Source organism: Callospermophilus lateralis, chromosome 16, assembly GCF_048772815.1.
Source record: "Callospermophilus lateralis isolate mCalLat2 chromosome 16, mCalLat2.hap1, whole genome shotgun sequence".
Classification (NCBI taxonomy): domain Eukaryota; kingdom Metazoa; phylum Chordata; class Mammalia; order Rodentia; family Sciuridae; genus Callospermophilus; species Callospermophilus lateralis.
The window spans coordinates 63,871,001-63,979,236 of NC_135320.1; the positions used below are offsets into that span (position 1 = coordinate 63,871,001).

General features: G+C 38.8%; 1 protein-coding gene across 4 annotated transcripts; it reads right to left on the reverse strand.

Annotated features, from left to right (window-relative positions):
- Positions 1-3,854: 3,854 nt before the first annotated feature.
- Positions 3,855-107,321, reverse strand: Sybu (syntabulin). 4 transcript variants are annotated; one of them, XM_076835612.2, is made up of 8 exons: positions 107,233-107,321; positions 69,535-69,615; positions 67,634-67,835; positions 48,818-49,015; positions 18,011-18,113; positions 9,507-9,710; positions 7,595-7,744; positions 3,855-5,599 (listed from the first exon to the last, which is right to left on the reverse strand). In XM_076835612.2, exons 2-8 carry the CDS (start codon positions 69,556-69,558, stop codon positions 4,495-4,497), a joined length of 1,986 nt encoding a protein of 661 aa, XP_076691727.2. In that variant the 5' UTR covers positions 69,559-69,615; positions 107,233-107,321; the 3' UTR covers positions 3,855-4,494. The 4 variants fall into 4 exon arrangements, with proteins under 4 accessions (XP_076691727.2, XP_076691726.2, XP_076691725.2 ...); XM_076835611.2 differs by having other exon boundaries at positions 67,634-67,838; XM_076835610.2 differs by lacking the exon at positions 67,634-67,835 and having other exon boundaries at positions 107,233-107,302.
- Between the last annotated feature and the right edge of the window lie 915 nt (positions 107,322-108,236).

The window sequence follows — 108,236 nt, forward strand, 5'->3', positions numbered from 1 at the left end:
TCAACTTGGAAAGGTCAACATATCCCTTTATCCCTTTGGGAAATTTTTTCTTATAAATTGGAATGTTTATACACATAATTGTAGGAAAAGTTTAACATTTGCTTTGATGGGACAGCACTTTGTTCGATAGAATGAAATTATTCTTTTTTTTCCATTTTCCTGCCTGTTTGTACATCATAGTCACCCAAATTACTGAAAGAACTCTGAGGCACTTCTTTGTATGGGATCAGATCATCCTGTCCACAAAATCAGCCAACGCCTTGGGCTTCCAAAAGGCAAGCATGTTCCATCCTTTATTTACTCCAAGGGACTCATTTGTGAGAGACTTTGTTCTGAATCAAAGCAGTAATTTTCCATAGACTGTATAAGCTAAAATTCTAAAGGAGGAGAAGGGGTATGGCGATGGGGAAGAGCAGAAGAAAAAGGAATAACTGCTCTAGTCCCTCCCTCCTGTTTTACCTTTGTGCAAATTTCATCCCATGTGGACAGGATATACAGTGTCCAGTGTCTCAAATGAGTTACTTTTTATCTTTGGGTTTCTGTAAAGGATTTAGGACATCAAGACAACAAAGTGATTTGCTATTGTTGATTATCTGCTTCCATTTTGATAACATAAATGCATGTAGTCATGAACATTCTTTCTCATTATAGAGTCCATTTTTTTGGCCCATCTTGAATTGACAAGCAAATATATTGGGCAAATATACTTGTTTCTGTAGCAACCAACAAGCAGATATCAAAAACTGGTTTATGATTCTTCCTAAAGTAAAAACGCCTTAATTTAGCAATGACTAAAAATAAACACTAGGAGGGACTTTTAGGAAGATACCAGTATCTAGGTATTAGTCTGGGCTGGGCTACAGGAAGGAACCTGAGTCAGTATGGCTCATTATTTTGGTATACTTCCAATCATTCACCTCCAGAAATAGTTTTTCCCTTCTATTTCAGCCAAATCCCTCTCCTACTGACAGGAACTGCAAGTTGTGTGTTGTGTTAGTACAAATGTGTGTGCCCAAGGTACATACGTTAGAATACAAGGTATTCCAATAGAAACGATCCTAAACAGATGAACCTCCTCTTTCTACACATGTCCTTCTGCCCTAGATCCTAGTCCTTTTCTAGGATTTCCCTCTTTCAATTAACCCCTTCTCTCCTATGTTAGAAATTTTTTTCCTTCATTGGCTCCACCACTAAAGCATACAAATATGTTCTATTCCTCTCAATATTGAAAAATAAAGCCCTTCGCTCTTATCTCTTTGTAACTACCACCCACTTCCTGCTTCCCTTCACAGTAAAACTTAAAAAACAAATTATTCCACACACTTCTTTCTACTTTCTCTTCTATTCACTCTTCAATGTGCTAAAAAAACATTATTGGGTACTGGGGCTGTGACTCTACTGGATTCGAAGCACCACATAAATAAAAGGTATTGTGTCCACTTACAACGAAAACAATAAAAAAAATTGCACACATTTATTTCTATTGTATCTCTTCCACTCACTTTTAACCTGCTATAATCTGGCTTCTATCCCTTTTCTCCAAAGAGTGTTATCTTGAGGACACTAAACCTTGCTAACCAAGTCAGCGAACAAAACATTTAGTGCTACTCATTCTTTTGATAAAGAGTATCAACACAGGTGACCACTCTATTCCTCTTGAATCACTCTTCTCTCGGTTTTCATAACACTACATCCACCAAGTTTTCTTCCTACCTTTGAGGCTGCCTTTTTGGCTTTGTTGGTTCTTTATCGTCTACTTCTAAATGTGCAAGTACCACAGGACTCAGTGTTTGGCTTTCTTTACACTTTTTTTTGGATGATTTCATCTATCTCATGGCTTTAAATATTATTCAAAACCAAACGAACCCAATTTTATAACTAGTTATGACAGCTCCCATAATTTTCACATTCATATATGTGGTTACTTACCTGGCATTTCCACATAGATATTTCAATACACATCTCAAGTTTATTTTCCTGGCCAAACTTGTTCCTCTTAAACTCCACACTCTTGGAAAATGGCACTAATAGTAATCCAGTTCAAGTCAAAATTCTAGGAGCCAATTTTAATTTCTTACAGCCTACCTCTTATCTATCAGCAGATCACATCAATTTTAATTATTCAATGTATCTTTAATTATTCAACTTAATCACCAAATCTACTTCTATCTCCAAGTAGTCATGATTTCTCATCTTCACCATTAAAATAGACCTTTAAATGAGCTTTCTGTCTACAATTCACTCTCATATAGCAATCAAGACATTTTTATTTTGTTTTGTTTTGTTGACTGGGGATTGAACCCAGGGACACTCTATCATTGAGCCACATCCCCAGCCCTATTTTATATTTTATTTAGAGACAGGATCTCACTGAGTTGCTTAGGGCCTCACTAAGTTGCTGAGGCTGGCTTTGAACTCGTGATCTTTCTGCCTCAGCCTCACAAACCACTAGTATTACAGGCGTGCACCACCTAAATTTTTAAAAATGGAAAAAGAAATCTATATCATTGTTCTGTTTAAAATCCATAAATATTTTCTCATTGCTCTGCCAATAAATTCAAACCTCCTAGTAAGTTCCCCCAATAAATTCAAACCCTACCATGATTTGCATGTCCCCATATGAATCAACTTCTTGTCTACTTCAGTCTTTCCCTTCTCCCACTCTGCTCTAGGCATCCTAGTCTCCTTGATGCTCCATGACATGTGAAGCCCTTTTCTGGCTCAGGGTCTTTGCATTTGTTCTTTTTGCAAATTCTATCCATATCTTCATGATTGACCTTTTCATCTATTAGCATGTTACTTCTTCAGAGATGTGTTCCTTACCTTCATCCCATCATTCTTAAGTCAAAATGCCTTATTTCCTTCAAAATACCACTCTTGAAAACTATCTTTGTTAGCATGTACTTATCTTTCACAGACATAGAAAATAAGCTCCCTGAGGGCACTATTGATGACCAGACTAACAAAATATAGGCTTGCATGTGAGAACCCAGGAAGCAGTTGTTGGATTAATTTATTCAACAATGATTGTTAGACCTCTTAGTATGTTGCAGCTACTATTCTATGTTCTGGACATACATCGGTGGACTAAACAGACTGCAGACTCCTGCCTTATTCATAAATATATCAGGGGTATGATGGATAATAATCAAGACAGAGAAAGTTTTTTAAAAAGTGTGTCTAAAGGTAACAAATAAGTGCTATGGTGGAAGAATTTCTGGGTGAGAAATTAGGCTGCTCATCCCAGGTCTCCTCCCTTTTATGGTAAGGTAGAAAAGTATTTGCTTTGCAGCACTCGAAATACTGGTTTCTGGAGATGAAATACAAAATCCTAAGCAATTTTCCTCTTTGAGGCTCAGCCCCCCCTAAAATATAATAGTATCCATTCCATGAGAATGGTATGAGGAATAAGTGAATAATACAGATCAAATATTATCTCATCCCTTCCCACCACCCAAACTCTATCATTGCAAGGGAAGGAGGAGAGATGGTATTACCACATTCTTCGTCTCCTATGCATCTTGCAAGCTAAAAAAAAAAAAATTCAAATGGAAATATTCAATATATGCTTATTGAATAAATATGACTTTTTAAAACCAAACAGTTTTTCTTTCTTTCTTTCTTTTTTTTTTTTTTTGGAGAAACCATGCTTTTCAAGTCAAGGAAGGAAATTTTCACCTTTAATAATTATTTTCCCTTTTCTCATTCTTAATTCTATTTTTACAGATCTGCTATTTATTCTTATATATAAAAGTAAACACAATTATTCTACAGGAGGATAAAACCTTTATTTAAATGGAAACACTAATCTTTATTTTCATCATGCTTAAGTGTGTGGTTACAAACAATCTCCAATAAAACACTATATAGAATAAGCAAAAAAATAAGTTAGTACATTGTAAACTTACGTATAGTTTCATCAATTAACAGGTTTAAGAACAAACAAGCCATTTAAGACTTTGGAGCTACATTTATTTAAAAACTGCAAACAGTCAAACCTTATCAACCCCAAGTAAGACACTAAAGAGCTATTCAAGACTTCTTTGAATCAATTACACAAATACATTTTTTATTTTTGGTTGCAGTCCCCTGCTATGCACAAGACCATTGGAATGCTGGAACAGTTACACATTTTAAAACGGCACAAAGCAAAGCAAGGAGATAACATGCCAGCCTTGGAGAAGCTGTCTTCAAAGTGCAAACTTTGCATTTTCTCTTCCTGAACCACTAGAATAATAGGTACCTCAGACGACACGGGCAGGGTCATGAGCATGCTTTCTATACCACACTGGTGGGACATTTACTGGAACCAGGTCTCCATGCCTTTGAAGATACCTCCGGTTTTAAACAGTGAACAGGCTTCAACTAACTATAGTGCAAATCAAATACCGAGGAGCAAAACGACAGAATAGAGACTGCCACAGATCGACCTGCTGTTTCTCTACCTGGCACAACGCCACACGGGACAAATTGGCACACAGCAAAAACTTCTATTTAGGTTTTGATATGGAAAGCGGAGCGGCGGAGCGAATGCAGGGCAACCACACAGCAGCCCCGCAGCAAGGCTCCGATGTTGTAGACCGGATCTATGCCCCCTCTCTGAGTACTGAATGCCCACAGGACAGTGGGCACCACAGGGGCAGCCACAGCCAAGAGATCAACCAGGAAACTGCTGCTCCAGTACTGCCTCACGACACCCCCCTGGGGCAGCGGGACGACGCTCTCCAACCTTTCTTCGGCATAGGCTGAAAAATCCAGCTCTCTCATGAGGCGGTTGTCGCGGGTTTCGGTGGCCTCCTTGCCCAGCGGGGTCTCCACGGGAGACAGAAGGATGGCTGAGTTGGGATTTCTTGGAGTTAAATCAACCACCAAGGCCGAGATGGACTCTGGGAAGCTCTCCACCGAGTCAGCCCCAGACTCGTCAGGGGAAGCTGAGCTCGAGGGACAGGGGTCCTGGAACTTGAGTATATTCTGAATGAGCTCGGAGACAGCAGGGCTGAAGAGCACCACGTCGGTCTGCACCGCCTGCTCCACCAGCGCGACGACCCCCTCGCGACCCACCCCCTCGGGGGCCGCCTCCAGGATTTTGGCCCCGGGGGTGGAATGAACCAGCTCCAGGTCACCAGATTCTGTGGTGGCACTTGTCACCATCTCGTCTAACAAATCAGTGCCGTCGGCCATGCTGTCTCCCACCAGCAGCTCACTATTGGCCCCTTCCTCTGTGACCTGCTCTTCCAGAGCTAATCCACCTGCCATCTTGCCATAAGGGGCATTTAGAGGTAGGCTCTTTTCCGGGGAATCACACGGTAAGTCTAGACACAGTTCATCCCTCAGGGAGCCATTGTGCGCCATCTCCATGCTCTGAAGCAGAGACTCCAACTTCTTGTTCTGGATGTTAATGTCCACAAAATATTTCTGAATGCCTTTATCTTTATCAGCCAAGCTGCTTCTCATGGTTTCAATGACCTGCTTGAGCTGTTTAATCTCCTTCCTGGCTTCCTTGAGTGCCAGCTGGGCCTCAACCCGGTGGCACTCTTCTTCAATCCAGTCTTCTCTCATACGGGCCAGCTGGGACTTGAGCTCCACAATTTCAGTTTCCCTAGAGGGACAGCAAGCACGGTTAAGAAAATGGGAACTTTGAACCAGCCTACCAGCAATTCTGACACACAGCCTGGAGCCCAGGCTCTTCCAATTCAAACTAAGGTTAGCCAGGCATGGTGCATATGCCTGTAATCCCAGCCGCTTGGGAAGCTGAGGCTAGAGGGAGTTCAAAGGCAGCCTCAGCAAAAATGAGGTACTAAGCAACTCAGTGAGACCCTGTCTCTAAATAAAATATAAAATAGGGCTGGAGATGTGGCTCAGTGGTCAAGTGCCCCTGAGTTTAATCCCCAATACCCAATCCCCCCCACTCTCCCCCCAAACCAGTAAGGCTTAAATCTGTTTTGGAATGATTTTGTCAGGTATTAGCTATGAACTTCCTCCTTTAATTGTGAAATAGCTGAAGTAGTAGTAATAGTGACCAGAATCAGAATTAAAATTGCTACCATTGTTTTCTTTCTTTTTTTTTTTTTTAAAGATTTGGCATCATCTTTTTTTTTTTTTTTTTTTAAAGAGAGAGAGAGAGAGAGATTTTTAATATTTTATTTTTTAGTTTTCGGCAGACACAACATCTTTGTATGTGGTGTTGAGGATCGAACCCGGGCCGCACGCATGCCAGGCGAGCGCGCTACCGCTTGAGCCACATCCCCAGCCCCCATTGTTTTCTTTTTTAAAAAAAGAGTACCCACTGTCAGCACTGCACAAAGCACTTTACAAGCATTATCTTCTACTCAATATTATTATTTGACATTTTATTATTAGAACTTCTTAGCCTGCTTTTATCTACATAGCCTTCCATTTCATAATATTTAGGAACAGCTACGGAAGGAAAGTCCATTTTGCTTTAATTACCTATCAAGGACAGAAGCTGAAATGGTAAATTTTAGCTTTGCAAAACTGTTCTGATCATATTCCAATGATAACTAAAATGTTTTTAAATGTTTTAAAATGTTACATGTTGCAAGGACTTTGTGCAAAGTCCCTTCTCCATCTCCTCAGGTAAAACAATTGAACCCATCCTACACAAAGGAGAATCTATGCTATTTTTCAGTCCTTCAAAAATCTTTCCATGAACTCCTCACATACACCAAACAATCCCAGGAAGTATGGGATGACTCACCCCAGAAGTGAATTTGGGTCTCAAGTCTATTTTGAACAGGTAAAGAACCAAATTAACTTGGAAGATGAAAAATGCCCCTTCTGACAGCCTGTAATATTATCTGCCCAGAGTTTTATCAGTCAAGGTTATTGAGTCTTCTCCATATCCTTGTGCCAGTAGAAGAGATTAGGGCTGGTCAAGCAGCCATGTGCTGGATCAGACCCCAGACTCACAAAAGGATGCTAACGCCACCCATAACCTGAGCTCACACCTACCCTGATTAGAGTGCTATTAATCTGTCCCAAAATATTTCAAGGAAAAACTATCAAGCATAAAAACTGGCTTGCCCCCAAAATGTCAAAGGTCTTTTCTCTCTGAGATAAGATCTCTCCAGCATGTTTGTGTGTGTGTGTGTGTGTGTGCACACGTGCGTGTGTTTAACCTTAAAGTTTAGCCAAGAATAATGAAACCTCTTCCTCTAGCACAGAAATAGCTTGCAGGAATCACAATGCATGCAGATATGTACTCTCTTGCTGAGATAAATAGCGTTTGATGGGGCCATGTGTGACCCATTTTTCTGGAAGTACAGAATTGTTCCTGAAAGTGTTTCTGCCATTTAAAAATAGTCACATACACGCCCAGTTCTTCATGTTGAAGCTGTACAAACCAGAAAAAAACAGGGGCCCCACTAACCTAGAAGGCCCCTGAATTCCTGAAACAGTTAAACCATAAAGAAGTAAGAAATGGCTCTGTTCAGAGACCAACTTCAGAAATTTGACAAAATTAAATAAAATCATTTTTTCTTTTCTATTTTTCTATATAGTTTGGGTTCATATTTCATTTTAGGGAAACAGAAAACTGTCCTAAACCACACTGTACAAGGATTTGCAGATTCACCTTTCATGAAGTCGGCGCTCCGATTCTTTAAGCTTGGTCTTCAGGTGTCTCACTGTGACTTCTTTCTGCTGCAGAGGAGTCAGATACTGCTCTGGATTTGGGGGTTTGACACCATGGTTTTCTCCACAAGACATGTACCTTCCAGACCGCCTGAAACAAGCCAAGTAATGAGATGTTAGTTTCTGCCATTTCCTTTTCTATAGTAAAGAAAAGTAATACAGTGTGTTAGACTGAATGTCTATGTCCCTCAAGATTCATATATGGAAATCCTAACTCCCAATGTGATGATATTTGGAGAGGGGTCTTTGGGGGACATAGTTGGGTCATATTTGTTCTCTGTAAGAGAGACTCCAGAGAGCTCTCTAGCTCTCTCTTTCTACCTTGTGAGGTAACAAAGTTGGTAGTCTATAACCCGGAAGAGAGAGCTCCCCAGAACCTTACCATGCTGGCACCACAATCTCAGATTTCTAGTCTCCAAAGCTGTCAGAAACATCTCTATTGTGTATAGATTGTCCCATCTATGGCACTTTGTTTTAGCAGCCCAACTAGACACAGCTGAGGGCTTGAGAAGAAATGGCAGCCGTGTATTGTGGTCTTAAACCTCAGTAACAGATGAGCTCACTTCAGAAGGTGGACTGTAATATACCTGTCAATATTAGTCCTACAAATTACTTAGAAGACTGAGGTGTGTGTGAAGGTGGGGACAATGGAGAGGGGGGATTTTCTATGGCTTAGGAATGATCTCATAAGAAACAACAATGCACGATTGTCCACAGGCCTGGGCTGTCAGTTGAGTGACATGCTATTATATGAAAGGGCACTGAATGGAGGGGAGGGAGAAACTTTCCATGCAGTGTGCCATTGCCTAAAGATCCTGCTTGCCATGAGCTGAATTCAGATTGTTCTGAAATCAATCCCCTGTGTGAGTGTACTGATTTGGCAGAAATGGAAAGTTATTTCTTGTGAAAGGAACAAACTTACCCCACTCTCACTAGTGTGTTTTGTGAGAGAGGTGCTTGATATTCTACACACACAGTCCCAGCTGGAATCTTGGCCCCTCTCAGACCTGGCCAGAAGCTGGGCATCCCTGCTGTAAGAAAGCTGACTAATGAGAACAGGGACACCCTAAAGAAAGAGGACTAGAAGAGAGTGCTGCCAGCTCCTTCCCTGACTCTGGACCCAATCCAAGCTGCTGTGCTGCCCTGCCTCCTGTGCCTGCACTCCCTCTGATGGCCTGTGTACAGCTCCCAACCCTCTGGCCCACCTCTCTGGCCCCTTTAAATAAACAGTTCCTTTTGCTACTCCACACTTTGTCCCACCCTATGTTATAAACTCCTTGCCTTCTCCACTAATTTCACTTTGATGTCATTTCCTTATGGTGGTTTCCTGATCCCTCCAGCCTCAGCTGGACCCCTTCCCCATCTTTTCACACACATATAGCAGCAAGTACTTGCAGAATAATCTGTATTTGTTTTTGTTAGTAGATGGTTAATGCCTTTCTTCTCTGGGCAGTGAACACAGGGCCATTTCAGATCACTATTCTACTCCCAGTGCTTAACATCATGCATGGAACTCAATAAACATTCAGTGTTGGAATGAAATAACATGCATGACTCTCTCTGCTGAGGGAAATGAGTACTTCCTTTCGGCTGCTCCTGTGCCATTTTCCCTCCCTGTTTGGACTGCTGGACCTCATTAGAAATTGTGGTTTGTGCTCTTTCTGCAGCAGTCCTTGAAGGATTAGCTTAGTGTGGGAAAGGAAAGAGTAGTGTTTTATTTAACAGAATAAGGCAGGGTATAATGAGTTGTACCCTCTCCCCCCCCACCCCCCCACCCCCGCTTTTTTTTTAAAGAAAAATTTCCCAAATAGTGTGAACTAACAAGCATGAATTAAGAGGGTAACAAGACTTACCTCATGACTGGGCTGCAGTCACTTCCTTTGTAGGAGCCCGAGTTGCTACTGCTTGGGGAGGAAGGGGCATAATTGGGATGGATATTAATGGGGCTCAGCTGATTCCTGCACAGCATAGACAGAAGGTCCTTTTCCCGTGGGGATGGTGGACTGTTGCCAGACTTGTGCGATGAGGCTCCATTACTTCGCCCATGGGGACCTCGACTGAAAAAAAAGCATGACAGATTTTACAATTCTTGTTGCTAGAGCTCTCTGCTTCCTGGTTGCCAAGTTCTGAGCTGTTTCCATCCACCACACCCTTCCACCATGATATTTGCCTCACCTCAGGCCCACCATGAACTGAACCTCAGAAACCATAAGCCAAAATAAAGTTTTCCTCTTCTAAGTTGTTCTTGTCAGGTCTTTTGGTCACAGTGACAAAAAACCTGACTAAAACGGAAATCGGCACCAAGAAGTGGGATCACTGCTGTGACTAAGTTAAACATGTGATTCGAAAGTCTTTGGAACTGGTTTATGAAGGAATTTTGAAAAACCAAATGATGTAAGCTGGAGAAGTTTTAGAATGTTGTAAGTGGGGCTTAATGGAAAATTCTGGTGAGAGCTCAAAAGACCAAAATGTTGATAGGACTGTGAACAGTAAAGACTGAGCTCATTAAATTTTGGAGAGGAAGGTGGATTCTATTGGAAATGGAATAGAGGTCATTCATGTTACATTCTGGCAACTGTCTGCATATTATCCATTCGTGAGATTTTTCTGTGAGGTTGAATTTAAAAGTACTGGACTAATTGATCTGGTGGAGAAAATTTCAAGGCAGTACAGCATTCAGGCAGTGGCATGAATATTGCTGAGTGCTTTTAGCCAAGTTTACTGTGATAATTAGGAGCAGAAAGAAGAGCAGAAAGATTTGAAGAGCTTTCAGTTTGGCCAGAAAAGTGCAAGTAAAACCGGTAAGGAAGGTGTGATTGTTAAAGAGATTTTAAGCCACCAAAGATAAGCTAAGTAAGTACTTTATTCAGAGACAATAGGAAGGATGGCTTGAGGGCATTCCAGGAATTAGCAAAACTAACCATCTCAAACTCAAGGGTGTAAAAGTAAAAATTCCTTAGAAGAGACCACAGGATCACCCTGCTTGCACAAGGGGGCGGGGGGGGGGGGGGGGCTCTAGAAAGTTTTTTCATTGTGCTTAGCTGCTCAGGCACTCAGAGGCTACTGGAGGTGTAGTCCCAGAAGGCCTGGATACTGCTCAAGATGATGGCAGACTTTGTAGTCAACCATATATTGCTGGCTCTTCAGGAATCCAGGATGCTGGAATTAGGGAAGCATGGAATTAGTTCTACCAAGATTTCAAAGGAAGGCCTGGGAGCCAGGCAACATGTAGTGCGGTTGGAATCCCTGCAGGCAGCCTCTGAGAGGATAATGCATAAAAATGTGAAAAGGAAGGTGAACCTGCAGTGGAAACCCCAAGATTAAAAGATGCCTGCATTGTAGAATGTTTGCTGAGGAAAGCTGCAGGAATCGAGCAGAGACAAACCAAGAGAGAGGCCATGTGGGCTGTAACTAGAAAGGCCATATACAAGCCTTTTGCAGAGAATATCTACATGCCATGTGCCACAGATGCTACACAAGAAGCTACAGGGCTTGTTTGCTTAGCTGGATTTTAGCTGGATTTTGGTCGTTTTTGTTTTGGTCCCACCTGTTCTTTCTGTGCCCTTATGTTTCCCTTTTGGAATACAAATGTTTACTCTGTGCCATTATATATTCGATATATATATTTATAAATTACTTTTGATTTTTATAGGGACTCATGCTGACTGCTTGCCTTGAGTCTTAGAAGAGACTTTGGACTTGGACTTTTGGACAATGCTAAAACTAAGACTATAGGGACTCTTAGAAATGGATTAAATGTGTTTTGCATTGTGAGATGGTCATGGGCTTTGGGGTCCAGTGGGGAATGTTATGATTTAGATATAAAGTATCCTCCAAAAGCTCATGTTTGAGACAATGCAAGAATGTTTAGAGGCAAAATGATTGGATTATGAGAGCTTTAACTTAAATCAGCAGATTAACTAGGTGGTAACTGTTAGAGATTAATTAAATGGAGAAAACAGGCCCCTGGGGACATGCCTTTAGGGTTTGTATTTTGTCCTTGGTGAATGGAGCGCTCTTTCTGCTTCATTTTTTTTTTAAATTTATTTTTTTAATTTGTTTTAAAAAGTTAGTTATACATGACAGCAGAATGCATTTCAACCCATTGTACACAAAATGGAGCACAGCTTTTCATTTCTCTGGTTGTACACCATGTAGAGTTGCACCATGTGTGTAGTCATACATGTACCTAGGGTAATGGTGTCCATCTCATTCCACTATCTTTCCTGCCTCCATGCTCTCATCCCACTCCCTCCCTTTTGTCCAAAGTTTCTCCATTCTTCCCATCCTCTGCCCCGTTTCTGCTTCTTGGTTGCCATATCCTGAGTGCTTCCCTCTGACACTCCCTTCCACCATGATGTTCTCCCAAACCTTGGGCTCAGAACTACAGAGTCAACTGACTGTGGACTAAACCTCTGAAACTGCCAAAATAAATTTTTCCTCTTTAGAAAGCATTCTTGTTGCTACAGATACTGCAGTGCCAATGTCTTAGCCCTCACTAAAGCTAGTTACCATTGAGGAAATTCAATTCATAGAGTCAAAAGGCACAATCTAATTCTGATGCAAATGTGTCTCTTGAGCTGCCTTTTCCCCACCTGCCTGTTATTTCCCCTTCTAGCATCATTAGCACAAGCAACCTCTCTTTCTGCTCTTCTTTCAAATAGTTTCTGACTATAAAGCTTGTTTTGGATTAAACCCAATTGCCTGATGGGAATACACACCATGTTAAATACTGATTTGGCTTAGGTTCATTTTGGAGGCTGTTTGGAAGATTTTTTTTTTTTCCCCAGTACACCTGTTTTGGTTGAAAAATATTTGAGTTTGATTTATGGTGAAGTAAGAAAATTAAGATGATTCATCTGGAGGATAAGAGGAATGGGAATTGCCCACAAAGGAGGAAACATGGATAAAGAGGCTACCAGAATATATCAAGTCTATAATTTGGTTGGTTGGTTTTGTAGTACTCGGGATTGAACCTAGGGGCACTCTATCACTGAGCCGCATTTCAAGCCCTTTTTTATTTTTTTATTTGGAGATAGTTTTGCTAAGTTGCTGAGGTTGGCCTCAAACTGGTGATGCCCCTGCCTTAGCCTTTTAAGATTGGGATTACAGGCATGTTCCAACCACACTTGACTCAAGTCTATAATTTTAACCACTTAATTTTTTTTCTTTTCTGTTCCTCCTCAATGACTTAACACAACCTTTCTCATTCAACTACTAAGACTTGCAACAGCCCCTTCTTCACACCCTTGCCTCTTGCATTGTTCACCACAGCAGCAGGTTAATGTGTGTCTGGAGTAGTCTGTCTGAAATGGAATCTGAATACCACCGTCCTCCTCTAAGCATTGCCTCCACAATGAAGAGCAGCCTCCTTAAGATGGCTCACAGGGTCCAATTCACCTTCCCTTTCAACCCATCCTCACCAGCCCTCCTTCCTTCTTCATACTCCACATTCTGAACAACCTAGTTTCCTGAAGAATCCATGGTTAGAATCACCTTTATGTTTCTGAATTTATAATCTCCTCTGCCTAGAATGTTATTTGCTCCCTTCCCTACGTCCCTGGATACCAGGATGCCCAGGATGCCTCCTACTTCAGATTCAAAGGAAGCTACTCCAAGAAGCCTTCTCTTACTTTGTCCCCTAGGCCATGGCAGGTACCTCTCTTGGGTACTCCCTAATACTTTGCTAGTTTCCATCCTGAAACTTGTCACATGGTGTCACCATTGCATACTTCCTTGTCTTGCCTACTGAACTGGGCTTCCTTGAGGGCACAAACACAAACTGTTCTTTTACATCCCCACTACTCCCTGGCACATGGAAGGTGCTCTCTAAATGATCAGTGGATTTGAGTCCTGAAACTGCCACTTACAAGGAGTGAAAAATCAGAAAGGGCATGTAAGTGCAGTTGAAAGGTTAAGAGCAACTGACCTGTAGGCTAGTATTACAGGAGCTGCTTGTTTGGACTTTCCTGTTAATCTAGTTACAGAGATTTGATAACCCACTAGTGTAGGGAAGAATCTTGAGGAATGTTAAAATTACTTAAACAGGATAAAAGTTTTAGCTTTAGTTTTATTACTTAATGGCATTACAAAAAGAAAGAGGAAGAAGATTCCTTTCATATGGTAGAACTTCTTTTTGAGATTCCCTTCTGTTTGCAATTTTACTTACAGTTTTATCCAACTGACACATCTCAATGAGAGATGTGTGCAAATGTGAATGTGAGTGTGTGTGTGTGTGTGTGTATGGGGGGATGTAAATTTGGCTTCCAAACTTTAATTACTGATTTAAAATAAAATATAATTTCAACTAGCTGTCAACCCAGAAAATCACACATAAATGAAACTACCAAATTCTAAAATTAAAAGTTCTTTCATTTTGAAATCATCCAAATGCATTCTCTCTCATTTTTGTGAGAAGGGGACATTTTATATGGAACAGATGGGCTCCATGGCTTTGGGACAAACCAACTTCAGCAGGCCAGGAGAGGGAAGAGCCTTATGAGTAGCTAAAAGAAACATGTATTCTGGCTTGGGTTTTCTTTTCCATGCTTCACTTCTAAGCCTGGCATCAAGTGGCCTATTTCTTTATATGACTTCGGAACATGTAGGATTAACCCTTACAAATTAGGAGAGAATGTCAAGAGCTATCCCTAATTTTGATCCAGGGAACTCAATTCTGAGTTAACCTTCACTGAGGACCTTCTGTGACCCTAGTACTGTTTCAGATCCTTTATGAACTTTGTTTCATTTCACTTGACAATGATCCTACAAGGTGGATGTAGTTCTTTCCTCCCATTTACACATGAAGTAACTGAGGCTCAAGGAAGATAAATGGTCCAAGAACACACAGGTAGCTGGGATTCAAATTCAGATCTTTGTAACTTTTAGACATGTCTCCTAATTAAAAAAAAAAAAAAAAAGGAACACATTCCTTTGGGCCTAACAACAGGTGTATTGGGCACTAGCTACACATGTAGTTACTACCTAAAGAATTTACCACAACATATATATGCAACAAAGCACCAAGGTACACGATTTGTGACAAATTAGATGTGGATTTTTGTGGGAACCCATCCCCCTACACAGAACAAAGCAAAGATTCTTCAAATTATAAAAGATTACTCAATATAATCAAGACTTCATAAATATCTCAGAAAAGAGATTATGAGACTGTTCTAAAAGAGAAACTACATTGTAAAAGCTATTAGCTCTATTCCTTTAATTTATGTTAGCTCAAATGATAACAAGTATAAGCACAAATTCATCATAGATGATGATTAAAAAAAAACATTTTCAAAGAAGACACTAGGATGCCATGTTTGTCATGGCCATGAACAGAAATGCCCTGTGCTGGTCTCCTCCTTCTTGGTCTGGTGGGCCAGTGTCCAGAAGAGAGGAAATTCTACCAACCCTGTACCCTTCCTGCATCCCTGAATAGAATAAGTGGAAAGTAAGAGAAAAGAAGAAGTGTAGAAGGAAATCTCATGAGGGGCCTGGTGAATTTATATTCCCTAGCCATGGCACTTCATGTGTCATCACCACCATCACCATCCTCCCTCCCATCATCCCCACCACCACCATCACCATTACCATCACTGCATCTGCAGCAGGAACAACAGCATCACCACCCATCATCATCATTGTTATGGGTTACACTGTGTCTCCCATCCCCAAATTTATACAACGAAGCTTTAACTTTCAGGATTTCAGAACGTGATTCCATTTGGAGACAGGGCTTTTAAGGAAGCAATTAAGTTAATCTGTAAGCCAAGGAGGGAGGCCTCAGAAGAAACCAATCCTGCCGACACCTTGATCTTGAACTTCTAGTCTCCAAAATTGTGGGTAAATAAATTTCTGTTTAAGCCACCCATTCTGACATTTTGTTATGTAGCTCTAGCAGACAAATATAATCACTATTATAATCATAATCATCAGTATCAGCATGTCTGTTTTACTGACTCTATTTTCTTATAACTACTGAAAAAATAACACTATTAACCCTGTTATAAGTCCGGATACCTTATCAAGCAGTCAAAAACATTAGCTCATTTAACTCAGTGAGGTAGATTTTATTATTATCTCACTTTGCAGAACAAGAAAACTCAGGCTTTGGATCAGATGCCTAATCAACAATGGAGGCTGACCTTGAACCCAAGTTTGTCTGACCCCAGATTTCAATCATCCCCCTCCATTTCTATCTGATTCTGAACAGATTTAAGAAAGACAATTCCTCAGAAGTAAGAGTGAGCCTTCCTTAAATTTGTAATAAGCCTTTAAAGGTTTGTTTTTATAGTCATCTGTGAAGAATACTCTCACCTACTCCACCTGTCCCTCACATTTTCTACTCCATCACCAAAGGTTCTGCTAACCTTCCTCTGCCTCAGGAGAAACCAGACAACTAAAAAGATCACAAGCTACTATTGTTCAGCATGGATACCCGGTTCTTCTACAGGAATCACCAGCAAAGCATGGTCCACAAAACACAGAGACTATGTGACATGCTTGAGCTACTCTATCATCTATGATGTGCTCTGTGCCCATATTGGATAAAGAAAGATAAAGAGTCAGTTTCACTTTTTCAACTATTAACTACTGTTAAATGTGTGAAGTCAATTACTGCTTGGCTACCAGATTCTGGTAGAAGGATATATACGATTTGTCTTATGCTTAATGTGTCAATTTTTGATCACTTAAGGAAACAATGAATTCCAATCTAGAACATTCTCTCTAAAGTCCTTCTGTATTATTGAAATGTCCCTAGAATTGAATCATAGATGCAAATTCCTTTGAAATGCTTGATAAAATTGGCTTCGTTTTTGGCCTATCTTCTTTGATACCTTGTACCATGGATATGTGTTAATTTTCTGAATGGGTGAGATAAATGTTTGACTGGTAGACTTAGTCATATCTGATTTATAAACAGAATGTTTATATTCATGCCCTGTGATGCCAGAGGCACTTTATTCCCAAAAGAGGAGGAGTCTGAGGATAGAGCAATTGTGTTTTTTTCACAGTGGACTTCACTCTTCTTACAGGTTTACCTAGTTTTAGTTTTATTTTTTACAATAAAACTGCACTGGAGGTGTGTCAGATTCCTCTGTGGACGTTAGACAAACCTGCTCACCTGAGAAATAGGAAGTATTTGTTTGCTGCATTCTGGAAATGCAAGCTTCTGGAACCTAAATGCTTTCTCTCCAGAAAGGGATCTTGAAAGTCATACCATTCAACATCCTTTTGACAAATTTGGATATTGTGGCAAAGGAGAGTCAAGTGATTTTGAAAAGTCAGAAGAAAGGTGGTCTCCAGGTAGTAGTATGTTGACTCCATCGCTCCCTTAATGTTCCTGCTCAGTGCTCCCTTATCACTAGGGAATCCTGGGACCAATCCTATTATACTCTCTATCCTTTATCTGACTGGTTTTTAAAGTAATTATATTATTTGCTATTTGTTGCCTCTGCTGCCCTCCTAAAAAAATATAGCTTTAACGGAGTCTTGTTTACTGCCTTATCTCTAGATCCTGTCTCATAGTAAACACCCAATGAATACTTCTTGAATGAACAATGACACTGGTAGCAGGTAGAGATTCCCCCTCCTGCTAAATGTGATTGGTAGCTTCCATTTTCCTAGAGTCCTCTCCCCCAATTCAAATACCATCAACAGTGAACATTCCATTATGCTTATTGTGCTCCAAGCACTGACTCAACCAGAAACCCTATGTGGAAGGTATCCCTATAATTCAATTTTACAGATTAGGAAACTGAGGCCTAAAGAAGTTAAGCAACTTGCTCAGGGCCTGCTACTCCAAGCAAGGGGTCCCAGCTCCAGAACCCACATACTCAGCTACTTTGCCTGATTACATCTTGCAGTGGTCCCTGCCCTCGCCCACCAACATTACACTTTCTTCACTCCTCCTCCAAGTAAATGCTGGGAGTGATCAGGGGTCACTGCTTCCTTCACAAACATGAAAAACGCAAGCTCAGCTAGAGGAAAAAAAGGATGAAGTCAGAGGCTTTACAGCTAAAAATGATGGACTCGTGAAATGGGAGACTATTAGCTTGGTCCCCAGGTGAGTCAACAGGGCAGTGAGGGAGAGAAGGATGAGTGGACACAGAGCTGAGGACTGGATGGGACACAGCCGTGGAGGCCCAAGACAGGCTCCACATGACCACAGGAAGTGCTGAAAGGAAAAGACCCAATTGCAAATCACTCTAAAATACAAAACAACCAAAAATAAAAAACTTCACTGAATAATAACAAATACAAACGGAGGGATAATTCAGGTGCTTCTGTAGAAACATAAGGTGCAGGAAAGCCACCTATAAAGCAGCTTAATTACAGAGCAGGGGACAGTGCCTACTTGCGTGAGAAAGAGGACCGCTTGCTTCCTGTAGTAGACATATGGACCTCAGGAGCCGAAATGCTGCCCGTGCTGCTGGAGGAGCTAAAATCAGCTTCACTACCTGAAAAACAACAGGGGAGAGAAGCATGAGGGAAAGGAAACAGCATCTGCTGGCAGGTGCCCTGCCTGAGGTCCCTGCCGCCTGCACTGCACACGCTAACTCAGCAAGGGCCCAAATTCCAGAGCTTCCAAGCTCTCAGTGATTTCTCAGAGCAGACAAGAGAAGGCAGGAGCACAAGGACGTCATTTCATAAACACAGGCTAGAAGCACAGCCAGGGCTGGTTTCATCTTAATGCCAGTCTTCCAGCAGACTACCAACAGTCGCCCAGGGCCAGAGAGAAATGCCCGCCTCCCTGGGTCAGGCTGTCACTCAACAACAACAACGTGCATGCCCAGAGTGTAAGCAAAAGGAAAAGCACACTTATTGGTTTAAAAGTAGTTTTGCCAAGACAGCTTATCTTTGGGATTTTGTGGTCAGCTAGTCATAGTTGAATCTGGCACATTTAGGTCCAGAGATAGTCAAGCGGTTAGGAGTCAGGAGAAAAGCCAGGCCTGGCAAGTGCTTGACCTGGCAAGATCTGATTACAAACCTGACTTTCTCTGAACTGCAGCTTCAGGTTTTTTTGTTTTTGTTTTCTTATAAAGAACAGAACCTTGACCAAAAGCAGAACGTTAATATTTCCAAACAGAGTGACAGATATGGGACCTGTGACTTATCCCGAAATTCGGAATCTTAGCTTTGGGTTAGGGTTGTTTCTTAGTTCACAAAGATCTTATTACCTTTAGAGTACAGAGCAGAGTTGGGTGTAGCATTATAATAGAAACATGCTGTGTGGTAGAATAACATAAATTCATTCTAATAGAAAGCACAGAGTTGTGAAGTAGCAACAATGGAGATATTCCCATAGATTGCCTGAGGAATGAGGGGAGGGTAGAAGAGGCAAGAGAGAACAATAGGAAAAGAGGACTTTTAAAGAGAAAGATGAAAATCCATGAGGTTTTGGAAATAAAATTATACTATTTTATTTGACCTTGTTACTCAACTCCCACCACACAATTTGTGATTTTTCTAGTCTAAAAGCCAGAGAAACAGTTCCCCTTTGTGAGTTGAGGGAAATAAAGTAATCTAAATCCTTGAGTTTCTCACAGCAGTGAACAATGATTATCATCATCATAAGAATTATTTATCGAGTGCTTATTGGGTCCCAGCCCTGTAAGAAATTATTTCTATTCTTTTTGCCATTTAATCTTGGTGGCTTTATAAGGCAGACATTAAACTTCAGAACGATTCTATGAAAACATGCTTCCTCTTTGGGAAGGCAGTGGGAGGGATCAGGGGAACAGGAAGTTTCCTGAATCAACTAGACATTGTCAACCTCCTAACAGGCCCTGGTGAGCCTTTAGGAACAAGATAGAGCCAGACTTTGGTCCACTGATAAACAGATTCTTCTCTCTCTCTTTCTCTGAGGAGAAAAAAAGTCCCTTCTCCAACTTCTAGGGACCCTCAGAAAGTCCAACCTTCCTCTTCTCACCAGATAACAGCTATGCCTCCCAGCTCCTGGCAGAATTTGAAGATTAGGGTGGCAATTTATGAAGACCCAGACCAGCTAGCTATTCCTTCTGGATTGCAGAGACTTTGTCTAATGATGTAAAGAACTCCTGAAGCTCCCTGAACCTAAGTAGTTGCTTCTAAGTAATGCGCTGGCTGAATTATAGTTTTACAATCTCAAGGATTCTTGATTGGTAGTGCAATCCAGCAACACACTCTTCATAGCAGCCTAATTCAAATAGCTTTGTCTGCTAACAAATGGTCATTAAATGATAAAGGTTGGTAATTTTCAAAAATAAAACTGTGGTTGCAGTCACAAGGTTTAAGTTATTATTTTCTAATGTGAAATTATTACTCAGACACACCCAGTTTTCATTCTTTAAAAGATACAAAAACCCATGAATTATAATTTAATTGCCCACATAAAAAACAAACTCTAGAACAGAAACAGACAATTGCTGAAAATCCACTGTTGCCTCAGGATGCTTTTGATCTGCAGTGACTGTATTTTCTGAGCTAAAGGGATAACTTTGTTTCATATCCTGGAACTCAATATGTTGGACTCTTACACATTTGCAGGGCCTAAGGTCACTCTGCCCCAGTAGTTTTCTATCTTATCTTCTGCACATCTGAAAAAGATTATCAGACACATTCAGGATGCCCCATAGCTATATTCTGAACTGTTTGAATATGGTTCTGAAAAATGCATATGCCACTTCACAACTACTTCAGTTTGTGATTTGAAAAATATAAACCATTTCCAGTTTGATAAATACAATGTAAAAATCAATGAGCTCTTTTGAAGGGTTACACAAGACAAGTAGTTTTATTTTATTTTTGAGACAGGATCTTGTCTCAACAGTGTGGCTACAGCATCATTGCAGATACTGTAGTTCAGTGTGGTTCTTTTGGTTACTGAAGTCATACACAGAGAGACCTGACAAATCCAGAACCTAAGTCAGATGGCCTAGACTCAGTTGAACACTACTTCTGCTTACCATTTGGAGGACTTTAGACAAATCACTTCACCTTTCTGTGGCTCAGTTTCCTTATTTGTTAAGTAGAGATAATAATGATAACAATTGTTTCAAAGAGTTATTAATATACATATAATATATAGCTTAGAGAAGCAACTGACTCATCATAAGCTCTGAATAAATGTTAGCTATTATTATCATTCTAGAGGGGTTAAAAAGGCACCTTTTGTTATTTTTTTGTAGACAATTAAAAATTTTTTTGAAAATTCAGCAATGATCAAGAAGGAGAAATAAAATCTATAATTCCATCACCAAAAAATGACTATAGTTAAACCTTTGGCATATAACTATTCACCATCCAAACTTAACACATTATTATATAACCTACTTAATTTTTTTAATAATACATGAATATCTCTAACACATACCACATTTTTAACAAAATCAATGATATGTAAGCTAAGTCCAATTTTTGTATTATCAGAAATAAACATTATGTACCAGAAACTATCCTAAGCACCTATTACATATTAACTCATTTATTTTTCATGAAGTAGGGACAATTATCAGTCCCTTTTATAGATGAGAGAGAGGGTGGGAGGAAAGAATGGCGTACACAAAGAGACACAACTAATATAAAGAATGGAATCCAGGTCTTCTGTCCTCAGGTACCATGCTCTTAAACCTACACTAATGTTCAATATTCTTGGGAATATAAATGTATATATTTCTCTGCTTGTTGATCTCTATAAATTCCTAAAAGTAGAGTTTGAAGCCAAAGGATATGCTCAAATTGAAAGATAAAACATACTCCACATCTGTAGGGATTTGGGGATGGCACTGGCCTAACGTCAAGACATTATTTGCCTCATTTGTCTGCATGTAGATACCCAATTGGAAAAATCTCTGATGTCATTGGAAATACTGCAGCGGAACGTGAGAAACTATTTAGCCATTGAAAACTGTGTTTGAGAGGCCGAAAGGAACTTTAAAATAAAGCATATCCAAGTCATTCTCATCAACACTGCCTTTGTCCCTCATAAAACTGTCTTTAGTCAGCTGCAAGATTGATGCTCCAGGGTTCCAGGACTCAACAGGGAGGATGAGTGTGGTGACAGAGCAACCCTGCCATCTACTAAGTACTTCCTAAGGCCGAACTCTGGGTGACGAAGCACCTGCAGCACAGGGCACTGTTCCAGTCATCAAAGAAGCTATGCCTGGAGGCCTCCCAAAGTGCTGGTGCTATTTGGTTTGGTTGTACTGCTGGATTCTTTTGCGAGGTGTTGTGTTTCTTAATGACGTTAGTCATAAGCTCCTAGTGTGCGTGTGGTTAAGACCAGGGAAGTAGAGAAGAAAAAATGGGAACAAAAGGACTATGTGCTGAGCTGGTTGTGGAGGTGCACACCTGTAATCCCAGCTACTTGGGAGTGTTGGAACAGCAGTACTAGAAGTTCCAGACCAGCAACTTAGTGAGACCCTTTATAATATATTTTTAAAATTTTTTATAAAAAATTAAAAGAACTGGGGGGTGTAGCTCAGTGATAAAGTGCCTCTGGGTTCAATCCTTGGGCAATACCAAAAAACAAAGCCAAAACTGATGACTAGGCTTATTTTTATGGAAGGGAAAACGTGGGAATGAAATAAATCTCTTTTAGAAAATAGTTTCACAGTGCTGGGCATTGAACCCAGGGCTTTGCTATGCTAGACAACTGCTCTACCATGAGCTACATCCCCAGCCTCTGGACTTATTTTTAAAACACTGCCTGTAATCAGGTCTCCTAGGACATTATTATTTTTGCCTGCCTTCTGGATACTATGGAGTCCTCATATGTCACAACACCCAAGGCCTCTGAGAACACAGCAACCCTGCTATCTACTAAGCTGTATTAAGCCATTTGAAACCATTGATTTCAGAAACTCCAAACCCTCCCTTTCCTTTGTCACTGAAAAGCTATCAAATTAATTCAGGCTGACCATCTAATATCCCCACCTCAAATAGAGGCAGCAAATTAAAAAAAGGAAAAAATTAGTTTCCCACCCCTTCATCTCCCAGCCTTCCCCCACCCCCAACATACACAAAGATATGCAGCTCTTTTATTTAAAGGTCTCTAGGGAGGAGAGAGGAACCACTTTCACTGAAGCCAAGCACAGCTATCAGGAAGCAGCTGGAGCAGGGAACACATGCAATTACAGCAGACACTATTAAAACGAGATGCTCTGAAGTAGATCAGTAGGGTAGACTCTTAGCTGCAAAGCCTGGGGGTCCAGCCAAGGAGTGAAAGAAACTCTCTACAAACAAACAGGACTTTCCTTTTAGTTCTTGCAAACTACTTCCCTGAACCCCCACTGATACTTATTTCAGAAAAAGAGTATCTATAAAAGATCAATAAATTGATTGAAGACACATAGGCAGATTTTCTTCCATTTCAGAATAGAAGTCTTCTTGAAAAATTATAAATATAATTTCCATTTTCATCATAAATTCAGAAATGATTTATCTTCATTGTGACTGATGTTCAATTGTTGGAGCTGCCATATATTTAAAAACATATGAACATTTAGAAGCAAAGGAGAACTTCAAATTTAAAGTATTTAGAAGCAAATAATTTCTATTGATAGATCTAATTACATAAAAATAAAACTGCTTATGGAAAAATAACATAGTCAAAGACAAATGGTCCAACATATGATAAAAGGCTAATTTCTTTTACCCCAAATTCATACTAATTAGAAAAATACCTAACAGAAAAATGGGCAAAAGACATGAACAGATAGATAACAGGGGGGAAAAGGCCAATATATATGGAAAGCTATATAATCTCACTTATTAAATTAAATATGTAAATGAAAACAAGGAAATTTTTTCACCTAAAAGATTGGCCAAAAAAAAACTTGGATAATATGTGTTCTGCTAAGGGTCTGTAAAAGCAGACACTGGGATAGAATTTAAGCGTGTGAACTGATACTAGCTGCATAGAAAAGAAAACTGGATGGCTAGGAATTTATACTGCACGGACAACCTTATGGTTCATCAACAGTGACTGGTTAAATCAGGTGGTAGAGCAGCCTGAGAGAGTATTCTGCAATCATGAAAACGAGTGATGTGAACCTCTGTGTGCTGAAGTGAAAGGACCTCAAAGACCTGCTATTAGTTGAGAAAAACAAGATGCAGCACAGTGGGCGAGGCATGTCTGCTTTTGTGTAAATAAATCCTCAAATCATATGCAACCTTCTATGTGCATAGAACATTCTTCCTAAGCCAGATACAGTGGCACATGCCTGTGATCCCAGCAACTCTGGAGGCTGAGGCAGGAGCATTGCAAGTTTGAGGCCAACCTTTACTACTAGGCAAGACCCTGTCTCAAAATAAACAAATATACAAACAAACAAACAAACAAACAAAAAAAACCAAAGGGGATGGGAAAGTAGCTGAGTGGTAAAGTATCCCTGGGTTCAATTCCCACTACCCCCCCCCAAAAAAAAACATAAAATAAAAAAAAGTGTCCTTGAAGGATGAAAAATATCTGTTAATAGTAGTTTCCCTTGGGCATGGGAACAGGTAGATATAAAAAAAGACTCATTTTCATTTTATCATCTTTCTGAGTTATTTGGCTTTCCTAACCGTCTCTCACACACACAAAAACAGGGTGTTACTTATAGAAAATTTAGGATTTTTTCTTTTAAAAAATTAAACATTTTAAGAAAAAAACATTTTTATAATACAAGTAATTGTGCCTTAGAATGTAGTATTTTGATTACTGTGTAATCAAGTCTCCTGTGTTTGAATCTTGGCTCTTCTATTTAACTCTCTGTGGAGCCTTGGGCAAGTTACTTAGCTTCTCCCTGCCTTAATTTCCTCATCTGTTAAATGGGGATGAGGATACTAATAGTCAATATTGCTAAGTGATTTTGAAATATGCTAAGAAATGAGAACAATCCCTGGCATACAGCAAGCACTCAACACGTGTTTATTATTATTTTAGCTAAAACTAATGGTACAGGGGCTCAAGGGCCAGAAGAGGCCTTTTCAAACAATATATCTTTCCCTTAAAAAGACCAATAAGAGGAAATGACTTGTTCTAACCAAAGTCATACTTTTGTTTTTCAGTTGTTGATAGACCTTCATTTTATTTATTTATATGTGATGATGAGAATCAAACCTAGTTCCTCACATATGCTAGGCAAGTGCACTGCCGCTGAGCCCCAGCCCCAAGTCATATGTTTTTATAATCACTCTTTACAAAAGTAGTTTTCCCTCTGCCATTGTTCAGTGAAGAGCAGTTTCTATTTTCTGTGTGTGTGTGCATATACACAATAGGGTGTTTCTAAAGTTAGGGGATCCTGAATCACACTCCCCATGGACTGCTCCAAAAAGCTCCAGAGTTGTCCTGGGTCAGAACCCAGTCTTCACAAAGCCCCAGGGAAAATATGAGTAGGTTTACTCAGAGAGCTCAGCATAGGCGGGTCTCCTCAGTCAGGTGGTTTGAAAGTCTGAGATAAGGCAGGAGGAAGCATGCAGTGGGCGGCCCTAGGAAAGCCAGAGTCAAGGACAGCTCCAAGCTCTACCTTATTCACGTGCCCATCTTGGGCTGAGTCAGCTACCAATCCTTGGTAGAAAAGCAGGCAATTCACCTGCCGACTGAGAAAATGATAAACACAGAGGGTAATAAAACACCAATAAAGGACGGGGAAGAGAAAATTTTTGACTAGAAAATGCTATAAATATTTTTCACCAGGTGTTTGGTTTTGCCAAAGTATTTTTTAACTTCTCCATGCCTTAATTTCTCCATTTAAGTATATATGTGTGTATATACATACACGTTTTTAAAGGTTAACTTATTATTTATTGAACAAATATTTACTGAACACTTGTCATGTGTCAGACCCTGCTCTGGGTGTGGGCATAAGAATTCCAAACTTACAGGCTGCGTGAAGATGGAATGAGTTACTAGGAAGTGCCTGACACACTCAATGATATCCACCTACACCTATTAATACCAGGCAAGGTGGCACATGCTTGTAATTGCCTTCTAGGGAGACTGAGGCAGGAGGATCACAAGTGTGAGGCCAACCTGGGCAACTCTGAAAGACCCTCACTAACTCAGCCTGCCTCAAAATAAAACTTAAAAAGGCTGGGGATGAGGCTCAGGGGTAGAGGACTCCTGGTTTTAATCCCTAGTGCTGCAACAAATGATAATTCCCATGCCTTACCATGCCTGAGAATCATCTGGGGAGTTTAATGACACTGATTTTTTCTGGGCAATACTGAATTTCAGTTCAGAAAATCTAAGAGGATGAGAACTCAGAAATCTGCATTGTTAATAACTGCTGTAGATTAATGTGCAGTGGGTGGTCCTGAACCATGCTGTGAAGAAGAGCGCTCCAAAGAGAAGGAACACTGGATTTCCTTTTCAAGTTCTGTTACAATACAGAACTTTCTTCCGTATGAAGTGAGAGGTGAGTGAGCAAAAGCTAAAACTGAGGGCAAAATACCCAGGAGAAAAGAATTTAACCTGTGAAGTGACCTCTACTCTTTTAGGTCTCCAGGAACACTTTCCCCGGGCAAATCCATTTTCAGAGACCTGGAAGAGAACGTGGGGACATACACAAGGCACGGGTTGTTCAAAACTGGGCCATTTCCAGCCAAACTCATGTAACAAAGTTTGGTTTGCAAAGCTACTAGGATGCTAGCAACTGATCCGTGGTTTGAGGTCTTCATAATCCTCTTTTAAATGAAGAACCAACCGGTGTGCCGTTAGGGATGTCAAACAACATTCAGCAGAGAACACCATCTCAGAGCCCAGCACACACGGCTGCTGAGTTACTCCATTAACCCTAACCTGCTGTCTTCAGGGTGGTCCACATGTCCATGACAGACAGCACCAAAGGAATCAAGCATCCTTCATCATAGAATCAGCAACAAGTTCTTTGGTGGGTGCGTTCCAGGGACAGCCTTCTGCACCACTGCCTTTCACTGAATAGACTGGGAAGGGTGGCATCCACAGTGGCCATGAACTTCATCCTAACTGATTATCTTGGGGACCTAGTAATAACAGGTCACATCCTCCCTGAAGTATTTTCCAGACTCTAACGTGGTAGTTGTCTTTGAAATCTAGTCAAAGTTGCTGAATCAAACAGAGTTTCTGCCCCTTCAACAAAGCTAGAGGGAAAGGCTACTGCTTCTATTTAAGGAAAAGTGTTTATCCAGTGTTTACCAAAATAAGATGCCTGTCCTCTATGTCTGGCTACAAAATCTAAATCAGAGAAAAGCAGGACAGAAAGGTGATAGTGGGCAGGTGTGGAGCAAGGTGCTATGTGGAAAAGTTAAGGCGAGGTTGGATATCGAACGAAGCATGGGAAAGAAAAATGGAGACTGAGACACCATCAATGGTAATAAGTCAGAGCAGAGCTGTGACTTCAAGTCCAGATCATAAGGGGGAAGGAAAGACGGGAATGCTTTTGGAGCCCCTTTCTTCGTCACTCTTCTCAGTAAGAGGGTGCTGTCTTGCATTTCTAGATCTGAATGACAGAAAAACTCCCACTTGCTGGGAAAGAGAAGACATAATTTAAAACTCATTGCCAAGGCATCCAACGGGACTTTGAAATCACATGTTTTCCCCTCACTTGTGCATTTAGGTACTTTTTAAAATCGTCTCTAAGACTAATAGCTTAGACTGCTTCCCCTCCTGTTTGTCCCCACTGGTCAGCCACCTCATTATATGCCACAATCCACTCTGGACTCACAGGTTCCCAGCCACCCATGGCAGCAGCACTGGGAGCTTCCTATTTCACAATCCTCTCAGAACTTGACTGCAGATTGGCTCATTCCCTTGACCTTCTCAGCAGCACTGACCTCGGCCATTATGCCATTTAAATGGAACAGAATCACAATGCTGAACTTGGCCGGATACTAATAGCTTTGTCTGCTAGCAAATTATCAAGATGGTTATTAAATGATAAAGGTTGGTAATTTTCAAAAATGTGGTTTAAACTGTGGTTGCAGTCACCAGGTTTAAGTTATTTTATTTTCTAATGTGAAATTATTACTCAGAAACACCCAGTTTTCATTCCTTAGAAGATACAAAAACCCATGAATTATGATTTAACTGCCTGCATAAAAAGGAAACTCTAGAACAGAAACAGACAATTGCTGAAAATCCACTGTTGCCTCAGGATGCTGAGGCAACATCTTGATATCCTTTCAACCCGATTCATGAGTGTTTCTTCTCTCTTGCTTGCCTGAATTTTTAATCTCCATGAAGTTGTTGCTCTTTGCTTTTTATGAACAGCCACATTTACTATCTATGTGACCATGGGAAAGGCATTTAATCTCTCTATGCCTCATTTTCATCTCTGAAAGGAGGATAATAACATAATAATATAATAATATATCTATATCTCACAGAGTTGTTGTAAGAATCATGTAAATTAATTCATGTAAAACCTGTTTTTTTTTTAAAAAAAAAAGTGCTTGGCAATCCATAAGCACTTTACGATATTGCCACTATCTTAATTTTTCTTACAATTTCCTCTCTGAACCACATTATGGCTTGGATATAAAATGTCCTCCAAAGACTCATTTGTTGGAGGGCTTGGTCCCCAATGCAGTGATGTTCAGAGACAGGGATTTGGAGAAGTGACTAGATCATTAAGGGTGTTGCCCTCATGAGAGATTAATTCTTTAAGGGATTCATAATTTGAGTGGACTCTTGGGAGATAGTGGAAAGTGTATGAGGTAGGACCTAGCAGAAGGCAGTGGGTCCTTGGAGTTTTGCCCATGGGGACCATGTCTTGTCCCAGGATCCTTTCTCTCTCTCTCTCTCTCTCTCTCTCTCTCTCTCTCTCTTTCTCTTTCTCTCTGTATCTCTCCCTGTCTACTTCCTGTCTGCCATGCATGAGCTAAGCCTTAAGTAACTTGATTTGTGGAGCAGACAAGGCAATTATGGGATAGATTTTAAACCATTTTCTGCTCTTAAGTTCACCAATCATCCTTTCATCCCTCTAAGAGATTCTCACAAGTATGGTCCCAAACCCGTAGCATCAGCATCTCCTGGGAATATGTTTCCAACTCACGGAGAAATAGTCCTTATGAACTTACAGGCAGAAGCAGGGCCCAGTACTGTAGGTTTAAATACATTCTCCAGTTATATGGAAACCAAACTTTAAGACCACTACTAGAATCACCCATACCAGAGGTCCCTTGTACAGTGGCTTTCTCATAGGCTGCCTGAGAAAGCAGGAGCAGAAGGTTTGATAGTTATTTAAATATAGTTACATACTGTAGTATACACTTTGGGAATCACTTTTGAACATTTCACAATGAAAATGAGCCAACTGCTTAATTTACTTGGCATACTACTAGGTGGTACTAACTATGCTTCATAGAATTATATATATCACAGCAGTGGTTAAGAGCAAGTTCTAGCATCAGGCCCAGAGTTCAAATATCTGTTTTTCATGACAGAGTGACCTCAGGCAGTTGTTTAAACTTCACTGTGCTTCAGTGTCTCACTCTAAAAAGGGGGGGAAAAAAAGACTACCTAGTGCATGGGTCAGTTGTAAGAATTAAGTGTCATAATGTTTCACTACAAGTGCACGGTAAGTGTCCATCATTATCATTAGCCTATTTATCTGTGTGTTTTGGAAGTACGCTGCTGAAGAGTTTCTCTAAGGATTCTTGCATGTGGACATCATGGACTTTTTTTTTTTTCTTTTTTGAAAAGCAAGTCTTAAGGTAAAGTGTTTATTAAATAACAAAACTAAAACAAGTGAAAAGTTTAGTACTGGTCACCTGGCTTCTCTCAATAATGGCTAGGAATGGTTTACTGTGTGCATACACTATGCAGAATGCTTTACACACATGCTCATTTAATCTTCACATCAAGTCTATGAAATAGGTAGAGCAGTTTTCCCATTTTACAGACAAAGGAAGGAGAGCACACATAAGTTGCTCAGTCACACAGCTCATAAATGGTAAAGCCATAAAGAAGGGAAATGCCACAAGGATGAATGCTTCAAAATGACACCTGTGTGGGTTTTTCAAAATATGCCTGTGTGGGACTTCAAGAGATTAGGAAATATTGTTCCCCTGTGTTCGCTAGCTTGATTTTGCAAAGAACTGAAACTTTAGAAAGAACATTTACAGCTGGCCATGGTGCTGCACCGCCTGTAATCCCAGCGGCTCAGGAGTCTGAGGCAAGAGGATCACAAGTTCAAAGCCAGCCGCAGCAACTTAGTGAGGCCTTAGGTAACTTAGTGAGACCCTGTCTCATAGCAAAATAAAAAATAAAAAAAGGGCCAGGCACAGTGGCACAAGCCTGTAATATCAGCAGCTTGGGAGGCTGAGGCAGGAGGATCACAGTTCAAATACAGCCTCAGCAAAAGCAAGGTGCTAAGCATCTCAGTGAGACCCTGTCTCTAAATAAAACACAAATTAGGGCCGGGATATTGCTCAGTGGTCGAGTGTCCCTGAGGTCAACCTGGTACAAAAAAAAAAAAAAATTAATAAAAGGGCTGGAGATGTGGCTCAGTGGCTAAGAATTCCTGAGTTCAATCCCAGTACAAAAAAAAAAAAAACAAAAAACAACAACAACAAAAAAAAAAACAAAAACAAAGAGAAAGTGCATTTACAATCAATCTGCAACAAGTGTCTCAACAAGATTCTCCACACTCTGCTCTGCATCACCAATGATGGAGCAAACAATTAGTGAACAAAGACCACACCAGCAAGGAGCTAGCTCTTTCTCAGCACAGGAACCCTCAGGGCTTTCATCAAAGACATTGGGTCTGAATCTTCATTCTCAAGCAAAAAGTTAACACAGCATGAATATATTTATAAGAAAACTTTCCATATTATAATATCAAATAGGGGTTTGTAGTGGTATGGTTTGAGGATCACCTGTATCAGTATCACCTGGACTGTTTGTTAAGAATACAGATTACTGATCCATACTCCAGATCTGATATCTGAAAATTTCTTCAAAGGCAGTGCCATCATCCACATTGTTACAAACGGCCCAGGTGATCTTCATGGACAGGAAAGGAGTCTATGTTTTCAATATGTCACTACAAATTGTGGTCAGCTGTTGCACCCTGTCTCTTGTCCAAAACCCTCATCACTTCTCATCCACAGTTACTGAAACAGCGCACACTGTGCTCAGCTGCTGGGTGGCTCTGAGCACTTTGTCTTCTACGCTGCTCCAGAGCATAAATCTCATTAGATGACTCCCTTGTTAAAACCCTTCAATGGGCTTGTGTGTCCTTAAGACAAAGTCCAAACTCCTTAGCATGATTCACAAGACCTTTATAAGCTCTTCGGCTCCTGCGACACCCTGGCCAGCAAAGCCGTTTCCTAAGGGTAACACCAGTCTCTAGCTGCCCAGTTTTCACACATACCCTTCCAACAATATTATTTTCTTTTTCTCTGGACCTGGCTAAACTATACTAATCTGCTCATCACCATTCAGTTCAGCCTTGACCTTCAGTTCCCTCAGCAATGGATTAGATGCCCCTCCTTTATGCACTCACCTCACCCAGAATTTAACAAGAGTTTCTCACATTGGATTGTAAATTGCCTATTTGCTTTAACACATGTTCAACATCGTACCCAGTGACTAATGCGAGATTTAGCACAAAGTAGGTGCTTTTGCCTTCAAAGATTTCATGGCCTTAAAGTTTCACCCTTGGCAATCAGTGATGTATCCTGGAGGGGACCAAGTTACCTTCCTCCTTCTCCTATTCCCCCTTTAGGGAAGCCAACAGACTGATGTTATCTATGATAAATTAGGATCAAAATATTCCCCCATTCCTATCCTCACCCCATATGCTTAAGTCTCTTAAAACTCAAGGTTTCAGCCCAGGATACTATCATGTAAAAAACAAGCAGACGGGGAAGACCTCTGTCTTGTGCATCACTGCACCCATGAGCCAAGTACAGTGCTGTGGACTCAGAAGAATTACTTAATGAGTGAGAGAAGAAAGGTTCTGAAAGAACCTGCAGATATGATTGTGGAAACAGTGTCACCAACTTTTCAGAAATCACAAAGAAAGAGGTAGCAGGTTGGAAATGGGACCAAAAAAATATGCAGGGTTCTACAGAGAAAAATAAATTCTGAAAAACCACAATTGCTATGTGTGATGTTGATCACCAGTGAAGTGTAGAAAAAGTCGTCTAGGAAGGCAAGAAGGAGTCAGCAGGAGTTCACTGAGAGCCATATACAAAAAAACAATTCTCACATCCTTTTCTGACAGAGTTATGATTGCCATGTAACTCTCATATCTGGAATTCAGTAGACATTTAATACAAACATTTAGGATACTCTTACAAACAAAGCTGACATGTGTGCACTGGGTGATAGCACAGTTCAGTACCCAAAGGATGCTGACTAATGGACTGCCTGTCAACCTCGAGGGAAATCGCTAGTAATGTGTCCCCCAGCTCTGTCCCTGCCCTTATCCCATTTAACATGCTTAATTAATGACGTGAAAGAAAACACGGAAGGCATGGTGCTGACAGCAGACTACAGATTACTCAAACCTTGAAGGGATAATGAATATGACGGATGACAGAGTCAGATAACAATGCTACTAGCCACTGTGCACTCAGAGCCTCCTCTGTCCAGAATGCTACACCTGCTATTTCCTTTCATTCTTCCTCTCAAAGACACACAGGTTAAAGATGAGGAAGCTGAGTTTCTGAGGGGGCGATGGGACTCGTCCCAAGCCACAGAGCTAGTCAACAGCAGAGTTGACACAACTGACTGCAAAGCCTGGTTTCTTCTTTGCCCTCTCTGCTTGGTACCTTGTGATCAAACATCACAAAGATCTAAGAACTGGAAATGAAGATGGTAACATTCAAGTTGGACCACTGCCTGTGGGCGCTGAGCCCTCCAGGCACTAAGGCTCTGCATAGAGAAGGGACAGGGAGAAACACAGTTCCAGTGCTCAGGACCCTTCAGGAGGAGCTGAGCTACACCAACAACGAGGCTACAAGAATATGAAGAGTACAATGCAGGGATCACCTGGAACACGCAGGAGGAAGAATTACTCTTGGCTCACATGACAGGAAGAGGGCAAAGGGACGTTATCATGAGACAGAGCCGCTTAAGATAGGCCTGGGGTACCAGGCAGGAAGTACCAAGTGTTGGGGTGTGGAAGGGAGCTGACCTCAGGTGAAAGGGATGGCATAAACTAAAACATGGAGGAAGGGAGGCACAGAGCAGAGTCACTCCTGTGTCTGGATGGAGTTCTGGAATCAGATGAGACCATGGAGCCCAAAGAGTGAGAAAGTTGAAAAATGTGAAATGACCATGGTGGGTGGGGAGCACGCCATTGTGAAGGCCAGAGGGGGCCAGGATGAGTTTCAAATGGGGTGAACCAAGCGGTGCTTTTTGAGGAAATGGTGACAGCAACATCTGGAGGAGAGGATGGAGGCTGGACAGCAATTCTGGTGACGGTCAGAGTTAGGAGACATGTCACATGGCAAGTGGGAAAGAGACCTGACCGGGAGTCCATTTCCACATAGCTTGTACGTTCCCAAAATTAACCTGTACAAAATTAACTGTACAGGTTCAAAATCTTGTAGAACTCCAGACAAACAAAAGAGTTTAAAATAGGAAATGTGTAAAGCAAGTTAAACATTAAAAATGCCTTTATCTTGGGCTACACACTTGGGTTCAGTGCTACCCACATAAAAGAACAATCAAATGTATGTGAAAAAATGTATGTTTTCCACACAACAAAGAGCAAGAAAAAAGGAATTATCTCAATCAAATGGAAGAAAAAAAAACTCTTCTTCATGTGACCTAAAGAATTTCTTAAAAAAAAAAAAATAATAATAATCTGATCCACCACGATGGATATTGGATTTAGCCCTATGTAATCTTTAATATGATTCTTTTTTGCAAGCACAAATGTCAATAAAGTAAGACAAATAAGCTGGGTAAAATCTGGCAATTTCTGACATCTGTTCAGATTGTGAGAATAAAAGCAAATGGAGAAATGGAAGGCCTAGTGTGTTTTATTTTAATTCTGACAAGTGTTCAAAGAACTAAAGTGGAAATGGGATGGGATAAATGAAATCACAGGGAAATGTTTCCAGCGAAAGGCCTGGCCACACAACAGGAAGGTTTCTGGGCAGGGCACAGGCTCAGGAAAGCAGGTGCAAGGCAGGTGGGGCAGCTCCTGCACTCCTGCCTGAAGTCCTGTTCAAGGTCCAGCAAGCCCAGCACTTCCTGGAGGGGACCTGTACCTGGTATGCTGTGCTCCCACTTCAGCCCCCCTTCTGGAGCTGGGGAGGTGGCCAATGAGAGATGAGGTGTTTCACCTTTGATAATGAGCACCAGAATTTCACATCACACCATTATCTGTCAACTGAAAATTATTCCAACTCTCAAGTCTCTGAACAAAATGTTTTGAACGTTCCTTTCTACCCAGTCCCCTCCCCAAAGCTCTCTATTTGTCCTAATGTGGTGGACTTAAGAAGAATGGAGTGTACTCTCAATTCCACTGTTCTCTGCACACAGCCTGGGCTCTTCATTTCTGTGGGCCCATTTAATGGAACCTTCCCCATAATCTCAACTCCCAGTGAAGTTTGGCACAGTGCACATGTTCCCAGGCCAACCCTTTGCTTGCTCAGCCACTTGGCCCCACCCCTGTGCAAGTAAACTTTTAAATTCAAGTGTACTCAATGTTCTCTATTTTCTTCTTCTCTCCCCACCCCACAATGTTCTATGAAAAACCAAAATGAAATAGCAAAGCAAAGCAGAGTCTTGCAAGCTAATTAAGGCCACTCTCATTAGGATGACTGGAGAGTGTTTGCAGGCAGTAAAAAGGAGATAAGTAGGCTTTGGAAATGTTAGTTTGAAAATATCCCCAAACAGGTAAATATATATGTGACCAATTTCTGTATAGATTTATAAACACTTGATGAGATAAAATCAGCTAGGCTCAAAAGTAACAAGTTCACTAAAGTTGGATTTCAATTCCACCTTGGCATACAGGTATTTTCTACTCACAAACATCTCTTGAGGACCTATTAAGTGAGGAGCACAGTGCTAAAGAAAACATGACTCTGGGCTTTAAAATGTTACCCTTGTGTTCCACCATATTTTTAGGGGCACATAAGAAGAAAATTATTCTTAAAGGAAATGATAAAACACCATTTCCATATAACGTTTTTTTTTTTTCTTCCCTTGGGGGAGGCACAGAATGGGATGTGAGCACACGGGCAGCTTTGGTGGTGGCAACACTGAATGTGCAAAGCTGGCTCACAAGTGCCTGCTTCATGAGTCTGGCCTACGCAGGTGTCACATGCATTCTCTTTATGCATCACATTATATGTAATATATTTTTACCAAAAAATGGGAGCCATGAAAGTGAACTGAAAACAAAAGATGATAAAGAGAAAAAGAAAAGAAAGAGAAAGAAAAGCAAAACATAGTTCTTGTCCTAGAAAAGTTCACATCCTGGTAGAGAGCCATCTAAACACTAATTATAAATGTAACAGAGACCACAATTGAATTAAAAAGAAAAAAACAAAACCCTCTTAGGGCCTACATAGTATTTTTGTTAACAACAATAGTATGTCAAGGTCAATCCCCAAGTGTCTCTGCGCTTAAAGATGTGGTTTTACTCTTTGTGTCAATATTATATTATGCTCCCTGGAGCCTTCACAGACCCCACCAACCCCCGGTCTGGTTATATGGTCTCCCTCTATACTCTCATGGGACCCTGTACCTCCCTCAGAAAAGACATCACACATATGCAAGGATCCCTATTTACTCTTGTATCCCAGGGCCCAGCTCATCAATAAATACTTGTGGAAAAATACAAATGAGTAGCATTACTGGGTTCAGTTCTGTTGAATGGTGGCTGAGACTGATGAGAAAAGGAAGAGTGGAGATGCTGAACTGGAGAATCCCAGGCAAACCTTAAGAATGACCCAGGTTTGGGTAGGCAAAGGCCTTTACCATCCCTCTTCTCTGGGCTTAACAGCACCAGATGATGGCACTATCTGTAGATTCTAGACCATCTGTGTGAATGAGTGCTGCTAAGTTTGCGGCTGGGATCCCTCACTTCCTCCACTAATGAAGAGGAGAGAAGCAATGCCGGTCAGGTAGTAGCCTAGTGTCAGGTGTAGGCATAGCCTCCCTTTCTCAAGAACCTCGGCAGAAATCAGATCTTCCTGGCAGAGGCTTGCAGAGCCCCTCTATCCCAGCCTCAGAGGTGAGCCCAAGGAGCTCAAAGACTCAGGAAGATCCAGTTTTCCTGAACAATGGTACTGCTGCAAAAGACAAGGGAGCATCCAAAGTCCCCCCGATGAAAAGAAAAGGACTCAGCAAATAGAATTGTAAGTAGACACTTAACAAAGCTCCCTGGAGGTCAACAAAAGGATATGACCCAAAATTCATGACAGCAGCACCCAGTACCTAGCAAACACTTAACAAATTGTGCACGATCGCAGCATGCAGATGCATGACCAATAACAATGGAAAGGAAACTAGGGCATTATTCTGGTCACAGGCCAGGAGAATATAAATATAAGATCACCACGTTAGTGGAGATGCCAGTAAGGATTTATTTTTGCCTTGAAATATTAGGAAGAAAGGCTTATTCTAACTAGATCATCTAAGTGATACTGCATATGAAATTATTCTCAATAAAATACATTCAGCATGTGTGGACTGTCACTGATTCCAAGTTCCCAACCTCTAGAGGCTTAATTTAAAACCGCATCCTAAAAATGTACCCCCCCCCCAACCCCCTGCCTTTCCCATTCAAGTGAGTTGGTATCATCCTTCTTGTCCATGCCATGTTCTTTCCAGGGAAAGCAGATGGAAAGAAGAGAATGTGCCATAATGAAGTGGGATATGAAAATGACATTCAAATAAAAATAAAGCTGCAAAATGTAATCTAGGTCAACTCTTCATGCACTGTAAAATCAGTACCAGCAGGCTCTGCACATGTGGCATTGGTCTTTATATTTTTTGGCTCAAATGTCACACAGGATTAGTGCAAAAGGAAAAATCCCAGCATGGGGCCTATTTTTAAACAGATTAATCAATCATTTCCCATCTCTTCCTCTCCCATCATTCCCCAAACCTTCTCTCAATGAAATTAACCTTTTAAAAAAATACATCATGGACTGCACTCTGAACAGAAATCCTTTCCGAAAAGGAAGTGAGCTTAAAAATTTGAACCCAGATTTTAATTGTTACATTTCCAATTCTATAAATAGTAACTAGCATTATTCTATGGCCCAGCTTCTTTTATCCCACAGTTCTACTGTGGTATCCTCCACGTCCATTGTTAGTGACAACAAAAGTAACTGATGAACATTTTATTACATACACACACACACACACACACACACACACACACACGCACATGCACACAGTCATTTAGCAAAACAAAGCTGCACATTTAAAAGAGAAAAAAATAATTCTGAATATTTTACTTTATTCTCATGCATTTTGAATCCCATAATTCCATTAAAAATGCCAAGTATATGTAGGTTCTTAGTAATTTATTTAATATAAAATTTAATAGGCTGGAAAAAATCAATTTAACTGTTCAAGCTATTAACTAAAACCTCCACTGACATCTGTGCATTGTAAAAATGATGACCATCATCATCATTTATGCTTAAGGTAATCATAGTACAGTAGCAGCTAAAATGTATATCATGTGCCACGGATTATGTCATTGAATTTTTCAAAGCAGTCTTATCTAATAGGTACTATTTTTATCTGCACTATACAGATGAGGGAACAATTTTAGAGAGGAGAGAAAGACATTTTGAGGTAGAATAAAAAATCCCAACTATCCAGGTTTTCAGAGACATGAGGAACAAGAAGATTCAACAGAAACTTTGAGAAAGAAATATAGGGCCTTAGACTATGAATGAGATGAAAACTTTGGGGGAAATGTCATGGACATTGTTTCCAGGTCTTCAAAACCATGATCTCTAGAGAAACCGATCATGTATCCGTGTTTGTTCATTACACTCCACCAATGATGAATCTTATATTTATAAAATACTAAAGCAATGACCTAAAGTTTGGCCCCTGTGACAAAATCAGGAACAAAGTCATCATTGGTACAGTCACATTTTCAAAGGGTGGTACCTTTCCATCATTTGGAGCAATGAAAACCGAGCCATGACTAACTGTTGGAAAACATGACATTGAACAGTTTCTCCTTTGCTTGGATGGACATGAGCATAGAAAAGAGAGGAAATTTATAATCTAACATAATGTTTTGTGCTCACTGTTTTATATGATTAAAAGTGAATCTCTTATACCCATCTAGATAGTCCATGTTCTAATTTTTGTTTGGAGGTGGCTAGATGTTGGTTATCTCCTGTGGACAGTGTAAAAAAATATTAATTTTATACAATTTGAAGGTTATTGAACTAGAGTTGAAGTTATCATATACAGAGTCTTTCTTGTGTTTCTACTAATTAATTCTAACACCACAGGCATTAATCATTTGCCCAGCAGATGAAAAGCCCTTTAAGGTGACACATGTGTTTTACAACATTGGGAACCCAATCCTTATGCTCTTGGAATGTACAGGAAAGTGGAAGTGTTAAAGCAATCGAGTTAATACAAATAAAAATCTTCCACATCCCAATTCCATGGGCATGAAGAGTTTCAAAATTTCTACTGGAGGCCATGTGAGTAAAGTAAATTAAAACGGGTCAGAGAGATGTGCTCTGAATAATTTTCAGGGTGAACCAGCGGACATGGCATTCCTTTTTGTAATCACATGAGCAGGTCCTCTCTTGATAATAAATACATCACGTCCCAGCCTACACAGAGGCCCACTGCAAACTGTGTGCAGTGCCAATTAGCATTAATTATAGCTGTGCTCATCTTTTCCCTGAACACACAACTGGGAAGGCCATGCTTGGTATTTACAAATGCAACATGCAATGCTCCAGGGTGAGAAGTGCATTCTAAAATAAACCGTCTACATGGGGTATGTGTGTGTGTGTGTGAGAGAGAGGTGGGGGGGAGAGAGAAATGACATATACAGACTCACAAACTACCAGGAATATCTAAAACAATACATGTATGCATTTTGAAAAGTTTAGTTAGTTATTGGCTCTGCATTCAGAATATCTAAAAGGTGGAGCTGAAATTTTGTTTTTAGTATACATTTTTAGCCTACTATAACTAACTTCTCACACACACACACACACACATACACACACACACATAGAGCATATCCTCAGTGATCCAATGTAATTATTTACTTACTGTGACTAATACTACTTACTTAGAAGGTAAGCTCCGTAGACTTTCATGGCAAACACTGCCTCTGCAAACAGCCTCCCACCACAGGCTGGGGTATGTCTTTTGCAGAAATACAGTGTGTGCAGCTCATCTCTCCGTAGAGTACAGTCTCAGAGTGGGGGTATCCATGGAGACCGAGCCTCCTGCATGTGCAGGGCAAGGAAGTTACTCTGCTGGGCACCATAGCAACAGGAGGCAGAGGGAGAGCAAACCTATCAGGGAACAGCACAGGGCCTTCTCCCTGGTGACTGCAGCATTTCAAATGAAATCATTGCCCTCATGAATGGACACAAAGCATCTGAAGAAATACCAAACTGTCAAATAGAAGCAAAAGCCTACACAACAGTCAAGACTAATCTTTTGATAATACTGGAACAAAACAATTTTTCCATATTAATATCCCCATAAGCAAGTAAGATATTACATAAAAACTCCACTCATCCCTAAATTTAATGGCAAGCATGTGACATTTTGAGAAAAATGCTTGTGTACTTCATGAATTCCAGCTATTTAAATATGCAAGGCACTTTACAGCAGTGCCTGGAAGAGAGGAAGAGGGCAGATCCGTTGTTCTGAGAAGAGAAAATGGAGTCCGGGGCTCTCTAGGACATCAGTAGGTGCCTTCCTTCCAATAGGAGCTCTCTCAAGTAAACATACTTATTTACATACTTATTAAGCTTCCACCCAAACCATCCATCATATCAGAATAATTCTTGCCAATAAGGCACCAGAGATAAAATAGGCCCCACGTAGGTGGAATAGTAAGTGATCATCCCAATGACTTAAAAGTGTGCCATTTGTAAACTTTCCTCCTTTCTCCTTTTACAATGACATGAAAGTGATTAGTCATTGAGAACAGACTATATAACAGGTCAATACTGTCACTATAAATAGTCACCTGTCAAATGCTAAGACTGATTATTTGCAAAGACAGAGGATGTCTATTTTTTACCTCTCAGTGTTGTATAGTAAATACATGGTGCATATATGACAATATATAACCAATATCTTTTATGAATACTGTAGCAATGGGAAAAAGCTAAGTATTAATTATTTTCCATATTAAAGAAAAAGAGAAAACATTTCCTTACATTACAGATTACACTCTCCCTCCCACTAACCCTTTCCCCAACTGCTTCTGAGATGACCTGGTCCACCCTACCTCTATGTGTAAATGTAAGATGAGTACTTCTCCTTGCACAATTACCTCTCAGCAAAGAAGAAATCCCCTTATATTAGAGTCTTTTCAAAGCCTCTTATTTTAGGGCTGTTTCATAATTACCTTCTTTGAACAAAAAGTGCCATTCAAAAAAGACATGTCAGTCTGAACTGGCTTCTGTCTGTGATACTTTTGGCTGCCTTCAAAAGCCAACCAATGGGATTATTTCAAATGAAACAGAAAAATCCAAAAGCAGTTTTTCTAATTATTCCTAAGGTATGACTCCTCCATGGGTTTAAAGATCCCTTTAAATAGTAACACAGTCAGTGGTTAAGCTGTAGAGCTCACAAAACCCTATATCCCTTGCTATCTGGACTCAGGAACAAAATAGCTCTGGAGAGAGAGAGAGAGATAATTATCTACATCTACAGGATAACAGAAAAGCCAGCTGTCCCAGGCTATGCAGTGGATGCAGTGACAGCCTGCTGGCTGTTCACTAATGTCTACCTCCACTCTCCCCCTCTTCTATAATAACAGGTGCCCATTTGACTAGGATGTCCTGGGATATAATTGGAAACGACATGTGGCACTTCTTCATCCTGACCTTAAAATGACCAGAGTGTCCCCTGGTCCCTCTCCCCTGCTTTCTTCTAGGCAGATGAGAGCCACTCTGGTCCCACAAGAGGTAGCCAAGTTGTAAGGAGGCAGAGCTGCCTATCAGCCTGGATCACCCAAATGTGCTATATTGCAAGAGACAATCATCTGTCTAGTTTTAACTTCTATTTTGGAGTCTATTTGTTACAGTGACTTAGCCCATACCCTCCTGGCTGGCTTGAACAAATGACCAATGAGAGAGACATGGATTCAAAATTGCTTTATCTCAAACAATTTGGGTAGAAGTGAAGATGATTTACCCTGGAAAAGTCAGATGAATTAACAAGTCACTTGAGAGAGAAAGACTGATTAAAACTTTTAAATAAAAAATGCATAAAAGCAATGTTTCTAATAATAGAGTACAAACATATTTAACTAAAATTACAAGTTAAAAAAAACATTGGATATTGATATTTCATCCATACTGAAAAAGGCTTACTGGAGTTAGCAAATAAACATTTCTAGTCTCATTAGGAAAATGGGAGTCATGTGCTGTCATGTGAACTGCATCTCTATCCTTTCCTGTCTCCTCTGCCTCCATCCTAGGATAAGCCTTTCAATTTAGTGTCCTTCTGCCAGGTTCACTTCTTGACAATTCAGGCATCAAAAAGTCATCAGAGAGATCTCAAAAACATACATCAAATCATTTTTTCCCTCTTATAACCCTTGTGGCCTCCCATTACTTTGACAATACAGACTTCATCTGCTCCCCCTCTTTCCCTTCTTAACTCACTGCTTTGCCTACCACCTGTGCATCCCCTGAGCCCTCTCCGAGCCTGAGGTTCTCAGCTCAGATGTCATCTCCCCATGCATTTCCCTGCCCCAGCTCTCTATTGCATGACTTTGTTTCATCTGTCACTATCTGAACTTGCTTGCGTGCTTATGCACCAGGCATCTCCTGTTAAAGCAGGCACCATAAGAACAGGCATCTTGTCTGTTTTTTCACTCCTATATCCTTCATGCCTGGAACAATGCTGTTAGCACACTGTAATGCTTACTAAATTTTTGAATGAATGAAGAAAACTGCTAAGTACACACTGGAGATTCAAACCTAATTTAACAGAAACTCTTCTTAATGACATGGTCAAGTGAAGGTTCCCTTTCCATTAGATTCTTGCAATGCTACAAACATTCCAGTCTATGCTTCTTGGAATGCAAGTCTGTTGCAGCTATGTTCCTGAAGTGTTACCTCGTTAAACAGTGGCCTACGTTCATGCGATTTACTGACACCCTTGGCTACCACCAACTTAGGTGGTAGAAGAATTTAACTCAATGAATTAACCAATGGTACGTGCTACACTGTTCATCACATAACTTCTTTGTCAGTAACCCTAGAGTCCACCCAATGCCACACAACCAATCATACCAGCCAAGAAGATAGAGAAGTCAGGGCATTCATCTCTTTGGCTTCTTCTCTGCCAGTGGCTGTGTTCCTCTTCCCAAGTCCTTCATATATGGCCACCTTTGGGTTCTAGGTAACATGACCCTCCTCTAGTCCCTTCAGGATTCTGGAATGGCTCCAAGCTATTTCCAGGCTCCATTATTTCACCATACCATGCTGGATCCCTCAACCATACCCAGGCCTTGGCAGAATGCTCCTGGATTTTGGTGTTGGCCAATGGGGGGTTGGGAGAAGCCCAACCTAAAGCATCTATTTGCATAATTTACACATGAAAGACATTTCCAGGTTTTATTTCTGTTGTGCTGACAGTTGATAAGCACCCTCAATGGTGGGTGTGTGGTTTACTGGCCTTCCACTGTGTATAAGTGACTTATAATGCTTCCTTCCTACCACATTAGAGTACTCAGTGAGCCTTTGGCAGGCCCCCAAATCAGTGGCTATGAACACTGTACATGTAATAAATCCCAGTAGACCTGGGATTTGGATGGCAGTTACCTCTGAAGTGGAGGATTATGAATTGCTAATTCTTAGAGAAATCCATTAAGGTCCATTTGTTACCATTACTTGATTGGGTGCATCGTCAAAAACCCAGATGTGAGAAAAAGGCATGAAAGCAAACACTTAAACCTGTCATAAAGACAAACACTCATCACTTTTAAACTTTGTTTTACTGTTTTGGTCCCTGTTGAGGAGAAGTGATAACTGTCTACCATAAAACATATCTGCTGTATTCTGTCTGAACATTCTTTCTCTCAGGGTGAAAGAAAATTTCAGAGATCTATTTCAGTATCAGTGCAAAAGCTCTCACTCGACAAAGTCTAATGATCTTCCTTTAAGAAAGTATTCATGACATGCAGGGGAGCAGGTAAAACATTTGTGACGAGTAGAAAAAGGACTAGTTCATGATCAAGTGGAAATCACTGAGGACCTTAGATTCCCTTGATCTCCTGTTCTCATGTTCATTTTACTGACCTGCTTTCGGAAAGCCTTAAGTATTCAACTTTCTGTACTTCCCTGAAGTTACATCAAGTCTCATTAATTTTGTTATTAGCAACAGCCAGCATAATCTACAAATAGACTCTTATCAGCTAATTTATAAGACTTCATAGGAATTTTTAGGGCTCTACCAACATTAAAGAAAAATAATTCATGTGTTATATCAGCCACATCTTTCTTAATTTTTACACATCCTTACTGCAACTATAATTAATTCTTTGAAGGTGGGTCTTACAATTATTGCACGCTTAAGAGTTACGGGCAAGATTGCGCTGTTTAAAATCCATTTATAAGATGCGTGACCTTGGATGGTTACTAAATCTGTTTGTGCCTCAGTTTCTCCACCTATGAAATGGGGCTAATTATGTCCCTTTTTCACATCAATGTTAGAATGAAATGAGTTAAGTGCTTGGAATTTTGCCTGGGACAGCTAGTTCTCAATAACTATTGACTAAAAAAAATCATTTGTCAAAAGTGTTTTCCAAGCCCACAATTACATCTAATATATCCTTCTAAATATTTTCATTAGGTTTTCAGTATCTGAAAGTGTTGGCAGCTTATATTTGCAGCTGGGCTTTGTTGCTCGAAGACTTGTTAATAACTACTGAGCTATTTAAAAAAAAAATGATAGCTTCCCAAAGAATATAGAAAGTTTTCATAACCAAAATCTTCCTTTCAGCATCAAATTTTTAATTTTTTCACTTTATGGAAATATTTTTAAATGTGTAAGACATTTTTCTGCTTTCATAGACAGCATTTTCTTGCAATTCCACCATCACAATGATTCTGTCTGCTTTTACATCAATACTGCACCTACTGCTACCAAATATTTGAAGCTAGTAATGGTCTATAACACTGAAAAGGCCACTAAGCTTTTTAGTGGTCTTTCATTTGCTCTTTCCTACTTTCCCATCTCTGGGCGCACTGTCAAGCCTTCAGCTGTCAATTTGCACTTGGGTCATTGTGTCCTCCTTTATCAAGTAGTCCTTTCATTTTATGTGAGCTGGGCTAACATGACATGCTAGAATTTTATTTCAAATAAACTTAAGTCCTGGATGAGGGTTTTAGGAGTTTTTATGTAAATAAGGTGCATGGAATTTGTTACATCTTTATTAAGAACTACAAATGGCCCTCGCTGCCATACAGTGAGGAATTAATCTCTTTCAAAGTCTTTTCAACAATCCAGTTTACAGATGCAGAGCACAAAGTTTCAAAACAAAACAAAACAAAACACACACACACACACACACACACACACACACACACAAGAAGCTAAAGATCACACAGTAATAAGGTGGAGATATGAAGATGCAGACCTAGTGTGTACAAGTACAGTCTGGCCCCCTCTCCCCCAGCGCAGACCCTTCCCTGCAGGCGGAACAGGTTGGGCAACCTGGGGAACAACTGTGGAAGCCTAGGCACTCAATTCTCCTTGAACTATTCTAGGCAGCTCACATTATTACAAGAATAAGCTGTTGTTTTATTATACACAACTAACTTTGAAGTGGAAATAATGCTCTTGATAAGAACAGAAACATCTGTGGGCTGTGTGTGAAAGAGGCTCTATCAAGGGACCCAGTGCTGATTAATCACTAACCTAGTTGGTGCCTTCTGAGTTTTCTAGCAAATGCCTCTCAATGTGGGAAAGCTTTTTTCTTTTTTTAAAGTAACCAATCCCTGGCTATTGTTGTGAGGTTATTATGATTCAGCTTGGCCAGGTCTCCAATTTCAATAGCCTGGGTGGTGTCTGATAACAAGGGAATACTAACTTTGTTTGAATGCTAAGGAGATACAGTGACATCTTTCAAATGCAGATTTCAACATTTCAGTTTCTGAAAGTGGATTTCAGTTAAATTATAGTGACCCTAACCATTTGCTCTTTCCTGATCTCCTTAATCACCTCCAGTGGTGTTTTGACTTTCACATTTTTAAAATTATTTGTTTAAATTGTGTAATTGTTCCTCCACCCTTCCAACTAGCCTTGAGCACAAAGAATTTAGTGCTTCTATTTGTAAAACAATGACAGTGGATTCTTTTCTTTCCCGGGTTAAGATACTCTGTAAGTAATAAATCAAGCAAGAAAGTTGGCTCAGTATTGTCACTTCATGTACTAGAGCAGTAATCCAATTAGGACTTTCATTTCTGGTTAAAAAGTTTCATCAGGAAACTGACTACAAACTGATATTAGCAGAGCACCCCAGGGGAAGAAATGTCACCATCCAGGACTCCTCAATAAGTAGCCCCCTGGAAAGCCTTCCTTCCTTTTCTGTTAATCTGTAGGATTCCTCAGGATTTATTTTACAGTATTCTTCCTTAAATTACAAGCTTCCTAAAGGCAGGATGATGACAAGGTCAGTCCTGCCCCCTCTTCCCCAAGTACCTCTCACATTCAATCTAATTCCTTAAAAGGGAGGAACTGTGGAATAAAGTTGACCAAATTATGATGTGTGTGTGTGTGTGTGTGTGTGTGTGTGTGTGTGTGTGTGTATACATACACTACAGTGAATTCCACCTTTAGGCACATCTATAAAGCACCAATTTAAATAAATAGAAGGAGCCAGTAGAGAGGAGGAAGGGGAACAGTTGGGGGTGAGGAAAAGGAAGGGAAAGAAGAAGCACTGGAGGCTGAAATGGAGCAAATTATATTCCATACGTACACGAATACGTCAAAATGCTCTCCATTACTATGTATAACTATAATGCACTGATAACAACATTAAAAATTCAACTATAAATAAAAATCAGAGATGATGGCTTTCTGATTGTATAATTCAAGTCAAGGGCCTGTTTTCAGTTACCTGATCTGTTTTCAATTACATTTTTTTTTCAGTTTGAGCTTCTAAAAAATTATTGGCCGTAAATATGCAAAAAAACAAAAAACAAACAAACAAAAAACCTAATCCCTTGCACAAAGTACACACTGTGTTTCCCAGTAAGTTTTTATTGGACACTTGCTTTATATTGACACGAAATTAGGCTCTGGAGATTCTGCCCTGAATGTGTTGCTGAATTATGGAGAAAAGGAAAACACAAAGCCATCACCCAACTGGACTGTAGGAATGTTTTTCTTTGCTCCTTGTTGGCAATTTTTAATGAAATCTGCATAGGTATTAAGTGATAGAAGCCAAAATGACAGAAGGCTCACTGCCTGTAAGAAGTTTCCAGAAGGAGTTCCTGCCTGGCAGGAAGGGTTCACTGCTGTGTACACCACAGGGCCCTGTTGGCAGGCACAGGATCGTTCATTGCTCAGCTCCCCTTTCCAAACCTTCCTAGCATCCTGTGACATATTTCCCTTCTCTTTATGCATAACAGACCCAGTGATCATTATTCTCTATCTTACTGACCTCAGGGGCATTTCAATAACTCTTTTCTGAGGTGAACTGCAGTGTTCCAGAATCTAGAAAAATGGACCTAAAATTAAATGGGCTTTGGTTACTTAATGTTAAAGGGTCCCTGAGCACATGTATAAGAGCCATTAATTGCTTGCTAATTTTAATAAATTAGTATTGGTTTTAATGAGTCGGTTTATTTTTAAAAAGTGGAGCATGCATGGAGAGCTGGAGGTCAGTCTTGACTGAGGGGAGGGGAGAGCTGAGGGCTGGGAGAAGGCTGTTTTTACCTGCAGCATTATCTTCTTGTGCTGTAATAGATTATGTCTCTGCATGTGAGAAATGCAGAGTCATCCAGGGGCCTCACTTCCAGGATTTCCTCTCTTCATATTTATTAGATTGACAGGACAAAAGTTCAAAGAAGTATAGGTCACTGTGCAGATTTTTCTCAAATACACAGAATTTACTGTACAGAATTGGGTCCTATTCCAAAGCTGTAGCAATGATGATGTGAGGAATTTTAGGCAACTATGAAACTTAATGGATCCCTTTACCTTGTACAAGTAAATAAAAAGTTTACCAGGTAAAAACTGCTTAGGCAGTATTTATGCCTATGAGCTATTAAATCAGAAACAGTTGATAAAAGGTTTGCCTTAGGCTCTGCCTTTGGGCAAGAAGCATTAAAACTAGGTTCAAAAATCTTAATAAATAAACCTCTCAAGTTAGTACATAATATTTTGTTCATATGGGCATCCCAACCCCCATCATAGACTCATAGTCCTGTGATGGGATTAATGGCTCTATAAGAAGAAAGACTTGGGCTGGCACACTCACTTCCTTGCCAAGGGATGCCCTCCTCTACATATGATGGGAGGGCCATCACAGATCTGAGCCCCTTGACCTTGATTCTCACTGTTCAAAACTGTAAGAAATAAATTTGTTTTCCCTTCTATACTACATAGTCTTAGGTATTCTGTTATAGCAACACAAAATAGACTAACACAAAGATTATAATAAAAAAGACAGTAACAAGTATTAAGAAGAATATTTAGAAACCGGAACCCTCATGCATTGCTGGTAGGAAGGGAAAATGGCTTAGCCATTTTGGAAAACAGTCTGGTAGTTCCTTGAAAAATTACATATATAGTTACCATATGATCCAGGAATCTCAAGAATATGCACAAGAGAACTAAAAAAATTCATACAACAGCTTGTACACCAAAGTTCACAGCGCCATTAATCTTAATAGCTTACGGCAGAAACAACCCCCATGTCCATCAAATCAAGAATGAATAAACAAATTGTGGTACACCACCACATTAAAGCAAGATGTTTAAACAGGGAAAGCAGGAAGTACTAGTAGTGAGCGGGTATAGGAGGACTCTCAATATTCATTTCTCAATTTTTCTATAAACCTAAAATTGTTTTATAAAAAGGCTATTTCTAAATGTGGACTACCCATACAACAGAATACTGTTCAAACATGAAGATAAACAAGCACTGATACATGCTACAGTAGCTAACTTTGAAATCATTACAAGTGAAAGAAGCCGAACACAAAAAGCCACACAATGTATGATTCCATTTTTATGAGATGTTCAGACCAGTCAAATCCATCAAGACAGAGAAAATTAGTGGTTGCCAGGGACAGGCTGGGTCGGGGGGTGAGAATGAAGAGTGACTACTAATAGGTAGGGGGTTTCATTTGGGGGTAGAAGAAAAGTTCTGGAGTTTGATAATGGTAATGTTGTACAATGGTTTTAATGGACTAAAGCCCACTAAGTTTTATACTTGAAATAGATGAATTTTATGATATCTGGATTATATCTCAATTTTTAAAAAAGACTGTTGAGCTGGGGTGCTGGCAAAAGTACGGCAGCCATGTTCCTTGAGTACACAAGATAATATTTTCATTTCTTGGCTAAAATTACACGACATTCTTTTGCTCACTGTTTCTTAAAAACTAAGGTTACCCCTTATACTTCGTCATACTCCTTTTTATCTTTTATATGCTATCACACCTCCCCAATTGTGTAGTATGCTTTTTCTTTTTCATAGTATTACAAAGCAAAGGACAACTAGCAACTGTATTTTTCATGCAGTTTAAGTTTTTCTTTGAGATAAAATGACATTCTCTTTGGTTGACCAAAAGCAAGAGGAAGAATAATCCATTATGATATGCTGTGCACAGCAATTATTCAGGAAGCTCAAAAGCAGACAGACACTAACAACCAACAGAAAAGGACACAGGACAAAACCTTGCCCCATAAAATCATCTGTATGTGTGTGTGTATACACACACACACACACACACACACACACACACACACATAGTTTCAAGTGGAAAAATTGCTTCAGTTATATTACCCAGGTAAAATATGAAGAGTTGGTGCACTTACCTGGCTTTACAAAGCCTGACTTTGATTCCTTCTTATATCGGGCTGACTGGATGCTTCCCTCAACAGCCATTCCAATGGTGCACTTCTTTCTGGTAAAGTCTTCATCACTTCCAGGGCAAAAGCCAATGGGGCTATTCCCAGTATCTGAGGGTGTCTTCACTGGTGATACTGACTGGCTACTAGGACAGCCTGTGTCATCTAGAGAACAGGGATCGATAAGGTTTTAATGAGGGCAGGAAATCAATGATGGCAGCGAGAAGCCATGCAGGGTGCCAGGCACACACATGCACACCCCCGTGGAGTCACATGAACTCTGCTTAGAATGTCCACTTAGAACTGCTGTGGATGATACTCCTTGGATGACTTCATTTTTCTTTGTCATGCACATAACAAAAAAAATAGCATTTTAAGGTAACATTTACAGGCAAATCTTTTTTTTAATTTTTATTTATTTATTTTTTAGTCATACATGACAGTAGAATATATTTTGATATATAATACATACATGGAATGTACATACATCAATCATATTGTCTATTCTATTCTGCTGTACAGGCAAATCTTAATAAGTTTCTTGATCACAAATATTTCTGTAAAGCATTGTGAAAACCTAACTATATGTCTGTTTGAATATTCTTACGTAGTGCAATTTTAGGTCCTATCTGTCCACAGACTTTTGATGGGATTAGTAATGAAAAGTTCATCATGACAACTCAAGGTCACTGTTTTAGAGTTGCTTGTATTAGGAAAATAAAGTTCCTCCAATATTTTTGACCATACCTAGTGCTTGATCACTTGGTTTGCCAATTGGCTAATAGAGTTTGATACGTAAGACTGCTGCCTTTAGAAGTTCAGGGAAGCAGAAAGAAGTGAGCCTGTTTTATCACATACGCCCTGCCAAAAATATATCAACCACATACATTGCTGTCTGGAATAAACTGGTAAATTGAAAATGATATTCAACTTAGAAACATTCCCTTAACTTTCAAGTGAGTGATTTTTATTACCAGGCTCATTATTTTCAGTTAGTATGTGTGATATGAAGTGACCTGTATAGATGTTTATTAGACAAACAGGAAATTCATACTGCTGACTCCTATAAACCCTTTCCATATTTATTTAAGTATTTATGATGGCTCATTAATTCACTTATAATTGATGAGGAGGAACATATTAGAATTTAAAGCCAAAGAAAATGACTTAAAAGTTTACCTACTCAAACTGGTCAGTCTGGGAGATTTTCACTACTAAATAATTATTATATGAAAATATTTTGATGCCCAAGCTACTATGGTAACTAATTAGACAAAAGAATGAATAAAGATATGTAACACTGATCATTTTTAGCACTATTAAATTTTTATGAAGTGTAAGAGAACCAAAATAATTTGCCATCTATCAAAGACTATCTTCAGACCCAATAGCTGGAATAATGACAGAAACAGAACTAGGCCTGAATATGACAGAAACAGAACTAGGCCTGAATAAAACATACTCATTGCCTGAATTAAGCCTTGACTCCATCTGAATAGGAATTGCCATCGCTTCATTTTTGGCTTCTATTTCATTTTTTATTATGAAATATCTCAGTTCCTGGAACAAAGTGAACTTGGCACTAGTCAAATGATTTATTTTTCTCCGTTTTTTTTTTTTTTTAAACTTTTAGGCACATTAATATTCATAGGACCTCCCTGGACTGTTTCTGGAAGCAAATGTGTTTGGCACATTGCTCGTGCCTCCTGCCTTTGCTGCTCCTTTAAACATGCTATGTTCTTCCTGGACCCCAAAGAAACAGCCATGTACATGGAGTGATGAGACCCTCTGGGCTGCTCCTGCTCACCCTTTCCTTTAGATTTGCATGTCCCCTGCTTCAACCCAAACACAGAGCTCCTCTCTAACCGTGCAAAGTTGCTAATTACTCAGCCAGACTCAGCAATCTTACAAGGCTCAACAGGTCTGCACACCACTTCACAGAGACTCCCTGGATTCCTACCCTAAAGCAGATAAACTCAAATGACTGACGTCTAGTCATTTAAAATTACCAATTGCCTTTAAAATTATGCCCTTATGAGTCAGTTCCGTAAATTACTTACTTTGAAAGAGAGAGGGCCCAAATAAATAAAAATCTGTGATTCAGAATGTCTAACCTTAAAAGCCATTTTTCTTGAAAACCCTCAGATTTAATGGGACAAAATTAAACGATTTCCAGTTCTGAGAAACATTACTGAAAATGCTATTAAAGTAATGCTTTCAATAAAGAAAAAAGCAATGTATTTTGTTTGGGTCTATTGACATTTTTCTGGAGTTAAATAAGAAAGAGTATGTACATGTCATGTTTTCAGTATAGTAATTTCAAGAATTAAGTGCTAGGATCTGGTTAAAAATTGAGAATTGAAATTAGTTAGAGTGGTGGCAATATGAAGAGAGCAGCAGCCATTTTTCACCTGGAGTGTGTGCCTCACCTGTCAAGGGTGTTTACAGTCTATATCTCCATGGCAGGGAATGAGAACATAAAAACCTAAATAAAGCTTGAACTATGGGTATTTCTTAAAGCACTTGAATCACTACAAAAACCTTTTTTTTTTTTTTTTTTGGTACCGGGAATTGAACCTACGGGCATTTAACCACTGAGCCACAAGCCCTTTTTATTTTGAGACAGGGTCTTGCTAAGTGGCTTAGGGCCTTCCTAAATTGCTAAGGCTGCCTTTGAATGTGTGATCCACCTGCTTCAGCCTCCTGCTGAGACTACATGAACATTTTTTAACTCTCTACTTATTGTGCTTCATTTTTGAGGAAAAATATTAGTAATGTATGAAATGGTCTTTCGTTGACTGAAGAAATATGTATCAAGTTCTAGTACCAAAACAGCCCACAGGTATTTACCCAGTCCCCATCCTGATGGATCTCATGAAAAGCCAAGAAGAGTTGGTATATATCACTATCCATGTGCAGTTCTTAGAAAACTGGTAAGTCTATTAACCAAGAAAATTGATGAGTTCTCACAGCAACTTGGGATGTCTGCCTGTATTGTTTAATGGGATCAACACTATCAAAGAACTCTTGTTCAGAAAGGGAATAGCCATTAAGTTTATTAAGTTTCCTATTACAGAAGACACACTTTACATAAAAATAAGACCCCAGCACAGGCAGAGAAGTTCATGTCCCATAGTCATCTGGTTACCTGTGTCACCTGAGGGGTTTTACTCTGTGCAATACCAAAGAAGTGGTTATCTTGAGAATAAATCTCTTTCAAGGCTCCTTTCCTGGTCTCCCTCCCTAACTCTCATAATTCACCGCATAGATGGGTGCTCACCAATAAGTCAGAACATGCTACTCCTTTTCAAAATTTGATGCAAATTTTCTCAGTTCACATTTACATCAAGATTCTAAGAATGGGAAAACCAAGCTGATGTTGCTTGGTTGTTCAGGTTTAATTTCACCAGGTGCTGAACTACATGTATTAAAGAGATGGAGTTATTAAACCTGCTTCAGTTCAACTCTCTGGGTGTGCCTTCTGTTCCTGTTACAATCTTAACGTACACTTGGCCTATGGAATCTACAGATTTGCAAACATGATATTTACAATTCTAGCTTTTATATGTTAATGTAAAAATTTCTATTATGATAGAAATGATGGAATTATTTCTGGGAAGGAAATGGCAGAAATCCTGAAGGATCCATCCAAAAAGGATAGAATGTTTCACATTTTTGGAAGAATGCCTGAGATAGGTAAGAACTCTCCATCTGGTTATGTCATGAGGAAAGCTTTGCTCCAAGGCTCTTTAGGAAGATAATATGAAGACTATTGGTCTACTGGAGAGGGAAGAATTTAACACCCGCTTTCCACATGGCCCTTATATAGTTAAGCTTCCACATTTCTTTCTCTTATCACTCATGGGAAGTATAACTTTATTAAAAAGAAGCAGGACCACTTTACATGTTTTGCAAAGTGAGACTCATTTGTAAATATGGAATAATTTCTCTTAGGTGTCAACTATTTCAATGCCCACTTAGACGGGTCGTGAATGGTCCCTAGTGAAACTTGGGTAACAGTGACCTCATCAAGGCCATACCTAAAGATCACTTTCTATGGCAAAGGAGTATAATTTACATTTTGACTTCAATTGATATTCAGAAATAGGTTATTTTGTTGTTCTTGTTACTTTCTTAGAATCTATCAACACAGAGAATTAAGAGTGGGTAGAAGGAATACTCACAGATCCAGGAACCTCGAGAATTTGGGGCCTGTCTAAAGTATTGTAAGAAATACACCTGTGGAGTAGTTCGTACATTGTTATTAAAGAAAATAAATTCCCAAGGCCTCTAAAGACAGATGAGGAGAAACAATTTTCTCTGTCTTTACAAGTTTTTTGAGAACATGAGGAATAGCTCAAATTGTACAATTATTAACAATTCTGAAAATGTGTCTAAGTACTTTCTGAATAATCTGAATCTTATTTTAAATAAGCCAAAGGAATTTGCTAAATGAAAAGAACTTTAAAATCTTCTGTTTAGCTTATAAAAATTTTAACTTAATTTTACTATTATTAAATTAACACATTGTGAAGGAATCTAGAGTGCAGAAGAGTATTAACAAGTAAATAAAACAATAAATAGTATTTTCCTATAATTGTGTTTCCCAGAAAACACTGAACAATTTATCATACTTCATTAGTCTTTTTGAGTAATGAATATGGTTTATTTGCCTGCTTGCTATTTGTTTTATCAAAATCTTAACATATATTATAGACAATTTCATTATTTTGTCATTGAACAATCCTCCCTGGAACTAGTTTGGTTAGTAAGGAAGAACCTAACATCAGGAACCAGCACAAAGGGGTCCTCATTAGCCAAAGATGGAATAATTTGAGGATGAAAAAAACATTAATGCAGATGACTGATAACCATCAGACATACTAAAAATCTATTAATTTATTTTGACACAAAAATAAAAAAATAGAGTTGGGCTTGTGGCTCAGTGGTAGAGCACTTGCCTGGCATATGTGAACACTGGGTTCTATCCTCAGTAACACATAAAAAAATAAAATAAAGGTATTGTGTCTACAATTAAATAATATTAAAAAATAAAATAAATAAATAAAATGAGAAAGGCTCTCTTCAATTCCCAAAACTCCCAATTCCCCACATATTATTGGAAGTGATATTGACAACTATCAATTAAAAGGAAAAATTAGCATATATCCTGATTACAAAAAGTGTTTCTATACAAATACATTTAATTGAGTATAAGTGAAATCTTCCATTGTTTTTGGAAAGTTCTTCCTTACAGAAACACTCAGGTTAATAAAAAGAGATGAAATAATAGAAACAGAAAATTACTACTTTGCAACCTCTAATGAAGTAATTGATTTAGGCAACAAAACATAATGGATGAAAAACCATTAGATAAAAGGCTCATTGAGAGCTTACAGTGCAGGGATCAGGCCTTCCCAAATGTACCCACTGAGTATTATCATTACCAATAGTGGGACATTTGATGGGATGTGAGAAAACACCCACAGAACTCCTAATGAAGTATTCTTGAAACCAAAAACAAAACAAAAAAATTGACCCCAAATCTAATCAAGGCTTTAAAGCTAAAGTACATCTTAAAAAAGACATGGAAAATAATGAGCTAAACAGGGGCTGGAAAACTGCAGCCTTCGGGTCAAGTCCAGAGGCTGCCTGCTTGTGCAAATAAAATATTGGAACACAGTCACACCCAGTACTTTTTATTGTCTATGGTGGCTTTTCTAGCAACAATGGCAGAGCTGAATAATTGCTAGAGGCTGTGTGGCCAGTGGAATTGAAAATATTTACTATCTGCCCTTTGCCGAAAAAGTCTGCTGACCTCTGGGTTAAAATGATACCAAGAGGAAGGAATCAGACATTACTGACACAATTAAGGATATTTCCAAGTTCTCTACCACACCAAGGACTTACGTTAATTATGTCAGTAATTACAAAGGCACTGTGACTATATAAGAAAATATATTTTTTGTTTGTTTTGTTTTTTTGCTGCAGTACTGGAGATTGAACCAGGCCAACATGCTAGACAAGCCCTATACCACTAAACTACATCCTCAGACTGTGTATTTTTTTTTTTTTAATCAATGCATGTTGACATAGGTAGGCAGACATGAAATGACATGATGTCTGGAGATTTGCTTCAAAATGCCTCAGCAAAGGGTACAAAAAGGATAGATGTAGTAAATATAGTAATATCTCTCTATTGTTTAGCAATAATTCCCTATCATTTATTCTGCCTAAAGTGGATAATGAACATATGGAGTTCATTGTATTATTCTGATTTCTTAGTACATCTTAAAAAGTTTTAAAATATTTTATTTAATTTCTTAAAAATGTTATTTTAAATGAGTATCTATTTAAAATAGATAATGAACTTAAAATTTTAAAGACCAATTCCATCTCACAGGGTATTTGAGGTTTCCATTTTTCTTGCTATTATTAAAATTGGTTTAATAACATTTTATACATACATCTTTGGTCAAATTTTTGATTAGCTCATAGAATGCATGTCTAGCAAAATTTCTAAACCTTCTAAGGAGTCTGAGACAACTTATAGTCCTATTATTGTATGAGAGCACTCCATCTATTAAATTTCTGCTAGTAATTAACATTATTTTTTGTACTTTTCAAGTTAATAATTAAAAATGGATTTTTATGCCCTATTTTGCATGGCTTTTAATTATGAGTGAAGCTGAATGTCTTTCATGTTTGTTGATTTCTTTTTTTACTTATTTTCTCAATTGCTCATATCCTTAGTTTCCTATTTGGGTAATTAGGCTTTCTTAATGATGTATATGAAATTCTTTGTCACATTTTACCTAGTTTGCTGTTTACTTTTAATCTATTAAGATTGCCCAAAGTGTGTGCACATGTGTCTGGATATGAACTCTAAAATTTCCTCATATTCAATTGCCCAACAACTATACTATCTAACACATTTGTTGTCAATCTTGATGACCTAATTAAATTTTCTTGCACTAAACATATGTAAGAATAAAACACCAGGTTACAAAGAATACAAACAGAATACTTCTTAAAAGTCCAAGAAGCATCTCTAAACCTTCTGGTTCCCTTTTGAATTTAGATCTGAGTTCACTGGTTTTCCAAAATGTTGAACTAAACAATTCCAGAAGACACACTTAAAAATAACATCAGGCAGAGGAAAACGTGGTTTTGTGCCATAATGTCTTGAAACATTCAGTTATGGTTTGATGCTTGCTGTTCAATGTTCAGTTGCATAATTTAAGGGAAAAATCATTGCTATTTTAAGGAAACATTACTTTAAACTCTATGGAAGTCTAGTTGATTCTCATGAATAAAAGTAGTATTTATTGACAATGCATTCATTCAATAAATATTTATTAAGTATGATGTACCATATGCTGCTATAAACATTATTCTTATTGTTTCAGATACTGGCATTCTTAAAGATAGCTTGATGGATACAGATAAAACGTCAAAGATTAAATGTGGTCATGCAAAACTCTTACAACACATCATTCACATGCACTGGAAGGATCTAGGTAAGGTAAAAAAAAAATAACAAAATTAAATATCTATCATGTGGCCCGCACACTAGTTTTTATTATACAATTTTAAGGATGTGTTATAGTTGAGAAAACTGAGACTCAGGGAGGTTAAGAATTTCATGGGCACATAGCTACTAAGTAATTGATTCAGGACTCAAACTCGGATTTGTATGACAAAGTGCCTGTTTCTTCTTTTTTTTTTTTCCACCATCATAAGCTAGCTGTTTTAAAATTTTTTCTACTTGTGCTTATTCCAAGAGGAAACATCAGCAATTCTGAGAATGCCCAAATTAAAAACAGACAAAGGAAGCTATTAGAAAGAAGCCATCCCATAATAAGCAGACCACAAAAATCTGAGGCAAGAAACTCTTTCTGTTTAGGGTTCCTGCCTCAACACATGTAGCCATATGCACAGAATGCATATGTTTGCATTCTAAGTTGTCAAAAGCAGAATTTGAACTTTCTAGTTTTTCACCTAATTTTAGCATCCTTTCACAGTGAGAACTCACAGGTCTACAAGGCTCTATACTAATTTTGCTTCAGAATTACACAATATGTTACTAGCCAGTGGCCAAAATTAAATTTCGTCCACCCATTAATCCATCCACACACCTATTTGTTCTTTTCCACAAATTATTACTGATTTCCTATTGTGTGCCAGGTATTCTATGTATTATGGATGTAATGATGATCAAGACTCAGATTCTTTCCTCAAGAATTCTAGTGGTGAGGAAAGAGCTAAAAATAAACAAGTGGAGAAATCTATAAAGAAGGTATTTTGGATTCTGATGTACTGTTAATGAAACAAACTGGGTGATGTCATGTAGACCAAATAGGTGTGAGGTAAAAGGGACTTCATTAGATAGGTTGTCATGGAAAGCTCCTAATGAGTTGAGACAAAAATAATAATAATAATCAAGGACAAGAATTCCAGGCAAAAAGAACAAGTGCAATAAGCTCTGAGATAGGCCAGGGTATGATAGATGGAGGAAACAGAACTGAAGGAAGGTTGATGGAGAGAGAATGATTGACTGGGAGGTCATAGAGGCAAAAGCCCACACTTATGCAGGACTGTAGACCAGGAATCATTAAGTGCAATGGAAGCCATAGTGTGTATTAAGCACAAGATAATAAAAATTTGTTATGTGCTCATTAAGGAGAACACACTGAACTAGTGATCATGTATCTAACAGATATTTGCTCAGTGCCTATTAAGTAGTGAGTGCTCTTTTTAAATACTTAACACAAGTCTTAACTAATATCCCTTTGACAGGCACTACTGTAATCCAGATTTGTAGGAGGCATACAAGACTAGCACTAGGATTTAAGCTACCTCCCCAAGTTTGTAATCAGTAAGTGGTAGAGTCATCATATGAATTCAGGGAAATTAACTCCAGAATCTCCTCCTTAACTATTATGCTGTGGGCAAGGGCAGAAGCAAATCAACCCATTTAAAGGCCACCACCACGATACAATTGAGAAGTGAAGAGTGGTTTGACTAGGATGGTAAGGGTGAAAACTGAGAAAAGTAGGTGGATTTGAGATATTTGGGGAAAATAACTGAAAGCACATATTTATGGTGACGATCAATAGGGAGGAAATCAAGGATGTCTTCTGGAGTCTTTTCCTTAAACAAGTAGGTAAATGGTGGTCATTTCTGGTTGAACAGAAATGGATTCATGAGTGTGTAGGAGGCGAAATCAAGAATTGTGGTTTTGTTATGGGAAGTCTGAGGCACTAATTAAACATAACACTGGAGGAATCAAGTAGCACTTGGATAAGAGAGTCTGAAGCCAGGGGGAGGAGTCAAGAGATCACCACCCTACAGGTGCAGGATATGAAGTTACAGAGCTCCCAGAGCCCTCTGGAAAGCCGGAAGAGAAGGGTGCCAATGAAGGTGACCAGGAAGTGACTTGAAATGCAGGAAGAATGCTCAGGAGTGGGATCAAAAAAGCCAAAGAGAAATATCTTCCCTAAAAGAGGGGTTGTTCCATTGTGTCCCTACTGCTGAGAGGTCAATGGAAATGAAGACAGCAAGGGAATGTTAGACTTGCCACTCGCATGCTTAAGAAGGGCATATCACAGAGACAGGATTTTTGGTGAAGTCTTATTGTAAAGTGGAGCAGAGAAAAGAGATGGTAGTTGCAGAGACAGAGGTCCAGGGGCCTCTTTCTCTCTGAATGCCGTGGAGCTCTGTGTGTACTGGTGGAAATGAGCTTGTCAAAGGAACTCAAAGGAGCACCTCAGGCTAAGGCACGGAACTGCTTGCTCTCTCTAAAAATGAAGTGGAGAGCCGAGTCATTACTTAGTGGCTGCCTCCCTTGTTTCTTGGAGACAAAATAATCATTTCATGTGTAAACATTCCCAGGATTTCTGAGCTATTTTGGAGCCTCGAGTGCTCCCATAAAAGTCCTCTGGTGAAGAGCAGAGCAGGAGGAAGGATGCACAGTGGAGTGAGGTGACCAAAGCTCCATTTCCTCAAAGGACCTGGAGCTCTCTAAGGGTCCTGGACCTGGTTTGGTTTTCTACCAAGCATCAAACTGTTTGATTTGCCCCCGGGGAGAGAATCTGGAGGGAAAACATCATGGTCCAAATATTTAATGTAATGAATCTATACAGATGTTCTGTTTAAGGAGGGGCTGGTGCTGAAATTGAGAAACGGGGTGCCTCTGTCACTCGCAGAGTGAGGTGAGACTGGCAAGCAGGGTGGTGAATTAACGTGTCATGAAAGCTTTTATTTCTCTTGTTCTTTCTTTCCTGAGGTTTTGATCTTTCCCAAATAGGCATGTAACAAACCTTCCTGACATCCCTACTCCTTTGCATTATGGATTTATTTGCAGTTTCTAAGTCATGCTTTTTTAAATGCACAATGTCTTTTGTTTCCATGATTGAAGGAGATGGAGGCAAGTGGGACAGACAGGAAGGAGAACTGGAAGCCTAGGAGGGGAAGAAGAGGCAGAGACAGACCAGGACGCTAGCTCTTCAACTCTTGAGAGTCTCATATTAAGGAAATTCCTAAGCATTCTAAGGATGCTTGGATTACAGCTAGCTGTGTTGAAGCAATGTGAATATTTTCCCATCTTTTTTTCCTCATGCTAAGAATCTGAAGACAGTGGTGGTCAAGAGAGAACAAGGAACAAAAATGTAAAAAAAAAAAAAAAAAAAAGAAAAAGCTCACTATACACTTTATGAAATTGCAATTGACTGAATTTTTCAATTGGAAACAAAAAATTGTTTTAGGTAATATTAACTCCTTTTTTTTGTGTGTGAAGTGGGGATTAAACCCAAGTCCTCACACATTCTAAGTACCTGCTTCACCAATGAGCTACATTCCCAGCCTACTTGCTTAAAGAAAAAAAGGGAGCAAAAGAAGAAATATGCTCTTATGTAGTCTAATTCCAGTGACATTCATAAAACAAAATTCTGAATTTTAAAGTTAGCCTCCCAGACAAAATGTCCATCCAAAGAAGAATGACTAAGTAAGTGATGGTCCTCAGTAGAGTGGAATATCAGCCCATCACTCACAATGACGCGAGTGAGGGGGACTTCTGTGTGCTAACAAGCAAAGATAGGCATAGGTACTATCTGTAATACACAATCCTCGAGGGCAGGAGCCAAGCTAGTATTGTTCCATTGCTCTAGCTCAGCTACTAGAATAGTGCCTCACATACAAAAGGTACTCGATAAATATTTATCGAACAAATGAAAAGAAAGGATCAGCAATCAAGAGAGCGTAATCTTCAGCAAAAAACAAAACAAAATAAATCCTATAAATGTGATTATACCCACCTGACATATGTTTTTGCATATTTTATAATAACATGTTTTGTTACTTTTGAATTAAAAAAAATAATTATTAAAGAAAACAAAATCCTCAAAAATACCACAAAATAAATGGAAGGGAAGGTTAGGATCAACAGATTCTTAATTCTGAGGATTAGGTTGGTGTCTTATAGGGATCCTTTCCTCACAGTTACCCACACAAGACGGAAAATAAAGACTGGCCAACTAGTGGAGAGAAGGAGCCCCAAGAAAAGGCCGTGGATGTGGGTTTCTGGTGGGATGGGGTGAGAAGCATGATTCCCACGATGGGCACAAGTGTGCATTTGGAAGCTTGGTTTGGTTTCCCTGTAAAGAAAGAGCAGTAGTCTGGAAATAACAGGACTCCTCAAGAGACTGGGAAGCCTAACAGCAGGCAGGGGAGCTTGGGGCAGGAGGACCGCACTAGGCACTGCAAGAGCAGCACCAGGTCAGGGGGCCTCTGCTCTGGTGGGAGAGCCTGGGTGGTGCCTTCAGAACAGGAGAGAGGCAAGTCCAGCAGAAGGGGAGGTTTGGGCACATCCTGTGCCTGCAAGCAAGAAAAGTCACCTTACACCCAGCAGATTTGTAAACATGAAGTTCATCGAGTATCCCCTGGATCGGGCCTCCCCCAGGATGGATGGGAGCAGACTGAGCTTTGTCAGGATAAAAACCACCTGGAGGGTGGAGTGGGATAGTAACTAATGTCAAATCAAGAGTGCTGGGAATGTGAGGATCTTACCTGGTGCTAAATACCCGCTTGGTGTCCTGCTGTACCTCAGAATACTAGCCTGTCCTCTCATGTCCCTCCATTCACACCCTCTGGCAATATCAACTCCCTTGAGTTCAGCTGCCACTGTCCCTCTGTGGCTTTAGATTTTTGTCTCTGATGCAGCAAAACCTAAATTGAACTAATCAACTGGACTCTGGATTTTCCTCCCTACTTCTCCTACTTCATTTGTGTTTGTCCAGTGGGAATTTGAAGGAGACCCTATTCTTCCCCTTCCACTTGCAATTGGAAACTAAGACCCATCTGTTCAGGTCCCAAACTTCCAAATATTTGATTGGTCTTTATTTCTACTGCTGCAATGGCCTCCAAAAGCAAGCAGAAACTTGCCATCACTTCTTGCCCTCTCCCATCCACAGACCACACATAAACAGAAAGATCTTTTGACCTTATGAACCTGGTCATAACTCTTCCCAGATGACCACCCTTCATTGGCTGTGCAAGACCTTTGGGAACTGGGAAATGACAGCCACAAACCATATTCAGCTACTTGTGCACCCTATTTGGTCAAAGAGTGAGTTAAGAAACTGAATTTTTTAAAAATTCTGAAATCCTTTGGAGTGGCACACACCATCGAGTTCTTGAGTCCCCACCATTATCTTTTGTCCAGATGGCCTCGTTCTTGACATTGGCCTGGTTCCTGTAGGGGCCCTTAATCTCTCAGATCAGTTCTTAGCACATGAGATCTTTCATACCTGGCCCTCCTGCCTTTCTAGCTCATTTCACAGCTTTAACTCAGGTCCCTTGATGCCAAAGATTCTGTTTATCTACTACATGATACTCATTAAGTCACTTCTTTACATCCTGGGGCTTATGAAACCTGAGAAGCCAATGTTGATAATAAATGAAACAACAAACTCGAATTACAAGGCAGGAGGGGTGTGTGGGGGGTAGTTGTGGGAAAAGGAGAGACATAAAAGTGAGGAAAGGTAGTAGAGTGAGAATCACTTCCCAAAGATTTGTTACTCCATTTATCTTAGGTGTCTGAGTCAAGGCAGTAAAATGATTGACTTTTTAAATCCACAATTCCTTCATCTTTATAGCCTTAGCTCAATTCCTGATTCTTCACAGGCATTTAATAAAATTATTACAGGAAAAATATATTTTGGCAAAAACTTGCAAAAAAATGAAAATGTCCTAATACAATGTCTCTGCTACTCTTCTTTTACTGCAACCACTGGGTATTTGGGGTGTACTCTTGATATACCCAGTATACTCATTTTCAGTGTGCCCTAAATCATCCCAATTCCAAAGAAAGAAAATAGAAGAATAAAAAGTGTGGATACAGATAGTAAATCCAGAGAGGATTACATAGGAAAATAAAGTAAGAAAATTCTACCTGCTCCCCTTTACTTTTCTACCACTTGGACACCACTTAGACTCATTATGCAGATATAAGTAACATCATTGCTAAGACTAAAGAGATTGGATTTGTCAGTATAGTCAGAAGCTATTAATTCCAAGGGACACGGAGGCATTTACCTTGTACCATGGCCACTGGTATAAACAGCTGGCTGGCCACCACTCCTGCTTTCTTTGATCTTTGTTCATCTTGTGGTGCTACTTCTAGCATGCCCCTCACATTGCTCATACAACATCCCCAAATACACGGAGACCACAAAGCAGTGAGGCCCAGACCTCATACATAAGAAACATCTGGACAGCCTGCAAAATATAGATTTCTGGGCCCTCTTATTCCAAGATGACAGGTTCAGAGTAGGGCTGAGGTGTCCCCATTTTAAATAAGTTTTGCTAAGGATTCTCAAGTAGACAAAGGCCATACTCTGAAATTGGAAGACATTGTCATAAGGATGAATGTCATACCAAAAAAAAAAAAAAAAAAAGCTTAATTTTCTCTCAGACAAGGTCCATTATGGTTACAGTTTCCATTGTTAAGAATATTTTAAAATTATTAAATGGCAACCAGAAAGTTTTGCTCTTGTCTTTCTAATTGCAATTAACACATTTTCAAAGAAATACTGCCTAGACACCCTCGTTTGTAACATATTTCATTAGGTACATATTTCTGGAGCTGAGGCAGTTAAGCCCTTGAAATATATATTAGACAATATACCTCAGTCCCAGACTCATTAAAGTGATACTAAACTCTTAGGGTCTTTGTTTTTCAATTCACAGCAGGTTGGCAGTCATTCAATTATAGTATAATTTGGTAATGCAGCTCACTTCTCTGGAAGCAATTCATCTCAATTCTAATCATTATGTTCGAAAGTTCACTCTATCCAGATGCCAAGTTTCCTCAACTAGACAAAAGCATAGCAGAAATATTTCTGCTTGGCAAAGCCTGACAAATTTTTGGAGGCTTTGTCATGCCTCAGCAGGGCACTAGTCAGGTTATAATTTGCTTTAATTGTTCTACCCACAAACAGCAACAATGATTACCTCTAGGTCATTATGGCACTCAGAGATTTCTTCCAGGCCACTGTAAAAGCAAAAATACTTTCTGCAAACACCTTCCTCAGATTAGACTGCAAAGATTGTCCAATTCTGACCATTTTGTTTGTTGACCTGGTATCTGTTTTTTAATGAAAGTTACAGTGTGACCATGTGTCTAAGGGTGCACACTGGAAACACCAAAATAGCTCAGAAAAATTACTGGCCTCCCATAAAACAACCAGTGTTCTATATGCATAATTTGTTCCACCTGCCATGTTTACAAGGCACCCCAAGGAGAATTAGCTTAAAACCCAGCAATCCATCTGCCTTCCAGTTCTAAGGGGGTAATTATTGCCTCAACTAAGCAAAGAGGAATGCACAGCATGCTGCTAACCATGGCAGGTGACTGATGTCTGTACCTCACACGCTCACCCAGGTCACAAGATTTTCTCACAGTAGCTGGAGTCACAGGACAATGACAAATTGTATTTGCCATTACTAACAAAAAAGGGGACAAAAAAAATGACAGAGGCCTACATCGAACAGGCTACACCCAGAACACAAACTGAAAATGTGGGCTTTATTACTTCTTATAGGCATGTTAAAAATAAGGAATATGGGGGCTGGGAAATAAGAGTGATAGGTGAAAACATGGTTTTAAACAACAATGAAATTGTTAAAAAAGGGGGAATGTGAAAGCAGGAGTATTATTTCTACTAGCTTACTATTAACTGTACTTCCTAGGTACTGTTTCATTTAAATTAAGATTTAATTACCCTTTACTAAGAATGTACAATGTTATACATGCTGTACACACGAAATAGGGCCTGTCCTCCAATACAACATGACAGTCTCCAGCTGAGGTCACAGGGACTGACTGAGCACAAACTTTAAAGAATGGCAGTTTAAACACTAGAATAATGTTTGAGTGCAAAACCATGCATCTTGATGAAATGCACACAGCACACGTGTATCTTCAAAAAGATTCTGCCTTAAGAGGCATTCAAAGACAAGCTCTTTGGGGACACACCCCCAATGAATTTGCAAAAGGTCACACACAACTCCTTCCTTCTGAAATGAGATAGACACAACATACAAATTAGCATATAGAATATCCAGTCATTAAATGTTCCTTGCCAAGGCTCCCATGGGAAGGGAGGAGGGAGGCAGTGGAGTAGGGGAGAGAAAAGGAAAAGTAGGTTAAAATGGACAGGTCACTTTGGAAATGATTCCAGACTTTGAATCACACTTATCAGTAAAATTACATGTAAAATATGGGGGTGGGGTAGGGAAAACATCTACATCGAGTTGTCATTTATTTTGCCAATGTATAAATACCATCCGTTATCATGAATAGTTGTTTTCATATAAATATTGGATAATCTTTTATATTAAGTAAATTTAACTCTTTGTAAGCTCATTATATTGTTTTTCTTCCAAAAATGAATATTTTAGGACATGACGCTTCACAATTAATGCCTTTGATGCCAATTTGGGGAAAAGAAAATATAATTTTCAAAGTTTATTTCCTTCTATTAAATTACCTTTTTTCTTTATAATTTCACTTCCATTTTGTAAGAATTCCTTTATCTGAGCATGCCTCTTTCACATTAGTGACTGTGATGATTTATAATGAAAATACGCTAATGCAGAATGATCCCTGCAAAGCTATGAAGCTCAAGGATATTTTAGTTTTGTTCTAGCAGAGGATGGCATGTTTAATGTTTGTGTGTATCTTGTTCTGATTCAACTGCCACGATTAAGCAACACATATTCTGGCCTCAGTGTTAGAGTAGCTGGATTAAAACTGGCTATTTCCCCCTGCTGGCTGGACATGTTTTACATTCTCTACCTCACTGCCTGCAGCATGAATGCTCCCCATAGTACCAAACCCATTTATTTTCCACCCACTGACTGACCTCCTAAAGCATCATTAACATGCCCCCAAAGGCCTTACTGCTGTCAATTTTAGTCAGCCCAGCACTCAAAAGCCTTCACGGGGTTCATCTGAGCTCTGCAGAAAAGGAAAGACAGAAAGGGAAAGGCATCAGATCCAAACCTTAGGGAGCTGCCAGCCCAGGAAGATAAGGGAGGGGTGGAGGAATGGAGAGACTCCTGTCTGGAGGCAGAGTGCAAAGCTAAAGACTGAAAGGCTGGTTTACAGACACCCATAATTATATGTTTCTGCCTCTCAATTCTCAGCTAGTTAATGACAGAAAGATCAATATCTACTTTTGATTTTCATGTACACCATTATGGCCATAGTGGGAGACAGGTCTTTTGGGAAGAAGAGATGATTCAGGACATGGGTCTGGGAGAGCATGATTCATGACCAAAATTAATAATTTTGTTGGTTTGCCTTTATATTTTCTAGAATATATTTAGGTTTTCTCTTTCATTTTGTTTGGACAAACTTTTTCTCTTCTCACTTTACTCACCCTAAAGTCAGAGAAATTAATGACATGGGAAAATATCAGGAATAAGTGTGGAATTGAGTTATGTGCACAAAGTAGTTTCAAATGACGTCTCTACACTTAGCAGAGTGGGCCCTGAGCTCCAAAACAGAGTTAAAGTGAACAGCAAATTCAGCTCCAGGTTCCAGGGACCTTAAGGGCCTAGTTTATCAATGATCCTTTTGTTTTCTCCTTGGGAGAATATTAGGCAAACCTTCAGTGAGTTTTCATTTTACACTTGATTCACATGTTCAAGTGTTATGAAATAAGTTTTAGAACACAATATTTAAGTAGAATTTTTTTTTCAGAACCATGCAGAGAATGTCTTCAGAAATTTTTTTTTTTAAATGAAGGCAGCAAAATATTTCTCACATATAATTTCTGCATGGGATGGACTTATTTTGTGGAAGTATGCAGTACATCCAAAGCTGCATTTATAAAATACTAGGAAAATGTGATTTCCAACACTAACTGCAGTGGATTGTTGTGTCTTGCTAAGTGACAGCACTAGACAGCATCTTGATGCACACATCCTTTCTCACTCATGCATTAATATTCAAATTACAAGTTCCCTGAGTAAGTTCTAAAAAATGATGGCTCCACCTTTTACATCATGTTTAGCTTTTGTTTTCCTTACAGTACACCATGAAACATTCTTTAATAATCACAAGCTGATGCTCCTTTAAATTTTACCCAAATTTCCAATGCTTTTTAAAGAATACAAGTCTTTCTCAGTCATCTGCTTCAACAGGTATCACAAGCTCTGTCAAGTGAAAATGGTCATACCTTTAGGAGTGAGGAGATCTGTTCCCTTATCAAATACCTTTGCAACTTTAAGGAAATTTCCAAAAATATGATGAATGTAGAGGCCAAAACTGACCTCTACTTTTATCAGATTAACAACTGTCTTGTATTAAACATCTCTCTAAGCCACACTCTGAGCTAGGGGTACATTTAGGAAAAGAGTCTCATTTACTCCTACAGAAACTCTACAAAGTAGGTACAGTTGAGCATCTTTGTGCTCAGCTGAAATGCTCTAAAGTGTGAAATTTTCTGAGCACCAACATAAGGTCAAAAGTGGAATATTCCACACCTGACTTCATGCCACAGGTGGCAGGCAAAAATCAGGTGCACTGAAAAATATCATATAAAATTACCCAAGGCAATATGTAGAAGATGTGTATGAAACATAAATAAATTTTGTGTTTAGATATGGCTTCTATCCCTAAGATATCTCATTGCAAATGTTCCAAATTTTTAAAAAATTCAAAACTTCTTGTCCTAAGCATGTTAAATAGATGATAATCAACCTGTATCATCATTCCACATTATGGATGTAACAATTGGGGTTTAAGGAGGTTAAAGTCACATTGTCAGTTACTAAATTACAAGGCCAGTCCCACAGTATAGCCTTCCTTGGTCTTGACCACATTTGTTAGAAGTTGCTTTATTTTAGGGATTCAATAATCAACAGTATAGGCTTATAGAGGTTGAAAGTATAAAATTCAATTTAATATCTTTTCTAGATTAAGCAAAGAAACCTCAATATAAACACTCATGGAAAAAAGTTAGATTTTCTATTCTAAATTAGAAATTAGAAAAACACATAGAAACAGTTATGAGATTCCATTGGGTTGCATATATGAAACTAAATAGCAAATAGATCAAAAGAGCCAATAGATCAGAATAGCCAAAAAGGTCCAGCCTTACACAAATCACCCTAATAGAAGTCCAGTTCTAGGCAGTAAGGGGCGAAGCCCAGGCCCATTCACATTTCACCTGCCATGCACATGCTTCATGCTGGGTGGCTTCTCATGTACTGTACCTGAGCAGAAGCTGTTGCTGCTAATGGTCCTCGCTGAGCGCCCAGAGCTGCTGGGGTTGAACTCTCTGCTCTCTTCCTCAGAGAAGGGAGATTCAGAGGCTGGGGACACCTTGTGCTGTTGCTGGGGCAGATGGGGCCGAAGAATCAACCGGGGAATCCGGCTTCGAGAAATCTCCTTCTCATGATGCTGCACTCTGTGCTCCTTCTCACAATTGGACATCAGAAAGAAAACAAAAGGAAACTTGTTGCCCCCTCTCAACTCCTGACTGCTCCCTTCAAGGGTCAGTTTCTAAGAAGTTACATTTCCAAACACGGACTCTCCAGAGTAGTCCTTATCTCAGTCACTGAAATGAGGTCCAAAACTTCTGCACTGAGCTTACCTTTCTGATTAAGTGAAGAGCACACGTGACATTTCCACCTATGCTCAGGAAGGCTGACCGCTTGCTCCCCCATGCCATTCCTGACTCACCTTCTCACTCTGGCTTTTTCTATCAATTCAAGGTTTTGGCTTCCAGTGGCTCTTGATTACAGCATACTTTTCCTTTCAATTTCCATTTTGTTCTACCTGAATTAACTGTGACAATTTGACTTCTATTTTCCTGTCTGTCTCCTTACAAAGTAGCTTCTGTACCTGGAACCATTCTTTTCTGATGGACCACACACACTTATCCTTGAAATCCCTCCTCTTCTGGACAGGATCTTAATTATTCATTAATATCCTGGTACACAAGGCTTGTTGCCAACAGAAAAAGCAAACACAAATCCAATACCCAGGAAGATGGCTCCACCTTTTACATCATGTTTAGCTTTTGTTTTCCTTACAGTACACCATGAGAAGAGATTTCTCTTTCTCCCTCCTTAAAAATGCAGCACAAATACCTTGCCATGCCTTGTTTTTTAAAAATGCATAAAAAGTCATATTCTGAAATGTTGCTCAGTTTTAAAGTTCTTTCCCAACCATTATCTCACTTGATCTTGACACCCCAGGCTGCAACACTAAGACACTAATTCATGTTCCTATTTACAGACAAGGAAACTGAGACTAAATTTAGGAGGCAAAGGCTGTACATCATCTAGAAACAGAGTGAGCTTCAAATTCAGTGATTTTTCAGGTCGGCCACCACCCTTATGGAAGCTTTCTGCAAAAATTCTACGGCTCCCTCTAACCTCTGCAATTCAAAGAGGGCTTTGGCTTAGGCAACAAACACCATTTTGCAACATGAACTCCTGCTCATTTCCTCAGCTTACCAGGAAGGGTCAAGGCCAAAGTAAACACCTCGGGGAGACCAGCATAGTGCAGAATTGAAGGGAAAACCCCAGCCGCAGGGAACATCTGAGGTGCCTTCAGGCAGCCGCGCTATCCAGGGGCTGCAAACCGCACCCAGCCTCTGGATCCGCCCTACACGTCAGTCGCCCAGCAGGTATCCCACGCCAGCCACTCTGCTTGGCACACTGCAGACTCTACCAACGCTGGGTCACTGACACGCTGGAGTCCTTATTTCTCAATCACGAATACATCAAATTCTTTTTATCCACACCAGCACACACGCACACACACACACATACACACACACACACACACACACACACACACCACGTCAACAGAAAGCTTCACCGCAAACCCTCAGTTTCAGGACACAGGATTAACCCTCTGTAGTTAATCCTTTCAATTCTCATGTCAGTCCCCCAAATATCTTCCTCCGGTGCCATCTCCTCATTTGCCAGATCGCATCACCTAAGCAAATATCCTTTTCCTTTCCTTCCACCCCTTTACCTCAACTCTAAATGCCACCCCCGTCCTGTCCTCACCTGGCCCCCTTCTCACCCCTCAGTGCCCACCTTGCCTCCTTTAGGCGCCCTTGGACACTGCAACCCGCGCCCACACGACGTGTCCTCCTTACCTTGTTCTCCCGGAGGGGCCCCATCACGCCACTGCCCGCCTGCTCCTCGCGCCGCCGCTGCCGCCGTCCAGGAGGAGGCACCTGCGTGCAGAGGAGCGAAGACACTGCGCTGAGCGCCGCGGGAGGCGGGCGGCGGCTGCTGCGGGTCCGACGCGCCGCCGCCGCCGCTGCCGCCGCCGCCGCGGTTTGTGCTCGGCTCCGAGGGCGCGCCCGCCCGCCCCGCCCCGGCCGGACACGTGGTGCCGCCAGCGGCCGTGGCCGCCACTGTTCCCGGGGCTCTTCCCGGCCACCTCCCTCACCTGCTGGCCCGGGCAGCCGGTCCGTGCCTCCGCGCACGCCCTCGGGGTATCGCTGCTGGCACGACCCCAAACCCAGTGCCGGGCGCCCCCTCCCCTGCTGAGCGTGACCCGCTGCAGGCTGGCCGAGGCTAGCAGCATCTCCAGCCCAGAGGTGTCCTCACCCCCTACCTCTTTTTCAAACACCTGGGTTCGGGTTTGATAGTGGTGTTCGTTGGGTGGAAAGGCTGAGAAAAGCTGCCACATCACCGAGAGCCAAAACGGGGAAAGGGAAAGTTTTCCCCTAGTGATCCTTGCTTGGCCTCTCGGTTTTAAGTCAACGTCCAGCTACCTACAGTTACCTCACCCGAGGATGGCGTGGCAGGTCCCCCTTCTCCCGAACCCCTGCCGAGCCAATGCTGCAGGACTGGCCCAGCGTCATGGTTCCTGGATTTCAAAGGCTGAAATCTCCTTGGGGGTTTGCGTCAGAAGGGCCTTGGGTTGGCAGCGCAGCCCAGCACCGCAGGAAAACAAGAAGGCTCCTGGCGCTTAGGGAAGCCAGGCGGATGACCCGACAGTTCTGCCCCAAGCTGTCCAGGCACACTGCTGTGGGGACAACCTGCACTTGAACTCAGAAAACCGGTTCATGCCAGCACCCCAATCACTTCAGGCTGACAGCCTTCATGCCTAGCGTTCTTGACCCCCGTGAACTTTGTTTTTCCTTGTTAAATTGAAGCATAATGATAATACCCACCTTTGAAGATTATATGAGAAAAAAAAAATCGTACTCTGCTGATTGAGCAGAACTGGCCAAATGGCGGTTAGGTCAGGTCCAGGTGGTCCAGTCAATATTTGCTGATGCCTTTTAGTGACAGGCAGAAAAACTATTTGTGATGCAAATATATTTGTTTAAAAAAACTAAGAAACCCATCTAACGATGTAGAATCAAGGTACATATTTTGATTTATTACACTTGGTATTATTAAATCTTACCTGGTGATGGAATTCAACCTAATGACTTACATATATTTTACTCAATTTTGGAGAAAACTCTAAATAAATAAATTCTAAATGTTGGGTGAACAGTCTGCTCCCTACACACTAGTTGGAAGAACTATGATTGCTGGAGATTGTATTTGAACCTCCATCATCCTCATTTGTCTGCCCTCCAAACAGCATTCCTCCTGAGTCTTCAGCTCTCAAACCTTGGGATGCATGTTGTAAGTACAGAAAGATCCCAAGGTTACAGGATTATTGAAATTAATTTACCTTCCTCCTGTAACCCCCAAAGAGATTTTATTCCATACATTCTCATTCCTTTTCAATCTACTAAATCTCTTAAGCAGCGGGGTTAGTAATCTTAGAATTCTTTATTTGGGGTGAATAGGTAATTAATTCATTTTTCCTACACCCACAGCTATCTCAAATATGGGCCTCAGGAAAGTGATAGTTCAAGATGATTCATACAGTCTGTTATTTCTAAAATTATGAGGCTGGGTCATATTACAGTAATATAGGAATTAAGTCATAAGATGAGTTCCTTACCAAAAACTGAGTGTTGAGTTTGGGAACCCAATAAAAGAAACATCCTCCATTGTTGTTCAAGTCAGAACCTCAGAGTGATTCTTGACTTCTTCCATTTTGCCCTACCCACACATGGCATAATCTACCAAGTGATCTCCATGTTACTCTGGTATTAAAAGGCTTGAATCAGATCACTTCTGTCCACTGTTATCTCCATTATTTTCATTTAGAGTTTAAACCATAATCACTCTACACCGTTTCAACAGGAATCTATTTAAAGTTGTCTTTCTTCCAGTTTTACTTCTTATTCCATTCTTGCCAATTTGTCTTTCAATATTTCCACAAGGCTTTCATGAAAGGCTAAATCAAACCATGCTTCTCCACTAAAACTCATGAATGGGCTGGGCATGCGCAGTGGCACATGCCTGTAATCCCAGGGGTTTACGGGAGGCTGAGGCAGGAAAATCACGAGTTCAAAGCCAACCTCAGCAAAAGTGAGGCGCTAAGCAACTTGGTGAGACCCTGTCTCCAAATAAAATACAAAATTGGACTGGGGATGTGGTTCAGTGGTGAATTCAATCCCCAGTACCAACAATAAGACAAAAGAAACAAACAAAAGACTCATTAATTATCTCCCTGTTGATCTCTAGGAAATATTCAAACTTCCTTATATGGCACATAGAACTTTCAGGATCTGGCTGCTCTATTTACCTCTCCAATCTCATTTCTTGCCTTTTCTCTTGTAGGGATCCTCCCTCTCCAGCCACCCCATCAAGCTCTGGGGCTCTCCAGTTACAAATGGATATGCTAAAATTGCAGCACTTCTGTTCCCTGGAGATTTCCTGCTCTTTTTCCTCTACACTGCTGCACAAGCTGGGGTCTCTGTCTAGAACATTACTTGTACCCTCTCCACCTATTCTCCTTTTCCTAAGGATACACTAAGTTTCATTTTAGACAACTTCTCCCAAGAAACCTTCCCTACTACTTCCAGGACCCCTGCATTTACCCCTAGGTGAGCCATTATGATTGTATGATTGTATGTCAGAACTCCCCATTTAATTGTTTGTTTTCACCAAGGGATTGTAGCCAATGCCTAACACAATTCCTGACACACGGTAGGCACCAATGTAACTGTCTCATGAATGCATGAACAAGTAAATCCCATAACTACATTAAGGAGCCTATAGGGACAGGATAAAGAACATAGATACAACTTCTATTAGCACATGACTTGGATAAAGCTGACTCCAATATGTTTTTGTATTTGATGATGGGGTGTGTGCCTAAAAAATCCAACATGTGTTCAATGAAAGCTTTTACTGCAGAAATGCAGGCACTGAGAAGCTGTGCAGTAGCCCTGTTGTCACCATAGCAACCTTGCCAAGGGAAAAGGCGATGGTTTAGTGTTCAGATGCTTCTTAGCTCTCTACTTTTGGAACCCAAGCCTGTTTTTCTGTTGTTTTAAGAGGCAAGTTTTACAAATGACAATATCTTTTCTGTCTTTAGCTTCATTCCAGGATTTCTCATGTCACTTGGAGAAATATAACACTTGGATTACACCATCAAAGACATAATTTAATCCAGCAGAATATATTCATCTATCATCTGCTTTATCATATTCTTATGCATCCATGTTCTACTTAAATACTTATTTTATTATATTGTTTTGCAATTTTGTGGCTTTTCCTTGAAAAACAAATGAATTGCTGGATTTTAGAAAATATCCACTGCTTGAAGAAGATGGAACCCTTAGAGATTATAGTTAACATACCTATCTAGGCCTGGTAAGAAACAGAGGAGAAAGAATATTGTAGATTGGGGGTGGGGTAAAAAATGTCTTTATCTAATTAGGACCCAAACATCAGATAAATTATTTAATTCTTTCTGTAAAATTTCATATGCGCAAAACTTTAAATTTTCAGAGCTCTTTCACATATATAATCTTATTTGAGCCTCACACAAATCCAGTGAGGTGCTTGTGGCCAATGCTTGAAACCAGAAGAGTGATGAAAAACAGGTTTTTATCGACAGGACCCCCCCCTCCCCACACACACACTATAAACTTCACAGAAAAGACAATACAAATTCACTGCTAAAGAGAAAATGTGTGTACCATACAACCAAAACATCCCACAGTCCTCCACATCCATTCTTCCTTGCATCTCACCTGCGTGTGCTGGGGCTTTCTTGGACTCAGGGCTGACAAAGCACCAGCTCCTAATCCTATCAGCTGTGCGAGCGGAGTGCTGCCGTCTCTCTCAGTGACCCGATGTTGGGTGATCTGCACAGCAACAAGGAGCAGCTGACGTGCTTTACAACACGTCATGAAGAAAAGAAACTGAATTCTGGGGCATCCTGGGATTTTTTTTTTTTTTTTGGTGGGGTGGAGACCCATGTTTTTCTTACCAGGGAGAGAGTTGCCTGTTCTCCTGTAAGAGCATGTGTGAGTGATCAACCCTCCTCTTATTGTATATGTTATTGTTACTATATGGTTAAGGTTTTTTGATGCTATAAATTCGTAATGATTAGAATTATGCAAGATCAGTACCTGAGGAGGGGGCTCAGAGAGGACCTGGGGTAGAGAGAGGAGTGGGTAGCTGGAGGCAGGATGGCATGAACATTCTTTGGGTTCCAAGTGTGTCAAGTACCTCTGGTCTGCAAATGAGTTTTCAGCCAGAGGCATCTCTCAGGGAAGGAAAGAAATTAAGGAAAACTCCATATGAAGAGGCAGGGGTTGGGACTGGGAATGGGCTCTGAGAGATGGTAAGGATATAATCTTTTGCTTCTCAGATGGGAAAGCACATGTGAGGTGGTCTTCTAAAACATGCTATTGGATTTTTTCTGGCCTTTTACCCATTTGAGAGTATAGGGTAAGAAACTAGCTAAAACATGGGCTCAGTGATTATTTTAAACAAAATGGGAACACATGGTGGACAAATAGGTGCGTATTTATAATGGGACAATGAATTAGGATGAAATTAAGATCCACTAGAAAGGATGAGTATGACACTTGCCATATGGTAAAAGACGGAGTCTTGACATTTGCCTAATGAAATTCTTTGGGTGACTGGATAATTTGCTGATCTCACAGACTTACAGGAAGGGTAAAGGAGGAAGGCACAGGAAGGCCATATCCAGATGTTGAATTCTGGGCCTGAAAGAGAAGCACTTTTCTTCCCTGAGAGACCAGAAGGTGAGAGAAGGGCAGGTGGAAACTGCCTCACCCAGCAGGTTAGCGACCTACAGAACAGATCTACAGTGGAGGCTGAGACCCTTCTCAGATGCAGCAGGAGCAGAGAAGGCACCCAGGCTCTGAAGGATTCATTCAGAATCCACAGCAATCTAGGCTTGGAAAAGAAATTTTTAATCTGTCTTCTCGGAAAACAGATCTATAGCTAGATTCAAGTTACATTAAAAAGGATCTGTCTCCATACTCTCATGGTTTTGTGCTTATTTTCTCTTCCCCTTTCTAGTGTTCTTTTTGAAACAATTCTGCCTTTTCTTCTGCTAAAGATGAGGTGAAGTGGGAAGGGGGTTTAAGACTCAAAGGACCTGAGCAATATTGTAAAACAGATCAGAGTGCCCCTAGAGGTGAACTGCCAGGATGGCAGCTAAAGGAACCCAGGAGACAGGTGGGCTATTTAGGATCTGGTCCATAAGTCAGCTCTTGTAAAGCTGAGGGCAGTTTTGATTGCTGCTTTATTTCTATCTCCTAAGTCATTCATATGGACCAATTTCCTTCATCCCTTAAGTCTTGTGACTCACTGAATAAACATAGCCTTTGTTGTGAACTCTAGTTCCTCTCCAATTCACTGCAGAAAAATTTGTAGGAAGATAAATCTACAATTTGGGCATCTGGACTATATTGTTTCATCTATCCATGTCCTCTTTAGCTACTTCCAAAGGGGGAAAAATGCTTTTTTAAAAAAGATAACTTTAATATTGATTTTGAAGGTATTGAAGACACATCATCAAAAATTTTGAAAATAAACAAAAAAACTCATTTATTTTATTGCACTAATATCAATGATCCATATTTCTTTTGTTAGCATTTTTGTGTTTTTGATTTCAGGCTTATTTACTATGCATCAAAATAGCATTGTTAAAATGAGAATAAAATTCTAAGTGACATATGGCATTTTAAGCCTGTTGATACCAATGCATCTGGCTGTTTAGATGACTGTAGGCTCAAATGCCCCTTGTTTCCCCATGAAGTTACTCACCCCTGTCTGTCCTCTGCCTGGGCACTAATCTGAGATACTGTGGATGAATAGCTGGGGGTGCTGTTAGAAGCTTGGAAGCTCTAGGATGGCTTCCTGATTATCAGGACCTGGTGGCAACTGGACCAGGCCAAAATTTTGAGAGTTGGTAGTGGAGAATTAGCAAAGCTAAAGCTACAGAAATTACCTTAACTCAGGGGCTTGGAGAAAAACACCTCCATCCATTTCTATAAAGAAACCCAACTACAGGCTTCCCTTAATGTGATGCTAATTCAGGAGACAGCAGGAGAGCAAGATGGGTTTTCCAAGTCTACAGAGAGATGTGTGATGAGGAAATGTAGCTGAATAAGAAGTACAAGTCCCTGAGTCCTGTAAGCCTGGATTCTGGACTGGAGTCCTTCCCCCCGCCACCCCCCCCCTTGCTTTCTGACAGTGTTACTTTAAGCAAGTTTTTAACCTCTCTAGGACTTAGAATCTGATAAGGGCATATTAGTTAAAAAAAAAAAAAAAAAAAAAAAAAAAAAGGAAGATCCAGTTGCACCAGTTAATGTCTTTGGACAAATTAGATTCTCTGAGCTTCATTTTCACACCTATAAAATGGACTTAATAACAGTAATTAGCTCATAATATTGTTATAAGGATTAGACAAATCTAGTATTTATGTCTGGCACATGGTTAGAGCTTGTTAGATACCCTCTCTTCCTCAGGATCAAAATATTCCAACCACTATGGCTGCCAGTGGCTTGTTCAACATTCTCCTCATCCTAAAGACAGTTCCCTTTTACTATCAAGCCAATAGCACAATGGGTGATGTGTCTGATGACTACGCGTGCCTAATCAGAGGATTCTAAAGAACTTTATTTTCATTAAAGAAAAAGATACAACATTTGATAGATAGAATTGATAGAATTTCTCCCAAAGGTAGATTAAAGAGGATTAAAGAGAAGAAGTGATAAAGAGTTATATATCTTTAATTAAGTTGTTCGTTTATTCGTCCATTAATGTTTATTTCATATCTATCTAAGCCAGGCACTGGTGCAGCTACTGGTTCCAAGATATTCAAAGATGAGCAGTTTCCCATCCCCAAAGTGTCTCATGGGCTAATAGAGACATGGACATTCTATCAGTGGTTACACTGTTTACTATTGGCACCATGTCATATAGGTATTTAGAGGGCTTATGGCATCTGGAACTTCCAGGGTTGAGTTCTAAGATGAATTTTGAAGAATATATAGGTCCTATTATAATTTTGGCTTTTTGAAAGTTCCTTTTACTTCATCTCTGCTCTTCCTCTTCCTCTATATCCTTTATTTTTCTCTCTCCTTCTTTTTATCAACTAGCACAGGGCCAAGCACAATATTTAGCACGACACCTGGTGCCTCAAACAATTGTCAATTAACAAGATTATTTAAATATTTAAGACTGCCATGTTATACTGCCACCTATTGGTTCATTAGTGAATCTTTCTTTTGACAGGTAACATTTACTGGTGACTTTCTTCAAACTTTCTAATCATGGTTTCAGAGAATATTCAAAACCTAAGGTTATATAAAACAACTGAATGTTAATGAACAGAATAGTTATTCAGGGAGTGTGGGACAATGATCATGTACTCATTGTCAATAGACAATGGTTCCAAACCTTTTCTCTGCTTACCCCCTGAGCCACTTTAGAAAAGTTAGGTAACATCTCTGTGTCTTTGTATCTTGATTTGCAAAATACACATGTGGTCCAACTTCATAGGTTTAGACCCAACATTAAATTATATAAAACTTATAATAAACCCACCACAGTCCCTTGTGCAAATTGGGATTCAACAATAGATTTCTTGTTCTTCCTCCTTTCTTCTGCCCATCTTAAATTCAAAATAACTCTGGAGAGGATAAACCATGTGGTTCAATTGTAGCTAAATAATCCATAAATTCTTCCAAAAAGAATGGTAAATGATACTTAGATGGTCCCTATGTAATCTATTCCCAGTTCTATATTTTTACTTAATAGATTAGATATTTTTGAGTAGTTTTGGGTGTACAGAAAAAATAAAACAAAAAGCACAGAGAGTTCTCATATGCCCCTTCACTAAGCTATGTTTTTGTCTCTGAGCATGATCCATTCCTCTCTTACCTGGTTAATTAGGTTCAATGGTACTCTACTTTTGAAGAAGGTACAAATAAGTGCCAATTAAATGGATCCACACCCTCCTTCTTTCCCCATCTTCCTCCATAACCCCGCATGTTTGATTTGCCTCGAAGGTCTTCCATGTCCTGTGGTGGATTCAACATGCTGAATCCTAGAACTTTCCAAGATAGTCTTAACAGCACTACCTCCCCCAGATCTGAAGCCCAACACCAGGGGAAGCCCCAACACACTGCTGATGAATGGCACTGTCTATTCTTGCTCTCCACCTGTAGTAAGGACTCAGTGCTGCCTAGAAATCATCTATGCTCTCTAGTCAGTGTTCTCTCCTGTTCACCACAGGGTTCACTGAAACCTTCCCCATACTTCCAGCCTACCAGCCCTCTATCTCAGCACTTCATGTGTGTAGACGCCCTCATCCTCTGATTGACAAACATAAGTTCCAAATCCTCAAATGCAACTGCCTCCATCTCATCCCTCCCACTTCTGGCCCTTTAGAATGGTATGAAAGAGTACTTCCTTTACCTGTTTTGGATACCATTCTTTTCTACCTCATAAAGGAAGTTATCCTATGAGTACTTCTAACTTTCCAGCTTTTCATTCCTTTATCTTCAAAGCAAAATAAACCTAGTACCTATCACAGGACCTAGGATTTGTAAACAACAATTGAATTATACACATGAAGAACTTAGAAGAGTGCTCAGTACACACTAAGCACTCAATGAGTACAAGCTATTATTATTAGCTGTTTTTCTTTTAAAAACAACTTCAATCTACTTTTCTACTGAACATTTCACATGAGCATTTAAACAGCTGGAATCTTTCCTGATGAAATAAATGACTTTTAATCTATTTTATCTATCTAATACTATTTAATTGCTTCTTTCCATTTATCACCAAATTTCCTTTTTTCTCCCATATTTTATATTGGTGCATTATAGTTGTACATACTAATGGGATTTGTTGTTACATATTCATACATGCATACAATACACAGTATAATTTGGTTAATATCATTCCCCAGTACTTCCCCCTTCCCTTCTCACCTCCCATCCCTTTGGTCCCTTTCCTCTACTGAGCTCCCTTTGATTTTCATGAGATCTGCCCTCATCTTTCTTTTCTTTTTTCCTCTTTACCTTCCACATATGAGAGGAAACCTAGGACCTTTAACCTTCTGAATTTGACTTGTTTAGCTCAACATAATGGTCTCTCGTTCTATTTTCTTGCAAATGACGTAACTTCATTTTTCTTTAAGGCTGAATAAAATTCAGTTGTGCGTACATACCACATTTTCTTTGTCCAGTCATCTGTTGATGGACACCTAGCCTGGTTCCATAATTTGGCTACTGTGAATTGTGCTGCTGTAAATATCATCACCACACTTCTAATTAACAGCTAGCTACCTATATCATCTCAGACCCTCTCTTTCCCTTGACCCACTCCCATCCATTCCTGTGCACACCAACCTACAAAACCATGAGGTTTAATTTAATGGTTAGTTTTCATCCTGATCTTGACTTCTTATTGCCTTTGGCATAAACACTGCTACATTTTAAAAGCCACTTTTTTTCTGTAACATCAGCCTCCTGTTTTTTTCCTACTTTTCAGTATCCATTCAGCTCCTTACTAAGTGTTGGTATTTTATACTCCTATCCTACTTTCTCTCCCTGCGTAATATCATTATTTTCAATTGATCCAATTATTATTTATAGGCAGTTCTTCTATAAATTCTATAAATTCATATCACTAATCCAGGATGATTCCATAATCCACCTGGATATCTCAACTTTTATATTCCACAGGATATAAATTCACTATATTCCTGAATGAATTCATCCCATTTCCTCTGTAAGCTGATCTTATATCTGCAGTTCCCAAGTTAATAAATGGTATCATGCCAGATCCTGGAACCTGGGTGACAGTCTTAACTCTTCTTTCTTCCTTACCCTTTTACAACTACCTGAAGACTAAATCCTATATGTTCTACCTCTTAATTATCTTTAAAATGGGTTCACTTCTCTCACCTTTTTCTACCTGAATTTCTAACCTGGTCTTCAGACTTGTCCCCTGTAGTCCATTTCTTTTTCATAATATTGGGGTTGAACCCAGGGGCACTCTACTATATATATATATATATATATATATATATATATATATATATATATATATATATACATACACATATATAATTTATTTATTTATTTTTGAGACAGGGTCTTGCTAAATTGCCTAGGCTGGTCTGAAATTTACAATCCTCCAGCCTCATCCTCCTGCGTCTCTGGGATTACAGGCATGCACTACTACTCTAATCCATTTTTAAACAGTAGCTAGCACAGTGTCTTTAAAGTGCAGATCTGATCACCCTCCACTCCATCATGCCTCCCCCAGACCCTGAGGAAACCTCTCCATGTTCACCACTGCCCTCATAAAGTTCATACACCATGCCTGGCCTGAAGAGCCCTCCTGAGCTAACCCTGTATCCTACCTTTGGCTTCCACAAGGGATCCCTCTCCCTGGAGCACTCTTCCCAATCTCCAGTCTCCACCCCAATCACCCTTCAGTTCCATTTGTCCTTCAGATAGCTTCATTGGATAATTAAATCTTTTAGATTTGGGAAATTTACTCCTGTCTTGAGTGTTCAATAGGAGAGAATGATTCCTGGCTGTAGAAGTACTTTCTGCTAGAACTATATGGTATATAGTATAATGAAAAGATAAAGCCATATTAAAGATACAAGGAACCTTAGATCTTGTGTTTAGGGCTTGTAAAATGAGTTCAATGTAATTCAAAGGAATTTTAGATGACCAAGCAAAATAATGATTTCCCAAATTGGTATAACTTCAAAAGCTTCTGTCACAGAAAATACATATATTTTATCTTACGTACATAAAATATTAATCTTAGGTTTATTATTTTAATGAAGCCACTTCTCTTGAGTGAGAATTCAGAGAATACTCTTTGAAAAACGATTCCCTTGATTCCTTGTTATGTTTTTTCTTCCTGTTTTCTCCTGCCACTTATTAGACCTTTAGTATGAAAATACAAAACTATTGTAGACAAGGATTTGTATTTAAAAAGCATTGGCACTTATATTTTAAAATATTCATGTCATTGCATTGCTATTTTTTATTGTTTCAATAAACTCAGGATAATGTATCATTTTCAAGTGCATACATGATTTAAGTAGACCTATTTTGAAACTTGGAAAAATAAGAAATAGTTCCATATGCAGGAGAAAACCTCATACTACCAACCTACTTTAAATATATTTACAAGCAGCCAATTTCCTAATGCTTGAGATACTAAATATAGAAGTGTGAAATTTTTAAAGCCAATATGCTTGTAGTTCCCACAGAAAACTACCTGGAACTTTTACATATAATTTACTAGATTTTTTTCTCTCCACTCTAATGTCAGTAGTTCTCTCTACAACATTTTTATACATCTATAGAAACAGACTGAATTGTGTAGAATGGAGAATATAGAATTAAGTATCTTCTACTTTTTTGACTTTTGATTATGTAATAATGGATAAGCAAAACTATTTTTAAATATAAAGATTATTAATCACTAAACACAATCAAGACGAACAAAATGATAATTATGCAGTTTTTCTAATGCTCACTTGATAACTGCCTTACAGAGTTATACTTTTCCTGACTAAAAATCCTATCCCTTCCTTGAATTCTAGGCTTTCTATAAATAGAGGTATATATATATATATATATATATATATATATATATATATATATATATTGCAGTTACACAAAATACCTTTTTTTATATGTGGTGCTGAGGATCAAACCCAGGGCCTTGCACGTGCTAGGTAAGCGCTCTACCACCGAACCCCAGCCCCGGCCCCCACATGTTTTTATTTATTCAACAATTATGAATTGAGCCCTTGTTGTATACCAAGAACTCTGGTAAATTTTGGGAAAGATTTAAATAGTTTGCCTTGATAGTAGAAATAAAGATGATTCTTATTTTACTCTGTGCCTTTCCAGAGTGCCCTAAGCAGTTTCTTGACTGTTATATGGCCATGCAGAATAAAAGTAGAATAATGAACTTCACCCTGATACTGAGCCATGCTGGATCGCTTTGGATGACTTTTAAATACTAAAATAAAATGTGATGATTTGACACGGGTAAATGTTTGACTCATTTAACATTAGGATACTTCTATTTCTAGCCTTAAACTATATTTTAAGATAAATAAAAAATATATACACTAAGAACACAGAAATCCTATTCACTAATAGAAAATAAGGATTGTAATTTTTTTTCGTTATAGTTAATAATGTGACCAAGTAAAAATTAAGCATCTCTTTCCCATTTGTCTGGATCCTCTGCATCTCTGTGCACAGAACACCGTTGTTTCTGAGAACCTGAAATCTAAGTGAACATGTAAGTCCTTAATGATAGAAGTACACTGATTTTTTCACTTCACTTTGCTACATAGTAGCTCTATTACTATACTTCACTGCAGAATGGCCACTTTGTAATTTAAAAATATGGTGAGAGATAATCTGTCAACTAGGTTTAAGAAGAAAATTCTATTTTTTTAAAAATAGTAGTAGTATTGTTCTCCTTCAAAACCAGTATTTTCTAGAGATGTTTTGCCCAAAGATAAATAACTGAACTTTAATAAGAAGAGATTGACAGCAGGTCTGTAGTTATGGCCTTCTGTGGAAATATGCATTAGATATTTAAATCCTTTCTCAAAAATTCTATTTCTGAAATCTGACTTCATCCTTTCCTTCCCACTGTTACCACTGAAACTCAGAGTGACTGCAGAATACAAATCATATGATAAATATTTGGGCATTTGTCTTTGTAGTTTTGCAGTACCAGTGCCAAACTTCTTGCCTAGATAGCTGCGTGAGGCTTTTCAATATGAAACCTTTGAGCAATGCCATTCCCTTGCCAACTGGGAAGCATCCACATGATTTGACTGCAGCAGCCCTTCAAAGGGATTAATAAATATTTCAAGTTCTTTGACTCCACATCTTTCTAAGGCTTGTTTATTTGTTGTTTACACATTTATACACAATAATTTTAACTACTGGGATGCATCTTCTTTATAGAGACACCCAAATGTGATGAACATGGTTTTGAATATCATTAGTATACAAATGAGGGCTCTTTCCTGAACATTTTTTTTTGTTAGAATTTCTATCCCCATTTGTTCCCATCAAACCAAAAGAAGCTATCTTTGAATTCTTTTCTTCATTCACCAGTGGAATGAGCTATCATACAAGGTCCTTTTCTCAATCCTCTTGAGAGTGCTACAGCATTTTCAAGAAGGGATGTGGCAAACAGCCAGACATAAATGAACTAGAAGAGTAGATCTAGTGTCTTGAATAATAAATAAAATGTGCAGAACAAAATCAGGCTAGTTAGCATCCTCAGGATATCCCAAAAATCTTGTTTTTTTTAGGCCTGGAGTTGAGATTTTTTTCAATAACCATGTTTTTTTTTTTTTTTTTTTTTTTTTTTTTTTTTTTTTTTTTTAAGTTGAAACACTAACACAGGAAAGGCATGAAGAAGAAATCTGCCTATCCTATTTTTAATGAATACATTCCATCTACTTCCTCAGGGTTGTTAAATCCTCTTCTACAAAAGGTTTCCAATTCACAAAGACAAATGGGAGTTGTTTAATATATCCAAAGAAGCAAATGTGGCAAAAATTTCAACAAAGCCAGTGTCTTAAGTGTGTTCATTGCTCCTAGCTCTCTAAATGATGACTAAGACAAGGTATTGAAAATAGGAAGGGAATTTACTTCTTGGGTAGTCAGAAAAGTCTCTTTATTGGAAGACAAGAGCCAATGCTGTCATCTATCGTACCAATATGATTGTTTTTTACACCCATTCCCAACTCTGAGACTGTATGAAGAATAATATTATCTAAGCCTTCTTCATTAACCTTCTTAGCCTCTTTTAAACCAATAATTTACATTTGGTAAAGTGATTTTACCCACATAGAACAGTTACATTATTTCAAGATAACTAGCACATTTGTTCTCCTACTCTTGTGTTTTCCAATAAGGATGGAAAAATACTGGGCTCACTGAAAGGTGACAATCATATCATCTTTGATGACTTTTCCACCCATGTGGGTGAGTTTACATTTTCTTTCCAAAAGATAGTCTTGATGGATTTCTAGCTTGATAATGTGAGACAATTTAGCCAAAGGAATTACCAATTTAGCCCCTGTGTAGGCAATAAAAAGCAACTTGAAAATCTGCTGCCTTTTATTTGCATCAGCACCTATAAAACTTCTATTCATGACCACCAAACTGAAGTTCTCAGTGCACACTAGGCAACTGAGCCCAGCCCTACATTTCTGTTTTTCAACGAGAAGCCCATGATGTCACTGGCAAAAGCAGTGCTATATTTCACACTGGCTGAATTTGAATTTTTCTTTTGTATGTAGAGAATAAAAAATTTTACTCAGCACGATCTTATCACCAGATTCACAGGGGCTCCTCAGTTGTGCCTGCCATTTTTAGTATCCCCACACCAAGAGCTATTCAGTCGTTCCCTTCTATTCCTGTTTTTCACCTCCCCAGCCCCCAATCTTACAGCACTTTTCCATTCACTGCAATTGAGCAAACTATTTGGCAAGAGAAATATAGATATTTACAATTGTTAATTAGTTCTAGAGATACATTGTTTCTTAAATCAGTTTTTGAAAAAATTATATTAATATGATTCTAAGTGCACTTATCATGTGAAGATATAAATATTTCATGGAAAAGAACAAAATGCTTTTATTTTAACCTTAATGTTTATGAACCAAGAAGCCAGTTTGCTAGGTATCTCTGATGAAATACTCTAAAATAATTCCTAATTCTGAGACATCTTCTGTCACTATCCACTTGGCTTGGTTTATTTCAATAAGGAATATATGGAAAGATATCTTTCCATACTGATTTTAAGTTTAAAATAAAACTGGAACCACATTTTTTGTTCGCACATCAAAAAGTCAAAGCCTTTTTCCCTGTTAGCTTAGGAAGGAAGTTAGTTAATTTATTTATAAGCTTTAAAAATTTTTTCACATTTACAATTTTAATAAATGGCTCCCATTAGTACTATGTGGATAAGTTACAAATTATTTTAAAATATAGTTCATTATTTACATATTTTTGAAGAGATGAGTAGATCACCAATTTTCTAAACTGTGTACTATATCAGTGTATCTGATCTCAAATAATCCCATTGGAATTCTTGGCGGAGGTCTAGTATCTTAATATTCACACTGTTTTTCAATGTTAAGGCTTATTTTCTATGGCCTAAAGAACACATTTCTAAGGGTCATGTGGCTACAATAAGATTGTTACCTTCTAAGCATAGGGAAGCCTTATTAAAGGCTAAAGAAAACAATGAAGTGAGTAACAAGAAAATATAGAAACTAAAAATAAATCTAAAAGCAATAAGCTAAATAAAACACATATATTAATTAATAATATTCTCTACTCACTTGGCAAGGATTAGTCAATATTTTTGACATTACTATTTGACTTTAGTGTCTAGCTTATTTTTCACTAAGAGAATGCTTACTGAGTATTTGACTCTGGTACTACTTTTACATATGACAGGTAAAAGGGAGGTTCTCATTCTACAGTGATTGCTGTTGGAAAATACATGAGTTTCTAGGTATTATGAAAGAAGATTCTGGAAACACACAAAGTACATGATTCTGTTCATTTACAGTGGCTTACTCTGGAAATACTATGAAATTCTCAATGTCTTATCCAAGAATTATAAAACACAAAAGATCAAGGCTAAAAGCAATTAAAGGGGAAAGGGAAATTAAAACAATCAAAAAGGAATGGGGCTGTCGAAAGAAAAGACTAAAACTGTAAAGACTGGAATCTGGAAAGAGAAAGGCGGTATGGGGTTTGGACAGAAGCATGCCCACCATACAGTGTGCAGATAGAGCAATCTCAGACTTGCCCACCCAATAAATGCTGGAAAAGGAGATAAGGAAATGCCTTCTGGTCTTTGAGAAAGTTCAGAAAAAAGTCAGTGGTCTCCAAAGTGCAAAGAAGCTCTCTTCAGGGTGGGGAGCTGCTAAAGATATCATTGGGTATAGAAAGGAAACCACAGAGTGGCAATTTGTAAATTAGAAATTATGGTATTTAATATACAGGATGATACCAGAACCCTCACTGAGCTCCTAAATCAGATGGCTGGCGCCATCCAGGTGCAGTGAGCAGGAGAGATCCATAAGGCAGGCCTAGACAATCATATTTTTCTTTCACTTACGATAGATTTGTAACACTGTGGGAGTATACTTGAGCTTGCATAATATGGAAAGGTATTAATTCAATGAGTTGAATAAATGACATTAAAAAGCGTCCTGCCAAGGAAAACCCAGGTTGAATTTACGGCTGAAAGTGCAAGAAGAAGCAAACCAGAAATTGGTAAAACTGCCTGTTTTCCCAGTATGAACTCTTCCATTAGCTACAATATCATATGAGAATAACGGAGAAAAAATTATATATACTAATGACATATGCTCAGCAATTCTTTATAATAGAAGTGTGTGGTCAAAGAAGTTTGTATAGCATGAGGCTAGGGTCACATAACATGAAATACCAATATGCAATGCTTACAAATTCATTACTTCCAAGAAGTAGTTATCTATTGAAAATTGCAATCTTTAATACCTCTGTTATGATCTCTTCTCTTGAGAACGTCATTTCTCTCTAATGATAACTATTTAGATCTCCAGCTTATCCAAGATGAGGTCTTTTATCTCTAAATCTCACCTGACATATCTACTTGGAAATACTATTGTTTCCAACCCAAACTATATTTTAAATACGTCATGATTTCTTATTCTAAAATTATCTCCTGATCCCAAATTTATCTATGTTATCATCATTTCTTTAGAATATGAAACAAAGATAGCGCAGAAGTTAGAGCATTAGATTTAGGCTGCCTTCATTAAAATTTTTGCTCAGCCATGACTTTGAACAACTTATACTTCCTCTATAAATTTCAGTTTTCTCATTTAATAATATGGAGAAATGTTAGTACTTACATCAATAATTGCATCGTAAAACCCAGGAAAATCCTGAAAAGGCACACAAAATACTACCTGGTACAGAGAAAATGCTCAAAATCATTAGCTATTATTATTTTTAAATCTGTGCTCAATACCCTGGATCATTTTTGACCATCTCACTGACATTTTTGTTTTTAACCACTTATGTCTAGTCAGTTACTGGATTGCATTTGTTCCTCTCTCAAAAACTTCTCTTTCTCTGATCCCAGGGCCAGTGCCCTAGAGAGACACAGCCTTCCAACATAGTCTAACGCCTACAGTCACTGTCATGGTCATCCCCCCCAGCCTCTCACAGTCCCCCTGTGCTTGTGGACCCTCTTCTCAAAAATCTCCATGGTTTTTCCCATATCAGCCAGAACATAGTGCAAATGATGGTTCTGAATTCAATAGTCTTTCAACAGATTGGCTTTACTTGATTATTTTGGTCACACTTCCAATTCCCCCTTTCTGAAGTGTATGTTCCACAGAAGTGATAATTCATATTCCCTTTGCTTTCTAGTGATCAGTTTAACTTTTTCTTCCCAACCAGATTACGACCCTCATTAAGGCAAAAGTACGTGTTTCACTTTCTCTTTAACCTCTCAAAGAACCTGGCCACAAACACAGTAAACAGATTATAAATAACACTTTCTCATCAATGATGAAAACATATTTATGATATAGAAAAAGTCATGGATAATATTTAGAGTAGGCTACTAAGAGAAATTTGGGTCTGATCCTAAGGTACATTCAGTAGAAACCAAGAAAATAGCTACTTCTTCTTCAACATGATCCTTAGATTAATGCCACTGTCAGGGATTCCACAGATACTGAGTGGACTATACATAGTATTTCTCAGTCATATCTTTATTTACTTACTTACTTATTTTTATCCTAATTTGTTATATATGACAGTGGAATGCATTACAATTCATATTACACATATAGAGCACAATTTTTCGTATCTCTGGTTGTATGCAAAGTATATTCACACCATTCCTGTCTTCATACATGTACTTAGGGTAATGATGTCCATCTCATTGCACCATCTTTTCTACCCTCATGCCCCCTCCCTTTCTCTCATACTCCTTTGCCCTATCTAGAGTTCTTCTAATCCTCCCATGCTTCCTTCTCCCAAGCCCACTATGAATCAGCTTCCTTATATCAGAGAAAACATTTGTCCTTTGGTTTTTTGAGATTGGCTAACTTAGCTTTATATTCTCCAACTCTATCCATTTACCTGAAAATTCCATGATTTTATTCTCTTTTATTGCTGAGTAATGTTCCATTGTGTATTTATACCCAATTTTCTTTATCCATTCATCTACTGAAGGGCATCTAGGTTGGTTCCACAGTTTAGCTATTGTGAATTGTGCTGCAATAAACATTGATGTGGCTGTGTCCCTGCAGTATGCTGTTTTTAAGTCCTTTGGGTATAGATAGAGGAGTGGGATAGCTGGGTCAAAAGGTGGTTCCATTCCCAGTTTTCCAAGGAATCTCCATACTGTTTTCTATATTGGCTGCACCTTTTTGCAGTTCCACCAGCAATGTATGAGTGTGCCTTTTTCCCCACATCCTCTCCAGCACTTATTGTTGTTTGTATTCTTAATTGCTGCCATTATGACTGGAGTGAGAAGAAATCTTAGAGTAACTTTGATTTGCATTTCTCTAATTACTAGAGATGTTGAACATTTTTTCATATATTTGTTGATTGATTGTATGTCATCTTCTTCTCTCAGTCATATCTTACGTGTATGTGTGTGTGTGTGTATGTGTTCTGGGTTCACTAGATTGAACGGGGTGGAATAGGGTAAGGGAGGGGGGATGGGAATGGGAAAGACAGTAGAATGAATTGGACATAACTTCCCTATGTTCATATATGAATGCACAACCAGTGTGGATCCACATTATGTACAAACACAAAAATGGGAAGTTATACTCCATGTAGGTATGACAGGTCAAAATACATTCCACTGTCATGTATAACTGAAAAGAACAAATAAAGAATATTTAAAAACATTTTTAAAAACCCACATGAATAGAACAAGGAATTAAGGACAGCAGTAAGACTGACTTTGATTGGGACAATAAAGGATAGAAAAGGACAGGATAGTACCCAGATTGCTCCTAACTTATTTCCTAAGTATCCTCTTTCATGTTTATATGCACATATATGCCTAAATAACACATATATGCCTAAATATTCTAATTTTGGTTAATCAATGCATATATGTATGTATAATAATAATAGTGAATTTATGAGGCTACTGATATTGGTCAGTAAGTACATAATTTTGAAAAAATAAGTTGTATTTGACATAAAACCAAGTCAATATCTCATAGAAGTGGTTACTGTTTTTATAATTAAAATATTTCTGATAGTACTTTTTCATTCATTTTGGTCTTTTTAAACTCTCATTTTCTAGTATCTAATTTGAGCCCAAACTGTATCTTCCAGTAATTTTACTCCTTTTGTCCTAAATAATATATCAGTGGTACTTCTTGGCTTTGCTTGGTATGCTGATACTACCATACTCACATATTGAATAGGTTGCAGATTGTCCTATACTTCTACCACTAGTCAGAGTTTAAATTTAAAAGTGTTGTGCAGTAGTAAGAACTTCAAGGTTAGCTTCTTGTACATGTCCAATTAGTTCAGTTATTATCAGTAGTAGGACTGATACAAATGTAGTATGACCTCTCAGCATACTAAGCTCAATCAACAGGTAGTTATTCACATTCTGGCTTCAATATATCACCCATAACACCTTTTAAGAAACAAATACAAGTCTGAAACTTCTAGCAAATGAATGTGATTTATATAATGGCCCCAAACAAGAGAAGAAAAGGCCACAAAAGAGTCATGTGCCAATTAATAGTATATAACATTGTTTCTCAAAGTATGTTGCTAAGAATTCAGTCCTGTATTATTCATGGAGAAAAAAAAATGTGCTCCTGTCAAAAATATGGAAAATGCTGTGTTCCATATCGCTTTTTTTGAAAGTTCTTAGTCCAGCCAGGCTTGGTGGTACACATCTGTAATCCCAGTGGATCTCAGCCAGGAGGCTGAGTCAGGAGGATTGCAAGTTCAAACCTAGCCTCAGCAAAAGTGAGGCACTAAGCAGCTCAGTGAGACCCTGTCTCTAAATAAAATATAAATAGGACTGGGGATGTGGCTTAGTGGTCAAGTGCCCCTGAGTTCAATCCTCAGTATCCCTCCCCCACCAAATTCTTAATCGAGATTTAAGCTATGAAAGGAACTAAGAAATCCTCCAAGAGGTCGATTTCACTGTGCTTTCCTAACTCATTTAGCCAAGGAACTTTTGTTTTTCCCCTCAGAAAATGTAACATCTGGCAATATGGGTGTTAGAAGTGTTTTGAGAAAGGCAGGTAGCAATTAAATGCCCAAGAGGTCTGAAGAGGGAGAGGCCACCTGAAGGTGGGAGAAACTTTTATAAGGAGAGAATATTTTGAATAGTCAAGTCTTCAAGGTAGAGGTGGAGGTAAGTGAAGAAGGCATCCCAATCAAAGGGAGTGTTGATCTGGAAAACACAGAATGCAGGGTGTTGGGAGGAAAGGGATTTAGAAGATGCTGTGCAGGAGGCAGAAGGATCCTGAGGGGCAGAAATAGGGAAATCAGTCTTTAAAACGTGAAAGTGATGCCACATAACAAAAGAACTAGCAAACTATGTAGGATTATGCATTTCTCCTCCTGTTGGCATCATTCTTAAATGCCTACTTGATCATGAAAGTGATTACTTAACTGAAACTGGAAGGTTTCAGTCAGAACAATAAGACAGAAATATAATGAGCCACTTGAAATGTTCTTTCAAAGCAGACGGTGAGAAGGCAGTGTTCCAAAGGGGTATGAAGAAACCTTTGGTTGTGATGGTTACTCTGTTCACTATCTCAGTTGTGGAGATGGTTTTACAGAAGTGTACATAAGTCAAAACTTACCAACTTGGACAACACTTGAAATACCTGTGGCTTACTGTATATCAATTGTATCTCAATAAAACTGTTTAAAAAAAAAAAGAAATGTTCTTTCAAGTTTTCAACTAACAACATAAAAAGCAAAAAAAGGAGTAAATGAATCGAACATATATATTTTACTTAGTTTAATGCATCCAAATTTTTATAATTTCAAAAATGTAATCAATATAAAAATTTAAAAATGGTTTTTTTATTTGGGGGTGATGCAAACCTTCAACATCTGGTTTGTGTAGTCTTTTTGTTTGTGTTTGTTTTTGCAGTACTGGAAATTGCATTACCACTGAACTCCAGTCATTTTTATTTTGAGACAGGGTCTCACTAACTTGCTAAGTTCTCACTAAGTTTCAGGGACCAGCCTTGTACTTGTGATGCTCCTGCCTCAGTGTCCCAAGTTGCTTGAACGATTTGTGTTTTACACTTGCAGCATATCTTAATTCAGATGTTCAGATGAGCCACATTCAAGAGGTTAATATGCATGTGGCTACTATTACCATGTAGAATAGCAGAGGTCTATACATTGACATTGATTAGTGGTCATAGCAAGGTCCATTAGAAGAGTGTTCTGATAGCTTTAACCTGGTCAAAGGCTTTAAATTCTTTAAACCTAAATGGGTAAGACACACCTACTTTGTAAGTTTTAAAATTCATGTTTCTTTCTTTTTTATTTTTTGGCTAGAGTTAAATGAAGCAAATTAGGTTAAAGGTGAAAAGCTCCATGTCCCCCTCCAACTCAAATAATTAATGCAGATAAATTATTGTTGAGCTCCCTTTTGGCTTATTAGTTAAGAAAATTCAGTGGATTTGTGACAAACAAGAAAGCTCTACTGCCTGTGCCAGCTGATTTGTAAGCACGAACATGTTCTACGAAACTGTTTTTCAGTTTTTTAAGATTTTAAATAACTCTTCCTGCTGGTGCAATTTCTTCACACTTCATCACATTTCTAAATAAGTGATCATGTGACGGTGAAGATTTCTTGTCCTGAAGGCATTCTACCGATGCTTCCCAACTGCTTCTACTTAAAATACAAAGCAGTTTGATTCACACTTACCATTTTTGAATCTACTAAGGCCATTTGGGGAGAGAAGAAACTAGAAGCCTGCTGTTCAGTTTTCGCTTTCCACAAGTTCTCTTTACGGAGAGCTTGCATGTTTCTTGTTAAGTTTCCGTTAGAAACTGAGTAACCATGGCACATTCTGTAAATAGAACCCTGGAAAACTGCAGCTTTAAAATGGAAGACAAACACCGAGGCCGCGGAAGAGTACAGAGTGCTGTTCCAGCAACATGGATCAGGACTGGGAACGGAAAATATTCCGTAGCACAACATATTCTTGAAAAGTTCTTGGCTTTACTCCAGGGTTTCTGAACCTCAGCATGACAAACATACTGAGCTGGATAATTCTAGTAGTAGGGGCTGTTCTTTGTACTGTAGGAAGTTTAGTGATATCACCAGCTTCTACCCACTAAAAGCCAGGAGCAATTGCTACCCTTCTTTAAACCCAGCCAGGTTAGGACAAGCCAAACATGTCTCCAGACATTCATTACCAGATGTCCCCTGGGAGACAAGACTGTCCTCAACATATAGAACCATTGCTCTATTCAGAGTTGGGAAATTATATATTTAAAAATATAGTATGAGCTCTGATATTAGAATATAACCCCATTAATATTATAAATAGCATCTACTTTTCCTAAGAGCTTATAGCCTTTGGAAACCAGATTAGGTTGACATGATATTCTCTTATATCCCACCTTCTGAAGCTCCATTATCTTGTTTCAGCTTGCTCTCTCATGTAAAGGTAAATGATCCATCTCATTTTTCACCCAGAATTGGTAATACTACAATAAGAAGGTAGACTTTCAAACTAAATCAATTATTACATACAATAGAACATGTAGCAGCATGAACTTCTTTGGATATATGTCAAGGGTGTTTACTCATTGTTTTTGTAATGATTTGTACTCCCTAAAGAAAGAAGAAGGGCACCGAAATGTCATTATCATCAATTTGATCCTTTTCAGTAGCACAACAAAGAAAATGTGGTAATTCATGTCTTAAATAGTTCCTAAAACCTCTCCAACTGGATGAATCAAAACTCTTCAAAGCATATTTTATATTTCTCTGTCTCTTAAAACAGGTCAGAATAAAGCATCTTAGCATAGCCTAGTTCCTACCAAATAAAATCCTCAAAATTTGAGAATAGTAATATTAGTAAATTAAGAATAGTTAAAGTATATTGCATATTTTTAGTTTTTAAGTTTATTTTGAAATGACAGAATGGGTAGACAAATGTAACACAAGACAAGGAACATGGTAATTTAAGAGGGACTAGATGAGATACACCTGGTACCTTGTATACAAATTGTTCTCTACCACCCTTGAGTTGTTGGCTTTAAAAAAGAAAAAAAAAAAGTCTTAAAAGAGTCATTATTCGAATCACTGATAATAGCTACCATTTATTGGTAAACACTATATTAGGTTGAATGAATGTTCTGTCATTTAAACCTTAATTGTTTGAGGTGGGTGTTATGACCCATATCTGATAATTAAGGAAACTGAAGCATGAGGTGTTGGAGTAACTGGTTGTAAATGAGATATCTGGTAAGAATGGCTTTCAAACTCATAGCTTTTAACACCAAGACTCAAGTTCACTATGTGTTTTACCATGTTCTGCACAGCTCTTAGAACCGGTCTGACACTGTGAAGCTTTTAGTTCAAGGAGACTAAAAGACTTTTTGGCAAAACAGTGGAATCTTGTCCGAGTGTCATTTAAATTAATCAAACAGAGAGTTTAGTCAAACAGGTCTCCCACTTGACAAAAGCTCTTCAAGTCCTCCTTAGTCCCGGGAGTGAGAGCACATGGGAGGTGTGGATCTGCTGAGTGCTCACATTTCACTGAACCATGTGTGTTCTTGTGTTTAAAGATCCAAATATTTTTATGTCAGGGTTCTAATTGTAAGTCAACAACTTCAGCTGCAATTAAAAAAAAAAAAATGGCCTGTTCTGATTCTAGAAGGAAAATGAACAGCAAACTTAATGGACAAGAATTTTCTGAGATATTTTAAAGATATTTTAAATAAGATTTTATTATTTGCTTTGCCTGCTTTCTTTAAAAACTAATCCCAGCACATAATGTAACTCTACCACCTTTGTCTATGCATATGAATGCTAGGAAAAGAGGGAATGAAGAGTAATTTTGAGAAAGGTGTTACCAAATAATTATCCAACAAGAAAAATAAAAGCAAAAAGCGTAGTCTTCATGGTATCATTTAAAAATAGCAAAATAATATCTAACTTTTTCAGACTACTGCTGGCAATGATGAAGTTCTCAAGATGACTACAATTCACACTGGGCCAGAGCCACCCTGAATGCTAAATGTTTTATTTCCAAATTTATAGTACTTCAACATAGGTCACAGTAGAAAAAACTGGGTTGGCAACTCAAGCTCAGTAATTTGTAACCTGAAATTCCTCTTGATTTTTATTATGTGTATTTTATGAAAAATAGTAAATGTTTGTATTTAATTCGATCATATTAAATTTTAAGTACAAATGGATTGAAATTCATCCACATGTCCAATATTTAAGTACCTATAAAAGGGGAGTCTTTGAAAACAGAGCAAAATGTTACCAGGTAGTAGAAATGCAGGCTTATTTCCCCCATTGAATTACTCAATAAAGCAATAAATCTATAAGATTGAAAATATTTATTGGTTTTGATATAGACTTCTATAAAATTTGATTGAATAGGTTGTATTTATGCTGTATTATTATGTAGAACATATCTACATGTTTGACTTCAACAGGAAAACACTGTCATTCCTTCATTCCTTCATTCATTCATTTCATAGGAGGTCAGATGTTATGCAAATACTGTATGTTAACATCTGGAGTATAAGTAAGAGACAATGGTTTCCTTGTATCAATTAAAAGCTGCTGTAGGTTGTTTCTTTCCTTTCTTCACTTTTCTTCCCCTACTTGTTTAAGGAAAATGCAAGGCAGCCAGAGGCTATTATTCATAACAGGAAAGAATATATTATTGATTTTAGAGTTTCCATATAAAGGACATTTATTTGTTAGCTTAAATGTCCTTTTCTTGATTATAACTGTCTTTGCACAAGTAATATTGACTGAACCTGAATCCTAGCTACATGTGTAAACCATGCCAAAGCAATTCAATAACTGATGGATGCTTACGACCATCACATTTGTTTTCAGTGTTAATGTAGAGGCTTAGCAAGCTTAGGTCGAACAAAGAAAAGACTAGTGAGGGCAGCAAAATTATGAGCAGAACTCTAATAAATAAATTCATTTTAATGATGTAGAAATGAGCTTCTGTTTTATTCTGTTATTGGCTATTACCAACATATATATGAATGTATTAATGTACTAATAAAAAGATTAAAATAATACTAAACAGGTTAAATTCTACTCTAAGGAAAAATTGAACAATAAGACTTCATATGTGTAAAAAAAATTTCCAGAAAAATACAACTTTAATAATATTACCTTACAGATTTATTACCTTATAGATTTATAGTGTAGTAAGCAGCTATGGAAATCTTCACTTCAAATGTTTAATGTTGGTTTTCTTCCCCCATAATGATTCTTTTCTGATAGCATCTTATAATCTATTTTCTTATATATTAACTTGCCTGATTTCTATTGAATATTGTTGATTTTTTACTATGATGTTTTTTTCTGTATTATTTATATGAGGCTATTGTATAATTAATTTCTTCTTGTTCCCATCAGTACCAGTGAATGAAGGCATAAAGGGTGGTTCACTTGTAAAACTTTTATTTCATCACTGTTTAAATATAAGATTTTATATAAAGTTTTAAATTAAAGAACATTTGCCTCCCCTCTGCCAGGATATCATTCCCCCCACCATCCTGATTCCTTCTCTTCTTCCCTCCCTTCCAAATATAACATAATTTGGTAATATAATTTGTTTTTTCCTAAAGAAGGGTAAGGTGGAGAAAGAAGAAAGAGAAAAGGAAGGGGGTAGGGAGGGAGGGAGAGAGGGAGGGAGGAGAGAAGAGACATTGCTTTACTTTGTCTAAGTCTCAAAGGGAACCTTGATATAGAATTTCTCCTCTTTGTGTTCTAAGGGGTTAAAAAAAAAAAACCTGAAAATTCTTTTTAAAAGACTGGCTGAAACAAAAACTCTTAAATTATAAATCTGTTAGATGAGTTACTTGCTCTTTCTGATTTATAGCGTAGTAAGCAGCGATGAAAATCTTCACTTCAAATGTGTAATGTTGGTTTTCTTCCCCCATAATAATTCTTTTCCTGACAGCATGAACTAAATTTATTTGCAGAAAACTATTCTTTATGGTACAGTCATATTAAATTTGAGGAGCATTTTATTTCAGCAGTTTTTCCCTAATATGTATGGGTATAGCATAGTTTTCTTAAAGACAGAGGAAGGCTATTTCAGTGCATATTTCATAAGCTTCCTATTCATTATTCATTCATACCATTAGAGATAGAAGGAATATATACACATGGGGCATTCTCTTAGATGTGTCCTCTGAGAAGTATACTCAGCCTCAACCTCAAAGAGTCTCTTTCAGTGGGGCCTGGAGGGAAGCTCAACGAAGGTGGCAGACAGCCTTCTTCAGATATGTTCTTACAGTAATGCTCCAGTGGGTTCTAAGTGCCACTGGAATTTAATTTTCAGCCACATTTAAACAACCTCAAAACAACTAACATATCACATTCAAATACATTTCATGAAAAATGATTCTAGATCAAGAACATTAGGCAAAGTTTGTAGTATAAAATTAGGTAACCTGGAATAAACTCTGAATAGAAGCTAATTGGAATCTAATCATTCTCTCAACTGCTATAATATGAAAAGTATGGGAACAGGTGCATGCCACTATTGCTAGTAGTTCTCTCCTTGTCAGTCAAATCATAGATACTCATACTGAAGAACACAGAACTTTAGTATTGTATGGTTTATACAAGGAAAACTGCTTTCTACCCTAATGATAAGTAAGGGATAATTTTTAAATGAGTGGCTTATGTAATTTCTTTGCATGAAGTATAACTCAGATAGCATAAATTCAGATGAAATGTCTATTTGGAAATTTATATTTTCTACACAGTCCTATAACACCCAAACTAGGCTTCTTTGGAAACTCAGCAACATTTTAAAAATATGGTTTAGTTAATCCATCTTCATAAATATTTTTATGACAAATCTTTGACAAGAATATAATCCCTTAGAAAAGCAAATATTCCTCCCTTATCACCACAAGCAAACTTACCTGTTGGGGAGGAGAAGTTATCAAAAATTATTGGCTCAGGCAAGTAGAAAGAGCTATATAAGGCTTCAGCTCTGGGGCCAAGGGTTGGAGACTTGTTTAAATGAACCCAAGAGTCAGATGGCTATGAGTACCCTCTAAATGGAAACCAGCAAGATCCGCACTGGTGTGTAATGCTTCCTGGCACCTCCCTTTGTTCTAAGTAGAATGCAAATGCTAAAATCACAGTTTGCATTCTTGCTTGCTCAGGGAACAATGATGTAGCCTGACAAAGCTTCCAGCTTAAAAATCCTGATAGGGAAAAAACAAGTCCCAGAAGATGAGACCTCCCTTGTGTACCAGTAGAACAAGCCACACAATAAATGTGTCAATTTGAACAGGTGGAAATTTTCAGTCACATTCACATTACCTGATTGCATTTGTAAGAGACATACCTATATTATAGGCATTGAAAAAAGAAATTCTCCATTTCTTGTGAATGTCCATTAAGGAAGTCAAGGGTGTGTCTTTGAATTTTTTTCACCATTTTCTTCTCCCTGGTGTGCAAAATTTTCATGGACATATATAAAAGCAGTTAATAGAAAGAGAAGAAATTCCTTAGGGCAGTGAAATATAGATCAAAGCATAGGATGGGATGAGAAATGCTATGAAAAATTTAAGGCCACGAAGAGAAAAAAATCTAACAATATAATTATCCATGTGCTAACATGATATATTTTAAAGTACAGGGGAAGTTTAATTTCAAATCATGTTTAATGCTGTTTTTCATTAATATGGGAATATAAGGCAGGGGATTATTGTCCAATCCCAAGTTTTTAAAAAGAATTTAAAAATATTTTATGTGCTATATTAACCCTTTTCCCAGTGCCTGCATAATTGATAAGGTTTATTTTTTTCTCATTGTCTGTGATAATTAGATAATAGAACACATTGTTCAATGACTGGGGAAAAATCATTTAGAGCGAGTGATGAAGTCATCACATATTTAACTTACAAGTCTCTGTGTATATTTACCGTCAAATACAGGATTAATGAGCACATCAATAATATATCAGTCACTTTATCTAATGCATAACTTGATCATCATTTCAGTAAGAATCAAAATGTGTTTTCCTTCACCAATGAGGAAAATGAGTGTTTAGGCACTGCCAGTATATGGAGTGTTTTTAGCACTATTGGATTTAGTTAACTTTGCATTTTTAAGTTCCTTAGCTGGATGTCAGAATGCAAATTTATAAATCATAAGAATTTATGGGCTGGGGATGTGGTTCATGGGCTGGGGATGTGGCTCAAGCGGTAGCGTGCTCGCCTAGCATGCGCAGAGCACTGGGTTCGATCCTCAGCACCACATAAAAATAAAATAAAAGATGTTGTGTCCACTGAAAACTAAAAAATAAATATTAAAAAATTCTCTCTCTCTCTCTTAAAAAAAAAAAAAGAATTTAGGGCTGGGGATATGGCTCAAGCGGTAGCGCACTCGCCTGGCATGGGTGCAGGCCGGGTTCATCCTCAGCACCACATACAAACAAAGATGTTGTGTCCTCCGAAAACTAAAAAATAAATATTAAAATTCTCTCTCTCTAAAAAAAAATTAAAAAAAGAATTTATGTGCTTAATACAACTATCCTACTAAACCTATTCTCCTAGTTCTTCATTTTGAAAAATGATCAGTATTTTTACTTTTCAGTTGAGTTTATGATGATTGGTGGCATTTATGGGCAAACTTTAGTGATGATTAATGGTGACAGCTATTAATAGATGCTGGATTTGAAATTGTTTAAAAAATGTTACATAAACTTTCCTAGCATGTATGAGGCCCTGATATTGATCCCCAGTAGTTAGTGTGCCTGTGCACGAGAGAGAGAGAGAGAGAGAGAGAGAGAGAGAGAGAGAGAGAGAGTCAAGAAATATCAACCAAAGAGGAAGAAATGTGAGAAAATGACTTAGTAGGCTTTGTAATGAAGCTTCTGTAAATAAGTTTAATGTATAAAAATGTAATGATCTACATGCCCAGGTGTTTGACTTCAGTCTTTTTGGAAACTGGAAAGTAAGTCTCATTGCCTGTAATATTTTTCTTCAAGTCTTTGGCTGGACCCCTGCCATAGATACGTCAATATAAAAAAGAAGTAGGAGAGAACACACTCAGAATATTATCACTGTTGCACAGCCCCCCAAACATTATGAATAACAGCGGAGAGTAGAGAGGACTAGCTATCCTTCCCCCCTTCCCCATTATTTTCTTCCCATATTAATCCAGACATAGTTGTGGCTCTTGTCTGTTTTGGGTTTTTTCCTTCTTTTCCCCAGTTATCCAAAGGGAGAAAAGTGACTTCTTTACTGTTATCTAGGAAAAAAAAGTTTGTCTAGGTAAGATATCTTTTAAAACAGGTCAAGAGAAAGATTTCTAAAGAGGTAGAATTTATATTATGACATGGAAGTTACAAAGGCACTTAATTTCCAAGGGATTGGTTGAGGTCTTGGTATTGTACTGGTTAAAAATTCAGAATTAGACAGTTTTGAATTTTGATTCTGAATCCCTAATTATTGACTAGGTTACTTAAGAGTCAGTTTAGTTTCCTCATGTGTAAAGAAGGAATGATAATAGTTGTAGTGAGCATTAAATTAAGGGAAATAGATAAAACCCTTTAAGAATAACTAGCATTAAACACACACTAAGAATGTTAAATTATTTTGCTCTTTATAATTTAATTCATTGGGAAAAACAAATAAATACATATCAATTTCTATAACAATAATTGGAAAAGCATGACCCTTTCTGTGTGGGTCACTCTAAACCAACACAATGGAATCACTGCCACCAATTCTAGCTCTTTTGCACTTATTCATTTATTCACATTTTAACACTTAACTAATATTTCTAACACTGTGTGTCAGAAACTATCAAATTTTAGTTAAATTGTCAGTCCCTTAATGATCTTGAATTTTTGTGACATATATTGCTTTGTGTTATTATTTTATTTTTCATGCATATGAAATAATCATTTAATTTTAGGCTTCAGAGGCAAGGGCCATTCAGGAAAATTCTTTGCAATCCTCACAATTGTGTCTATTAAGTATTCATTGACTTAATCTGTAACTGATAGTATTTTATATACATATAAAAGTAATGCAAACAATGGTCCATTATCAGAAAATGTAGGACTTTTTCTGTGGTTTGAATTGTATGAAGAAACCAGGTGCATGCAAGGTCAAGGTCAGCCTCAGTAAAAGTGAGGCACTAAACAACTCAGTGAGACTCTGTCTCTAAATAAAATACAAAATAGGAATGGGAATAAATATAGCTCAGTGGTCAATCTCCGGTACCCTTCCACAAACAAATTGTATGAAGAATGCCTAAAATGACTACTATAATAAAAGTCAAATAGGAAAAGCATTACTATTGGCCTGAGAAAATCCCAAAGGAAGAATTTCTGGAAAGAAATAAAAATTTGCAACTATTAAATAGTATTTCTGTGATTATACTTTAATAAATAAAGAAAATAAAGTACTAAAATTATGAAAAATCTAAAATGTACTTCAAATAGGTTAAAGACAAATATTTTAAATTCATCCTCAACATTATCCAAATACACAAACTATTAATGTATGCAAATTACTTGCTATGATGATTACAAATTAGAACAATAAGTGAATTCCAAAGTCAATATTTGCATTTCTTTAACTCATTAACTAGAAGAAATCCTTAAAAAATAAAATTTCTTTCTGTACCTAACTCTGTAGTGGGACCACCGAAGAGGCAGGTTCAGCACCATGGACAAGGCACTCAACCTTCCTCTAGGGGATCTGTTCCTAATCTCTTTAGGTTAAAATCAAGAAAAAACTTTAAAGTAGCCATCTTCCATTTCAATACATTTTAAGATTCAAATAATAAGAAGTTTTTAGCTGGATAATATGAAGTTTACACTTTGAACCTTTCTATCTTATGGAAAAACATAATGGTCTTTTCAAAGACAAGTGTCACTGTGATAAACGCATTTAAGTGTCATTAGGTTTAATGGTGCCTACTCACTCAAACTATTATTCCATACCTTTTAAAGTTAATTTAATGTGTATTAATGGTATGAAATTGATGAAATTACGAATTGATGAAATTACGAATTGAGCTTCCCTGGAAACAAGTTAAACCAAGAAAGAAGGGAGAAGACTGGTTAATATTACCTCCTACCCTATTCTTCATTTATACTACAAAAGATGTCAGCTCTGCCCTTGGGAAAGAAATGCTCACTGTTAGTAAGTTGAACCTAAGATTGATTTCTATAGTTTTAACTCAGGAAATTGTCTTTGGTTGGGTCACCAAAGGTTCATCATTTTCTTCAGGGAATAAAAAATATTCATTTTTCTAAGATTAAATTCATGTTTTATTCCATAGTTTTGGAAAATTAAATAACTTCCTATTCCTTTCCTTTCCCTGTTCAACTTGTGCATTCAACATAAAGAGTCAGATGTCGGGCTGGGGTTGTGGCTCAGTGGGTAGAGAGCTCACCTCGCACGTGTGAGACCCTGGGTTCTATCCTCAGCACCACATAAAAATACATAAGTGAGATAAAGGTATTGTGTCCAGCTACAACTAGAAAATAAATATTTAAAAAAGAGCCAGATGTCATGTTATTATTTTGTATCTCTATCTCATGTGACCACATTTATACATTAAATAATGGTGACTAGCTAAGAAGTTCTCTATTATTTTATTTATTTGTATGTGCAAGCATGAGGCACTGGGTTCGATTCTCAGCACCACATACAAATAAATAAAATAAAGATCCATCAACAACTTAAAAAAATTAAAAAAGAAACCCACTAGTTGTTGCAGTTTATTTAACAATGATAGATGACTAAAATAATAGAGAACTTCTTAGCTAGTCTTTTGTTTCTCTACCAACTAAAGATGATCTCCAAACTAAAAAGACCGAATAACTTGGTAAAGGAAAATGAAGCTCAGGCCATGTAATGCTACAAACTTCTTTAATGGCATTTCATTTGTCAAACAAATTATATCCCAGGCTTTGTAATCTCATCTTTTACAAACAGAATCATGGTATAACTGTGAATGTGTTTGCAGAGTCCTGAGCATGAGATTGAAATCTAGAAATGAAGTGTTTAGTTCTAGTTTTCCAAATCTAGAGAGAAGGGAGAATCTCTAAAATACTGCTTTGTGAGAAAAAAATAAAATATTAGGATATTTTGGCACAAATTAATAAAAACATGATTTCTGAGCACCTAGACAAGAAAAAAATGACACAGAGATCAGCCTGGATTCAAAAGAATAACTCAGGGCTGGGGTGGTGGCTCAGTGGTAGAGTGCTCACCTAGTGTTTGTGAGGCCCTGGGTTTGATCCTCAGCACCACATAAAAATAAATAAATAAAAACAAAGGTATTGTGTCCAACTACAACTAAAAAACCCAAATATTAAAAAAAAATAATGCAAGCCAACCCTAACTATATTTATTTTTTTATTTACTCATTTATTCATTTACAGATAGAGTTAGAACTAGTAGTCTGAGAAATGATTAGGACAGAGGTCACAAACCTCAGATGTTTACTCAAACACTAAGTTAAATGGTCAGAGTACAAACTCAATGGCAATCAACACTGGCCGTAGAAGAGCATGTGTCTCAGCCAGAACTACCCAGCTCCATCTGCTTTCATTGCATTTTCCCAGGAAAGCCAAAAAATTTGGAAATTTTATGTGAATTATCTTGGATTTGTTAAATAAATAAATAAATAATAGATTTCAACCTTTTTATTAATGTCTTTTTTTTTTTTTTTTTTGGTACCAGGGATAGAACCCAGATGCTCTTTACCACTGAACTATATCCCCAGGCTGGCTTGCTTATTTATTTATTTATTTAAGAGAGAGAGATAATTTTTTAATATTTATTTTTTAGTTTTCAGCAGACACAACATCTTTTATTTGTATGTGGTGCTGAGGATCGAACCCAGCGCCATGCACATGCCAGGCGAGCGTGCTACCACTTGAGTCACATCCCCAGCCCTATTTATTTATTTTTTGAGACAGGGTCTCACTAAGTTGCTTAGGGCCTCACTAAGTTGCTGAGGGTGCCTTTATACTTAGGATCCTCCTGCCTCAGCCTCCCAAGTCACTAGGATGACAGGTGTATGCCACCATGCTCAGCTCCCCTTATATTTAAAATACATCCGTAGACACAGTCAGCTTGGGACATGTGGTGAAGTATAGGTACTTCATTGAGGCATCCAGGAAGGTTTCACATGCTATTGGGGATTTCTGTTTGTGTGACAGCAGAGATACTACAATTAGATCAACTCAGATCTAATCTCAATATAAGGATAATTGGATCTTCTCAATGATGAAATGGGGTGCCCTAATACTTGTATTTACTCTAAACATAATTTGATGTTCACAAGATCATGATTGGAAAAATTATCTGGAACCAAATATTTAATTTAATGTCATTATTTCTCAAAATGTTCTGCATAGCTTGACTTTCCTTTTGTATCACTTCCTGGACCACTCCTCAAAGCCTTGCTATTGTACAGGGTCTCTCAATGTGCCAAGTGTACAAACAAGTGGCGGTACACAGATGATTTCTGGTGACCCTCAGATAAGTCTTCTTAGAAGTTACATATTTATTTATGCACATTAGGAAGATTATAACTAAGAGGTGATACCTGGCATTTCATAGGTATTATTTCTTAGAAAAAGGCTAAGTGAAAAAAATAGTGTGTCAATTTAAATAATATCAAGAAAATAAAATACAGTTCATATTTAGACATGGTAAAAATCGTGAAGTATACTAATAAAATCCAGGTTCTGAAAATACTGCCTCCTCACATGTAGAAGGATGCTTCTTTGGTCAGAAGTGTGTATACAGGGGCCTTTTTTTCCTTTGTCAGCACCTGGAAGGACCTCAGTCTATGAGACCAATGAAGATTTAGCTTTCTGTCTCTCATTTGAGAATACATTTAGGTTTGAGGGGCTTCTGCATTGATGGCTAACATTCAAAGAAGAAACATCCTAATGTTGGTGAGAATAGCTCTGAAAATCCACAGAAGATGTTTCAGATACTTTAATTAATTAATTTATGTTCTTCGTTTCTCTGAAAATGAGAAATCTTTATGAACACCAGTTTCTTTCTATAGAAAGCCAATCCCCTCCTATCATTTCTGCTGGGTGATGCCTATGGGTTCAGTCACCTGAAACACAGGTAACATCCTATTAAGAAGAAAGAACAACTGCAGACCTCAGATTTCAGTATTTTCATACAGGGGAGCAGGTGGGGTAGGGGGAGAAAGGGAGAAAGAACAAATGGTTAGAGAAAATTGTTTTGTTTTAGCATAATTATTTAAAGGAGATATCTTATTTTTTTCTCCCCAAATTTTAAGCAATCAAACTGAAACCAATATCTATTGCTAAGATGCTATTTAGTATCCTCAGGCTAAACTGAAAGCCTAGCATAAGAAGCGTTATGGTGTGGACATGAGGTGTCTGCCAAAAGCTCATGTGTGAGACAACTGAAAAAGGCTTAGAGGTTACATGATTGGGTTATGAGAGCCTTAACCCAATCAGTGAATGATCCCCTAATGGGATTAACTGAGTGCTAACTGAAGGCAGGTAGGGTGTAGCTAGAAGAGGTGGGTTATTGAGGGCATGCTTTTCATCTTTTGTATCTGAAGAGTGGAGTCTTTCTCTCTCTCTCTGCTTCCTGGTGCCAAGTTCCCAGTTGCTTTTCTCCACCACACTTTTCTGCCATGATATTCTGCCTCACCTTGAGCCCTGAGGAATGGAGCCAGCCTTCTAATGGACTGAGACCTCTGAAATTGTGAGGACTCCAAAACCCTTTTACTCCTCTAAAATTGTTTTGTCAGGTCTTTTGGCCACACCAGAAAAAAAAAAATCAATCAATCAAACAAACAAAAAAACTGGCTAGAACAAGAAATAATGCCTTAAAAGTATGCATGATCTTTTAAAATATCAATAAAGAAGCATGCAGGTATGAGTTTATGTCACAAATATTTTAAGTATGTATAAAATACTCAGCATATATAGTAAAACAAATTATTTTGTGTACCGATTTAGAAAAACAGCCTATGTTGGAATTTGATGTTCTATAAAATGACCTTAAGGCAAGTTTTCATTTTGAAATAATTAAAGACCCATAGGAAGTAACAAAGATAGTATAAAGAGGTCTCATGTACCTTTGACCAAGTATCCCCCAGTGGTTGTCTCTTACATAACTATGGTATAATATCAAAACCAGGAAATTGGCCTTGGTGCAATGTGTTTATAGCTCTGACATCTCATCACATGTAGATTTGTAGAACTACCACCACAATGAAGACACACAGTCATGCCATTACACAAAGATCTCTGCCATGCCACTTTCATTTTCTTCTCACCCCTTCTGTAAGCTCCGCCAACCACTAGTTTGTACAAGCTAGTAAAACTGCTAGCTTGAGTAGCTCTTCTGCTATGGTTTGGATCTGAAATATGCCTCAAATCTCATGTGTTGAAGGCTTTTTCTTCAAGGCAGCAGTTTTCAGATATAAACCATTGGAAGGTGATTGGGTTGTGAGGGCTCTAACCCCATCAATGGATTAAATCATATTTTCATAGACTAGTAGGAAATAGTGGAAATTTAGGATTTGGAGCTTAATTGGAAAGAATGAGTCCTTGGGGAGCAGACCCTTGCAGGCTATATCTTGTCCCTAGCATCTCCTTCTCAAGCTTTCTATTTTTTGGAAACTGTGAAGTGAGAACCTTTGCTCTACCATGCACTTCCTTGTTGTGTCTGGGCCTTACTACCACAAGTCCAGAAACAAAGGAACCAATTGACTATGAACTAAAACCTTTGAAACTCTGAGCCAGAATAAACCTTTCCTCCTTTAAGTTTTTTTTTCTCAAGTATTTTGTCACAGCAACAGAGCTGACTAACACATCACCCATGAAAATGAAGTTTTGATCGATTTTTTTAGGGGGCCATTATTTAAAACCAATCTTTTTTTTTTTTTTAGTTTCAATTATGATATTACCTTAAAAACTGTTAAGTGCAAATCTAGTTAATGAAGTCTAATGTAAAAATGTGGAGAGCATAATGGGTTGAACAGTGTGTTGTACATGTATTTGTCATTAAAGTAGTGTCATTGTCAAATAAATTAAATAACCCAAAATCGCATTATAATAATATACTATTGCTCCTAATTCCCATGCATGTAAGAAAAAAAAATGATTTTACTTGTTCTCTTCTCTCACCAAATGTACCTATGGCAAAAATTTGGCACAGAAGACATCTAATTTCTTTGTCCCCAAGGCTACCCCTTGAAGAAAAAGAAGCAAACATTCCAAAAATGTGCCTGGCTAAGTATCTGATTTGGCTGTGCTGCAGCAAAGACTTCAGGTTTGAAGATTCTGAACTGTGGGGTTTAAATTTAGCACTTTTCTGAGATTCTGAAACTGCCCACTGGCCAGGGCCAGGACTAGAGAATCATGAGGAACTAGGCAGTAGACTCCTTTGCTTTCTCTTACAAAACTATTTGCTCTGCACTGAAGAACATCAAAAGGCAGTTTTTCCCAAGAGATGTCTTCCATTTAAAGTTTTTAAGAATCCCAGCCCACGCACCATTTTAAGCTCTTCCGCTCTACAATTCACTCCTCTTTTAAATTCAAACCTGTTGATAGTACCCAGCATGAGGATGTCTGACTTTGTCAACTGAGTCCTCCAACAACATATTGATGAAAAAAATGGTTCTCCTTTCTCACTTCCAATAATCTTTATGGAAAATCCCCTAGGAAGCAGAAACTTGAAAAGGATCCTCTGGGGATTCTGGATAGTCTACAATTTTGGAAAGAACTACTGAGCCCTTTGGAGACCACCTATTCCTTACTTTTCAAAAGGCACCATTTTCAAACCCCGCTCCTGAGGAAAATAATGTAGGGAGATAAAAAATCTACCCCAAACGCCAAGTTTGCTTGTCACAAAGCTCAATCATTGTAATAACCAAACAGGTACACTGTCCCCTCATCTTCTGCTGGGAGTCCCTTGATGTCCCATTTCCATGACCTACTTCTGTCTTTCCCTGAGCACCCTGGATACAACCCTCAATTGAGGGGGTGGCTCCGGGGTTAGAGCTTCACACCTCAACCCCCATTGGACCGAAGGCATCAGTTGCCCTCCTTGTGCCCACAGGTGCTGACACCAGTGCCCACACAGACGCCCTGGTCTTACCCTTTCTCTCGCAGAAGGGATCCATCGCGCTGTCCAGAAGGCACCTCCGTGAGCCCGAGTGGTCGGGGTCCGGCTGGGCCGCGAGCGGGCAGGACCCCGCGTCGCTGAGGGTTTGCGCTCAGGACCTGGGAGCCGGGCCCGGCCCGCTCCTCCCGCGCCAGCCGGGTGCGGACACGTGGTGCCACGGCAGCGGGTACGCACCAGTCCCCGCGGCCCCTCGGCTTCTGCAGCCAGCCCGGCGGCCGGGGCTGCGGGCCAAGTGGGTAAACGGGCGGGAGACCAAAGGGCCGGCACCGGTAGGTGGGGCGCAGCGACGCGGGCGCGAGGAGGGCCGAGCGCCACCGGAGCCGCCAGGGTTCTGCTTGCGGGCTCTCGAGCCGAAGGCCTGGTGGCTGTCACCAGGTCCCCAGCAGATTTCCCTGCAGGCTGTTTCCTGAAGCCGTTCGGGGAGGGGGTGGCGCGCTGCCGAAGCGCTGGGTTCCCGGCAGCCGAGCGGGGCCCAGCAGAGGCAGAGGGTCTGCGTTGCACCCGCACGCAGCTGCGGGCCTGGGGAGGTCTCGCTCGCGGGTCGCCACCTTACCGAAGGAGTGCCTTGTCTTCTCGCTGGAGATGAAAAAGCACTGAAAACCGCAGCGTGAACCCAAAGTGCCCTTTAGGGCAGTCTCTGCTTGGGAAAATTCCTCTCGCGATCACAGCTGGTCTGGGGGCAGCTAAGGAGACACGACCCAAAACCGGGGCCCTAGATTTGTGTGCTGCTACTGGCTCTATTCCAATTTCACCAACGACCTTGGGCACCGCGTTTGCACAAGGTGTCTTGTCTGAGTTAACCTGATTTCTGACTTGGCGTTAAATAGGGCCATTTATTTTCTGGAAATAATAGCAATTGTGTTAAAAATCAAAACCTAAAACAAAAAGCCTCCAAGGACTTATTTAATAAAAAGTGCAATATAGAGATATAATTTATATTGTCTTTAGGCAAGGTTCAAAAGACTTCCTCACACTGG

What these genes read in the sequence shown, in the direction of transcription:
- Sybu (XM_076835611.2), bottom strand. Translation starts at nt 69,558, where the DNA reads ATGGGGCCCCTCCGGGAGAACAAG. An exon ending in GTCAGGCTTTGTAAAGCCAG is followed by an intron (nt 18,114 to 48,817) that starts GTAAGTGCACCA and finishes GTTGTTTTTCAG; the next exon opens with GTAGTGAAGCTGATTTTAGC. An exon ending in CGGTCCTCTTTCTCACGCAA is followed by an intron (nt 9,711 to 18,010) that starts GTAGGCACTGTC and finishes CTTTTTTTTCAG; the next exon opens with TCGAGGTCCCCATGGGCGAA.